Source organism: Haliotis rubra, unplaced genomic scaffold (assembly GCF_003918875.1).
Source record: "Haliotis rubra isolate DU_JTF1 unplaced genomic scaffold, ASM391887v1 Scf62, whole genome shotgun sequence".
Classification (NCBI taxonomy): Eukaryota; Metazoa; Mollusca; class Gastropoda; order Lepetellida; family Haliotidae; genus Haliotis; species Haliotis rubra.
In genome coordinates, this window is record NW_025767324.1 from 384,463 (window position 1) to 511,158 (window position 126,696).

The 126,696-nt window shown below is 39.9% G+C and overlaps 1 protein-coding gene and 2 long non-coding RNA genes across 4 annotated transcripts in view; 2 read left to right on the top strand and 1 right to left on the bottom strand.

Moving 5' to 3' along the window:
* LOC124256138 overlaps positions 1-5,783 on the bottom strand; it is an 8,353-nt gene extending 2,570 nt beyond the window's left edge. The window contains exons 1-2 of the long non-coding RNA XR_006892833.1: positions 5,674-5,783; positions 704-708 (exon numbers count right to left, since the gene is read on the bottom strand). This is a non-coding gene — a long non-coding RNA (uncharacterized LOC124256138). The remainder of the gene's footprint in view (positions 1-703; positions 709-5,673) is intronic.
* A 5,149-nt stretch (positions 5,784-10,932) lies between these two features.
* Positions 10,933-23,944, top strand: LOC124256190. The gene is made up of 3 exons (XR_006892847.1): positions 10,933-11,018; positions 21,337-21,339; positions 23,927-23,944. It is a non-coding gene; the product is annotated as an uncharacterized LOC124256190 (long non-coding RNA).
* A 5,612-nt stretch (positions 23,945-29,556) lies between these two features.
* On the top strand, positions 29,557-113,672 carry LOC124256185 (zinc finger CCCH domain-containing protein 13-like). 2 transcript variants are annotated; one of them, XM_046690148.1, is made up of 31 exons: positions 29,557-29,665; positions 29,780-29,856; positions 60,793-60,850; positions 67,331-67,402; positions 72,319-72,393; positions 78,915-78,987; positions 79,616-79,691; positions 80,291-80,391; positions 80,850-80,959; positions 82,062-84,564; positions 84,700-84,946; positions 85,409-85,822; positions 87,851-87,951; positions 89,745-89,840; positions 90,290-90,414; positions 90,712-90,808; positions 91,213-91,314; positions 92,039-92,173; positions 93,035-93,115; positions 93,588-93,737; positions 94,786-94,893; positions 96,250-96,415; positions 96,901-97,190; positions 97,674-97,782; positions 98,030-98,131; positions 101,862-101,917; positions 102,435-103,025; positions 105,038-105,124; positions 105,893-106,026; positions 106,437-106,585; positions 107,220-113,672. In XM_046690148.1, the coding sequence occupies exons 1-31, from the start codon at positions 29,580-29,582 to the stop codon at positions 107,345-107,347; spliced, it is 6,699 nt and encodes a 2,232-aa protein (XP_046546104.1). In that variant the 5' UTR covers positions 29,557-29,579; the 3' UTR covers positions 107,348-113,672. The 2 variants fall into 2 exon arrangements, with proteins under 2 accessions (XP_046546104.1, XP_046546105.1); XM_046690149.1 differs by lacking the exon at positions 85,409-85,822.
* Positions 113,673-126,696: the final 13,024 nt, after the last annotated feature.

Sequence of the window (126,696 nt, forward strand, 5' to 3'; positions counted from 1 at the left end):
GCCCGAAGCCGACTGAAACTGAACCACTCGGACTCGGCCTTGGTTTTCTGCAGGTCCTTATGACATCTTTTTCATCCCCAATAATTATGAGTATTATTTCAACTTTTTCTGATGGTTCTGGGGGTCCTTTAGGGCCTGCAGCCTTTCAGGGTTAAGGACAAACACTGGTTGGACTTGAACCCGGATCTTTGGCGTGATGAGCAAACTCTTCAACCACTAGCTACCCCACTGCCCCTCGAACGCCGATGAGGTAAGGGCCTTGCTCTGATTTTATTTCTTTTCCTTCTTCGTGGTCAGAGGTCATTGTTTACTTACGTGCATGTCTTGGTAGCAGCAGTGTACGTCGCTCAGCAGTCGTCACAGGACACCGTCAAACCAATAACTTGGGGGTATTATTCTACCAAACCTGGACATTTTATTTAGGGGATGTGAACGCTATATTTCTGGCAACCCTAAGACATGTAATTGGGTGTAATTGAGCCACTTGTGCTTGCTTATGAAGAGTGAGTGAGTATGTATGGCTCCACACCGCTTTTAGCAATATTCCAGCAATATCACGGCGGGGGACACCAGAAATGGGTTTCACACATTGTGCCCATGTGGGGAATCGATCCCGGGTCTTCAGCGTGACGAGCGAACGCTTTAACCACGAGGCTACCCCACCGCCTCTAATGGAGTTGGAAATCCAGTGACACGCTGACACATTTACTGATTTGTTGAAATTAATGTGAAGCGTTTCCCTTGAAATACATGTATTAGTGTATAAGCGTAGATACATTATGAGTACAGTAAAAAAAAATTAAAGAAATATGTTCGCTTTTCAAAACGTTTTATTTACTTGTCATTTCTTTCCGAAAAAAATCATTTGATTGACGTTATACTACAATTTTAGCAAACTTTTAGTTTATGGGTTTGAGTATTCCGAGTTCCAGTTATTTCGCTAAGAGATGTAACTAACCGTAATGGTTTCATAAAACTTTATTACAAGATTTAAACTTCAGCTTAAAATAAAAACTGTTTTAACGTCGTGATTATGAAAGATCACCATATCTGACTCCATGATTGATTTGCTTTATTGTTCCAACTTCTATATGACATTTCGATCGAAATTAAATGTGTCGACATATCGCTGTCAATTTCACAACCAATCACAAACCGCGTTCTAATTTTGCATAGAGATGCAGTATCATATTGTCAATAGATCAGTGTAAGCATGAGACAACCTTCGGTTTATTCGCCTAACGCTCAATCAGTTCGATAATACAAACATAATTTATAGAAAATGAAGATTTCCTCAGGTCTCAGCATTAACTGCCGTGTACAATGTGTGGTATCCTTCATTGATTGGCTCACGCTTCGGTCAATTATATTTTACGGTCACAGTGTATGTACAGGGGCAAGGTAAATATACCCGGGAAATAACAAACATACAGTTATACCTTGTAAACACCGCGGTACGTATGGAATGTCAAAATAGAAATATTTAACAATGAATATCAAACATCAAGGAATATTGGATTCTTGTTTTTGTGGTTATTCGGAGGTATATGTGGAAACTTGCAATTGTATACGTATATAATATTTCGGAACATATATCGATTAATAATCCATAGTGTCTTTGACCATGGTTACACTGAAATGTTGTTATGATTACTTGAGTGAGTATGGTTTTACGCAGCCTTTAGCAATATTCAGGAAATATCACAGGGGGAACACCAGAAATGGGCTTCACACATTGTACCCATGTGGGGAATCGAACCCGGGTCTTCGGCGTGACGATCGAACGCTTTAAGCGCTGGGCTACCCCCACCGCTCCTGTCTGTAGGAAACCAGTCGGTAACATCAAAGGAACCTGAATCCTCTATTGTAACCACAAGCGTGTCATGTTTTACATTGTCTTGTAAGATATGCATCATCATTCACGGGTTGCACATGCAATGAAAAAATCAAGCAAGATATGTTTGTGCTCATGTCCACCTGGAAACTATGGAATCCGAGAAGGGACATTGTCGCGATGTCGCATGTCGCGTTTTGAATAATATTTTTCTATTCCTCCAAAGGGCGAAATTGCGACATAGCGACAACTTTCAAGGTCGCGTTGTCGCATTGTCGCCCTTCGGGGGAATGGAAAATTATTATTCAAAATGCGACATCGCGATAAATGGGCGAAATGTCGCGTTGTCGCATTGTCGCGCTTTGGTTAATTTTGCCTCATTTGGCTTGTTTTTGAGAGGGCGACAACGCGACAATGTCCCTTCTCGAATTCCATAGGAAACACCTCCAGATGCAAACCATGTGTTTCATTATTTCCTGTCTAAAGAACTTAATAATTTGAGGCCCTTTTTCACAGGATTGTCTAGATTTTTCACATGACGCCGTAATAAATATTGTTCAGGTTTACTCAAACAAACAAGCCAAAATACACAGCTATTGAGACACTGCTAGCGTGGGACTCTTGGTGTACTGTGATAACAGCCACGAGTCTCTCAGTATTCAAAGTATTAAACCCAATTTACATCGTAACAATTTACTTTCAAAACCAAGTTTGAATCCCAAAATGGTCACAGAATGTGAAGCGCATTTTCTGATGTACCCCGTTGTGATATCGCTGGAGTGGTGCTGAATGTGGAAAACCCTTCGTGAACTGCATGGTAAACATATATCAACCCCTTCCACTGCTTGTACTTGAACATTCAACAATGACCAGGGCACTGTTGTACAAAGCAACCTTAGCGCTAAGAATGCCTTAACTCAATGTTAACGTATGGGAATTTCGGTCACCTTAGCGCTAAGATCGCTTTGTACAACGGCACCCAAGTAGAAAAAGGTTTGCGTTCTCGTACGTATTGTGGTCTCTCATGCTCCAGTAGGGTTAATGACACGGCGTATGAACTCAGTAAAGATGGTTATTGATGCCGAAACATTGGATTTTATGTGTTCCAGTAGACTTCTTTCAGTGAATGGATTATCCTCCCCTTGAAAGTGGTAAATGTCACCTCGATCTCCATCCAAGTTAATCTTACCAAGCCTATTGCAATGACCTGTGGTATTTTCTACAGTACACCTTTTTTTCAAATGTTTTTAGACGGTCCAGGAAAGTAAACATTCTTAATTTGGTTGAATTTGGTAAACTGTCTTAAGGAATCCCTGAAGATTCTTTGACCAAGTGATTTAAGGTTCTGTCTCGGGGCAGTAACAAGATATTGGTCAGCTGAGCCTGATCGTAAGGCTCTAGATGGCGACGCAGATTTTATAGAGTTATTGCACTTCGGGAGCGTCATGCATTCGTGTTTGTGGCGTTGCTGTTTTCTTGTTTGTTTGTTGTTTGTTGTTTGTCAACCGCTCCCTGACACACGTTCAGTGCACGACGGATGTGGTTTATATGTCTGTAAACTCTACCACAAATCAATATTACATGGTGGATCCTTTGTTTCAGGAATAGTGCCTGCTTCAACCCATTACACATGAGGACACCCATTTCGTTTCTAAAAAGCCTGTGGCATATTTTAGCTGACAAATGTATAACTATGGATGTTCTCATGCATCATGCATCATGCATCATCATGCATCACCATGCATCACCACGCACAGTGCACCAATCTTTCTACCTGATATTCCGCAGTGTTTTTCATCCAATCGTTAGAATGTCACATTTAAACATAGCTTTCTCACTTTGGTTGCCAATGTATGATCGGTGCACAAGCAGGCTGAAACCAGAGTGTATCGATTTAGTATGATTTCGTCATAATCAGAAATACATGTACTGATGCCACGTTTGGACAAACAAACGGGTTCTTCGCAGTAGCAAAGGAATCAATTGTCTCAGAGGGTATAAATAACACGTCGTCATGCACATCTATAGTGTTAAACAGTCTCGTATTGAAAACATACGCAATCCTCATTAAACCTTGCGGTGTATTTCACATAACGTCCTATAGTAAATCCAAATCATCAAGGCCAGAACTGTTGTTTTAAACAGTTTCGTATTGAAAACATACGCAATCCTCATTAAACCTTGCGGTGTATTTCACATAACGTCCTATAGTACATCCAAATCATCAAGGCCAGAACTGTTGTTTTAAACAGTTTCGTATTGAAAACATACGCAATCCTCATTAAACCTTGCGGTGTATTTCACATAACGTCCTATAGTACATCCAAATCATCAAGGCCAGAACTGTTGTTTTAAACAGTCTCGTATTGAAAACATACGCAATCCTCATTAGACATTGTGGTGTATTTCACATAACGTCCTATAGTACATCCAAATCATCAAGGCCAGAACTGTTGTTTTAAACAGTTTCGTATTGAAAACATACGCAATCCTCATTAAACCTTGCGGTGTATTTCACATAACGTCCTATAGTACATCCAAATCATCAAGGCCAGAACTGTTGTTTTAAACAGTTTCGTATTGAAAACATACGCAATCCTCATTAAACCTTGCGGTGTATTTCACATAACGTCCTATAGTACATCCAAATCGTCAAGGCCAGAACTGTTGTTTTAAACAGTTTCGTATCCTCATTAAAATTTCACATAACGTCATATACTCAAATTAGAACTGTTGTTTTAAACGGTATTGAAAACATATTCCTCAAACTTTGCGGTGTATTTCACATAACGTCCTATAGTACATCCAAATCATCAAGGCCAGAACTGTTGTTTTAAACAGTTTCGTATTGAAAACATACGCAATCCTCATTAAACCTTGCGGTGTATTTCACATAACGTCCTATAGTACATCCAAATCATCAAGGCCAGAACTGTTGTTTTAAACAGTCTCGTATTGAAAACATACGCAATCCTCATTAAACCTTGCGGTGTATTTCACATAACGTCCTATAGTACATCCAAATCATCAAGGCCAGAACTGTTGTTTTAAACAGTCTCGTATTGAAAACATACGCAATCCTCATTAAACCTTGCGGTGTATTTCACATAACGTCCTATAGTACATCCAAATCATCAAGGCCAGAACTGTTGTTTTAAACAGTCTCGTATTGAAAACATACGCAATCCTCATTAAACCTTGCGGTGTATTTCACATAACGTCCTATAGTAAATCCAAATCATCAAGGCCAGAACTGTTGTTTTAAACAGTCTCGTATTGAAAACATACGCAATCCTCATTAAACATTGCGGTGTATTTCACATAACGTCCTATAGTACATCGTCCTAAATCGTCATCAAGGCCAGAACTGTTGTTTTAAACAGTTTCGTATTGAAAACATACGCAATCCTCATTAAACCTTGCGGTGTATTTCACATAACGTCCTATAGTAAATCCAAATCATCAAGGCCAGAACTGTTGTTTTAAACAGTCTCGTATTGAAAACATACGCAATCCTCATTAAACCTTGCGGTGTATTTCACATAACGTCCTATAGTAAATCCAAATCATCAAGGCCAGAACTGTTGTTTTAAACAGTCTCGTATTGAAAACATACGCAATCCTCATTAAAAACCTTGCGGTGTATTTCACATAACGTCCTATAGTACATCCAAATCATCAAGGCCAGAACTGTTGTTTTAAACAGTCTCGTATTGAAAACATACGCAATCCTCATTAAACCTTGCGGTGTATTTCACATAACGTCCTATAGTAAATCCAAATCGTCAAGACAACACCTGCAGTTGTTCATGTTAAACACACCCGTATTGAAAATGTACGCAATTTTCCAACAATATAACTGCGGGGGACACCAGAAATGGGTTTTTCATACATTTTAACCATTTGGGGAATCGAACCTAGGTCTTCGTCGTGACTAGCGAACAGTTTAACCACTGTAATGTTTAGTCGTATTAGTCCTTATCAAAATATGTCCATATATGTATATTGGTGTGATAATCTCGAGAAGTAACCATAATTTCGTCTGGAACCTTGCTGGTCCAGTTCGGGTCCGCATCATGTCAAACGCTGAAGACGCTCAGGTCAGATCTCAAATTGATGTTACATCTATCCACTGGTGATATTATGCTCGGTCGCAGCGAGACGCCATATTGACAGTGTCGTCCACAACAAACCGTGAGTTGGTTGGTTGGTTGTTTATGCTGGGTTCACAATGTCGTGCAATCCGTTACGAACGCCACGATTGGTCCATTCGTAGCTGATCGTGGAACTTCTCTGAAATTTCAGCTTTGGATACGAGGTGATGCGAGTGGATACAATCTGATACGATTTGTTGCGCTTGAATGCGATATTGTCACGACTGGTCAGTTTAAGGTAACGCAATCTGTCACGATCTGGTCTCCCGTTCCTCAAAGCGATCGGAGCGCTAAGATGATCGTAACTCCCATACTTTAACATAGACTTACGACTATCGTAGCGCTACGATCGCTTTGAGGAACGGGGCCCTGGTCTCCCGTTCAGATACGATCACATACGTTCTGATAGGATTATCCTGATCGAGTCCACGATTGGGTCGCGATCTGACACGATCATCACGATCGGGGTCCCCGATTTGGGACGATCTGGTACGTCCAGGTACGTTCATCACAAACCGATGCGCTCTGTTGCGATAGGGTACGATTGTGGTCGCGATGTCTTTCACGATCATGATCGAGGATGATCACGATTTTAGCTACGATTGGACCCCGACGAGTATATATACAGCCCGACTTACCATGGACTTCATTGTTTCTTGAACTTCTACAGAGTAAACGGTACAATCCACAACCATTGAGGATGGCAGGAGTTGAGGATGATGACAACGTGACATTTGCAGTATTACTGCATGCTTACATTATCGCCAGAGAGGAAGAAGAGGAGCAGCAGCCAGACCAGCTTCATCCCCAACCACAAAGGGCCAAGAGAGCTGCAGTGTGGCACTTCTGGGTGCAACCATGGCTCACAGAGGAGAGGAGACAACAGTTTGGTCAGTTTTCCAGCCTCCTAGACACCCATTTGAGGCGTTCCAAACTACATATGGTTAACACCACAGCTCTTCGATGAAGTCTTGCAGAGGGTGACCCCGGTAATCGATAGGGAATTCGCCAGTTTCAGGCAACCCCTCTCACCTGGACTGAAACTTGCAGTGACAGTCTGAGGCACCTTGCCACTGGAGACAACTATCGGTCCCTTGCGTATGCCTACAGGTGTGAAGTGTCCACTATCTCAGAGATGGTTCCAGACTCTCGCCCTCGCATCTGCTCGTGAGTCATTCGTGTCAGGTCGTGAGCAGCGGGACCCGACAGAGGGTCACAGATCGTCACAGTTCGTGGGAGATCGCAACACATCTCAACAGAGCGTGGTGATTGTCTTGTCCACGCTTAATTCCGATCCCCACGATTTGGAAGCACGATTAGATGCGATATGTTGCGCTTTGTTACGATCTGATGCGATGATCACGATTGACAATTAATCGTGTCGATCGTAGAAAGTTTTGAACCGTCCAAAATTTTCTACGATCAGCACGATTGACACGACTGACCTCAAGATCTGATCAGATCTGATAGATCACCATGATTAGTCCACGTTTAAGACCACTATTTCAATCGTGGCGCGAATCGTGATAGTGTGAACATAGTATTAACGCCGCACTCAGCAATATTCCAGCTTTATGGCGCTGGTCTGTAAATAATTTAGTCTAGACCAGACAATCCAGTGATCAACAGCATGAGCATCGATCTACGCAATTGGGATACGATAACAGCGAGCCTGACCACCCGATCCTGTTAGTCGCCTCTTACGACAAGCACTGGTTATACTGAAGACCATTTCTAGCCCGGTTCTTCACGGTTTTGAAACAGTGAGAATTACCTGAAAGCATAAATATTGGTCTCAGGTTGTAGCTCAAACCACAGGCAAATTGTAGCGCAAATAGGGTTGCGCAACAAAGAGAAAATGACCAGTCTTCCCATATGCGAACGAAGCGCTTCGCTCGCATATGGAAGACTGGTCATTTTCTCTTTGTTGCGCAACCCTATTTGCGCTACAATATGCCTGTCATTTTCTCTTTGTTGCGCAACCCTATTTGCGCTACAATTTGCCTGTGCTCAAACACAAACATCCAAACTGTGCACGCTACATGAACATGCACGTGGAAATTGTGAATCACGACCTGAAAGTCGAGATGGCTTCGTGAATATATATTGAAAGGTTATATATTCTATAATTTCAGAATATTTATTTATACTGGAGTTTTTATCAAACACAGCTACATTTTACATATTTTGCTAAGTTCATTTGGTGTATTGGCATTACACGTGGCATCCACATTATTTCAAACATTATAGGGAGAAGAGGGAGAATGGAGCACAATTTTAATTGTCAGGACTAACGCTCAGCCCAGTCTTGATCTTTATAGTAAGGACCCGTTGGGTAGCCAACTGGTTAAAGCATTTGCTAGTAACGGCGAAGACCAGGGTTCGATTCCCAACATGGTACAAAGTGACAAGCCCATTTTTAGCAAACCCCGCTCTGAAGTATAGGAATATTGCCAAAACAGCGTCATGTCCAGTTTACACCCATGTACACAAAGTATCTGATCCAAACTACAAGTTCTCAGACTTCCGTCACGGTGGCTCAGTGGGCTAGATCACTGACTTTTTGTGTGTCCCGATTAGTTGCCTTACTCTGAGCGTTTGATTTCTAATCCCGGATGATACTTGACTAACCCAAACACCACCCCCCAACCCCATCCCATGGGAGTCATTGGAGATAGTGCATCACAGATTCACATTGGCAGGCGGAACGTAGAGCTGAATACTTAATATTTTTAACGAAATAAATTATGTTTTGCAAACTGACCTGAACATGATCTTGGGGGTCGAAGCAGGGAAATCGTTTTGACATTCTCTCTTTAGGTCAAGCATGTACGCGATCAAATTGTCCAGCAGTCAACTTTTTTAAAATACTCATGTCAGATTTATGTGAAAAGCGTTTTCATTTACGCAGTTATCTCTTGGTAACATTGATCGGTCGGTTCCAAGTAGAGACATCCAATCCGCAAGATAGCAAACAATACGGTCACTTCGACGATTATGTGGTGAGTTATAGATCGGATTTCCGGGATGTAACGAGTTTACGAATGACGTTGTACACCACACAACCAAAGTGATTCACGAACATTTAACACGTTAAGTGCCGTACGTCCCACATCTGATAACGGAACAAATTCATTAAAGGGCATGTACTTTTTGGTTAAGAAACAAACGGTCTAAGGAAGTTTACACTGGAAAATTAGAATTGAACTAAACATTCCATTTATGTAAACATTAGGATGAACACAGTTACATAAACACAGCAAATCGTTCATCTATGATACCTCCAGCAGTGAGTGTGGTTTTACGACGCTTTTAGCAACAGTCAAGCAATATCACGGCAGGGGAACACCAGAAATGGGCTTCACACATTGTACCCATGTGGGAAAAACACCTCCATGAAATATATCACAAACGAATAACTATTTTCTTGGTTGTTTCATTTTAAGCCTCCATCAAACAGGGAATTATGTTCTTAAGTTAGTAGTGTATAATGCAAACGATATATAGAGGGTACGAAACGACCTTCCGTGTAATACCATTCTTAATTAAACAAGTTAATGATTTGGTATCCATACTAAATCTTTCACGAGTTTTATGAAAATGGTATTACTAATGGTTTAGTATTCTGTTTATTACTCTCCAACATAAATTGATACAAACTGCCTACAGTGTGATGACTATCAGCTTTCTGCGAGTCAAGCAAGGTCTAATACCATTGTGACAGAGGTATTAGCATTGTGACGTCATAACTGTAAACCATTATGGCGTCATACGTCCGGCATCACGCGAAGTTATTACACAATGTGTACTAAATAGAGATTACTGTACTCGTGTCTGTCAGATACCATTTTTCTTACAACGAGTTGTTTCAAAACGTATTTAACTCGCTTTCGCGAAGGTCACGAGTAATGAGACCGAGTGTGGTATTTTATTTATTACCCACCTCTTACATGCATTAAATTGACAAAATAGCGTATTTTTGTTATTGTTATGGTTTCAAACTGAAACCGGTTTCATAAAGAGGTTGCGGAAGAATTTTGTTCTGTAGTCACTTTTGCATGACGTCTCACTGTATTGACGTCACTAAGCCATTCTCGTATGTCCCCTTGGTAACCGACGTCACGATGCATGTCAGTTGTCATCGCCTCGTACAGCCTCCTACAGTAAACTACTCCGTAGCACCCTTTTTCTTGGTTTGCAGTTGCTTCACTCGGATAACATCACTGGTGGAAACATTGCGTTTATGTTTTTTCGACGGATATATTGTCTCAGTTCGACTCAAAATTAAACAGTGATACGGCAACGTTCGCAATGTTTACATTCCCACAATGCATATAAGTTGTAGAATGAATGAATTCACGTGTTTGTTATGAATGAACAAGTAGTTCCGTCACAACGTGACCTAACTGAGAGCACACTCCGGCACAGCGATGACTTAACATAACATCACTGCCACAGGCTAATTTGCATATCACGTGACCGGACTTTTCTCTTGTTTGTAATCAAACGCGCATATTCATAAGAAGAAGAAACTGGACCCACGAAAGCTATTCGGCGCTCTCTTCATAATGTTTTACATTGTTACATATATATTCTTCCACAACTGCGACAGTAAGGTCTATGACAGTACATATTTACATATCAAACTGGCTGCATCGTTTGCTCTCCATCAGCTTCGATGACAGCACGTGGAGCCGTACAACCTATGTAAACAAAGGATCGCTACGCAAATCGAAATACTGTTACATGTTTTGGGATATTTTCTCAGTGAAAGTAAACCATTCTATTAAAGATGTTTAATTAGATGTGTAGACTCGTCAAATATAAAAGAGTTAAGAAATATGTACATTATATTGAATAGACGGTGCAAGATGTGACGTTTCTGGCCTGTGGCAGAGGTACTATGCTGGCTGGCCGCATGGAACTCTGGGTAGGAGAGTGACGACACAGGTCAAGGCGATACGACACTCGTATAATGTACGAGATCAGTATGCAACTACCAATACGTTGACCACGTGGGTAATAAATTTGTAGATTTATCCAACAGCGATGTCTTCAACGGGTGAGAAATAAATCAGTGTAATTACTCACACACAGTAGGGATTATGACGTAAAAAGCAAATGACGTCATATCATACATTATGACGCCGTGATGTCAGTAAAGGTGGACCAGCTGAACATAGCTTGACTGTCTGAGGGGTAATATTGTGACCAGTGTCCTCATAGGCTCATACTTCCCACTGGAGTTGCGATGGGGTAGCCTAATTGTTAAAACGTCCGACCTCCACGTTGAGAGGTCAAGGCTTTCTCTCCCCTTTTCCGGTTGGGATTCAAAGTTTCAGTGGAATCAATCTGGCCAACCCTAGTCCTTGACTACCATTTTTAATAACGAGTTCAAGCACGTCTATCGAACAGTGTGCGACTTTCCTCAGAGGGAGATAGGGTTGACGGCCTTAACATCCCTCGGGCGGTGGGGTAGCCTAGTGGTTAAAGCATTCGCTCGTCACGCCGAAGACCCGGGTTCGATTCCCCACATGGGTACAATGTGTGAAGCCCATTTCTGGTGTCCCCCGCCGTGATATTGCTGGAATATTACTAAAAGCGGCGTAAAACCAAACTCACTTACTCGCTCGTGGACACAACATCACGTCACCTTCCGTTTTCCACCAAAACAGGTGATTGGCAGAGTAATCTGACCAATGGGCGCTCAGTTTACATTACACACACGTCGAGGTTTCTCGCCTGACATCGAGTATAAACATAACAGCATTGTGTTTTCTCTGCTCATTCAATTAATGGTAGGCAGACTTCACACACGGTTCAGACACCAAGAACACGTTTTCGCCAGTACCTGATATCAGTGTTTTAGACATGTGCTCGAGGTGTCATTTAGCAGGCGTAAAATTGGTTACAAAGTCGATCACGTCTTGTCAAGGTCACATAATCAATCTCGGGCAGTATCGAATGAAAACCAGATCTACTCTCAAACAAAATGCTGAAAGGTTACGCATCTAACCGTCATATTTCCCGTTCCTGCTCTGAGTTCTTTGTAAACACGTTTATTCAGAAACAGGAAGAGAAGAAATTTCGTTTCACGTCATGTGCATATCACTAAAAGTGGTAGTAGTGTGTCCAGCCTTACTTGCTGTGTTTACAATGTATTGGTTTGAACACAGAATCAACAATGATCTATCGAAGGGATAACCAGATCTACTGACAAACAAAATGCTGAAAGGTTACCATCTAACCGTGATATTTCCAGTTAGCAAGCCCTGACTTCCTGATAGACGTGAAAACCTGGCAACAACAAACAGATAATCTCATTTCGTTTTTATTTATCGCCGTGACTCACACGTCGTCATTTCCTTAAAATAGACAAACGTCTCCACTGCAGCGGATATCTGCCCAGTGTGTTGAGTGAGTTTTTGTTTTACGCCGCACTCAGCAATATTCCAGCTATATGACGGCTTTCTGTAAATAATGGAGTCTGGACGAGACAATCCAGTGATCAACATCGCGAGCATCATTCGGCGCAATTGGGATACGATGACATGTGTCAACCAAGTCAGCGAGCCTGACCACCTGATCCCGTTAGTCGCCTCTTACGACAAGCATGGGTTGCTGAAGACCAATTCTTACCCGGATCTTCACGGGTCACCCAGTGTGTTGAAGGTGATCGAGGAATGTATAGTCCCTTAATATGTATAATATTGATAGTAACAAATAAACTCATTTCAATTTAAAAGGAGCCCAAGTGAGTTGGGAATATCAGGGGAAATCTTGACTTGCTTCATTTAGGGCTTTAGCATTGCAGGGAGGTCTAGGCAGTAGGGAAATAATGTGGTTCAAAGAGGGTGAGACAGACCAAAGAATGTACTACATTGTACTCGTGAAGTAGTCACGATCTCCTGACAATGAAAGGTTGCACAGTCCACCCTAGAGTGACTGCAATCGATATACTTTTTGTTCTTATAGCTATGGTTTTAGCTGATTTCTGAAAGGACGTCAATCATTCATGAAGGCAATGGGTGTGGCCTCGGCAGTGATGCACGAATACTAACTGAAACGTTCTGTGAAAAGCGCGTGTGACCTTGCAGTCTCCAGTACTTCAGTACTTCAGTGCTTCAGTACTTAACGAGTATGACGTTGAGTACAGGCAGGCGGTACGTATATGCTTCGGAAAACGTTTATGAAGAACCAGAGGAACATTACCACCTGGTTAATCTTTAAAGATTTTCGGTATTCATTCTGTACAATTTGTTACCGATATTTCATTGTATGTTCTAGTTGTAATATATAAGTTTATATTGAGAAAGCCATTCTGAAAGTAATTGATCGTTATTTTTTCACTTCACACGCTGCTACGTCATTGCTTTTTCAATTGCATGGTGGATGAAAGTTGTCAATAAATGCGTACTCAAAGAATGAAAAGGAAGATTAGTCACACACGGGACCTGTGGTACATACTGAAAGCTTAGAACTGCCTTTTTAGGGGCAGAAAATCTTAACAAAATACAAATGGACATATGACATTTTGGAAGGGATATTGTCACATAGTAGAGCATTTTACTGCGTTTTACTCTGTTCAAAGATGCGACATCCCCACGTAGTTGACCTTGAAAATGTCGCGTTGTCGCATTACCCCCCTTTGCTAAAAGTAGTAAAGTGTGAAATGTGACAATGAGAAAAACTGTTCAACATGACGGCTAGTGTGTTGCGACAATGTCGAGTTTCCTCAGTTGTTCACAGTTATTATTTGCTTTTGAAAGGACGACAACGCTGGACCGTCCTTTTCATAGGCACCCCTGCACCCCCTTTTGTGCTGAGAGTTTGTTAAATAACCATTGAAACTCGGGTGAAAATGAGGTGTGCACCCCTCCTTTTCTCAATAAGGAGAACGCACGCACACACACACACGCACACACATCCCTCTCTTCTCAAAGCTGTATCCGCACCTGCTTTTCAGGATTTCATATGGAAGCGCTATGGCAATAGACAAAATCTTATCAGCGATTAGGGGCGGTGGGGTAGCCTAGTGGTAAAAAGCGTTCGCTCGTCTCGCTGAAGACCCAGTTCGATTCCCCACATGGTTACAATGCATGAAGCCTATTTTTGGTTCCCTCGCCGTGATATTGCTGGAATCTTGCTAAACGCGACGTAAAACTAGACTCACTCACTTATCAGTGATTATATACTAGCCACATAAAGAAACTGTGCACACAGAAAATTCCTTCAGGATTGTAATACAACACAGAAAAGAGGAAATGATGTAGACACTTAATAAGCTGAAGTATCGGGCCACAACAACATGTCAAAAGAACATGAACAATATCCGTAACGATGACGTCAGAAGTTCAAAATTGAGGGGGTCACCTGTCGAAGTCACAAAGTCAATAACGGGTATGACCATCATGCGCGTGAAGCACAGCAGTGCATCGACGACGCATATAGGCTACCAAATGAGCATTGAAGGCCTGGGGAATGGTTTGGGACGTGGTCACTGCCGTCTGGAACCTGTGTCTGAGATTATTCACCCGAATCTATCTGTCCTGTCTTGGTGTCGTTACTCGGGGACGCCCAAAACGTGGGTGGTCGGCGACGTCATTACTGGTTCCATAACGCCTGACGAATGCAGATATCGTGTTACGATGGCATTGGAAATGTGCTGCCACCTGTTGTTGGCTCATGCCTGCTCGAACCATTCCAATGGTTTCGTGACGTTGAGCAGATGTTAATTTTTGGCATGATGTGCATGTGACTTCTCATGTGAATTTGTGAACGTTTGAATGACCAAAGATCAAGCTTTCGACAGTGACAGCAATTTCTGAGTTTCACATGTTGTGTGCAGCTGCACAGGCTGCACGTGCAGTAACACATTGCAAGGCCATAGGCCATCATCAATGACGTCACGTCGCCTAGCACCTGCATGAGCGTTTGATCGTTTCCAATACTTGCCATGTTCACACCTTTATTTATGTATAAAGACACTGTCTGTCTATCTTTATATTTTCTGTGTGCACAGTTTCTTTATGTGGCCAGTATATATAAAGTTTGTTAATCGATGACAGACGTTTACAGGCACCTACCACCAAAAGACATGAAGACTGCTCCCAATGCTTTCCTGCTGTGCATTTCAAGGAAGACGATATGAATTATTAAAACGAATGCGTCTGTACAGAACTGTTAACATTGCTGCACAGCAATATGGATTATAAGTCAAAACAACATCTTCATTATACAAACACAACTTGCAGTTCCTCCACCTTCAACTGAAGTCGCCCTGGGCCCGGTTCCTCAAAGCGATCGTAGCTCTACGACAGTCGTAAGTCTATGTTAAAGCATGGGAGTTAGCACTACGATCGCTTTGAGGAACGGGGCCCTGAACGTTGTGTGTTCGGCTAGATGTCGTCACACATTTGTCGGAGTAGGAACTAGATGTATATCGACAACGTACCCTCATAGAGGACACCGGGTGTTCACCAAACGAGTGTGAATGTTCGGTTCTACCGTTCAGGTTTACTGTAAAGTTGGTCCTTAAAATATCCCACAATAAATATGTTCGTTAATGCGTTCCTCGGGTGCATGTTTTGTCTTATTAATTACAACGTAATAAATCAATCATAGAAATATCTAACGGGATGTCTAAAACCATCAATACTATCTTCCAGTACTTGAACGTCTTTCCCGTGAAGATCCGGGTTAGATTTTGTCTTCAGCAACCCATGCTTGTCGTAAGGGGCGACTAACGGGATCGGGTGGTAAGGCTCGCTGACTGGATTGACGCGAGTTATCGTGTCCCAGATCCGTAGACCGATGCTCATTGTACCACTCACTGGATCGCCTGGACCAGATTCGACAATGGGCTCCACTTATGTAAAGAACGAATGTATTGAATTTCTTCCAGTTACATATACAGCGACCTAAAGATGAAATATTAATGATCGTCTTGTTCTGTCAGTTGAGTCTGTCTTCCTAAAAAATGAAAACTTCAAAGAAGGCATCACACGGACAATGTTTTTATGGGATTCCTTAAAAACATTATTACGTTGTTGTTTTCTGTTCCAGCTACACCGCGGAAAATTTAACCGTGGCCAGATGGAGAAACTAAAATATCTACATCTCTTTTGGATGACAGTGGCGATGTATAGATCGTCAATCGTTATGCTGATAAACGATACAAAAGGTGTTATATCGACTTTTCCCGCAAAGAGTATTGTAAACTGAAAGTTGTAAAGACAATATCGACTAATATCAACAAATAAAAGTTACCGTGAGTAACAGTCGTTATGGCAACCATTCACCTATTCATTTTACAGATTCAGTCAGCTGTAACGCTCTAAAGCTGACTGATGACAAATACTTTGGCCTAATCGAAGGGAGATAACTCTTCACAATGGGAACGCAGTTACACAATAGTAAGCTAACAAACCTGGTTACCCTCTAATGCAGATACTTTGTTAGTAATTGTTACGGGTCATAAATAACAAGGTGAACTGTTTTATTTATCAAACAGCGTATGGGCGCGAGCTACCTCATCGACTTAATCCTATCTACTTTAGTATGACAAGTTGTCGGTGAAGTCCAGCAGGTTTTTCGAACTAAATTTTCGAATCTCTCGTCACAAAATATGTGTAAAAAAGGCCTAAAAAGCAGTGGGAACTTGGTTCAGCTGAACAAGTTTTTAAAAACACCTCACTCGCTCACTCATTCAACAGCCCACTCGGCCACACATTCAAATATTCATTCCACTACCCACACAACTTAACACTCTCACTCACTCACTCAACAACCAAACACTCACTCAACAACCCACTTAGCCACACACGGAAACACTCAACCAACCATCCACACAACCACATACTCACTCACTTATTCAACAACCCACTTAGCGAATCATTTTCTCAAAATCTATGCATTGCTTCCTGGAAGTAAGTTCTCATATACTGAACCGAAGGCCTTGTACCGCAATACGTACCGAACCGTGGTAAGAGCGTACCGTTTCACCCCTAATACTCACTCACTCATTCAACAACCCACTTAACTACCCAAAAAGGAAACACTCATTCAACCACCCACTTAACACCTCACTCACTCACTCATTCAACAGCCCACTCGGCCACACATTCAAATATTCATTCCACTACCCACACAACCTAACACTCTCACTCACTCACTCAACTCAACAACCCACTCGGCCACTCATTCAAATATTCATTCAACTACCCACACAACCAAACACTCACTCACTCACTGAACAACTCACTCACTCAACAACCCACTCGGCCAATGATTCAAATATTCATTCAGCTACCAACACAACCAAACACCACTTAGCGAATCATTTTCTCAAAATCTATGCTTTGCTTCCCGGAAGTAAGTTCTCATATACCGAACCGAAGGCCTTGTACCGCAATACGTACCGAACCGTGGTAAGAGCGTACCGTTTCACCCCTAATACTCACACACTCACTCATTCAACAACCCACTCAACTACACAAGGACAACACTCATTCAACCACCCACACAACCACACACTCACTCACTCACTGAAACTCTCACTCAACCACTCAACCATCCACAACTTACAGTATTATCTGCTTAATGATAGCGTCTGGAAACAATAGTGCGTCGATAACCATCAATCAATAAACGATATTCATATAAACATTTGTCCTTGAAGAACAACAGTCCCACGACTCCTTAGATGTTTGTTGTTTACAGATGAGCTGGCAAATAAATAATTGATAACTGTGAATCCCCCGAGATGTCCCGCGTGACAAAACATAAGAGGACGCAAGAGTACTGTATTCACTGTGTGCTGTTATCGAGGCAGCGTTTGAAAACAGTGTTTTTTTATGATTTGGCAATTCGTGGTGGGTATTCGTGAAATCTTTGTAGAAAATAAACCACAAAGGCAAAAGTAAAAAGTTTGTTAATAAATTTACTCTTAAAAACTTACAAATATTGATGTGTTCAAAGTGCTTTAAAATGGGGATCGATTGGAATGAAATTTCCTGAAAATATGGTACATGTGAAGGAAGAAGGAATAACACAAGAGAGGGTAAGAGTGAATATAGTTTTTAGCACTATTTCAACAATATCACGGAGGGGGACACCAGAAATGGGCTTCACACATTGTAAACAAGTGAGAAGCGAACCGGACCTTCGGCATGACGAACGAACGCTTTAACCTCTAAGCTACCCCACCGCCCCGAATAACACAAGGCGTATAGAGAGTTGGCATCGGGAGACACCAAACTGGAGGGAGGGCGGGGGTGAGTTAAGGTGTTGGTGATAAGGACGGTGGGGGTATGGGTAGAAGTGGTAGGAGTAGGGAGTACGGGACACACCAGGAAGGTCAGAAAGGCTATGTGGTTGGGGTGAGGTGAGTATCAAAGTTGACACGATGGAGAAAAGGTAAGGAGGTACGAGGTGAGGTGAGGTGAAATTGGGTTTAACGTCGTGCTTGAGAATATTTCGCTCATATGACGACGTGAGTGCGTGTGTATGTGTATGTGCGGCTGCTTGTACTAGCCCAGACTGAAGCTGGTTTTATAGAGCTAGCCCACTGAGATACCATGCCGCAGTGAAGCATGAAAAACCCCACTCAGACACATTATACTGACTCTGAGCCGACCAGTCCTTGTTGTACCCATAAATGGCGAGCGCCAGGCAGTGAACAACAAGTACCATATTTTAACGTCTTTTGGTATGACGCGGTCGGGGATCGAACCCGCGTCCTTCCGCTCTCCGGGCGGACGCTCTAACCACTACACCACAGAGGCGGTCCAGGTACGAGGGATACCAGGAAATGAGGGGCGGCTGATGGAGTAAGATTGTAGAAGAGATAGATGTAACAGTATGGTGAATGTCGTTCAGTGTAGGAGGTGAATCAATGCTGTTTACAGTTGGGTATATCTTACCTCACACATAAATTTCTGATTGGCTGAGCGCTCTTCTATTATTTCCAATGTACCCCGCAGTCAATGGCAACTCATTTGGTACTTCGTGGTAGTTATTCTTTATCTCGAATAACATTGAATCACGCATGATGTACGGAAATGACCGATGTTTTGCGAATGCAAATCGATGGAAGGGAGATAACTCTAAATCTGAATTTCTTGTCAGCAAAATCTAGCGATGGCTACAAAAAGATTTATACCCGTGCTTCAAACAATTCAAAATTAACATTAAGGTGTTCAGTAAGATAAATACGTTGTTCACTGGTCCCTCGGGGCCCATGGGTTGATGTACCCTCGATGTTTGTTTATGTTCCCTGAGCCCGAAGGGTACATCAACCCATGCCCCCCTCGTGACCATCCAGTGAACAACTTGTATTGTATCAGTGACGTTGAGTGTTTGAGTTGAGTCAGTGACGCTAACAGTACCAGGTTCTGTGCAAAGAGCACAGAGGTCACAAATCAAGTGAAGTTAAGCAGCGCTGGTCCCTGAGTGTCCGTGGATGGGTGACCGTCTTTGGCAGCTTGACTCCTGAGAGTTTCTAGGACTTCAATCCACAACGAAGCAAGTGTAACACATGTGGTTTCACCTTAGCCATGTGACTTTGTTCAGAACTGCCTGTGTTCATCCAGCAGTAAATGGGTACCTGGTGGGATGAGATGGTCATATGACTGTTAAACTTTTAGGGCATCACATACACATTAAGCAACGGACCGGAGTAATAATGTTAATGCTTTGAGCGTACGTCTTTTGAGTATGTACAGTATTTATTAATGTCGGTTACGTCGAATCTTGTGACGCTGACAGTTCAGACAGGAATTCCACCGTCACCCTTCGCAGGTGAAAGGACACCAATAGAACATGAACATAGAGTATACTAATTCTAGCCGTACATTGGGAGCTTGGGTCTTTGGAAGCGCGAGGGATTTCTTTTCGCTTTCTGCTCAAAATTTGGACCGCAAACTTACCGAATTCCTAGTTTATTGGATGCGGTGGGGTAGCCTAGTGGTTAAAGCGTTGGCTCGTCACGCCGAAGACCCGGGTTCGAATCCCCACATGGGTGCAATGTGTGAAGCCCATTTCTGGTGTTCCCCGCCGTGATGTTGCTGGAATATTGCTAAAAGCGGCGTAAATCCAAACTCAGTCAGTCTAGTTTATTGCATCGTGTACACAAACGCCCCGCGTCAAAACACGCTGAATCGATGGTACCTGTCAGAGCGCTATAATCGCCATTCTTTCCGAAGCACTTAACCCTAACTAATGTCATAATGAGTTAACGTACATATATTCATCGCAAACAGGCCTGTGTCGTGCCTGTTCACCATTGACTTTGACCTGCCCCGTAATGAAAATACCCATCGCTGGTAGGTCAAGACCGAGGTCGTAAAGGCATGGTTGCCCTCAAATATGATACAGATGCTATCGGTATGTTTCAAGGCAAATGTTTTTGTGAATTAACGTCTTCCGGTAAATAAGACAACATAGGTCAGACTCGGGTCAATTATAGCCCGTGGACACTGTATCTTCAAATATCACTGTCGACAAGAAAGATAAAAACAATTCAAGACCAAACTTAAGGGTGGGTTGGTTGGTTGGTTGGTTTGTTGTTTTACGGTGCACTCAGCAATATTCCAGCTATGTGGCTGCGGTCTGTAAATAATCGAGTCTAGACCAGACAATCCAGTGATTAACAGAATGAGCATCGATCTACGCAATTGGGATATGTTGATGTTTGAAAAGTTTACGACAAGCATCGGATGCTGAAGACCAATTCTAACCCGGATCCTCACGGGTCACACTTAATGGACAAGGTAGGGTAAGAGCCCTTTTGTTCTATGGGATACCAGTATGTATAGTTTGAGAAAAGGCGAAATATTCAACTATGAAGTATCAGATTGTTTTCCATTTAACAAAAACAACCCTTAAATTTTGGATTAAGCACTGTAGAATAGTATCCCTCTTGAAGTCAGATCTGCAAACTCAATTGACTCTTTTTGCTGCTGGCTCATATTTATTGAAGTGTCGTAAAATATTTGTAATCAGTGTTTATTCAGTAGATGAAAGACTTCACATGTACATTCGCTTGACGTCTATAATTGAAGCTCAACAAAAAATATATAATGCAGGTTTTATGCATCCTGATTTCTGTAGATAGTGCAGATTATTTACATAAACTGTTCTCCTCCATAATTTTACTTGCGTGTTCAGCAAGAAATAGTTGAAAATATAGATAATTACAAATACTAAGATTTGATTTCTTTCTCCATATATCAAATTCGACAGCTGATTAGTTGGTGAACCACTAATGTTATCTTAAGTACATAGATCAATATATGTATCATAATGAATGTGAAAGAATCGTTTCTTTTCAATTAACAACATGTAAAGGAAGTGCCGTATAATACCCATTTTACAGGTGCTATTTGAAGACCTGCACAAAATAATACAAGACAAATCTTATGGATAACAGCTTCTTGATCTATTTTATACAACGTTTCTGGGCTAGTTCTTGCCCCTTCGTCCACCTGACTACACCAACTTCTAAATGCCTTTGAAGAATTTCTGCACAAAATAATCTTTTTCGGGTCTTATTCCAGTCAAAATATATCGAACCAGTGGCTCGTTAACAATATCAGTATTTATTTTGCATTTTGTTTTAAATAAATGCGCCTGTAGCATTCCAAATACATCTTGTACATTATCCAATGCGTACTGAAATGACAAATTGAGTGTTGTTTTATGCCGCTACTATGTGGCTGCCCACTATTATCTGGGCACAATGTGTTAAGCCCATTTCTGGTGTCCCCCCCGCCGTGATATTGCTGGAATATTGCTAAAAGCGGCGTAAAACTAAACTCAGTCAGTCAGTCCACTATCATCACGTAGGCCTGTTATTGTAACCACTGTAACAACAAACACCATAAGTGTGGGGAGTCAAATTCAGAGTTGTATTTATCGAATGACACCAATACATTCCTTTTCACAAAAAGTTAATTTCAAAATATGCGTTTGTTGCATGAAGATTTGTACAGGAAAATTCGCATAGCGTTTGCATCAATATGATTAAAAAATATATAGGTTTACACTCAATCATTCATTCATTTAGTTTTCTGGTAGTGAATTGTTGTTTAACGCCGCACACACCAACATGACTGCGATCAATAGATGATCGAGTCTGGACCAGACAATCAAGTGATCAAGATCAGGAGCATCGATCTACGCAATTGGGATACGATGACATGTGTCAAGCAAGCCTCACCACCCGAACCCGTCCATAGCCTCTTACGATAAGCATGGATTGCAGAAGACAACTTCTAACCCGGATCTTCACCGGTGCTAATATCTTAGATGGGGTTAGAAATAACAGTTAATGTTGTTTATCGTTTATGGTGGTATTTTGGGGGGTAAACAACCAGTGGGTAATATTATGAACAACGTCGCAGGCAGTCAGGGTGTCATTACACGCTGTCAAGTCACCGTGACTAACTACCTGATCCTGTTCATCCCCATCCTCGATAATCCCCAGGGTTATGATCACTCTCCACTATACCCTGGATGCATCCACGGCTTGGCCCGATAATTATATTACCTCCCTTTGCTGGCTCCGCATTCTCACAGTAGCCAATCAGCTAAGCCGCCGTTACATCCGTACTTGCCAGGGTCAACAAAGATAGCGGTCGCCGTCGCGAAGGTTTGTTCTCAGTGCCACTCAGATTTTTGAGGAAATAATACAGACAAATTGACAGATCTGAAACTTTCAAAAAAAATATATAAGAACTCATTCTACCATTTTCAGAGTACCTCTGCATCAATTGTGTTGCCAAGTTTAAACGGTTTTAAGAAGCGAAAGTGAGTTGTGATTGGTTCGCTCAACTTCCCAGCGTAGACACCTGATTGGATAAAAAGCCAGCAAAGGGAGGTAATGTAATTATCGGGCCAAGCCGTGGATGCATCCAGGGTATAGTGCAGAGTGATCGTAACGTTTACCCTGGAGATTATCGAGGATGGTTCATACCAAGGAAATGCAATGCACCCTTGCAGGCCTTCCCTAACCCGGGTTACGACGAAAGCTATTAATAATTGATATCGTGTTCGTTGGCGACCATAGCTACTTATAATCAAAGATAAGCATTGTGTGATTTCATAACCAATATCTATCTCCAATTTCTCCAATATGAGTCTTAACAGATAATTATCAAACATTAGTATTTTCATGTCCAGCTGTCATGTTTATACACTGGGAATACTGACAAAGACGACATTTTTACTCTTGGCTGACATTCTTGTGAAAATACCAACTTTGTCGTGTCACCCAATCAGCAAGATCAGAGAGAAAAGTACAGTGTAAGCATAACATGTCTCAAATTGCCAAATGACTTTTCTTACTCTAAAACCAGTTGAAGATCCGGGTTAGCAACCCGTGCTTGTCGTAAGAGGCGACTAACGGGGTCGGGTGGTCAGGCTCGCTGACTTGCTGGAAACAGTCATGTCATCGTATCACATCGATGCTCATGCTGATGATCACATGATTATCTGGTCCAGTTTCGATTATTTACACACCGCTGGAATATTGCTGAATGCGGCGTAAAACTAAGTTCACTTTCTCTTACTCTGAAAACCAGTGTCACTGAAAAAAACTCATTGTTTTGTTCTGCAGGAATGAATTAGTTATGTTATACCGTTTTAGATAATTACACTATTTCATCGCCAAATAGTAAATTGCTACCTTTTCCATTTCCTTAAATAGTTATCATATTTTTTATATAATAAAACAACCCAAGTATATCCTCCGGCAAGTGTTTTTTTCACTGGACCAAGCATCCACCTTCTCGTACAGTCTTGGAGTCAAAATGTATCATAGTTCGTTTCACAAGTTATACACGTCATTAGGACACCTTGTTAGTGAGTGAGTGAGTTTAGATTTACGCCGCACTCAGCAATATCCTAGCTATATGGCGGCGGTCTGTAAATAATCGAGTCTGGACCAGACAATCCAGTGATCAACAGCATGAGCATCGATCTACGCAACTGGGAACCGATGACATGAGTCAGCGAGTCTGACCACCCGATCCCGTTAGTCGCCTTTTGTGGCAAGCATGGGTTGGTGAAGACCTATTCTACCCGTATCTTCACGGGTCGTCACCTTGTTATAGTTGTGCGGATTATCCCATTAATCTCCACAAAGCCATCGGTAACTTTACATGTTTCTCATCTGCAAGAATTTCTGGTGTCCTCCTGCTTCATATTGCTGGAATATTGCTAAAAGCGGCGTTAAAGTATACTCACTCACTCTCACAAACTCACTAACCTGGAAGAGTGAGTGAGTTTAGTTTTACGCCGTACTCAGCAATATTCCAGCTATATTGCGGCGGTCTGTAAATCATCGAGTCTTGACCAGATCTGCATCGATCTGCGCAACTGGGAACCGATGACATGTGTCAACCAATCCAGCGAGCCTGACCACCCGTTAGTCGCCTCTTATGACAAGCAAGGGTTACTGAAGGTTCATTCTAACCCGGATCTCCACGGGTTTTACCCTGGAAGAGAGCGGACGAGCTTAAAAACACGAATATCACAATTTGTGTAACCTTCAGGTATAAAATTTTAAAATGTCGACTACTAGGTAAAGGTATTAAGACCTATTTATAATGTAATGCAAAGACGTATATACCTCTTTGTGTAAATCAAATCGCTTAGTTTCGGAAACATGGTTTGTTTTTATAAATGTAGGTGCAGAAAGGTTAAGCTGACCTTGGGTTTAAAGAGTCTGTAAGATTAAGAGTATTTTAACCTCCCCAGAGTATTCTATTTCCACAGCTGCGGGAAAGTTGGGAAAAGAAAAGTATATATTATTTCACCTCGGAATAAAACTTCAGAGCGTTCAGGAGATGATGATGAGAAACACAGAAACAATACGGACAGCCTAATAGAGGTTACACTGCTAATGATATCAATCACTGGCTTATCTGACCCAAAATTCGACAATTTACACGCCGCTTTCATGTAACTCATTGCATGAATCCAAACAATACAAATCAAAATGAAGTGAAGATTCCACACAGGTTGTAACAATCAGCCAGGTGACAGAGGTTCACTCTCACTTAGCCAGAGTCTACCCAAAAAGGTCTTGTTAAGACAACATTGCAGTATGGCTAGGTGAGAGATGCGAGCCTGGGCCTAGATTTTCGAAGCTCTCTTAGAGGTAAGATAGTTGTAAGTTAATGTTAATGTATGGCACTTACAACCATCTTAACACTAAGAGAGCTTCGAAAATCTAGGCCCAGGTAATTAGATAGAGCCGCTGAAACGTGAGCCTTTGTTCCAGGGCTATAGTCTATGTCTACATTGCGACACAATTTACGATGTATGCGTGTGTTTGTAATACTAAAGCAAAAGAAACAGCATTTCAGATAAATTAATTTAACAACAAAAGAATAATACTGAGAAAGAATATTGATAGAACATCATACGTTATATCTGTTATATGAGTGAATACTGAATATGCTCGTAATGTGTTGGTTATGCCAAGCAACGAAATGAGCTGCAGCAGAAAATCCAGCTATATTAACTTGAGGTGAGGTGAGGTGATATGGGGTCTAACGTCGTGCTTGAGAATGTTTCGCTCATATGACGACGTGCATGCGTATGTGTATGTGTGGCTGTGGCTGCTTGTACTAGCCCAGACTTAAGCTGGTGTTATAGTGCTAGCCCACTGAGATACCATGCCGCAGTGAAGCATGAATACCCCACTGAGACACAGTATACTGACTCCGAGTCGACCAGTCCTTGTTGTACCCATTAATGCCGAGCGCCAGACAGGGACCAACAAGTACCATATTTTAACGTCTTTTGGTATGACGCGGTCGGGGATCGAACCCGCGACCTTCCGCTCTCCGGGCGGACGCTCTAACCATTACACCACGGAGGCGGTCTATATTAACTTGAGGTACATTGAATATATATGTAGTGGTGATGATCACTGGAAGCGGTTACTTTTAGAAATGAACTGGTGTAGTGAGCTGAGAATGTTACTATTAGTTACTATCTGGCTATGTGAGAGACCTGTTTTGACAGAATCTGGCTAAGTGAGAGGACACCGGTCACAGGAGACAGGCCTCTCTAATTACCACCACGGACAATACCCCTACTGTTAACCTATACAGGTTGTCACCCGAAGCCCGTGTAAGTACCATACAACCAAGGGGTAATATGTACAGTGATACTACCCTGCCTCCGAATCACTTCGTTAAATAGGTCAAGTGGCTATCCATTAGCATCGTCATATAATGGAGTGCACTGAACAAGACTGTCAAATCTTTTCAACAGTACGATTGATCGGCTTAATTTTAAAATCGATAATCAATAACAGCGTTTCCGTCCCCGCATGAAGCCCAGCATGATAGTTCATGGTAGAAGCTTAACTTTATCCCCTCCATAACTTATACTATGATCACGTCAACGTGGATGACAGCTTCTGCTACGACGACAAGCGTCTACACTGCTTAAATCAGAATGTAACCATTGTCTTAAGTCCTTTACCTCAAGTAAACATGTTAATGTTAAGGTAACTTATATGTTACTGTTATTGATCTGTTTCGGTGATATGTACACTCATTCAACACTGATCTGAGAGTAATTGTTTAGATCTACTGATCTGTTATTGTTACCGATCAGTCACTTCTGATGGTCGGCTACTGTTACGGATCTGTTACTTCTAATGATTTGTCACTGTTGTCAATCTGTTACTATTGCCGGGATCGGGTGGTCAGACTCTCTGACTTGGTTGACACATGTCATCGGTTCCCAATTGCGTAGATCGATGCTCATGCTGTTGATCACTGGATTGTCTGGTCAGGCTCGATTATTTACAGACCGCCACCATATAGCTGGAATTTTGCTGAGTGTGGCGTAAAACTAAATTCACTCACTCACTGTTACTATTGCCGGTCACGGTTACTTCTGATACTTACCCGTGAAGATTCGGGATAGAATTGTTCTTCAGCCATCCATGCTTGTAAGTGACTACTAACGGGATTGATGTGTTACTGTTACCGGCCTGCTATCTCTATTGACCTACCCGTGAAGGTCCGGGTTAGAATATTGATCTTCAGTAACCCATGCTAGTCGTAAGAGGCGACTAACGGGATCGGGTGGTCAGGCTCGCTGACTTGGTTGACACATGTCATCGGTTCCCAATTGCGTAGATCGATGCTCACGCTGTTGATCACTGGATTGTCTGGTCCAGACTCGATTATTTACAGACCGCCGCCATATAGCTGGAATAGTGCTGAGTGCGGCGTGAAACTAAACTCACTCACTTTATTGACCTGTTTCTGCACTCAGCTATGGCGTGGTTACTTTTGTTAATCTGTTACTGTTCTATTGTTATTATTTTGCGGCTGATCGATTAGTGATCTGTTACTGTTGTTTATACAACATTGATCTTCTTCAACATCGACCACAGTCATTCAACAACTTGACGCCGCGGGTTTCTAGGGCTTCTGCCCTACCTGTCTCTGAAGCGCTTGCAGCACATGTGGAGTCTCCTCAGGCGCGTGACTTTGTTTCGAGTGTGTCTCTGTTTACCTAGCACTAAATAAACATCGAACGAGATTGTACAAGAAGCGATATCTTACTGTTATCGATTGCTTATCGTCAGTGCTCTATGACTACCAGTGATCTGTTACCGTCAATGATCTGTTACTATCAGTTATCTCTCACTACCAGTGATCTGTTTTTATTGTTCTGTGGGTGAAATTACATTTTCAATATGGCCGCTATGACCGGCCATATTGGAGGTTTCAGAAAACCTTTAAAACCGTAAACGACGGACAGACAACTCAACGGGGGCTAACGCGATCTAAGATGACTTGATAATCAATAAGATGAGCTTCGAAACGTGACACACCAATCTCTCTTAAAAAAACCATTTATGATGCAGCCGAACATACTATTTAATTTTATTAATAACGAAATTATTTTTTGAGTATCACAAACTTATCACATTTAACAGATACATGTTCTAATAAAAACGGGATAACCTAATTCTTGAAGCCATCATTATTACCCGAAACACACTTTTAGTTTTCCAGTATTAATTATTTTACTTTTTTATTACTGTTATACATGCATGACAGGTGAGGTGAGGTGAAATTGGGTTTTACGTCGTGCTTCAGAATATTTCGCTCATATGACGACGTGCATGCGTGTGTATGTGTATGTGCGGCTGCTTGTACTAGCCCAGACTTAAGCTGGTTTTATAGTGCTAGCCCACTGAGATACCATGCCGCAGTGAAGCATGAATACCCCACTCAGACACATTATACTGACTCTGAGCCGACCAGTCCTTGTTGTACCCATTAATGCCGAGCGCCAGACAGGGACCAACAAGTACCATATTTTAACGTCTTTTGGTATGACGCGGTCGGGGATCGAACCCGTGACCTTCCGCTCTCCGGGCGGACGCCCTAACCACTACACAACGGAGGCGGTCACTGTTATAGAACCGCGCCTTCCTAATACTACACTTGTCTTATAAGCATAAAAACCCGATATTACCAGCTTGTACTAGTCATTTATGTTAAGGAACTGTAATAATACTAACTTTCAAAATCTGATATATAATATATTTGTAGGGCGCCTAATATCCACCTCAAAGATGCTCAGTGGCACTTAGGACACATTTTGCGCAAAGATTAGACATTTCCCCCCGGTTACCCTATGCTGCCTTTGAGACCAACTTATCCTACCGGGTACCCATTCACTGCTGGTTGAACAGAGGCAATTTTGAACAAAATCACTTGCCTAAGATGAGCTCCTACCACACTACCATTCACATCTTATAACGAGATTCACGAATATAGTAAAAAGTCATATTTAATTGACGTAAGCAAATATACTATTTACGTTTTGTTGTTAATAGAAATACCCTTTCGGCTATATTACAACCATCCCATCATAATAGATAACGACCCGTGAAGATCCGGGGTAGAATAGGTCTTCAGCAACCCATGTGCTTGCCATAAAAAAGCGACTATCTTGTCGTAAGAGGCGACTAACGGGATCGGGTGGTCAGTTTCGCTGACTTGGTTGACACATGTCATCGGTTCCCAATTGCGCAGATCGATGCTCATGCTGTTGATCACTGGATTGTCTGGTCCAGACTCGATTATTTACAGACCGCCGCCATATAGCTGGAATATTGCTGAGTGCGGCGTAAAACTAAACTCACTCACTCACTCACTCATAATAGATAACAATGCACAAGGCATGTGGGTCTGTTCGCTCACATACTACAATTGTCAGTCAATACACAAAGAGCTGCATTTAAAACATAATAAAATAACCAACATATGTATTTTAACTTAAACTTGTTTATTTATTTCTTCACTGACCTAATTAACACACACAGACTACTGGTTTTCTTTGAATCTCATCTAATCATTACATGCTTTCTTCAATGACTTTCCGATCCGCCCTCTTCATTCACCGTTATTGAGTTAACGATGGAATGCAAGGCTTGACACACCTGTACGAGCGTCCCAGGTAAACGCACCTGAAATGTCATCAGCCATTGTCCTCGCCAGGGGAGGGAACTGGAACAGCGAGGTGTGCAGTTTATAAGTTTCAAAATGGCGGCCGATGTCCCAAAAGGGGACAGGCTTCCCCCGGATTGGAATTATTCAGTGACAAGGGACGGTAGAGTGTTTTTCATCAAGTAGGTGTATTTTGACAGTCGTCACCTGGCATGCGCGTTAGTTATTGAACATCAAAGTCGTGTGACGACAGGTGAATTCATCACGAATATTTGTCATACTTTCTCTTTTTGCAGCGAGCGATCACAAACTACGACATGGCTTCACCCATTAACTGGCCGTCCAGTGCAGACCGGCAACAGTCCAGCTCCAGGTAATGCACACCTGTAATTAGTAGCGTTGATGCACATGCATACCTGTGTTGCCATACTGTGTATTTTACGCGTGTTTCAATACCGAGTACTGTTCTGTATGTTGAGGTCAATAAACATGCTACAACAGTCAACTGTCAGAATAAAATCTCGACCATGACCCTGGTTTGTTGAACATTAGAAAGGTTAGGTCACATTAACCCTCGACTGGAGCACCAGTTGAAACTATAGGCTCTATTAGATTTAGTGATGAGCAAATGGTGAAGGTTGAATAAACAGAAATTCACACGTGCTTGTGTAAAACTGATATTATACAAACATCAAAAAGTTCATTAAGTTTTACACTGCCATTGCGTCCATGGAATGATGGATTGACCGTAAATGGTGTTATTTTTAATTATATGGAAGTTTATTAACTTGCAAGTGGCTGTTTGCACTATATTTTTCATCTTTTTCATAATAATGATAAATATTTTCATCTTGAGTGATAGGCAAACTTTTTCATTTTTTCATTTGGAGGGAAACATAATTATCGTTTATAGGATGATCATCAATAGTGTCAGCATTACTTTTAAGCGTGTGAATAGTTTTACGAATGTGCATTATATCAACATATGCAATATATTTATCTTCAGAAATCATTATTTTGATTGAAAATGTTGATATATGAACTGTATCCTGTGAATGTTTACTCTACCAGCTGAAAAAAATACAGATTACATGTAATTTGGAAAATCCCTTAAATGTCTCTCCCGTGTGATAAACAAAAAACAACTTGTAAAGATCACAAGCAAATAAATAATATGGTTATCTCGTGAACATGTTGATGCATGAATGTTAGGTAAGCATCTTAATATAGTAATGATCAATATTTATGTTGGCATATGATAGATATATACAATGACTGTGATGCAGGAAACGTACACTACACATACAGTGGCTAATGGTGACAGTCACTGGTGTGTTATACTAGCTTATATCATGTTTATATATAGATGTGTTATATCAGTATTTTATACACCGGTGTGTAACAGCTCATGACACTTAGACAATGCAGTCCTTTTTTCCTACAAGTACAATTTCCCTGAAGATATCTTTTTTACAATATATTATTTCTGTATATTTTCTGAGCAAACAGATTTGTCGGTGGGTAGCCTAGTGGTTGATGTGTTTGCTTATGCCAACGGCCAGGGTTCAATTTGTCATGTTTACCAAGAGTGAAGCCCATTTCTGGTCTCCCCCACCATGATATTGATGGAAAATTGCTTTAAAAGCATTATAAACCCATACTCTCTGAGCAAATATACACATGGAAACAAACACAGGGAACACATGAAAGTACAAGAGTTCCTTTATTTGTTTCCAGAATTTCACCCATGGTGCAAACTGCAATACATACCTTGTGAAGAAACCTGGAAAAGAATAAAGGAACACTTGTACTTTCATGTGTTCCCTTATTCGTTTCCATGAGTATATATAAAGATACTGGAAACAGAGGCCCAGATAAGCTGCGTATCCGGTAAAATATGCATAGAAAATTTCCAATTACACGCATTGAAAAATAATTGTTAAGCGCACTTCCACGATTAAAATGTTAGTATATAAAGATTACAAATGTGTGTACGAAAATTTATAATGTATATTGATTTAATAGGTAAGGACCAAGTGTTCCATGTTTTTCTTCTCTTATATTTAAGTGGTCAGAATTGAAAGCAGTGGGTAACGTCTGTGGATATCGATTTAATAGGAAGGGCCAAGTGTTCAATGTTTTTTCTTCTCTTGTGGTCAGAATTGAAAAGTCGGATATGCGACAACTTGAATCAAAGTATTGTGTTGATGTTGCCTTAGATGTTGAAACCCATGAGTCAATCCATATGTCATGAGACATACGATGCTATGGTATTGTCGACTTACACAAGCTTGTGTTGGTACATGTGGTATATTGATTTCCTTGTTGTACTGAAAGTGTTTACAATAGTATTGTACACATGTGGACTGTATTTTCAACATCAATAGAGGGCTTCTTAATGCATGTTAGTATGTCATAATGATTTATCATCAAAGGTCTGAGCTTTTACGTGTGATGGATATATTTCCAGCATCAAACAGGAACCAAATTGTTAGTTTTATGTAAAAAGAATCCAAGATGTAGTTATATGCACAAAGGCAAGACACATCTGACACTGAGAGTGAGACAATAATTAATTTAGTACTCAGTTTTTAGGGTTTTTCAGCACCTTGAGCGTGTACTAGTTGCTGGGTATGTGCGCTATATAAAGATCCTATAATAAATTTTAGCTGAAAACAACAAAAATATATTTATTTAATCTCATTTAGCTGTCTTTTCTATTTTTCATGGAGCAGAGAAACAAAAATATGCTAAAAACTTAAAGAATGGCAATAGATCTGATTTTTGAGGAAAATGATTTTTGATGAAGTGGCTGTGGTTAGACATTGACTTATTGTGTGTTCAGCGATCGGGGAAAGTTAAAGTATCCAAACTGCATCAGTGCTCATTGTGGTAATCACAACATTGTCTGGTCTAGCCCCCCTTCTTTACAAGCCAATGTCTTTTAGCTGGAATATTGCCCAATGCCGTGTTACGAAAAATACAAACAAAACACATGTTGTGACAATCACACACGATGTGGTTCAAAATGGCACGTCAGAGGATTCATCAAATTCCAACCTTGTGACATGAAACGTTTCATTATTGGCAATTTACTGAACTGTAACATGTGGACTATATAGTCACTGTTTATGTTTGTTGGGTTCATAACTTGATGCCATGATATTGCTGGAATATTGCTAAAAGCGATGTAAAACCCAACTTGCTCACTTGGCATGTCTGGGGGATATGGTGTGTCAACTTGTCAGGAGGTTGTTCTTTTAAATTAGGAAAACATCTGTATTGTTTTGTTTTATGGATCAAGCACTTGGGCAGGAAAACAATTCATACATTGATTTCATTTTTCATTTGGCTTTTTGTCCAACTGCTAATATGGCCTAGGATTTAGAAATACAAGCAAATAATATCTTGTAAATTGAGTCAATCAAAATGTATTCAAATTAAAATAAGATTTGCAAACTGGATCGGTTCACAGCTTCTTAATTTTGTTTCATTGCTTTAATAAATATCATTTGTTGGAACAGTTTTTGTTGATGGGGATCCCTCTTGCGTTACATCCTCTACTGTTCGCAGAGAACCTGGGTTAGATTCCCCCATTGGGTACAATGTGTGTAGCCCATTTCTGGTGTCTCCTGTCGGGATACTGGAATGTTGCAAAAAGCAGTGTACAACTAAACTCACTCTTCATGTGCTAGCTTCTGTGGGAATATGCCTCTATTTGCCCCACAGTAAAGTGGGTACCCGGTAGGATGAGTTAACCTTCCACCAACAGTTAACCTTTAAGCACCTACCATGATTGAGCTTTGGTTGTAAACTCTGGGGGGGAATTGTACTGTAGATACAAATCCATTGACCTTGGTTGTATTGTTGTTGAGTTAAGCATGCACTGAGTGTATGGAAACTTGTTCAATATAAATGCACACATTATCTGCCTGCTGATCTATTAATGATGTTAATGCCAGTGCGTTTTGATGACACATCTGAGAGATCAGCTCTGATGCTCTGGTAGGTGCTCAGAGAAGGGAACCAGTACACTGCGCTCAGTATGGAAATATTGATTAATATAACAATCATTTAATATAGTTAAGTATGTCTATATATTATCCGCTTCCAATGGATAAGCTGATTAAGCTAATTGAAATTACCACACAAAAAGGTGAGTGAGTTTAGTTTTACGCTGCGCTCAGCAATATTCCAGCTATATGGCGCCGGTCCCTAATTAATCAAGCCTGGACCAGACAGTCCAGTGATCAGCAGCATGAGCATTGATCTATGCAATTGGGATAGGATGACATGTGTCAACAAAGTCAGCGAGCCTGACCACCTGGTCCCATTAGTCGCCTCATTCGACAAGCATGGGTTACTGAAGATCAGTTCTAACCTTGATCTTCAAGGGTCCACAAAGGGGTGCAGGGGCCAGCTTGGTGAAAGGCAACTTAAAGTTACTTGGCTAAAGGGTCTGTTTGCTTGGCATTGTGGAGTTGATGAATAATAAGAAAGGTATGATACCTGTGTTATTGGATTGGCGCCACAATCGTGACAATGGCTAATGAGTGCGGAACAGGGTTAAGACAATAATTTTATTGCTTCTATTTATACTTTGCAAGCAAAGTCATTAAAATCACTGGTGCGCGCTGGGGTAGCCTAATGGTTAAAACATTCGCTCATCACGCTGAAGACCCGGGTTTGATTATTCCACATCGGTACAATGTGTGAAACCCATTTCTGGTGTCCCCCACCGTGATATTGCTGGAATATTGCTAAAACGGCGTAAAACCGAACTCATGCACTCAGTCATTAAAATCAGATCCTTTACTCTGATACAATACCTCTGTATGTGAAGATCTGACTATATCTCAATTGTACGTCGTGTCTGATCAGTCATGAGATCAGGCCTCTAATGTTTGGTATGAGTGAGCAGATGTATCTGATTTCTGTTTGTCGGAAAGAGATAAAACCAGGAAGTTCCAAATGCATTAAATATACATAGTAAAGACATTCTCTTATGTATTATTGTTGATATATCCTGTTGTGTATCAGGGTCTCATTGTAAAAAAGCGACCACAGGGGTGGAAATAACCCATTGCCTCAAACCACCGAGAGCCATCATCATGTCTGCAGGGCTCCAGGTTTTTTCTGTCGGAGCAAGCAAATTTGTATATCACACTGTACCGGTGTCCAGTTGATATTTCAATGTTAATTATGTTGTTTATTTAAAAAATCAACAAGAAAATGGCCAATATAGTGGAAAAATTATCAGGGCAAGTGATTTTACATGTGCCACTGTACTGGAGTACACTGGCAATTTTAAAGTTATTTCCACCACTGGTTTTTTAATGTATCATCATCATTTGACAATAGTCTAACATAAGACAAAATGCTTTCAACATAAATTATGCTTAGTTTCACATTAAGAAATAAGATTTTTTTTTTTTTAAACCGAAATTTTGTAGCATTTTAAACTTTTCTGCCTTGTACATATTAGTTCAGCATTAACATGCTTTATGAATAAACTTGATGCTCATATCACTAATTTGCATAAAATCTTTCTATCATGTTATTTTACATAATTCAGGCAAAATATGTTTATGTACATGTACAGATTACTAGCTGATTAATTTCTAAACATGTTAACATTATAAATACTTAAATTGGAATACTTGCGTGTTGATAATGCTTTTTTATTGGCTGTTTTCATGAACATGTACCTGTTATCCCAGTCACATCCTGAAAATATCATCATGATAATCGCAGTCGTTTTGGTTGTTATGCAACATGTACAACATGTTATATTAAATGGAGTATTGAATAATGCTAATCTGACCTATAGCATAACGAATGGGCCAGAGATGTATGTCGATATCATGCTTTATACTCTCCTTATGAGCAGGGCTTTCAGACTTGTTATCAGGAGACGCTGAGCTTCTTTGCATGAACACATGGCGTATTGATGTCACAGTGCTGTACGCTACTTTCAGTCTTTACGAGAGTAAACTTAATTGACTGAGGATATTTTTGTGACCTCCTTTGCTTTCTGTTTGTGAAAGAGCACTGTAGAATTCATCAAGAATTTATGTGGTATTGGAGTATTGACAATGCTGATGGCTGAATAGCAAAATGAGGATGTTGCAGTGTTGAACTTGTCTGGTCTCAGTGAATTAGTAACCAGTTTTTTATTCATTTTAAACCAGTCTTCAGATTGATCTTTCAGTTTTTTTATCATTATAAAGAATCTACATTTTATTATTTCTTTATGGTAATATCTTTTGGACAGAGTGTTTTGTTCTTGTAGTTAGTGAGTGAGTGAGTTTTCACGCTGCTTTTAGCAATATTCCAGCACTATCATGATAGGGGACACCAAAACCTTTCCCCAGTTTCACACTTTGTTTCACACAATCAAAAGGCCAGACCAATTTTATTTCTTGTTTTATGGATCCGCCGGTCGTATTTTTATAACAATATGAAAAAAGTAAAAAAATTCCCCGCTCAAAAATTAAAACCCAATGTTAATGTGATATAAGTGAAATACTCTTGAAATCAGTGTGAAACCTAAACTCACTCAACTTATTTTTTATTGATATAAACAAACCAAGAGTTAACATGGAAACTAGTGTGAGCTTTTGCTTTGACTGGTGATTTAAAAAAAAAGAAGGAAAAATCCTTCCTGCCTTTAGGTTTTCTGAGGATAAAAATCTGTAGAAACGAGAAATAAAATTGGTCTGACCTAACAGTCAAATATAAATCATAGGAAACCCACAAGTATTAAGGAAACCTTGTGTTCTCCTTAATGGAGATTGCTAGAGGCAGTTTCAGCTGACAGTGATGGACATTGTTATGAGGAACATATTTTATTAAGTAAACTACTCTAGTCAAAACAAGTCATTGAACACCATCAAATATACAGCCTGTATGCTGCAATCCTAATTGTAAACCAAAAGTCACTCTGTTCTTTAATCTGATTGGTTGAAAAACATGATCGAATGGTATTCGATTCCCAGAAATTCGCTGCATATTAATAAGCCCATGAAAGTCTATATTGTTGCATTTCTTGAAAATGAAGAAGGGCTCTGGCCTCCTTTTTATCATATTGTTTTAAGATAAAACAACTTTATTTCCCGCATAATCTGTTTATTGCAGAGGAAAGATATTCATCTAATTCTGCTTTGAAGCACGGGAATATGTCATTTGAAACCTCAGGCTGCCACTGTCGGTTGCAAATGAATTTCCGTGCTTCAAATACTCAATAACACCCGGAAATTGGCGAACACATGATGTTTATCTCCTAATTAACAATTAACTGTAGTCATCATGATGCTATATGCCTTCTTTTCGTTGGTATATATTTTCTGCCGTCTGAAAGCAGAATTAGATGAATATCTTTCCTCTGCTATAAACAGATTATGCGGGAAATAAAGTTGTTTTATCTTAAAACAATATGATAAAAAGGAGGCCAGAGCCCTTCTTCATATTCCAGAAATGCACCAATATAGACTTTCATGGGCTACATTGGGTATATTTGTTTCAGGGTCTGTATGATAGTCAGCATGCTAGAGTGACAGCTGAACATTTACTGTTAACAGTTTAGTAGTCTGTCATACAGACCCTGAAACAAATATACCCAATGTAGCCCATGCAAGTTCAGATTGTGTGACAGTCTAGATTACCTCAGTGAAAAAGAAGAAAGTATCTGGGCTCCTTTTTGTTGTATTTTATTTTAATTTAATTTTTTTTCTGTAAAATATGTTCATTTCAGAGACTAGCTGTTAGTCTAACATTTTAACTTCTGTGTACTTTACTGAGAAAGTGTAGTGCCAAATATTACATGTTGTAAAGAAAATATTACTTGCTCTTCCTGTTTATTGTGAAACACTCCTGTGTAAGACTGTAACCTCGAAGTTACCACAGAGAAACATACATCATTCATCACTAATGACTGTCAGGCTGATCATGCAGATAAGAGACAAAGCATCCCCTCTGGTGTACTATCATAACAGAGATTACCTCCAGATGGCCTTGTCAGTGTCAATCTTTGAACCACCCTGCAGCACCTACAATCTAAGTTGTTCTGCAGCCTTGTTATGCATCACTGCAAGTCTCTATCATTTGTGGGGCGGTGGGGTAGTCTAGTGGTTAAAGCGTTGGCTCGTCACGCCGAAGACCCGGGTTCGAATCCCCACATGGGTACAATGAGTGAAGCCCATTTCTGGTGTCCCCTGCCGTAATTTTGCTGGAATATTGCTAAAAGCGGCGTAAACCAAACTCAGTCAGTCTATCATTAGTGGAATTGTTGGCCAGCTAGTTCACTTGTCCTACTCACAGATTTGATTCCTCACATGGGTACATTGTATGGAGCTCATTCATAGTCCATTTGTGCAATCCAATATTAGGTTATCAGTAACCATCAGAATGCATTTGTCGCTGGTATGCTTGTATGTATGCATGTACTCGATACGGATTGCCTGTTGTATGTGACATGTATCTCTTGGAAATAAAAACCTGAAAAAAATGAAGAAAAAAAAATGCATTTGTCCAATACTGCTGTGGTATGTAATGACATTCAAGTATGGTTTAATATGATTTGAAGGCATTGATATCCAAATCAAAGAAATCGAGCCCTGACCTTTCATGCTAGTAAAGTTAATGTGTCCATCTTTGACAAAGACATTAAGGGCCACCCAGTTCTTGCATGTGACTAAGTTATTCTGTAATGGACTTGAAAGATCAACTGCAGCAATATGAAAGAATTGCTGTGGTGCCTACTTGTGTTGTGTATTATAGAAACAGTGAGCTGTTTTTAGCAATATTCCAGTAGTATGAAGGCAGGGACACCAGAAATTAGCTTTACTCGTATGAAGAAATACTACAAGTGTATGGAGAACTAACGTAACCCAAATATTGAAATTCCAATTTGGGAATTTTTTACAAACTTTTTCACAATAGGAAAAATGCATATGTATGATTGTTCATTACAGAAATAAATAAATATCAGTCACAACTAATTCAGATCAGCAGAAAAACATGTTGACATGGTAAACATCAAGACAGCATATATTTGGTACAAGTAAGTCTGTGGTGGTGGTGGAATTGGGTTTAACATCATGCTTGAGAATATTTCGCTCATATGACGACGTGCATGCGTGTGTATGTGTATGCGCGGCTGCTTGTACCAGCCCAGACTTAAGCTGGTTTTATAGTGCTAGCCCATTGAGATACCATGCCGCAGTGAAGCATGAATACCCCACTCAGACACATTATACTGACTCCGAACCAACCAGTCCTTGTTGTACCCATTAATGTCGAGCGCCAGGCAGGGACCAACAAGTACCATATTTTAACGTCTTTTGGTATGGCGCGGTCGGGGATCGAACCCACGACCTTCCCACTCCGAGCAGACGCTCTAACCACTACACTACTGAGGTGGTCAGTAAGTCTGTAATGCTGCAACCTTTACTTAAGACATAATTCTGAGTGGTATTTTAGCGTGGCTGGTATTTATGTATGTTATATTTTGGTAATTGACGATTTTAATGTTGCAATTTGATATACGTAAAACTGTCTCCTGTCTCAGTTATAAAATACTAAATGTTTTGCTGGATCAGCATGAACATGTCAACAAATATTAACTTGAAATCAAAATCAAATTGAAATCAAAATCATCAGTGAATAAAATCAGTAGGAAGAGCAAGTGATATTTTCTTTATAACCTGTGTTATATTTGGGATTACGCTTTCTGAGTCAAGTACAGATTCTAGTACCTTTGTTGGGTTGAACCTGCATTCTCAGAGCGAGGCACCTAATTGCAGCACACAAAGCCATCCATCTAACCCACTGAGCCCCTACGGCTTCCAACCAAACAAAAGTACAGTCATCCCTTGCCATAACGCAGGTCTTGGGGTCCATGGGTGACTCCCCATGTTATGAGACACCTGCGTTATGCGTAACACGGAATTAAGGCCAAGTAAAATCGTAGTTTCCATGGACATAGAGGAACTGCTATTTTGTGTATTGTACCCAGTCAAAACTCATAATAATGTCGTATTGTCAGCGGTGAAAAAACGAACTTTGTAAATAAAAACAGATATGTGTATAGAAAACTTGCAATCAAACATCACTAGACATGATGATTCAATTGTCACTCCTTTTACGCTACCGCCGCCATATAGCTGGAATATGGCTGAGTGCGGCGTAAAACTAAACTCGCTCACTCACTAAGCCGGAAATAGCATTCAGCTGTGTACTAGAATCTTTACTTTACTGAGAAAGTGTAATCCCAAATATAACATGTGTCAGAGCTCCAGAAAAGATTTAGCTCATGTGGGTACTGTACCCACTGTATTTTTTTGGAGTGGGTATTATGAATGTTGAGTGGGTATTTCATTTTCCGTTACCCACTGCTTTCAAATATGTGCGTATTTCAGTCATTTTACTCACCTAAGTATTACGTCATTGAGTAAGTTTACTAAGCAGGTATGTTCTGCCTTATGACTATGTCATACCTAATCAAAACCAACTTAAATATAATGGAAATGATTTCATAAAAAATCACTCATCCTATACTGACAGTACAACACTTGTCCTATACTAACAGTACAACTTGATAGCAATCGATATCTCTTTCATACATAAGCAATTTTTATATATATTTTAGATTACAATATATACATATATTACAAAACTGATTACAAGCAAGATCAATTGCATAATCAGTGTTTGCCCTGGCATAAAAATTTAGGAGTCATCATGACTCCCTGGTGTCATGAGACGGAGTCATGGACATGTTTTTGGGAGTCAACTTCTTTCATCAAGAGATCATCTGTTATTGTTTAATAACAACAGGTCCAAGTAAGGCAGGTCAGGATTTAATCAGCACTGAGCAGTTAACTGGCAAACATTAAACTTAGTAGTTTTAAACAACAATAAATTACAATATGTACTCGAACTTAAACTAAAGTAAAGTTATCTGAACTAACAACCCAGGACATTTGGACTCCACTCAAAAAACAAAAACAAAATACCTTACTCCAAAGCAGACTTAACAAATAAAGTTAACAAAATAAACAAAATAAAAGTTCAATTATAACTGGCAAATAATAGGAAAACATTATCCCCACTTATTATACTTGCTTGCATAAGCTTGCACTTGCTTGCATAGGTTATTCCATATATATTCCGTACACATTTGTTTTATACTTTTTGCGTATATTACATTTTTAATGCTTAATTGGTACGCAACAATTATTTTTCAATGCGTAATTGGAAATTTTCTATGCGTATTTTACCCGGATACGCAGCTTATCTGGGCCTCTGTGTGTTGCATTTATCCGCTTTCTAAATGGCATTGTTTATTCAATATTTTCTTTCCGATTTAACATGTTTAAACTTGAAACATTATCTTTGATCAAAAAGGCTAATACAGTTAATTGGCATTTAGCTTTGACGTTGTTGGGACAATATCATGACTTATGTAATGATTAATATGTTGCACTTATGCTTCATAAAATATAGGAAGTACAAGGTTTTTTAACCAATGGATAAACATGTAATATATGTGGTGAACCTTTGTTCATTAAGTTGGTGCATCTTTTGTCATGTTTATGAGGTATCAATATTGGAATTAATTAAAGATAACCATTTAAAATGATCTTATAATAAATTGATAAGATGTTAAACAATTCCATTTTTGTATAACATATCTACAGATAGTATTGACAGAAATGCGAACCACTTCACGGTAATTCTGCCCTTGAGATCAATATATATCCATTGTGTCTCTGAAGCCAGCCATCCGTTAAAAAGTCCCAAGATGCCAATTAACTCTGAAAAACTCCAGTCATGGTAATCATGGAAATGGCGATGATTACAAACTGGAAAGACCCATGCTGTTCTTTGTATAGAGAGGCAGTTGGTTCCCACGATCACAGCAGCTCTCATAGGTAGGAGTGGGAGGAGGACAGTTCAGTGGCGAGATTGAACACTCTTGTAGCTATACAAAACTTGTTTCAGGCAATGAGTTGATGGACAATCAGTGCAGTATATCTTAAATAGCTGTGTGATGTACCATGGTGATAGCCACTCATTAGGGTGATTGATCCGCACGAAATGGCAGAATATACAGGAAGTTTTACTGAACACCTGTGGGAAGGTTGGTTGGCCTAGTGGTTATGCTGAAGATCCTTGGTTTGTTTCCCAACATGGGTATATGTTTGAAGCCCATTTCTGGTATCTCCTGCCATGATATTGCTGGAATGATGCTAAAATCGGTGTAAAACCATACGCTCACTCACTCACTCACTCACTCACTCACTCACTCACTCTCTCTCTCTCTCTCACTCACTCACTCACTCACTCACTCACTCACTCACTCACTCACTCACTCACTCACTCACTCACTCACTCACTCACTCACTCACTCACTCACTCTCTCTCTCTCACTATCATCTCATCACTCTCTCCCACTCACTAACACTCTTCACTCCACATGAAGTCAGAGTCACTGTGACTCTCTCTCTCTCCTCTCACTCACACTCTCTCTCTCAGTGCTCTAACTCTCTCACTCTCTCACTCCCGGTTCGATTCTCTACACTCACATTCGTGTATATCATGGCTGGTGCCCCTCCATTAACATGATTGAATCCACATAAAGCGGTAAGTAAAGTCAGTCATACAGTCAGTTTGTCTGGACACGTGGTGTTATCACTGAGTTTCAGAGATCTATTCATATGTATACTACACAAAGTATGCAAGGAATAACAACTTTAAATGCGTGATTCATCAAACTGTATGAATAGCCAAATACAATATTAGTTGTTGAAGATAAAATGACAAATTAATGTTGTTTAATGTTGATATCTCAGAACCTGCTCCAGAAGTATCTGACCGAATGTGCCCATTGTCAGTGACTTATCGGTTTTTCCCTTAGGTAAACTGTATATGTTCATAATGTATCTAGGTTATTAATTCTAATGGCACTTTTGACATGTCAAATGTCAAATAAATAGATTCGAAAGAATGATATTAATGCATTATGATGCTTTTATGAAGGAATTTGTTCACTGATATGATAAACATAATTGAGTAGTAAAACCACTCGTATTTCTTGACATTGTGACCCTTTTAAGGGAGTTTCTGTTTCAAAGTCTGAGGCTTCTTCAAAGAACAGCCAGTCTTCTCACTTTGTGCTATGTCATTTTTACCAATTGGCATTAGGCTAATTTTTTTGTCCCCTGCCACAACAAGGAACGGGGGACTATGTATTCGGCAGCGTCCGTCCGTACGTCCCGATTCTTGTTAGCGAGATATCTCATCAACTGTTGTACCCAATGTCTTTACACAGTTGATTTGGGTGACCTTCACATTATCTTCAAGGTCACAACACTTTGACCACTTTTCAAACTCTTGTTAAAGCAATATCTCATGAACTGTTGTACCCAATGTCTTCAAATTTGGTGACAGCCTACATTAGGGAATTATGCAGACACCAGTTGATTTGGGTGACCTTGACCTTATCTTCAAGGCCACCACGAAACTTTGATCACTTTTCAAAGTGATCTCTCATAAAACATTGCACCCAATGTCTTCAATTATGTTGACAGCCTACATTGGGTGATTATGCAGACACCAGTCATTTCTTGTGTGTGACCCAAAAATAAAAAGTAGTAAATATGTTATAAGTATTTCATTCTTCTTTAGTGGGTGGGTGGGTGAAGGGAAGTTACCATATTAGTGGCAAACACTAGTTGTGTTTCAGTGTTTCAAATATGAACTGTTTTGAAGTAGGGCATGAATGAATTGCAAGTATTGTATTTTTGGTAATATAGAAGGGATTCATCTTGACCTGCTCATCAGATGGTGTCCAGTATTTCACTTATGTTACACTAACATTAGATTTTATTTTTTGAGCGGGGAATATGAATTTATATATATTTTCTTATTCTTGAAAAAATACGACCAGTGGATCCGTAAAACAAGAAATAAAATTGGTCTGGCCTAAATAAGAACAGTAACATATTCAAACTGTTAATGATTTCTAATTTGCTTGTCATGGACACTTTGTTCCAAATCCAAGATAAATCCCTGTAAGGTGATTTTTTTTCTAATGATTTACCATGTTGACCGTTGTTGACCGTTGTTGACTGTTGTTGACCATTGTTGACCGTTGTTGACAGTTGTTGACCATTGTTGACCGTTGGTGAACGTTGTTGACCATTGAACATTGTTGACCGTTGTTGACCATTGTTGACCATTGTCGACCGTTGTTGACCATTGTTGACCACAGATATTCATCCAAATTAGTTTTTCTTTTTCTCCCTTGCTTTCTTATCACATTGGTCAAGAATATATTTTAAACAAGACCAAGACACCTTTTGGTCAAGGGAATACAATCTTCAATGTAATTATGTTGTGTGTAAATGTGTAGGATAAGGTTATGTTCTGTTTGCACACATGACTTCTCCACACATATGGCAAACAACAGTTAATTGTGTCAACAATAACATATTGCTTGAGTAAAAATGTGTTTTTTTATAACAAATTCATCATATCAGTTCCAAGTGTAGGTCTGAAATGTTTGTTGTTACAAATTTCAAGGTATGACTCAGAACGATGGGAAACAGGTGTTGAACTAATTAGTCATGATCAGGGGGAATAACTCTTTACTGCAAAGAGAAGCACAATAACAAATACCTCACGAGAAATGCTTAATGCAACATTTGAACAATTTTTACACTCTTTCAGCCTGCCAAACATGTTTAGATTGACTTACTATTTTTTATAAATATTTTAATAATTTTTAATTTTTACAATCTGTAACCATGGTAACCATCAATTGAGAAAACATGTTACCATCAATAAAGAGATTAAGCACATGTGGTGTTAATAAATACTGTTATAATATATGGTGACAAAAATAATTCTGAAAAGAATAAATGATTCGTTGCCGGTGAATCCTCTGGATTTTACTACCTGTGAAGATCCAGGTTAGAATGAACCTTCAGTAACCCATGCGTGTCGTAAGAGGTGACTAATGGGATCGAGCGGTCAGACTTGCTGACTTGGTTGACACATGTCATCGGTTCCCAGTTGCGCAGAACGATGCTCATATTGTTGATCACTGGATTGTCTGGTCCAGACTCGATTATTTACAGACCACCACCATATTGCTGGAATATTGCTGAGTGCAGCATAAAACTAAACTCACTCACTCTGCAATTTACTGAAGACATATTCACCTGTGATAAACAGAAATGTTAGTTCAGTTTGCTTGTTGCTTAAAATGTATTCCCATCAAATGATGTACAACCTGCATAAAGTAGGCTTGTACAAAATCAAATCTGTTATTATGAGCAACCATTCAAGTTATTGGGGTACAATGTCCTGCAGCCATCTGACTGCCATGCCCCCTACCTTGCACCCTCCGACCCCTACCTTGCACCCTCCGACCCGCGATGATCCAGGTTAGAATTGGTCTTCAGGAACCCATGCTTGTCGTAGAAGGTGATTAACGAGGTCGTGTGGTCAGGCTCGCTGACTTGGTTGACACATGTCATCATAGATTGATGTTCATGCTGTTGATCACTGGATTGTCTGGTCCAGACTTGATTATTGACAGACCACCACCATATTGCTGGAATATTGCTGAGTGCGGTGTTAAAAGGCAAACAAACAAACAAACCTCACACTCTTCAGTTCATTTAATCTCCTTTCTGGACCAAATCTAACCTGGAGCATGAAGTCAATGGCCAGTCGATAACGTGTTATTATGCAAACTTGTATGTTGAATCAAATCTCTGAAGGGCATTTAGAAGTGGTATGCATAAGAAAAGCAAGATTTATGGATGTCAACTACTTTATTGTGAAGAACCTGATGTTTTGGAGTGTATGCTTGCTCCTTCATCAGGTGATATGTAAGTCAAACAAACTTTGGAGTTTCAATGATGAAGGAGCAAGCATACACTCACAAATGTCGAGCTATTCACAATAATGAAGTTGACACATCTAAATCCTGCTTTTCTTAGTATGTTGAAGTTTACATTATACTTATTAATAATTATTTCTGACTTTGCATTGTAAAAGATCTGCTATAAAAGCAATACATGAATATAGAATGTAAAGCACAATCCGGGCATTGAATTCCGAAGCCTGTATAGAGTTTATAACATGTATGCAGTAGACTGACACCAGCGTCTCATGCCTTAAAGTACTGGAATAGCTCGCTGTGTCATACATAAATATAATAAAGGCTGTACCCAGAAATATTCCCGCTACGCGATATGTCTGCTCATCAGTCTGTTGACTTTAAACACGGTTCTGTCCAGGTAATCCTAAACTGTACAGAGCCTTCTCTGTTACAGATACAGCAGTGATAACCTATGTATTTTGCCAAGGTAGCGTGATATATATATATATCGTATTGCTTTGTAATTCTTCCTTAATACTTTTGACTGTTAGGCATGTTGTCTCGATGTGTTTGTTTGTGGTTCTGCATGAAGGCTTTGCCCAGTAGGATTTGGGAGTAGGTCAAGTGGAAAGTATTTGAATGGCGGCCAGGCAGAGTAATCAGAAACTGGCTCAATAATGTGCAGGGAATAGTTGGTCAGGGATGTAATTTGGGTAGTCATTATGTCATTGTTTAGCATGTAATCAATATAATTTAACCTGACTATCAGGCTCAGTCAATATTCTGGGTCTTATGCTAATGGGTTTTTTTGCCGATGTGTGAAGTGTTTGAATAGATGTTTTTCTTGTGAGAATATTTTCTTGTTTAGAGGTATTTTAACTTTGTAGAACATGCCTAGGAGGTTTTTGTAAGGATTTGAAAACAGTATATTTTAACTTTAATGTTGGATTGGGGGGTGCACATGATACAGGTTGGAGGAACAGCCATTTGTTGTGAGTTGTGTCACTTTGTTGGTCTATCATGTTCATATCCTGATCTAAGTCATTTATCCTTGATCTGTCCACACCATTCAAGTTTCAAAGTTAAGCATATATATGGCTTTTCCACATGATGTGTGGCAGTACAACTTCAATAATGCTGAATATGATGTTAACCACTGTCATATCCTTACATGTTAAATCAGTATTTGTATTAATACTAGAGGTGGTCCAATTAATTGAAATAATCGAAGATTGGTCGCAGTGACTATACAACCAAGCAATCGATCATGTTTTGTCATAATCATACACAAACAATTCTGGAACACTTGTTTTCATTAACAATATTTTTCTCAAGGTTGGTTTCATCTGTTACATTTCATACGCACTACAAGCTTGTTCCAAGTCATGATTGAATTTATCTTAAAGACTCAAAGAAATTTCTGTTGCTAATATACTAGTCATCCTTTAAAGATGTGAAATTTTGCACAAAAAAGACCCCAAAGAACGACATGTTTTTTTCCTTATTTTTTGTGAGCATTGATAAAAATAACCAGGAAAATTTCATAAAGGATGCTAACCAATTATTTTCGATGATTGATCGGTTGTAATGAACCAATCATCAATTATGAGATTTTAACCAATTCCCAACACTAATCAATACTATTATAAAATTAGGATAATGTGTACATGCAGTGATCATCAGAAAGTTAGCAATGGTCATATAATCCTTGTTATAACCATGATGTTTAATATGCAGAATTTAAAGTGCCCTTAAATTCAAATACAGGGCTGTCATCTCCAAGTTTCCCATGCCCTCCGATATATTCAGAACACTGTTCCAGAACTGTTCACTCCAGTGTTGTTTAAAATGTTTACCTGTTTAGACATGTTTACGTCTAGTGTTGAAGTGTAGGATCAAACTGTGTTCATCTATCTTGTTTTGTTAAAGTCCCATGTGTCATACACTTAATTTGCATATCCCATTTTACATAGCTGTTTGTTGTCGGGATCATTTTAAAGTTGACACGATTAGGCCAGCTAAGTAGACTGGGTAAAATATATACCTATTTCAAATATTTTCATACAGTCAAATCCCGATGAGTCGAATGCCGGTGTCTCGAATATTATGCATAACTCGAAGTACCTGTCGGTCCCGACCATTCCCTGTTATAGTTGTCATCATTTGAATACCGGTTACACGAATTCGTCTCATAAATACACACGATGACTCGAGAAGAAAATTTGGTCCCATGAGATTCAAACAACAGCAATCTTGTATACATAAGCCGAAGTCAGTCAATGAGACGTTGATTGGTGTAGCAAACTGATCCAATTAACTAACCAGCACGGCTCACACCTTTCCGCCATTGACGGGTGAGTTCAAAAGGCAGATTAGTGATCTTAGGAAAATCACTGTCTGTGCTAATCAGACTGGAACTGATAAGGTGTCCCTATTAGTGATAGGGAAACCATTAGATAACAAATGCTTAGGCGGAGGAATTAGGACTGGATCATCCTTTTTTCTACCCTCACAGACATACCTATGTCTCGAATACATCGATAAGTCGAATTTATTACTTGGTCCCCAGAGATTCGACTCATCGGGATTTGACTGTATATTCATGGTGTTTTGAATGGTTCTGGTTATAGCAGTTTTGTAAAGTATATTCATGATGAGAGTGACAGTAAATGAGTTTGTTTTCAACATTTTATACATTTCTTGTCAGTGGAATGAAACCCCACTGTGTTTCATTTAGTAATATTTTGTGAGTCTGCAGATTTGTAAAGAATGTTTTATACAAAGTCTGGCATTAGGCAACATAATAAACATGATCAGTGTAATACTGTAATTTGATTGTTTTTCGCGTGAGATTAATTTTCACGCTTTTAGCGCACATGGATTGTGCGTCAATAATCATACCAAGCAAAATATTTATGGTCCAGTCATGACAAATACTCAAGTAGGAATTTATTCTCTAAGATAAAAACATCAAAACAATATATAAAGGAATATCGGTTGTGAAAACTTTGTGATGGATACCATCACTCAGGTGTTTGAAATGTGCGAAAAAACAACTGCGCTGACAGGTCTTTTGTGAACTTTCTGCGAAAATTGCAACCTGTGAAAATATATATATATACGATTACAGTATACACATAATTAAATAACCAAAATAACGGTACATTTTTCATGCATTACAAAGTTATAGCATGTAAAAGCTATAAGCTGTCAAATATCAAAGGACAGTTTATAAAAAAGAATGTGTGTATGGCATCATTTGTAAATTCATTTCCTTGTTTTTAGCATATCTCCACATTTCCTCAGCTCCATCCATATCAACTTCAGTAAGTGGTTTAGTGATTAACTTTTGTCATACACATCAATTAAGACGAAGTTGTTGTCCTTTGGTTTTGTGATCCCTGTGAAGGTATTATCACCAGCTTTTACTCTCAAATATTGCCTAAGATTCTATCATGTTTATGTATTCATTAAAACGTTTGTGGACATATCTATGTCATTGTTTTATATTGTGTAAAAAATGAGATAATCCTCAGAAGTTAACATTTTCTTAAATTTAAAATGTAATTTACTGTAATTTAGAATTATGATCAGATCTTCATAATGTTAAATGTTGTAAATATCTTGTAGTGAGTAGGTGAGGGAGTGTGGTTTTACGCTGCTTTTAGCTATAATCCAGCAATATCACTGCAGGGGACACCACACATTGTACCTACGTGGGGAATCGAACCTTGATCTTTGACATGGCAAGCAAACGCTTTAACCACTAGACTAACCCAATGCCCCTTCAAATAAACTACAGAACCTTTATAGCTGATACAGCTTGATTTCATGTTTTAATCCTCAAAACCCCCTTATTGTTTCAATGTAAGATAAACATGTATAATGTACGTACCTGATAACAATTTGTTAATTTCAATCATGCATATCATGAAGATGTGTAAAGAATATTTTACAGAAAAACCATAATATTTGCATGATGGTGAGATGTGGGAAAATACCACAATTCAGTCAGTGACACAGTTTGCCCCAAGAAGGTACTCCGCCCATTCTGGCAGGCCTGGTAGAGGGGGTTATGTTGCTACTTACATTGTGTCTAGAACAATGCACTACACAGATAAAGTCGGCTCTGTTTACAATGCAATCAGGCTCGAGGGTCAACATACTTAAGGGGGGAGGTGCAGGTAGGGGAGGGAGGCTATGCTGGCTGAGTGAAGGACTTAAAGTTTGGTGAAGGAGGCAAGACTGTTCATGATGAGGTAAGGGGGGATGAGGAAGGCAAGGCTGATCATGATGGGGTATGGGGTGGTGCGGAAGGCAAGGCTGTTCATGATGGGGTAAGGGGGTGGTGTGGAAGGCAAGGCTGTTCATGATGGGGTAAGGGGTGGTGGAGGGCAAGGCTGTTCATGATGGGGTAAGGGTGGTGTTCTGTTCATGTTGGGGTAATGGGGTGGTGCGGAAGATGATGGGGGTAAGGGGTGGAGTCACGGATGGCAAGGCTGTTCATGATAGGGTAAGGGGTGGTGCACGGAAGGCAAGGCTGTTCATGATGGGGTAAGGGGTGTGTGGAAGGCAAGTCTGTTCATGATGGGGAAAGGGGTGGTGAGGAATATAAGTCTGTTCATGATGGGGTAAGGGGTGGGAACGGGTGAGCAAGGCTATTCATGATGGGGAGTAGGTGTGTGTGGAAGGCAAGGCTGTTCATGATGGGGTAAGGGGGTGGTGCTGGATGGCAAGGCTGTTCATGATAGGAGTAAGGGTGGTGGAAGGCAAGGCTGTTCATGATAGGGTAAGGGGGTGGTCTGCGGATGGCAAGGCTGTTCATGATAGGGGTAAGGGGTGGTGAGGAAGAGCAAGGCTATTTCATGATGGGGTAAGGGGTGTGTGGAAGGCAGAGTCTGTTCATGATAGGGTAAGGGTGGTGAGTGAAGGCAAGGCTGTTCATGATAGGTAAAAGTGGTGTGGAAGGCAAGGCTGTTCATGATGGGATGGGGCAAGGCTGTTCATGATGGGGATATAAGGGGTGAGGAAGGCAAGTCTGTTCATGATGGGGTAAGGGAGTGGTGCGTGAAGGCGCTGTTCATGATGGGAGTAAGGGGTGTGTGTGAAGGCAAGGCTGTTCATGATGGGGTAAGGGGGTGGTGTGGAAGGCAAGGCTGTTCATGATGGGGTAAGGGGATGGCAAGGCTGTTCATGAGGTAAGAGGAGGTGAAGGCTGTTCATGATGGGGTAAGGGTGTGTGTGGAAGGCAAGTCTGTTCATGATGGGGTGAGGAAGGTGAGGAATATAAGTCTGTTCATGATAGGGTAAGGGGTGGTCTGCGGAAGGCAAGGCTGTTCATGATGGGGTAAGGGGTGTGTGTGGAAGGCAAGGCTGTTCATGATGGGGTAAGGGGGTGGTGAGGATGGCAAGGCTGTTCATGATGGGGTAAGGGGGTGGTGCGGAAGGCAAGGCTGTTCATGATGGGGTAAGGGGGGTGTGGAAGGCAAGGCTGTTCATGATAGGGGTAAGGGGTGGTGAGGAAGGCAAGGCTGTTCATGATGGGGTAAGGGGTGGTGTGGAAGGCAAGGCTGTTCATGATGGGGTAAGGGGGTGTGTGGAAGGCAAGGCTGTTCATGATGGGGTAAGGGGTGGGTGAGGAAGGCAAGGCTGTTCATGATGGGGTAAGGGGGTGGTGAGGAAGGCAAGGCTGTTCATGATGGGGTAAGGGGTGGGTGTCCAGGGGCTGTGGCAGGAAAAATGCAGTACTAACGTCTTTTGTCCATCTCTGAATAATGGAACTGAGCTGTTAAGATTTTAGTCACATAATCATATATACATGTATATGTTTTAAACATGGAGTATCATGGTTAATAATCAGCAATGGAACTCTTGTATACATCATCAAACAATATAAATCTGCTGCTGCAACCCTAAGTTTATCAATTTGTTTTCAAGAATGCTATGATGAACCAGAATTTATAAGGAAATTCATGAAAACAATTAGCTGTTGTCTGGATGTAAATACAATGTAATTTCATCCTGTACGTGTTGAACTACCCTGTACCCTGAATTGGTTTTTTAAATGTGTCCTTTGACATTGATGCAAAATTGCCATTGACAGACATGATAAGGGGCGTAGGCAAAACCTCCCCTAGCCTGAGGCAATGAAGTCAGTGGATCAACTCCTGGTTAAAGTGTCATTTCTCACACCCAGATCCAGGGTCTATATCCCTCCCATGATGGGTACAATGTGTGAAGTCTATTAGTCTGGAGTTCCCAGCCATGATATTGCTAAAAGCAATATGAAACCACTATTCCTTCAGTAAACGTCGTGATGACTCATGAGGAGATAAGTCATGCCTGAAATTCTGAAAACATCATGCACATGATGACAGTGAATGTGGCCATGAAGAAATATATCATGTTTTATGTCTGTTAGGGGCGGTGGGGTAGCCTAGTGGTTAAAGCGTTCACTCGTCACACCCAAAAATTGGGTTCGATTCCCCACATGGGTACAATGTGTGTAGCCCATTTATGGTGTCCCCTGCCATTATATTGCTGGAATATTGCTAATAGTGGCGTAAAACAAACTCACTCACTCACTCACTCACTCACTCACTTATGTCTATCAAGTGTCTGATCATTGGGGAGGGGGTGCCAGGTAGATTAAGGGCCAGGACGGGGGCTTGAAGTTACTTGAACACATTACTCAGTTCCATTTTTTTTTTAAATATGCATTAATTAAGTAAGGACCAGGACCTAGATTTTTGAAGTTCTCGTATTAAGATGGTCATAAGTACCATACATTAACATTAACTTACGACTATCTTAGCTCTGAGAAAGCTTCGAAAATCAAGGCCCTGGTAATTTATTACAGGAAAGGATTGGGAAAAGGGAGTCATGCAAAAATAGCACATGGATTGGAAGAGTGGGGGTGGGCCATTGTTAAAAGGGGGCCCTGCATGAAAAATGTTAAAGAGGAAGTTAAAGAATCAAAACTACTTACTAGTTGTAGTAAAATATGCATATGATTGATGACCATAAAGATTTTCTATGACACAACTTGTAACATAACGATTTCTTCCTAGGAAGTGAGGTTGTGGTCGAGTAACAATAATATTGTAAGTAGTATTATATTGACACCACCTGGCTGCCCGCGACGAGAAATTGTTATGTTTCACGCTTTGTCATGCAAAATCCTATTGGCCATCAATAAAATACATATTTTTACTACCAGTAGAAAGTAGTTTTGATTTTGTAACCTCGGTGGAAACAAACCTAAATACCATTTATCCTCAGACTGGCGGATGTTCCCCGACAGGGCCATGCCCATTTTAAAAATAAAAAATCTGTTAGAATTAAGGAGATTATAGTTTGTTTTCATCAAGTTAGAAAATCAAGACTACTTTCTACCGTAGTTAAATATGTATTGGAATCATAACCAAACGGATTTTGCATGACACAACTTATAACATAACGATTTCTTCCACGGAAGCGAGGTGGGGGTCAAGTCACAATACTACGCATAAATTTCTTGCTACATTCCCATGGTTAATGTCCACTCACCAGTATGTAGATACTAGTCAATGTGCGTCTTTATATTTGGTCTTATAATCCTAATTAGTTTATTATCATACTTGTATGCATTTTGAAACTAAATAAAAAGCAGACGATCTGCTGATACTTATAGTGAATTTATAACAGAACTGTAATATCTAGACATTTTATAGTTTACCAATGTGAATCATAATTCGCATTACACACCCTAGTGCATGTTGTCTGTCTCATTACACTTCACGGCGAAAACAATGATTCTGTTGAATGCTACGACAAATGAATAAAAACAAAATGCAAATATTAAAATTAAAACAGATTAAAGTTATAGGAACAATATCAGGCCATTACCTTGTTCGAGGAATGTATCCATCAATATCCACAAAACTGTTCCAAATGATGTGTCTTTTAACAGTTTAATATACGAAAAAGTGATAAATCTTTTCAGGTATTGATGTATAGTCTCATTGGTCACCCAAGATAGCACACCTGGCAACTAATTGCATAATGTCCGCCTTTCTTTAAAAACAGTAATTTAGTTAGCCAAAAATGGGCAATCAATCAATGTAATGCCGGTTAATCCTTTGAAAGAAGGACGTTGTTTTACGCATGACACCGACCACGACAGAGTGTATTCAGTATAGATTAGTAAATCTACATACATAAACACTACCTTTTGACAATTCTGCTGTGTAAGATAAAAGTAATTAATCAATCAGCGTGTTATCGGTTAATCCTTTGATCGATGTTTATAATGTTGAATATTTACTCCAGACACAAGAAATGCCAAATGGGAACCTTTGTCGGGTAATTTAAGTGTGTTACCACTAATTATACCTGTTATAAATTCATTAACTGACCATCAAGTGAATGATGACAAATAACATGTGTAGGTTTATACCACCTAACACGGTTACAACAAGGGAGTATTGTCACGATTAAAGGAAGAAGCAAAATATGACACAGTCCTAAGCTCAATCTTGCCGCTTTGTGCAAGTGGTCACAGATCTGGATTAGAAAATTCTGAAAACAAATCTATGGCGATGCAATGCAATAATGCTGTTGTACCATTTACTTAAAATAAATTCTGCCCCTTAAATGGAGATTTGATGACCACAGTGACAGGTGACAAAGTGTTCGTAGTGACAACGGGAAGTGCCTCATCATTTCATTTATCAGCTTAACACATCCTTTAACTGCCAGTATCATTTTGTAGGGGTTTAAATTCCAGGTTAAGTTGATTGTGTTCAGTGAGTGAGTGAGTTTAGTTTTACACCGCACTAAGCAATATTCCAGCTATATGGTGGTGGTCTGTAAATAATCGAGTCTGGACCAGACAATCCACTGATCAACAGCATGAGCATCGATCTGCACAACTGGGATACAATGACATGTGTGAACCAAGTAAGTGAACCTGACCACCCGATCCCGTTAGTCGCCTCTTACGACAAGCATGGATTACTGAAGATCAATTCTAACCCGGATTTTCATGGGTCTTGTGTTCAGTAGACTGCCAATGGATTCCACCAAAGACTAGCATCTTGACACAGAAATGAAAATATTTTGTAGAAAATTTGTTGAATTTTTAAAAAAAAATAATGTATTGAAAAAATAATGTATTAACCCACCAATATGACGAGGATATATCATCAGTAATTTAGACTTGCCACTGATTATATATAGACTTCATTGGGATATATTTGTTTATGGGTCTGTGACAGACTACAGCTGTAAACCTTAAAAGGTGACACTGTGAACTTTACTTGTACATTAGGCTGACATGCAGTGATGCAATAGAAATCGTCATCCAGCACTGCATTAAAATTGCCATCACTCACTTGTCGACACTTGACAGTCAGCTGTAATGGCTAAGATATTGATGACAATACAATGTATATGTAGAGTTCCTCACTCACCCTGGCCACACACAGGCATGAGCGGAATGTGTTGACCCAGCCTGTGAGAGGAGCATTTAACCTGGCATTTATATAGACACCAAGGAGTCTGTATGCAAGGATAATATTTAGTGGTAATGATTGTAGTATTTATCTAGTGGCCTGTTGGCCAGTGTAAAGCTTGCTGTGTTGGAGGTTCAGCAAAACCAACAGCGCGCTGGTAGTATCTTGCATCAGTTACCTGTTGCATGAGATTATAGTGGATTGATTGGGATTTATCATGGATTGCTGAAATCATGTTGTGGCTTCCGGATTTGTTTCTCAAAGATTTCATTTGTCTAATCGGAAGAGTGTGTTGCACAAATATTGTGACATTCAAGAATTATTGATGAACTTGAATCTGAATACTTGAGTATTTCTTTGAAGAAGACATATTTGTCTGTGAAAATTGATTTGGACCTTTGACACTTCCCTTCTTGTTTCCCCGAGTGTTTGGAGATATCAACGATTGACTTTTTGGTGTAAATGCTAAGTTGCTAACTCCCACCAGCATTCATTGATTCACTCCTGCAGCCAGTCTCAGACCAGACGCAAGATGGTTGACTTTGTCTCAGGTATTTTTGTGTTGTTTGTGGAAGGATGTTCCTGCCTTAGAGATTTAGCATGTTTCTGCATACAATTTGCTGCAGGATTAATTTGAATCCCCTGCAATGTAAGTTGGCCTGAGCAGACGTAAGTCATCTCGGTTGTCGTCTGTTTAGTGTAAGTAGATTTGGCTGAAGCAGATGCAGAAAAGCAGACGTCAGTTGTTTCAATGTTTCATTTGAGTGTAAGAATGACGTCTAAGGATTTCATACAGGTAATGCACAGCTGCCTTTTTCTATATGCCGCTACATTTTTTAAAGATTTTGCAAAAGATATTTTATGTAGTTATCACTGAAGTCAATAATCATGGCAACTTTCAGAAATGTCAGATGTTAAAAATGGCCAGGGAACTGTGTACTTCCACATCTGTTTTAACTCTTGTCATTTAACGTAAGAATTGAATATACTATTTGTTTTCTAAGATTTGTTCATGTTTCTATCTGTTATTTGCAATGTTCACATTGTCCTTTGTTTTCTGGGGCGGTGGGGTAGCCTAGTGGTTAAAGCGTTCGCTCGTCACGCCGAAGGCCCGGGTTCGATTCCCCACATGGGTACAATTTGTGATGCCCATTTCTGGTGTCCCCCACCCTGATTATGCAGGAATATTGCTAAAAACGGCGTAAAACCATACTCAGTCTGTCAGTGCTTTGTTTTCTTTACTATAAGTATAATAATTACACTATATATTCTTGTCTTATACTCTTATACAATATTATATCTATTTGTTGTTCAGTATATAAGTTAATGCAATATTGTGGTTGTGAGATAATAGCATGAATATATTGAAAATGTATTCTGAATATCACCATATTATTGTATGTTTAGCACAATTTGTTTGTAAGGGATTAATTTAATGATAGCCCAGTGCCTTTTTGGTCATGCTGTAACGCCAAGTATTATTCCAAATGTCTTGTATGTGGAGAGGGTTCTTCTTTTAAAAGCTAACTGGGTAGATGAACTGTTATTTTTAACAGCAGTTTTAAGAGACACCCACTAGAAATACAGAAATAATTAAATTGATAAAATGTGTATTGCTCAAAGGAAAATCAGGACCCTTTGATACATTCTATTTCTTTACATGTTATAGTTAATCTTTTCCGTGAAGGTCCAGGTTAGAATATTGATCTTCAGTAACCCATGCTTGTCGTAAGATGTGACTAACGGGATCGGGTGGTCAGGCTCGCTGACTTGGTTGACACATGCCATCGGTTTCCAATTGAGCAGATCGATGCTCATGCTGTTGATCATTGGATTGTCTGGTCCAGACTCAATTATTTACAGACCGCCACCATATAGCTGAAATATTGCTGAGTGTGGCATAAAACTAAACTCACTTACTATAGTTAATCTGTCAAGGTATGAACTGTAGTAGTATGAAAGATTGGGGTGGTCCCTTACTTCTTTTGAGAAGCATTTTAAAGTCGGTTCTTTGTGTCCTCAGCAGGTTGTAGATAATACCGATAAATATGGATGGATCCTTGAAATCTGATACCATTTCCATCAGACTTTACACTTTGCAGTGGTTCACTAGTATTTACTACATGCAAAAGGTTTCTAGGGTGTTTAATCATCATCCAAAAATCATAACGCTGAATGTCCAACATTCCATATGATATTACTCTTCCCACAAACAGATTAATCATTTCAGTGATATCTGATTACTTCTCCTGCCCACAGGTGAGTTACTAATCAGCAGGTAACTGACCAGGTAACTGTTACAACACAGGAATGTAAATCCCCCTCTCACAGGACCCCTTAAGACGTAGTGAGGACAAAGCAGCTGTAAATCCCCCATGGCTGAATTTCGTCACATTTCAACCACAACGTCTCACACCACACAAACTACTGTTTGTGCACGTGGGACACTTAATTAGAAAGCAAACAAGGAAGACAGTGGTGAAAGTGATACAGTCATTGTCGGTGCACATGCAGGGCTCAATGGTATACGCTCAGTGGTGACTTTGTGTGCTGGTGATTAGGTGCCTGACTCTCAGGGTGTGGATTTGAATACCGGATGGGACTCAACCCAACAAAAAGTACAAGAATCTGTACTTTACTGAGAAAGCGTAATCCCAAATATAACATATGTTACATGAGAAAAGACTGTTAGAACATATCTGCTGAAGGAGGCAGATTTCAGTATGTTTTCAGGTGTGAAGGTCTTCGCCAACAAATACTTAACATCCCAAAATATTACTTCATGTATATGCATCAATTACGTGAAACATTATCACCCAAAATTATATCGACTTTGAAACATCTGTAAAGATCTTTTGCACATTTGAATATATTATTTTATCTTACCTAGCACATAAATGTCGCTTTCTGATTGGCTGAGCGCTCTTCTGTTATTTTCAATGTACCCCGCTTACAAGCGAGTAACATTTCAATGTACCCCGCTGTCAATGGCAACTCATTTGGTACTTCGTGGTAGTATTTCTTTATCTCGAATACCATTGAATCACGTATGATGTAGTACGGAAATTACCGATGTTTTGCGAATGCAAATTGATGGAAGGGAGATAACTCTAAATCTGATTTTCTTGTCAGCAAAATCTAGCGATGGCTACAAAAAAGATTTGTACCCGTGCTTCAAACAATTCAAAATTAACATTAAGGTGTTCGGTAAGATAAATACGTTGTTCACTTGTCCCTTGGGGCCCATGGGTTGATGTACCCTCGATCAACCCATGCCCCCCTCGTGACCAGTGAACAACTTATAATGTTAAAGTGCCCAAATCATGTGAGTCTGTTGATCTTGATCTTTATTGGATGCATGTTGTATGTATAACCACTGTCCGTAGTTTTTTGGAGAATGAATTGGGTTAAGCACGTGACAATTTATCGTTGTTAAAAAATACTCATATAAACAGTCCTGAGATTTTTTTGATTGTGAGATCAGTGTTTACAGTGTTTACCGATAGTCAGCAGTGTAAAAAAAACAAAACAATACTCGATTTTCTTGATGTAAGTTTGGAAAAAAAGGAACACAAAATGTAAGGCCTATTTTCAGAAAATTTCAGGATACCAACTCATACCCCCAGATGCTTGTCGTAAGAGGCGACTAACGGGACCAGGTGGTCAGGCTCACTGACTTCGTTGACATCGTATCCCAATTGTGTAGATCGATGCATTTGCTGTTGATCACTGGATTGTCTGCCCGCCATATAGCTGTAATATTGCAGAGTGCGGCGTAAAACTAAACGCACTCACACTCACATATCCCCTATCAGCTCCACTTCTCCCCCAACACCACTACAGTAATATTACAGTAATATCCCTAAGCCAGATCTATGTTGACGTGATTAGGGCATGAGTACAGAGGAAATCTGGCAGAAACTAAGAGCTTAAATAATCTTAATGGGAAGACTGGTATGAGAGTAACAAATTTGCTGTTGACTACCTCTCTGTATTCAGCACTTTCACTGAAGTAGGGTAAAGTGCTCATCACAAAATGCCCTTTCTGTAGCTTCTTAGAATCGGGTGTTTTGGTCCAGTGATAGTGTGTGAGTGCATGTACCATTGTAACAGATACACTACTGGCAAACAAGGATAAGTTGAGCACCGACCTGACGATTGACCCGTATAATCATGTATGAGTGCCGCCAACTGGCGCTTTCCAAGTGTAGTGCGACTTGCTACACCGACGTGAGAGTCTTTTGATCAAAGCGTGTGCAGCTACGTGAGAAGTCAATTTCATCGTCATGCAATGCACATGCACTAGCCTACATCTGCTCTAACTGTCATGAACCAAATGGGTTTGCTCATTGCCGTAAACCGCCTACTTCTTGTAAACGCGTTCTCTGCACCGGTCCAACTTATCCTTGTTTGCCAGTAGGATCCTGTCACCGCCATCATTGTAGGGAAAACCAGACATAATTTTTGTGAAGGCATAAAATAGTGGAGGGTTGAGGTCATATGTCTCTGGATTACCTCCCCTTGTCCTTGTATATTTTTTCATGTCCATCTACAAATATGTGTATTGTATTCTATGACCTTCCTCAGATTTTATGGTGACCCTCCCCTTATTTCTTCTGACAACCAGCCCTGCCCCTACCCCCAACCCATACTCCCGCACCCCACCCAACTCATATAAGTAAGTGAGTTGGGTTTTAGCAATATTCCAGCAATATCACCTCGGGGGACCACAGAAATGGGCTTCACACATTGTACCCATGTAGGGAATCGAATGTGGGCCTTCGGTGTGACAAGCGAACGCTTTAACCATTAGGCTACCCCATTGCCTTTAACTATATAATAAATTACCCTAGGTTAGTTTGATAGACAGTATGCTTGTTGGTGGAAAACATACATTAATGTGTCGTGATATTGAGGATAATGCCAAGTTTATATTTACAACAAAACATGTTTTACACATCATTGATTCTATTCTGCAACAATTTCAGCACTTTTAGCTTAGTTCAGTAATTATGAAAGGAAAATACAAATATACAATTTTTAAACTTATCCTATCTCACGACTTGCACCTCTCTCTACCGCTGCTTCTGAACTGCTTTTCTGACTTGCATTCGCTGCCTTGGGCTAAGGATGCACTCCATACCCTTTGCTGCTCTCTCTCTTGCAGCACCGCTATTGACTTTTAGTGGAACGCGACTGTAAACTTTTTCCATAGGCCTCCTTGTCCATTCGCCCATGCACTCCATGCTGCTCTCCTTAATTAGCTTCCTAGTTCCTAATAAAGCTTGCAGCATTCTCCACGAATGGACAAGGAGGCCTATGGAAAAAAGTTTACAGTCGTTCCACTAAAAGTGGAAGCAAGAGAGAGAGGTGCAAGTCGTGAGATAGGATAAATATATAAATATACAATTTATATTAAAATTTCCAATATCTTGTTTTTTATTAATTACTTAGTCGTGACTATAAATGTGATAAATAAAGTATCACCATAATTACAAACATACACAGAACAATGAACACTTTAGAATGCTGCATAATTAACTGTTGTGCGCAAGTAACAGGTGGCTCCAGTTTGCCTGGAAAAGAGGAAAAAAGAGCAACTTCACACAATTATAATGAAAATGGGTCAACTGAAATTTAATTGTTTATCAAAAACAGGACCAAACTAAAATCATGCCTAGACATTACTCATCAGGTTGAAATGTTTGCAATGCATCTGTCAGCGCAATTCAGAAATAATCAATGAAATATTTATTAACCACCCTTGTTTATGTTTCTTCTCTCATATGTTTACTTTCATTATATTAACATCACCATGCTCATTTTCAATTTAGCATCATTATAATGTTTTGGCTTTATATGGTTGCAATGTTGTTGATCATTTGGCCGTAGTGTAATGATAATCCTTTTCTTTGTTTAGACCTCCCTCCTGGTTGGGAACAAGCGGTCACTTTGGATGGATCTTTATACTTTCTTGAGTAAGTAGTTGTTTTCAGTATCTCATGTTAGTCAAATCAGATCTTCATCATGAGGTTCTCTAATAGCTGCAAAATGCACCTTAAAGCAACAGTTACTCTCTCATTCAGATGAGCTTCCCAAAATATTAAATGTACAACTCCAGGCAAGTTCCATGCATACATTTATTGGATTTTATTGAACAATGGAACATCATTCACTGCTCTCTCTTGTTGCCATTGGATGCAGGATAGGTACCAAACTCTGCATTGTGAATTGTGGTGCCAACAATGACAATACAAGCTTTCTGAATCTGAAAAGGAAGCTAAATATTCTTGCAATTTGGTGAACATAAGACTTATAAGGAAGAGGCAATTCGAGGGGATCGTATGTGTACTGTATAGTAGTGAAACCATTTTATCGCCAAGTTGCGGCCATTAAGTTGATAGACACTGCATTGTTCATTACTTTGTATTATTCATACATCAGGGGGCGGTGGGGTAGCCAAGTGGTTAAAGCATCTCTCATCACGCCAGAGACCCAGGTTTGATTCCCCACATGGGTACAATGTGTGAAGCCCATTTCTGGTGTCCTCCGCCGTGATATTGATGGAATATTGCTAAAAGTGGCGTAAAACCATCTCACTCACTCACTCTACCTACTCTGTGTCGCTTCATCCTATGTCGTCTATAACAACAGATGGCACATGTTCTGGCAGTCGTGGAGAGAATGGGGAGTATAACATGTGGATGTAATTATCCTTGCAATGACAGGAGAAGATCTTTCAACATGGTTTGAAAGTAAACAGTTCAGCCTAAGCATTGTTCATACAACATGAAGGATTATCTGTTAGCAGTGAGTTAGCACCCATCATCATGTCTCCACGGCACGAACAGATGCACATTAGAAGTATACTAAAACAGTATGATTATTCAAAATTATTGTTTATAATGCCTATTAAAATGGACGCAGGCAAAAACGTATTGCAGAGAAATGTATGTACTCAATGATTTCTGATTAAATACTCATGGCAGAAAAGTAGTGTTTCTAGCAGGGTCAGAGTTTATACGTTTAAAAGTTCTTTTCTGTTTCGATCCGTGAAGATCCGGGTTAGAGTTGATAGAGTAACCCATGCTTGTCGTACAAGGCGACTAACGGGATCGGGTGGTCAGGCTTTCTGACTTGCGTAGATCGATGCTCATACTGTTGATCACTGGATTGTCTGGTCCAGACTCGATTATTTACAGACCGCCACAATATAGCTGGAATAATGCTTAGTGCGGTATAAAACTAAACTCACTCACTCATTCTTTTCTGTTTCTGTCCTTTTGATCCAAGCCAGAGGTAGATAAACTTTGTTCTGGAAATGTGACAAAGGAGCAGCCATTAGCCCCATAGGCTCTGCATGCTGCTAGCACTGTACAAAGTGTTCCATTTTTTCGTTTTAGTAAACAACCTTTCAAGTAGCTGATCTTACGGTATTTTACACAGAAAGCCTCGAAGCAAAACCTCAATGTGTCTGTTTTATCGTTTCTCCCCTCAAACAATGCTTGTGGCAAAAACTATTTACTGAGGTTGGTGTCAATTTGCCTATGGCTACCTAATTAAAATGCAATCATTGTTAGTGAATTTTGTTATACGTCTAACTGAGTTGCCCTTATAATCTAGTGTTTGTGGCCAAGAAAGACAACGACTGACAAATGAACTTATGTAAGCAATAACACCTGACACTGACACATGAAATCTCTCAACTTATTCAGATATCTTTGAGTGTCACTGTAGAAGAAATGGATCTAGATATTATCAGACACAAAAACAGACTCATCACTGTCACTTTGGGAATTTTTCTTGCACCATATGTCAACTAGCTTGAGTGGTATAACAAATGTGAGGTTAGCTTTAGGTTAATCTATGAAAACTTCTGCATCATGTCCACACTTGTGGTCAAGACAGTCCATCTTGCTTGATGTATGTTTTATCATCAGTGAAGCTCTCAGAAGATTTACAAGTAAACATGTAGACAGGGATGGCAAATTTCTGCCGATCTGCAGATTTCCGCCAATTTTATTTCTAAATTGATTATAAATTGTTTCACGAAATCCCCCATTTGATGACACAATGTTAAGTTTTCCGCTGAAAATAGATTTTCCTGTTTCCAACCCTGTGTAGAAGATATTTCAATATTTGATGCTTGTGACATGATCAGTGACAAAGGAAATTCCATACATTGACCTGTAACATGTTACGTTCCCATGTTTTTGCAGGTGAAGAACCTTCTTACCTTTGCATTCTTTTATAATAGGTACCACTGGTTGTTCAGGGTATGCTTCCCTTTTTGGGATCTACTGGGATCATCTCTGACTGATAGGGATTCATTACCACATTCTTCTGATATAGCCAGTAGAGCTGTGACGATATACCGTAGTATCGATAATTGTGATACTTTATCCGACGATAAATATATCGATACTCTTTTTCGTATCGTGATATGTATCGTTGACCTTAAAATTATTAATTTTCACCAGAAATTGGCGGTTATGTCAAAATTTACACTGTTACTTGCTACCAAAATATACATTTTGAAAGAAAATAACTAAAGATAGCATATCGTGATATGCATCGAATCGAATCGTATCGTTCCAAGATATCGCAATATGTATCGTATCGTGAAATTTCTGTGTCATCTAATAGCCAGAATCACACACCTGCTGCTAGCAGAGACTTTTATGATGATGGAAATGCTTTGGTTTGGTTTTTACATCATCAAAGTCCTTGGTTCAGCCAAAAACCACACATGGAAGACCCCAAGGTGGTTCCAGGGCAGAATAGAGCCCAATGTTGTTGATACTTGTTTTAAGTAGTAACTACTGAAGACCCTAAAGATCCGGGGTAGAATAGGTCTTCAGCAACCCTTGCTTGCCACAAAAGGCGACTATGCTTGTCGTAAGAGGCAACTAACAGGATCGGGTGGTCAGACTTGCTGACTTGGTTGACACGTGTCATCGGTTCCCAATTGCTCAGATCGATGCTCATGCTGTTGGTCACTTGATTGTCTGGTCCAGACTCCATTATTTACAGTGTGCTGCCATAATTGGAATATTGCTGAGTGCGGCGTAAAACTAAACTCACTCACTCTGTAACTACTGAAAATGGGGCTGTTATCATGTTGAACTTTGCCAGCAGAAGACTTCTTTGATTGGCATTTAGAAGTTGATGTGATGAACGAGGGCGAGAGTTCTAAGGATATACAACTTCTTTATTATTAATTAATGTAAGCGATGTTTCAGTGTAGCTGCTAACACCATTATCAAGGAAGTGTTATCATTGCACAGACTTCCAACCGCTAGTTTGCCTGAACCAAAGACGACATTGCTATTTAAAGCTAGTATGAAAACATGTTTACTCCTCTCTCCTTATCAAGTACCCTCGAGTGAACTGTTACCATGATGTAATGCCACTCATCTACAAAATGCAAAATAACATATTACAGCGACACACACTGTTGTTGTTTTGAAAATACACATTAAGATAAACATTCCACTGATAGCTGGCCTTGCAGTAATGTTCCTAATGATTGTTGATCCAGAAAATAATACATAGTCGTAAAAACATGGCCTGGGGTCACGCTGATCACATTGAGAGAGTTGTGATCACTGTAACCTGTCCGTGAGTTGATGACAGGTAATAGTGCCTGCACATGACCAGTATTTGGACACATATTCGTGTCCTGGACAGTCCTAGACCTGTTATCAATAGCTGAATATTTGCCTTGTGAGTGAGCCCAGTCTGTCACAGATGCTGTTACGGCTTTGAATTCTGAACTCCTAATTGGTAAGATGTTTTTTTATGAAGATTTTACTTAAGTGTATTTTATGTTCATCAAATAAATAACGTATTCTGAACTCATAATTGACATCATCGGTAAGAGGTTTTATGTTAAAATTTTACTTAAATGTGTTTTATTTTCATCAAACAAATAACATATTCTAAGCTCATAATTGACATCATCGGCAAGAGGTTTTTATTAAGATTTTACTTAAATATATTTTATTTGCAGCAAAAAAATCATGTATTCTGAACTCATAATTGACATCATTGGTAAGAGAATCTTACTAAGATTTTACTCAAATATATTTTTACGATCATTTAAATCTTTTTGGATGCAGTGTTTTATTTTAGTATAAGTTTGTGTTTCGTTTCCACTATGAAGTATCTCATATATTTTGAAATACAGTTTAATGATGTTGTAAATGTATTAAAATGTCTTCTTTCATACTGTAATTAGATAAGAGGTGTGAAAACATTTCTTATGATTAATTGACCCATGAAGAGTCAGGTTAAGATTGTTCGACAGTAACCCATGCTTATGATAGGTGACAGACAGGATCAGGTGGATTCACTTGCTGACTTGGTTAAGGGGATGAAGGTGAGGTGAGGTGAAATTGGGTTTATCGTCGTGCTTAAGAATATTTTGCTCATATGACGACGTGCATGCATGCGTGTGTATGTGTATGTGCGGCTGCTTGTACTAGCCCAGACTGAAGCTGGTTTTATTGTGCTAGCCCACTGAGATACCATGCCGCAGTGAAGCATGAATACCCCACTCAGACACATTATACTGACTCTGAGCCGACCAGTCCTTGTTGTACCCATTAATGCCGAACGCCAGGCAGGGACCAACAAGTACCATATTTTAGCGTATTTTGGTATGACGCGGTCGGGGATCGAACCCATGACCTTCCTCTCTCCGGGTGGATGCTCTAACCACTACACCACGGAGGCGGTTAAGGGGATGAATGGGTAGGCTAGTGGTTTAGGCATTCACTTGTCATGCTGTCACTGTGATATTGTTGGAATATTGCTAAAGGTGGTGTAAAGCCAAACTCACTCACTCACTTGGTAATGCATGTCACCATATCCCTGTTGTGTGGATTGATGATCATTATGTTAATCACTGGATTGTCTGGTCAAGACTTGAATATTTATAGTTCACCATCAGTTCGGTGGAATATTGTTGAATGTTGCAATAACAACATCAGTGTTAGTTGCTATATGTTCAAGAAATGTCAACTTTCAACATTAATCTGCATTCTTGCTGAAATTCCTAATACATGTAAAGCTAAAATAGGGGCGGTGGGGTAGCCTAGTGGTTAAAGCGTTGGCTAGTCACGCCGAAGACCTGGGTTCGAATCCCCACATGGGTACAATGTGTGAAGCCCATTTCTGGTGTCCCCCGCCGTGATGTTGCTGGAATATTGCTATTAAAGTGGCGTAAAACCAAACTCAGTCAGTCAGTCAGTAAAGCTAAAATAACTTGTGAGGCCTTTGAACGACACTGAAAAGACCTCCATTTTATATGTTTAATTTGACATTTTCTTAACATGTTCAAAATAGCATTTCAAGAAATGTCACTGTGACTCCATATTTAAAGAAATATTATACAGTGAAATAAAAGATGTCAGCCTCTGAACAAGGAAGTTGGGATCACTTAATAATTGGATAAGCAGAGATTTTCCATGGACAGGGGTCGGTCATGTGAGGGCAAGATGGATTGATGAGTGACAGCATGGAATCATTTCACACCTGTATCACCATAGCGATGTAGAGCAAACTGTCACATGTCAACCCACCTGGCTGTGCCATCCTGTCATGCCTTATAAGGAAGAGGCAATTCGGGGGGGGATCGTATGTGTACTGTATAGTAGTGAAACCATTTTTTCGCCAAGTTGCGGCCATTAAGTCGATAGACACTGCATTGTTCATTACTTTGTATTAGTCATACATCAGGGGGCGGTGGGGTAGCCTAGTGGTTAAAGCGTCTCTCATCACGCCAAAGACCCGGGTTTGATTCCCCAGATGGGTACAATGTGTGAAGCCCATTTCTGGTGTCCCGCGCTGTGATATTGCTGGAATATTGCTGAAAGTGGCATAAAACCATATTCACTCACATAAATCAGAAGATGCCAAGATTTTGAAATGGATGTTTTTTGTCACATTTTGTTGTTTTTAATGATGTACGCAGTCATGTAACAGCTTATGGAAATAATCAATATTTTGTTTGAAAATGTCCAATTACTCACCGCCAATCATGCCCATAACATGTTTAATGTATAAATATTCATTAGATTTGTTCTTAACATAGACAATTGCCTGAATTATGCATGCAAATAATTCTAGGAATTTGCAATTTTCTTTTGAAGTTCTTAGCATTGCAGCCCATTTCTGGTGTCCCCCGCCGTGATATTGCTGGAATATTGCTAAAATCGGCCTAAAACCAAACTCAGTCAGTCAGTCTTAGCATTGCACTGACATTCATTTATAACATATTTTGGGTTCAAAAACATTATTTTAAAATGTAATTTCGTTTTCCTCTCAGTTCCTCCTACCATTTTCCATGATTACCATGGATACGAGAATCAGTTATTTGTAATAGAGAAATCATATGTCATGAGTCATGTCATAACATCTGACAACCTTTCAAACTGTTTCTATTTCTATTTCAGCCATAACACCTGCACCACGACATTCGACCACCCACTAAGTGCTCGGCCGTCCCTATATGATACAACTTCCAGGTGAGAATACTCTTTTATTACTTTTTATAAAACCCTTGTGTTGTATGTAACAGCGCCTGTTCACGACTTAACAAATAATTCTGTCTGAACATTGAAATTCTGTATTAATTGTATTCTGCCTGGCAACATTATGGGTGTAAGTCGTGACAAATATGGCACAAAATGTCACCGAATATGTCCCTGTTTCTCATAGTATAACCTGGGGAGGAGTTTCTTGGTGACCCAGTCGTTCAAAGCAGTGTATGAATTAATTTTGAAATGTCACTTGCAAGGAGGGCTGGTGAAGTAAAAATGGTGCTATCCTAAATCATTATACACTGGCCCTGCAAAATATCAAAAGCACGTTGGTCAGAATTGGTGTGATGTTTGGTAATTGAAGATGGTAAGTTATTGTCACCCCTTGGAAACAATATAAGTCAAACAATCTAAGATTTCTTTCTTTAATAATTGTCTTCATTATATTCAGGTGCATTAAATAAAGAACAAGTTATCTGAGATTTTCAACTAGCCAGTCGGGATAACTTTAACAATATATTACTGGGCCGATTCACAATCAGTTAGTTGCCTAGCAGGCCAGTAGCTGTTTCAAATGCTGGTACAAAGCATCATGATTTGCTGTGCAGAGTTTTACAACTCTCATTGCTGTGCAATACAAAAAGATTATATACAAGCCTACCAAAGAAAACTTTCCCACTGTGCAGAAAAACACAGAAAAGCCCACCTTAATCGTGGGAATAGCTACATAAATATAATACCTCTCTACTGAAACAGTAAAAACAGCAACTTTAAATCGCTAAAACTGGATAAAAAAAAATGAAGAGCCTACAAATTCGATGAAGAGGAAGTCTCGACTGCATGTTGACATTTTCCAGTTTGGACAAAAGTGACATTCCCTTTTTAAAGTATTTCTGTTGTGTTACTTGGCCTTTATTTTCTTCATACTTGTGTGCACACTTGTTTAGTTTACTTTCCATTTGTATGAAATAATTGACAGCAATTATTTCGACATATGCAATACTTTTTATATGCGAGGCAATTCAAGGTTGCTCGGAAATTTGAAAGAAGCGCGGATCATAATACACATGCGCAGTAGACGTCAAAATTCGCTGATACAAAAATGTTGCCGTTCATAGTCTTTCCATGCCGTTTTTACTGATTCAGTAGCGAGGTATTATGTTTATGTTGCTATTTCCATGATTAATGTGGACTTTTCTGTGTTTTTCTGCACAGTGGGAAAGTTTTCTTTGGTAGGCCTGATATATTTTCCCCAAAACGATATATTTATGCAGATAATGGTTAACAGGTTATTTTATAAAATTATTAACTTTATCCCAAATATTCCTGATTGCCTTTGCTTCTCATAAAATCAGTTTTCCTGGTAGATTCAAGACATTTATCAGTTGAAGAAACAGAGGTGTGTTGTGTAATACCCATTGATGTTATGTCAATAAATTGAAAAATATATTCTTGAAATATGATCGATTTGAACATCCTAAAATTTCATGTTTAACAGAGGTGTGTAATAACCATTAATGCAATGTCAATTAATTGAAACTATTAATTAAAAATAATGATAGATTGGAAGATCTTAAAATGTCCTGTTTATATAATGGGTAACTATCTCGGTTAAACAAGAATCAAGTTATGCCCTGAAAATACTTTTGGGAACACTGTTGCATATTCTGGACCATTGATTCCACCATCAAAAAGATGATACCGCAATTTTGCTGATCCAGTCATTTTTCCAACATGGTGGTATTGACAGAAATATTTGCTGACTGTCAATAATACAAGCATGATGAAGAATAATTGTTGACACGGAAACTTCGGTTCCATGATGGCACCATGTCAATAGCCAAGCCAGGTTACAGGTGCGCCCCCATAACAATCTGTCACAGGTTCCGGACCCTGGATGAAAAGATCAAATATTTATGTTTTGCTCCAGCAAAAATCTGTTTGGAATAATTCAAATAAAAAAGGCCTGTGGATGAGAATAGCTTCATGTGTTGCAAAGGATATTTTGAATTCCTGAACGAAATGGTGTACAATTATTTAATAATAAACATTCTTGGCAACTTTCTCAAGTCTTTTTCTTAATCATCAATACAGAGTTCTCAAATACATTTAGGGTTGGGTTGCAGTCTTCACACTTCCCGTTATGAATGTGACAGATTGCAAAACAAGGGATCATCTGTGCCAGTATTTTTAGCATGCTACCTTCGCTGGTTGTAAAACACGCTTAATGGCTGTTCAAAAGCAAGTGTTTATGTCCTAAGGTGGGCACAAAAGGCCAAGTCTTCTAAGGAACCACAATACCATAAACAGAGTTGTTTCCCTTAAATGATCTTGAGTGAGTGAGTGAGTTGGGTTTTATGCCGATTTTAGCAATAGTCCAGCAATATCATGGCAGGGAACACCAGAAATAGGCTTCACAGATTGTACCCTTTGAGCAGTTGTACTAGATATCGGCGCTATACAAATGATGTATGTAAATGTTTGTGTCGGGGTGGTGGGGTAGCTTAGTGGTCAAAGCGTTGGCTCGTCACGCCGAAGACCCGGGTTTGAATCCCCACATGGGTACAATGTGTGATGCCCTTTTCTGCTGTCCCCCGCCGTGATGTTGCTAGAATATTGCTAAAAGCGGCGTAAAACCAAACTCAGTCAGTCAGTTGTATGTACACATTTAGGGAATCGAACACAGGTCTTCAGCATGACGAGCGAACGCTTAACCATTTGGGCACCCCGATCTGTGATTGTGGATGCATTACACATTTTTATGGATAACAGCTTCTTTTTATTCTTTATCATGACATTTCTGAACTGATTCTTGCTCTTTCATCAGGTGATCATTCAAGAAATAGCTCCGAAATAATATGATAAAGAGTAAATAAAAAGTTATCCATAAAACATGTCGTGTACTCATGTTGTCTAACTTCTAAATGCCCTTTAACAACCTGTGATTGTGGGTTCAAATGCCAGTCTTATTCGGAGTATGTTTCTTGATGTGTCAACACCATACCCAAACTGATGGGTTTCACAGAATGGTGACCCGTGAAGATCCGGGGTAGAATTGATCTTGAAGCAGTAACCCATGCTTGTCGTAAGAGGCAACTAATGGGATCGGGTGATCAGGCTCGCTGACTTGGTTGACACACATGTCATTGTATCGTAGTTGCATAGATCGATGCTCATGATGTCAATCACTGGTTTATCTGGACCAGACTCTAATATTTACCGATCGCAGCCATATAGCTTGAATATTGCTGAATGCAGTGTAAAACTACACTCACTCACTCACTCAGAATGGTAACATGTGAGATCTGCATCATTGTAAGTTTTCTTCAAACAATAAAGTCACAATATGGCTGAAATATTGCAGATGTGACGTTAAATAATAACTCACTCACTCACTCAAACAATAAGCCTGTTATTCAGGGTTAAGCTGAAAACTGATGACATCTTCCTTATTGTAGCAATTCACTTCTAAAGTATGGTTAAATAAAACCTAAAGATTATGAAAAAATTGGAATGAAAGTTTGAAAAATAATATTGCAGTGTGTATCATTATTAACAGTGCATGCAGATAATTTGTGTTTAAACTAATGCTTTTAAACTGTTTTGCAGTTGTTTGAGCTGTGTAAATATTAGTCATACATTTAAACCAAATGTGACACAATATACCCGGTACCGTAGACAAGCTTAATGGACTAAATCTTCTTTATTTTGTGTGTACGGCGTTTCGATACAGATTCGTGTACTGTTGCCAAACAGGAATATATGTACGACGGTACAAGAATCTGTAGGGAAACGTCACACTCACGAAATAAAAATGTTGTAATCCATAAAGTTTGTCTATGTTGAACTTCCCAACTTCTAAAATGCCACTCAAAGAAGTAAAATGTGACACTTCTCTCACAGTTATATATTCTTACTTCTCTGCAAACACTGCATATTTTTAATCATTTGAACCCTTTCATTGCAACATGTGTCATACTCATAAAATTATGAAAACCTTTGATTGCCGGTAATATGAAGGGTAATTACCTGTGACAGCAGTAATAAAATCTTTTGATGCTATACTAGAGTGACTTAATGTTGGACATACGTATACCATATAATGGTAAGCATTCTAATATAGATGTGTACATTTGACCCTCATATTTATTTAGACGTTCTCTCCCATGAAACATGTTTGTACAAACAACTTCCATTTGTAAGATATTGTTGTACAAATCCATTCATGTTTAGTGGATGCACTTGCTAGTGTGTAAGGAAAGGTGTGGCTTATAACATCCTTAGATATCATTGGTTGATAAGATCACTGAACACTGCTCTCAACAGGGAAGTTAGTTACATAGCATAACAAAGATTACCTTGAGCATACACTACCCCGTGGGATTCTGAGTTAGCATATGTCCCCAGACACTTTTGCTGTCATTCAGGTGATCAGGCTTGGTGAGCTGAGGATCATCACTGATAAAATCAATTGCTGGAGGGGCGGTAGGGTAGCCCAGTGGATAAAGCATTCACTTGTCCCACCAAAGACCTTGTTCGATTCTGAACATGGGTACAATGTATGAAGCCCATTTCTGGTACCCCAACCATAATTATTGCTCTCACTCACTCACTCACTCACTCACTCACTCACTCACTCACTCACTCACTCACTCACTCACTCACTCACTCACTCACTCACTCACTCACTCACTCACTCACTCACTCACTCACTCACTCACTCACTCACTCACTCACTCACTCACTCACTCACTCACTCACTCACTCACTCACTCACTCACTCACTCACTCACTCACTCACTCACTCACTCACTCACTCACTCACTCACTCACTCACTCACTCACTCCTCCAGGCATTCGCTTGGATATCCACATCCTGTATCTATGCTTTTTCTCGGCAGATCACCACCACATAGTCCACAGGCTCCACTCAGTCCCACAGACAGAAACTCCAAGAAGTTGCTGCCCAAACAAAGGTGAGAAGTCCTCTATGAAAGTTTCAGGTTTCCAGGCACCATTTGCTTAAAATGACTATTCCAAAGGTCATATTAATAGATTTTTTAAAGTAAACTTTCAGCCCACAGATCAGCCTCACCTCTGACCTTGAACCCAATATTCTCTTGTCGTTATCTTTTAATGCTTTCCTTCTCAAGGCATATATATGTATCTTCTTGCCGAAGGATGTGTTTCAATAAATGGTATTTCCTTTATGTCTATTATTGGCCATTGGTGTTAGTGACCACAGTTTTATTCAGACCATACATGGTTTCTTACAAGCCCTGTCTCAATGATAGACCTTCTCTTTGCCATATTGGGGCGGTGGGGTAGCCTAGTGGTTAAAGCATTTGCTTGTCTAGCTGAAGGCCCGGGTTCAAGTCCCCGCATGGGTACAATTTGTGAAGCCCATTTCTGGTGTCCCCTGCTGTGATATTGCTGGAATACTGCTAAAAACGGCATAAGACCATACTCAGTCAGTCAGTCTTTGCCATATTAATATTATACCTTGTAGACTTTTGACACGTCTCATGACCTCAGCAATCGGTATTGTGTGAGCAAGTTTAAAAAAGATGAAACACAAAATCTCAGTTACAAGTACATTTTATTGTTTACTATGTTATGTTTAATAATTGCAGATTGCATGGGTGGTTTTGTTATAGCTTTAATATAATTGTTCAAAACATGGGGATAGTTTCTATGTAGTATAAACATGTCTAAATATCTAAATCCTTAATAGTTCAAAGATTATACAGTGTCTTGTGGGAAGTGGGGTAGTCGAGTGGTTAAAGCGTTCGCTCATCATGCCAAAGACCTAGGTTTGAATCCCCACTTGGGTGCAATGTGTGAATCCCATTTCTGGTGTCCCCCCCCCCCTGTAATATTGCTGGAATATTGCTAAAAGTGGTGTTCACTCACTCAGTGTAATATCTTGCTAACATCTTGCAAGCATGTGACAAGTTCTCTATTTCTTAAATTATGCCAAAGTGGTGGGCAAAAATGCTTCTCATCACATATATTCTTTTCAAATTGTTCTTTTTCTTTGAATTGTCATATAGCAAACCAGCCATTGTACATGATTTGATGTGTCAAATCAAAGCCTGGTCAATATGCAGTAACCAGATAACCAATGAAGATGCAGTTAGAATTAATCCAGACTTGATTAGTTACAGCCCACCACCATATTGCTGGAATATTGCTGGAATATTGCTGAGTGTGGCGTTAAACAACAAACAATCCAACCAACCAGTGATCAGATCCTTTGAAAATTTTACCACCACCATTGGTGAATTTGGTTAGGTTTGACATTTTAATTTTAAATTTTCACAATTATCTGTCGGAGAGAAATGTTTGTCCTCTTGCTGTGGGGCTCATTGCAGTAAATTCATTATTCATAGCCCATTGTGTAGAAACAGTATCAGCAGTTCATGTGGCTGTAAGTGAATTGTTCATGAAGTGTGGAGAGTGTATGTAATCGAATATCTAAATCCTTAATTATGTTCAAAGGTTAGAAATGTCAATGTAGGAGCATGTAAACATGCAACCTTTGTACATTATTGTATACCCTGAAATGGATTGCTAACAGAATAGGCATTGTTCATGCCTACAGGTAATTCATTGCATAAATTACCTGAACATTTTGAAGCTTAGAATTATCGGCCCAGACCAGGCGTATATCTATTTCAGTCCGAAACTCCATTTACTCTTTCCCGGGTTGTATTTTTATAAATGCTTTGTGAGACAATCACTAACAAAATCTGAAATTAGAAAAAAAACGCAATTCAGACTTTTGACAAAATTTAATTGCTTGACTGTTTTACCATTTTGCAGAATGAAAGAAAACACATCATGAGATGTGGTAAATAATCCTCAACAAAATCTTTATTCTACTGTATATGACTGTAGATAAGTCAAATTTTGAGGACCAAAAATGCAGTCTGAAGAAGGGGGTCGGCTTATCTACAGGTTAGGGCTGGGATGAGTCCAAATTTTCTACCCGGTGTAGCAGGCCATTTCTCATTTCTTCCCCGGTCTAAACTTTCCCTGGGGAGAATCTGGCCTAGGCCAAACTTTCCCCGGGGAAGTTTTGCCCTAGGATATTCTTACCACAGGGAAAATTTGGGCTAGGCTAAAGTTTCCCCCCCTAGGCCAAAGTTTTCCCCCCTGTTCAAACTAGGATATGTTGTTCTGTTTTTCTATGAAAAGGGAGCAGATTCTGGCCTAGCTAGGCCACAGCTTCCCCACCCTTGCTCTTATGGGGGGGAGTATATCAAAAGGGGGAGATTCTGGCTTAGCTAGTCTACTTCTTCCCCACTCTTGCTCTTATATCAAAAGGGGGAGTTTCTGGCCTAGCTAGGCTACTTCTTCCCCACTCTTGCTCTTATATCAAAAGGGGGAGTTTCTGGCCTAGCTAGGCTACTTCTTCCCCACCCTTGCTTTTATATCAATAGGGGGAGAACAAGTTATTATAAACATCAAACCGACAGTAGTTTTGACTCGCACACCAAACAAGGCAGTTTTAGCCGAATATGGAAGATACCTTTTACGTGTAAATTATATGACATGAGTTGTTTTGTTTTGGATACGTCTGCTTCGGCAACCAGACACACGTTACTCACATCACTCGCATGATATGTTAAAATGTTTAGACGACAATGGAGATAATAACTGGGCTTCGGCAGTACGATCAATAATATTCCAACATGGCTTTGCTTATGTATGGATATATCAAAATGTTGGAAACTGGGAATTGTTTTTAAATCTTTTCAAACAATGTTGTAAAGACATGTACTATCAAGAATGGACACAAGATATAAGAAACTCAAAATCATGACATATGTATTCTGCCTTTAAATCTGATATTGTTCCGGAATTGTACTTGATTGCTCTCTCTTCGTTACATCTGTGCAGAGTCTTAACAAAATTAAGATGCGGCTCCATCGATTTGAAAATAGTTTCGTATAGAAGATCTAAAGACAATGACATTAGTGTAGCTATGTGCGATTATTGTAAATGTGTACCAGAAGATGAGTATCATGTGTTAATAAAAATTCCTTTTTATGCAGCTTTAAGAACCCACTACATACCAAGTATCTATATTATGAACCCAAATAAACAAAAATTTGTACATCTTCTAAATACTAAGAACCATAATATAATACTCCGTCTAGCAATTTTTGTAAACAAAATCCTGTCCATGCGCTCTGAAAAAATTTAATCTAAGTTGTCATTTTGTACTATTGGCCTCATGGCCATATTTACGAAATAAACCTGTCTGTCTGTCTGTAGTTTTGACTTAAATTTTGGTAATGTTATTTTGCCAATTAGTCCATTCTTGCCTCTGACTTGGGTGTAGTGATTTGAATGCATACATGTTTGAACGGCATATATCTCTAAATCCATCCTGCTCCTGCCACCATTACTTAGATGAAGACACATTGCATTAGTTCTTCATCTGTTCAAATCATGTCACCATGAGGTGTAAACATTCAGTTGCACATTTGATGGGTAAATAAGATGTAATATACACAGGTTGCTTGCTCTTTTATCATGCTGTGTATTATGTAATGTTTGTTGTAATGGAACATTATTCACTTTATCTTATCTTATCAATGTTTTCACGTGAACAGCTATGTCTTGTTTTCGTTTCTGACTTTTCAAGACAAACATACCCGTGAAGGTCTGGGTTAGAATATTGGCCTTCAGTAACCCATGCTTGTCGTAAGAGGCGACTAACGGGATCGGGTGGTCAGACTCGCTGACTTGGTTGACATATGTCATCGGTTCCCAATTGCGCAGATCGATGCTCATGCTGTTGATCAGTGGATTGTCTGGTCGAGACTCGATTATTTACAGACCGCTGCCATATAGCTGGAATATTGCTGAGTGCGGCGTAAAACTAAACTCGCTCCCTCACTCACTCAAGACGAACATAACATGAAAACAAGGTTGGGGAAGAAATAGCCTAGCTGGGCCAGAATCTCACCCTTTTGATATAAGAACAATGTTGGGAAAGAAGTAGCCTTTAAAGTTGATTCAAGGGTGGGGAAAGTTTGGCCTAGGACAAACTTTCCCCGGGGAAGATTTGGCCAGGGGGAAAGTTTGGCCTGTTACACCAGGTTCCCCACCTCCTATTACTCTACCCTACCCTGATTCCTGTTATGTTAATTATTGACATCACATTTGTAAGAAATGGCAATATATTTTTCAGCTCAGAGGCTAAAATTTCGAGTTTTTCAATATCTTAACCATGTATTATATTCAAAACAGGTGACTATAAATTATGTCTAAATCTTCAAAGACAATACAACCTGTTAATCATGAAAGAGTAACATTACATTATTTAATCTAATAATCACATGTATTGAGACGGGTACCCGGGTCCAACTCATTACCCACCTGTCCTGGGTATCCGGGTTACCTGTCTCAGCCCTGATACAGGTTACACTTTCGTCAAACTTTTTTTCCTGGTAGTAGAAAAACAACATTATATCACTTTGCGTGAATGAACAATAGAAAACCACTTTGTCAGTGAAGATGTTAAATTTGCAATTAAATATCACTAGACACGATTATTTACCTTTTTTGTTCTAATGCTAGGTATTGTATTATATGCAGGGATTAAGATTACCGTGTGTATTTGTCTTGTATACAGAGCCAGAAATAGCAATCAGCTGTGCACACGTTTCCCTGCGATTTACTGGTCATTTAGTTAAGACATACCCAATAATATAATGTGATGAATTCTGACCAAAAACGCAATCAGTTATTTTTGTATCATACCATGTTCAAAGCTCCTTTGGTTTCATTCAATTGTAGCAATACTAATCAGGAAGTTGAAATTTTATCTATATTCTTTTTCCGACCAACTATATAGTGGAATGTTTTGGCAAAAGTTCCTGTAAAATACCAAATAAACAATGAAATAACTTACTTACTTTCATACAAATCTATTACCAGGAAGTTGTGTAAATGATAAGTTTTGTATGATACGATTGTATTATACCCCACATCAATAGAAGGGTAATAAAAGACGTAAGAGTGAGTAAGTTAGGTTTTACGCCGCTTTTAGCAATATTCCAGCAATATCACTGTGGAAATAAAGTTAAGAACTTGTATTGATGATAAGTTTTATGTGATATGATTGTATTATACCCTACATCAACAGAAGGGTAAAAACGATTAAATGGGTATATTTGTTCTCATAATTCTCATAGATTTATCAGCCGTCTTGTGGTTTGTTTGGCATGTCTGGCTGAAATGATATGTCAGCATTTCATATGCCGTATTCATCGTATTAAGTCCTAGCCTGTACGTCCCCAGACCAACTTCTCTGCCAACCTGACAGTAATCTTTATCAGCCCCACCTTACAAAGACGGAAACTCTATCTGACAACCACATTTTCTGATGTGTATTACAGCATGTTAACACAAGCATCATTGTGGAAGGATTATTGCTGCTTCGTGACTATTATTGCTAACATTTTAGTTTAACGGATGTTTAAGTTTGTTGTTCAGTATTGGTTCTGCTCAATGTCACATGTATTATCATTAGTCTTCTGTGTCATGTTTACATATATCCCAAATGGAGATTCTAGGTTTTGATGACACCCGTGAAGATCTGGGTTAGAATTGGTCTTCAGCAACCCATGCTTGTTGTTAGAGGCAACTAAATGGGATCGGGTGGTCAGGCCCGCTGACTTGGTTGACATTTGTGTAGATCGATGCTCATGATGGTAATCACTGGATTGTCTGGTCTAGACTGGATTATTAACAGACCACTGCTAAATAGCTGAAATATTGCTAAGTGTGGCGTAAAACAAAAAAATTCCAACTACGTTTGATGAGGTCACCCAGGTCCCAATCCACATAGCATTTGAATCATTACGACCTATCATATCACTATACTTTATCGTGGTCCTATGAATGGGGTATGAGAGGGTCTAGGGCTCATTTAAGGAAGCAATCAGAGCGCTACGACTGTCATTAGTCTGGGCCTAAGTATAAGACTTACGATGGTCGTAGTGCTAAGAAGATTCTTAGGATAGCCCATGATGGCCATAAGAGGTGACCAGAGGGATGGGACGGTCAGACTTGATGGATAGATTCTGAAATTGATCTTTGTACCCGGGCATTGTGGATCATTGTTCACCATGTCCATCACTGGATTAACTGCTCATGACTTATTTCCTGGACACCTTTGAAGCTTGAATATTGCTGCATTGGACAACAAGCAAGCAATTCAATATTTACATATTATTGACTTGTAGTTACGGACATTTTGTCACAATGCCACAACATTTTGGTTGATAGTCAGCATCCTAGAACATTAAGGCTTAAAAGCCTGAAATGTCCTTAAAAGGTAACTGATTTTAAACCCACATCTGCTGAAAGTTATGTTAAAACTCAATCACTGAAAGCAAATATATGGTAAACTGATTAAAACTTGGCATTATTTCAATATACAATCAGTATATATTCAGTATTTTTGCTTCTTTTTCAGAAGTATCAAAGCTCCATCTGCCAAGCGAAATCCTGCATCTACAGTTATGAGGAAGGGCTGGCTGTACAGATTTGTAAGTGAAGTCCTCATTCTCCGTGGAGAGTTGTTGAGTTGTGCACTCTATATTCAAGGAGTCCCTTTAATATATTTAGTTGTATGATTTTTTTATCTGAAATTTTGAAAAATCAGGCACAGTTTTGTTGTCTTAGCTTCAACTAATTTAGTTACTAGGCAGGATATTCAGAACCTTTAAGGGGGTGGTGTGGGGTAGCCTAGTGGTTAAAGTGTTGGCTTGTTACGCCAAGGACCCAGGTACTATTACATGGGCTCAATGGGTGAAGCCCATTTCTGGTGTCCCCCGCCGTGAATATTGCTGAAACTCACTCACTCACTCACTCACTCACTCACTCACTCACTCACTCACTCACTCACTCACTCACTCACTCACTCACTCACTCACTCACTCACTCACTCACTCACTATGATCTTTGTGTAGATCTTTCTCTTATAGCTGTACATCATTACAAGTGGCTTAAACCATGTCATAAGATGATCATCGTATGTACATTTGTGTTGGGTTTTTTTCAACTTCCACTCTTTAGAGCTTCTAACACAGTATTCAATGGCCACAATGTTTTTCTTTATTACATGTTGACTGTCTGACATATTCTGATTTTTCTTGATGAATATTTCTATTGTAGGAAAGTGGTGCCATCGGCAAGACATGGAAGAAAAGGTGGTGTGTTATTGCTGACTTTGCACTTTTTGTCTACAAAGGTGAGTAGAGGAAATAGCATCTTTTCTAAGAAATAAAAGCCATTTCAGTGAGGAGGAAAATGATTTTGGCCAGTTATGTTTCTAGGATTGGTAGGTCCATGCTTACGGGTTTCATCAAAATCGTAAACGTTCTAAGCCCTGCATTAATTCATTCTTTCCTCACAAAAGACCGCCTCCATGGTGTAGTGGTTAGGGCGTCCGCCAGGAGAGCGGAAGGTCACGGGTTCGATCCCCGACCGCGTCATACCAAATGACGTTAAAATATGGTACTTGTTGGTCCCTGCCTGGCGCTTGGCATTAATGGGTACAACAAGGACTGGTTGGCTCGGAGTCAGTATTATGTGTCTGAGTGGGGTATTCATGCTTCACTGCAGCATGGTATCTCAGTGGGCTAGCACTATAAAACCAGCTTCAGTCTGGGCTAGTACAAGCAGCCACACATACACATACACACGCATGCACGTCGTCATATGAGCGAAATATTCTCAAGCACGACGATGAACCCAATTTCACCTCACCTCCTCACAAAATGTTCCTTGAAACAAGAACAGATGACAGAGAGTGGCTAGTTGTCATATCCTATCTGTCATACTTTACAGATGGGGATGAGACAAGTGTGGTGACGTCGGTGCTGCTACCCAGCTACAGGATCAACATCATCACTACCGCAGACCAGGTGTACAGAGACTTTGGCTTCAAGGTGAGAAGAGACAACTCAGTCTCTCAGGTCTCATAGCACAAATACCTCTTAGCAACCATTTGTTCATTTTGCAAAACATGGTGTTTTTCTTTATTGGTTCATGAATACATCAAATGTAATCTCACCTGACATGAGAGAGGGGCTGTAGGGTAACTGAGTGGTTTAAGCGTCCACTCATCACGCCAAAGACCCAGGATCGATTCCCCACATGGGTACAATGTGTGAAGCCCATTTCTAGTGTCCCCCGCCGTGATATTGCTGGAATATTGCTAAAAGCGGTGTAAAACTATATTCACTCACTCACATGAATTGTTATTATTAATTCAAACTTTGATCTGTGTATATAGTTTTCTTCTGAAAATAATTTCAGAAAATGTCGAACAATTAGTAATGCTTCTTTACAGGACAATCTATGAGGGAAATAGTTAATGAATTGCTTTCATTTGTTTCTCTCACAGCTGGAGCATGAAAACACAAAGACCCTGTACTTTGCCACTGATAACCAAGGTGACCTTGACCGGTGGCTAGCTCTGCTGACCCAGGCCGCCATGATGAAGGGCCAGCAGGGGTACGTGTTTCTATGATTGCTGAATTGTTTGTGCAACCACATGCTTTGTATATTTGTTTGTTTCTTTGTTTTTTAACACCATATTCAGCATGTTACATACAATGAGGTCTGCAAATGCCAAGTCTCAAACAGAATATCCAGTGGTTGAAATCATGAGCATCAGTCTAAGCAACTTCATTTTTATCCCCTCGGCATATCCTTCCGTAATCATTTTGTTTCCAGAGCATAACTCAAAAACCGTTCAATATTTTTCAACAAAAATTGGTAGATATATCAAACAGAACCTCAGGTGGTGCCTTTTGCTATTTACAGATTTTTGTCATTTTTATTTTTCCCGGTTTCCATGGAAATGATTCGGACTTAGTCCAAAAAGTGAGGGGTGGGTTTCGTTTCCGGAGCACAACTGGAAAACCCTTTTAATATCCTTAAGCAAAACTTGGCAGATATGTGAGGCAGATCCCAAAGTGGTGCCTTTTGCTATTTGCATATTTTTGTGATTTATTATTTTCTCGGTTTCCATGGAAACGATTTGGACTTAGTCTCAAAAGGGAGGGGTGGGTTTCGTTTCCGGAGCATAACTCAAAAACTTCTTAACATCTTTCAGCAAAACTTGACAGATATGTGAGTCAGATCTTGAAGTGGTGCCTTTTGCTATTTGCAGGTTTTTGTAATTTATGTTTTTCTTGGTTTCCATGGAAACGTTTCGGACTTAGTCTCAAAAGGGAGGGGTGGGCTTCGTTTCCGGAGCACAACTCGAAAACCGTTCAATATCTTTCAACAGAACTTGGCAGATATATGAGACTGATCTTGAAGTGGGGCCTTTTGCTATTTACACATTTTTGGCATTTATATTTTTCATTGTTTCCATGGAAATGTTTTGGACTTAGTCTAAAAAAACATCAAGCTGGACTTTAAGTAACTGTCAGATGATTTGTTCTTTCAAATATGTGGGGGCCGGGGGGATATGTCATCTTCTGATGACTCTTGTTTTCTTTCTTCATGTGTTGTAATCTGTATTCCATTTGGTTAGTTAAATTGTTAATGTACAAAAGCTAATTTCTATTCTGTCTTTCTTCATTATTTGTAATTTGTTTTCCTCTAGGTTTGTTAGAGAGACGAATAACAACCGTGTTGGTGGCCCTCGCCATCGGTCCCAATCACGGGGTGATGATGAAGAAGCAGATTACCCCCAGAACCCAGAGCTACAGAGGTCGTGGAAGGACCCTGGGAGTTACCGCAAGATGCATCATGAGGAGGACCTGGAGCCTCCAGACCAAAGACAGTTCAGACAAGAGTACCCAGAAACCGATGAGAGAGGCCCTTATGAAGACCGCATGAGAGAAGATGGTCGCTACCAGGAGCATCACGACCCCAGGGATCCCAGATCTGGGTACCCTCCAAGTAACCGGAGTAGTCACGCTGGAAGTATGGTGGAACATCCTTCAAATAGTGACTCAAGAGACTTTAGGTCACATCCTGATGACTTTGGCCCAGAACATGGCCATCATCATCCTGATGGGTTGGGCGATGCTCATGACAGGAATAGTATGTCAAGGAATAGTGATAGAAACAGTATGTCACGGCCATACCAGCAGGACAGCTTATCCAGGCCTCATATGAAGGACAACAATTCAAGGCCATATGAGAGGGATAGTTTATCAAGGAATCATGAAAGGGACAGCTTATCACAGCCTTATGAGAGGGATAGCTATTCGAGACCCTATGAGAGGGATAGCATGTTAAGGCCTCATGAGAGGGATAGTCTTTCCAGACCTCATGAAAGAGATAGCTTATCTAGGCCCTATGAGAGGGATAGCATGTTAAGGCCTCATGAGAGGGATAGTCTTTCCAGACCTCATGAAAGAGATAGCTTATCTAGGCCCTATGAGAGGGATAGCATGTCAAGGCCTCATGAGAGAGATAGTCTTTCCAGACCTCATGAAAGAGATAGCTTATCTAGGCCCTATGAGAGGGATAGCATGTCAAGGCCTCATGACAGGGATAGTCTTTCCAGACCTCATGAAAGAGATAGCTTATCTAGGCCCTATGAGAGGCATAGCTTGTCCAGGCCCCAGGAGAGGGATAGCTATGCAAGGCAAAGTGATCGTAACAGTATGTCCCACAACAATGATCAAAATAGTATGTCTCGTAACAATGATCGAAATAGTATGTCCAGCATGAATGATCGAAATAGTATGTCCCGCATGAATGATCGAAATAGTATTTCTCGTATGAGTGATCGGAACAGTTTGTCAAGAGCCAGTGACCCTAACATGATGAGACATCATGACCGAAACAGTATGTCGACAGTGTCGAGAGCTAGTGTTGAGGGCAGATACAATGTTAATGATCCATACAATAGGGAAAACATTGAGAATAATCGCATGGCTGAGGAAAGGGATAGGAGCTTAAGTCAAAACAGAGGCAGTATGAGTGATCCAAGACATAGTTTTACAGATCCACAGGGAAGTTACTCTAGGACAGAATTGCAAGAACCTCATTTGGAAGGGGAAGATCCATATGCTCGCATACATGACATGCAAAGGTCAGGGTCACATGGATTTGTTCCCTATGACCAGAGAGACTCGCAAGGTCCACCTGAGTCATATGGGCAAGAAAGAGATCCAAGATTTGGCCACCCACAAGAACCTGACCATCAAAGGTATGGCAGCAGAGACCAAGAAGATCCACACAGTGGTAACCGTTATGGCCAAGACACAAGAGATGTGGATTCTCGAGGCAATCCTGCAGAAAGATGGAGTTACCAAGGTACTCCAAATGACAGAGATTTACAGAGAGATTCCTATTCCAGAGCTTCTTACAGTCAAGATAGATATCCAGCAGAGAATGAAGATCATGGTTTCAGAGATCCAAGGATTTCTCAAGATGATCATGGAAGTCAGAGAGCTTTGTATCCAGATCAAAACTACCAACAAACAGAGCTTCGCCAAATGCAACCTGGTGATAATGGGCCCCAACGGGACAGATTATCCAGAGCATCTGAGTTCTCAGGCATGGGCAATACCCATGGAGACAGAGCTTCCAGAGCATCAGACTATCCTGAACATGATGGTCACCGTGGTGACCGGTCTTCCCGAGCTTCTGATTACCCTAATGATAATGGTTACCATGGTGACAGGTCTTCCCGAGCATCTGATTACCCAAATGCTAATGGTTATCCTGGAGAGAGATCATCAAGAGCTATGGACCAGCCCCCATCAGATTATAGAGATGGATCTTTCCACCGATCACCATCTGGCAACAATCTCTCTGGGCCACATGACGTGAGTTATGGTGGCTATACCAGTGAAGGATCCCCACATGGCTCAGAATCCCCAAGGAGGCACCCAGGCCTCACTGTAGACATCCCACCAACCTATGTGAACTTGTCCGCAGACCCTCAAGTTCAAGGCAGTGATGTGTCTCCAGGCAGACCTCCCTATCCCACTGAGATACGCAAGGAAATGGCCAGAGAGCTTGCCAAGACAAAGACACCCCGAACATCATATGATTTAGTTGTATCTGTTGAGAATGAATCACGCAGAAGGCAGGAGTCACCCTACTTCCAGTACCCATCCCCAAGGAATGTTGAACCTTCACAACAGGTAAGAGTATGGACATAGTCAAAATAATAATCAGTCAAGACTATTCATATTCATATTTTCACAATGTGTATTTTTTATGTCTCTGTTCTGTGATGCTTTGAATAATAGTTTGATGTTTTGAACTTCGTTATTTAGCCACGTGATCCAAGGGAGGTCATTCAAGAGCGAGATGGTATGGGACAAGGCCCAGATGAGCATCAGTCAACGATGTCAAACAGGTATGAGATCCCAGTTGGTTATGGCAGAATTGAACCTCGGAAGCAAGCTGAAGAAGTCGACAGAGGTGAAGGTCAACCCCAAGGTGGAAGAGGGGCACAGGAACTGAGAAGTGCATATGAACGAGTTCAGCAGTTGCGGCAGAGTCAACGAGACCTTACAGCTGGTAGGAACCTTAAAGTGTCCTTTCTTAATGTGTTTATGTCCTTTATTTTTTATTGATTCCCCACATGGCTACAATGTGTGAAGCCCATTTATGGTGTCCCCCACTGTGATATTGCTAGAATAATGCTAAAGGCTGCGTAAAACTAAACTCACTCATTTTATTTTTTTAATCTGAGCAAGGTTTCTAGTGTTCACCACTGTAAGATATGTTTGTCGTTCTGTCATTTCTGTCTGTCTGATAGATGTTGTTTGATTTGTCCTTCAGGCTCTTGGTAGCCATTGTCACAAGTCTCTTGGTAACCATTGTCACAAGTCTCTTTAACTCAACTCTCTTGACCATAGTTTAATATGTGTGTATTATAGTTGTTGATACTAAATGTAGGTGTTCCTTATCAGCTCATCTTGTAGAAGACTTTAAAATGTCATCCAATTCAAAATACTTAAACCCTAAATTTTTGATCAGCAAGGAAAGGTTTGGACACAATTCAACCTCCTGTTCAACCAAAGGATACCAACAAGCAGGAAGAGCCAATTTACTCAGACACAGAATATAGAATACCCAGCCCAATAGTATATAGTCCTGGTGGCTCATATGTTAAGAACCTTGACGAACCAGAAGACTTGTACGAACGAGGATCAGCATTCCGTCCTCCGTCGTCCTGCACGAGCAGTATCAAGGGAGATAACTCAACTCTGGAACAGAAACCCAAGACGAACTCCCCATTTCAGTCTAGCAATGACTTGAGGTCAAACTGTGACCCAAGTCCAGTAGATACAGGACAGAATGAAGCTGAGGATCATGATGGAAATTACATTCAAATGACAAGAGAAATTGCAAGAGAGATCGGCAAAAGTTATATTCAGGACAAATGGACAGGTACTCTAGTGTTCCCTACTGGGCACATTTCAGATCTGTACCACCACTGACTCTAATGACAAGTTCAGCTCTGTTCTAACAGTTCCTAGCCCTGATGTTTGCCATTATACAGTTCAGCTAACCTCATTCCTGGTGTGCATGGCCAGTCAGTTGACTGCAACTAATAATGCACCCGATCATGCATGAGGCACCGTTTCCAAACTCACACAAGTTTGTTACACATATTGCAGTAGCAAAACTTTGAAGCTGATATATTGTAGTATTTATGACCATTTTCTTTCAGCTGTGATATTGATATTAACTAAGTATGTTTTTCTTGTTTCTACCTTCAAGAGGCTTTACACTGTTAAAATTTTATTTTTAAACTTCTAATTTGTTTACGAACAAATAGTTTAAGTGGATTTTATTACTGGGGCATGTTTGGAATTTTACATATCTGTATAACAAAAGCTTTCTTGAGAGTCTGAATATATTTTTTAACTCTTGATCATTAACAAAATGATATCTGTGTTATATTATGTTGCATTTAATCTTGACAACAACTGATGATTGGTGATGGGTAATAGCTGTTTGCCAATAGTTCTCACTTGTAGCGAGCTTGTCTCAGTGTAATAGCAAGCTTCATGACCGTCTATGTCACAGGGCACATCACTAGCGCTTGCTGCAAGCTCTATACCATGGTTAAAGTATCACCTATAAAGGAATCTATGTCTAAACTTGAACAAACTTTTCAAGGCACAATAGTTCCCTAAAGTCTGTGGGGGAGGTGGGGTATCCTAGTGGTTTAAATTGTTCACTCGTCACGCCGAACACCCGGTTCAATTCCCTACCTGGGTGCAATGTGTGAAGCCCATTTCTGGTGTCCCCTGCCATGATATTGTTGGAATATTGCTAAAAGACGCATAAAGCCAAACTCGCTCACTCACTAATGTTTGTGCGAAGAGCTGACCAAAAAACATAGAATAGTTATGTCATGAACGGGTTCATTGTGTGTTGGATTGAGTTTATACTATTGCTCATGCATCACATATATTGCTTTTGGAGGCATGGGTGGCTCTGGCATCTAAGGCACCACAGTTTACTGTGCAGAGTTGCATCCCTTGGATGTGCCAGAATCCTGGTTAATCATGATCAAGTTTCTAGGCTTATCAGCATATCTGGGGCCTGCATCACTCCCTCCAGCAATATTAAACTGACACACCAAGATATAAATGGAATACCATTAGAAGCAATTACAAATTAACTTGCTTTTAGGCACATTCAGGTGTTATCATTTGACTAAGTGTAAAGTAGATTGTTTTTAAACAGCTTTGTATATTTATCTGGGTATGATGTACTATGCTAAAGAAAGCCAAAGCTTTACTGTAAATCATGAAATTAATGCAAGCATTTTATTAATGCGAAAAATGCGTCTGTACTCTTCTCGCATTATTATAATGACGCATTCAGTCTGACCATGTCTACTTTGGAGAACTTAATAAAAGACAGAAAACGTAAATATGTTGACACTACACATTACACCAATACAGGTCACTTCCTCATTACAGGTATCTCAAGCCACATGTAATTATCACTGGTTACAATCACTGGTCATTGTTTAAAGTCACTCAAGCACATCAGCCAGACCGGACATTCGTCAGCCAATTGTTTGTTGTACCTTGGTAGATGACTTATGTCTTTCAAGTCGGATTACGTTTATACATGTTGTCATAAGACAAGTAGTAGCAAGCAATCACGTGATCAAACATGGCAGCGTAATCAAAACATCGTCAGCTCATTTCCATTCACTGCTTAACAAGCTCAATTCAGGTTATTTGGTAAATAACAAGTGTGAAAAGAAAAAGAACAACACCAAAGATTCAGGGTGTCACATTTTATCATCAACACAGATTCCTGAGCTCGCATTAATTTCGTGACGCATTAATTTCATGATTTACAGTATATCCACACTGTTACCTCTGTGTATTCCTCTTAGAATTAGTGTTCAATGACTGAACATGATTGTGAGTGTGAGGAATCCTGTTCCAGGTCCCAGGGAGGAGACATATGCCAGACCACAGAAGAAGAAACTACCCAGAACCATGTCCACAGTGAAGGAGGACCCCAACATGTCCGACAGAGATGTGCTGGTGAGGAGGGGTTACTAATTTTGAGGTTGAGGGCGAGGCAGTGAGGGGGTTACTCATTTCGAGGGTGAATCTGGTGAAGAGGAGGGTGTCGGGTGGATCTTATAAGTTGGGATGGGGCTGTTGACGAGGGTGTCAGGTGGATCTTAAGTTGGGATGGGGCTGTTGAGGAGGAGGGTTTGGGGTGGATCTTAAATTGGGATAGGGCTTTTGAGGAGGAGGGTTTGGGGTGGATCTGAAGTTGGGATGTGGCTTTTGAGGAGGAGGGTTTGGGGTGGATCTGAAGTTGGGATGTGGCTTTTGAGGAGGGGTGTGGGGTGGATCTTTAGTGAGGATGGCTTTTGAGGAGGAGGGTGTGGGTGGATCTTAAGTTGGGATGGGGCTTTTTTGAAGAGGAGGGTTTGGGGTGGATCTTAAGTTGGGATGTGGCTTTTGAGGGAGGGTGTGTGGGGTGGATCTTAAGTTGGGATGGGCTTTTGAGGAGGAGGGGTGGGTGGATCTTAAGTTGGGATGAGAGGCTTTTTGAGGATGAGGGGTGTGGGGTGGATCTTAAGTTGGGATGTGGCTTTTGAGGAGGGGTGTGCATGGATCTTTAGTTAGGATGGGCTTTTGAGGAGGAGGGTGTGGGTGGATCTTAAGTTGGGATTTGGCTTTTGAGGAGGAGGGATGGTATCGGGGAGATCTTAAGTTGGGATTTGGCTTTTGAGGAGGAGGGTTTGGGGTGGATCTTAAGTTGGGATTTGGCTTTTGAGGAGGAGGGAGGGTATCGGGGAGATCTTCAGTTGGGATGTGGCTTTTGAGGATGAGGGTTTGGGGTGGATCTTAAGTTGGGATGAGGCTTTTGAGGAGGAGGGTGTGGGGTGGATCTTAAGTTGGGATGTGTCTTTTGAAGATGAGGTTTTGGGGTCTTCTAAGTTGGGATGAGGCTTTTGAGGATGAGGGTGTGGGGTGGATCTTAATTTGGGATGGGGCTTTTTGGGGATTAAGATTTGGGGTTGTAAGTTGGGATGAAGTAGAAGGAGGGTCTGATCTAGAAGTTGGGGTGAGGCTGATGGAGGGTTTGGGGCTGGTGAGGAGGGGTGGGGGGGATGAGAAGTAGGGGTGGGGCTGATGCAGAGATGATGTAGTTCTGGTGAAAAGGGCTGCTTCAGAAGTAGAGGGGTCTTGTGAGGCTGAGAAGTTGATGGTTGGGGCTGATGTTAGAGATATTAGTGGGTCTGGTGAAGATGTAGGGGCAAGGGTTGAGGGTTATGATGAAGGGGAGGCTATGTAGATTTACCAGCTGGGTCTAGTTAGGAAGGAGTTGGGCTTATGTAGAGGTGGGCTTATATAGAGGTGGGATGGGGCCTGGTGAAGACCAGAAGGGCATTGTAGATCAATACATTCCACGTTTTATGGAATACGACATTTCAGAGCTAATTCTTGCCCCTTCTTCAGGTGAATCATCAGTTCATTGTAAAGGTAGGGCTTCAGGTTGCAAGTAAGGGTGGTCTAATGTTAAGGTCGTTGGGTCTGATGTAGAGTAAGATGATACTGATTCTGGGTGGGTGGTACTGATGTTAGGTATGTGTCAAGTGTGTGTATTCTATCTGTGTGGAAGAAACTGATAAGAGATAATGCTTGGTACAGTTGTTTGGTGAGTGGTACTAATGATGGTTAAGTAGGGCTTATGTTGATTGGGTGGTTAAGCTGTGGTTTGGTCATGGATCATATCAAATGGTGGGTCTGAATTTTGTCTGTTGAGGATAATTAGATCTTGCTCTTTTCCTCTTTTAATTGCTGACACTTTTTTCCAGACCACTAGGGAAATAAAGAATCTCAACAAGAAATACCCCATTAATGGCAGCCGTGTCAGGATGAGCATATCTGCTGGGGACCTGATTGGCAAAACTGTAAGTACAGTTGTGATCTTTGTGAAGGAAATTGTAAGATACAAATAGTGCCCTGTGAGATGACAGTACAACTGAACTGACAAGAATATTTTTGTTATGCACTGTGGTGATAATCCTCTGTGATGTATAGCCTTGTCTTTTATGAATCACACATAATCATCACTAGAGCTGCGAGGCAGACTAGTTGAGTTGAAGTTTTGTGTCCAGTCACCATTGTATCAGCCATATTGTGATGAGCAGGTAGGCAGGCAGGCTAGTGGTCATAGCATTCTGAAATCATGCTGAATAGGAAGGTTCAATTCCCAAAATGGGTGCAATGTGTGAAGCCAATTTCTGGTGTTCCCAACTATGATATTATTGGAGTATTGCCCAAAACGTCCAAAACATCTCACTCACTCACTCTTCCTCATTATGTTGGAATTATTATTATGCTCTTTGATGTTTTTCAGCATGATGAGCTGGTGCTGCTGCTAATCCAGCTGCGGAGGAACCAGTCCGCCCTGGAGAAGGCCAAGGACTTCTACCGCCAGAGACTGCAGGAGCGGCGTCTCAGTGAGCGCGAGTATAAGAGGCAGTGAGTACCCAAATAGGGTGATATGTTGTGATATACACCAGCACAGTGCCAGATAACAGCGTCATACAATATGAATGAGGAATATCTGCACATTTGTCTGTTAAATGAGCTGTAACATCTTTATAATTGTGTAAATGTACAGTGAGCTGTCGAATAACAAAACTGCCTTCTTGTTTAAATACACTCTTATCTATTCATTGGGCAGGAACGTCAACTTGTTTGAATGCTCAGTGATATTAATTGGGCAGTAATGCCTGTATTTTTATTTACCAGATAATAATGTTTTTGTGTTTGCAGGCGTTCCAACTCGGATGGTGAACTTGACCATGAAATGGAGCAGGATCACCAGATGTACAAGGACTACAAGACCCAGCTGGAGGAACTAGAGAACAAGGTGCGGCACCAGCAGGACAGTCACCAGCAGACTATTATACAGACAGGAAAAATATGAAACAATTACTGTGTCATTGATCTGCAAGACTATTTGTGCTTCCCGTTGAATTTAAAACTAATTTCATTAACAAAAAACTTGCTGTTTTCCAATTTTATTTCACCTGATGAAAATATTCCAAGATATGATTTCAATAACATGTTTTCAGATTTCAATTTCCTTGTTGTACTCTAGTTTTATGGAGAAGAATTCTGTAAGCAGGTCAATATGACCTAATTGAAGTAACTCTTTGTTGATTAACACTAATGATAAAGCACACTAATACTACAAAATGTTTCCCTTGTCAGTTTATAATGTGTTTAATGTAACCTGTATCATATGTGACGGTGGTGATGTGTTGTGTTCAGCTTGAGGTGTACAAGCCACTCATAAACCTGGTGGACAACATGGTGACTATGGGCAGTCTGTACGGGGGAGACAACTACATGCTGGCCACTCAGTACAGGAAGGTGTGTATGCTGGGTATAATACTCTGGATGGTAAAATATTTAGTTTAGAAGACCCATGAAGATACAGGTTAGAATTGGTCTTCAGTAACCCATGCTTACAGGGATGGAAATAACCCATTGCCCGACGTCCGAGTCCAGTGTTTTTCCCAGTCGGGCAAGGAAATTTGTATATCACGCTGTACCAATGTCCAGTTGACTTTCCAATGTTAATTATGTTGTTTATTTAAAAAATCAACAAGAAAATCAGCCGGTATAGGGGAAAAATTATCAGGGCAAGTGATTTTACATGTGCCACTGTACCGGTGTACTCTAGCAATTTTAAAGTTATTTCTACCCCTGGCTTATCGTAAGAGGTGACTAACGGGATCGGGTGGTCAGGCTCGCTCACTTGGTTGACACATGTCATCGGTTATCCCAAGTGCATAGATTGATGATTATGATGTTGATCACTGGATTGTCTGGTCCAGACTTGATTGTCTACAGACTGCCGCCATATAGCTGCAATATTGCTGAGTGCGGCATTAAACAACCAACCAACCAACCAATCCAGTTTATAAATGCACTGTTCTATTATAAATCTCTATTATACAGTACAGAAAGGTATCAACGCTACTTGTCCCTTTCTCTAAACATTGTAAAGAAAATATTTTCCTTGTTTTGATTGGCAGGCAATAATTTCAACATGTCACCAGTTGATCTGATTCTTGTTTGTTCATATTGCCAGCACCTGCTCCGACCAGACCAGTACACAGAACCTAGGGACATGCTGCTGTTCTCACGACAACATCAGGAGAAAAAGTTTGTTCAGGAGATTGAGCAGGAGATCAAACAACTGTCTGCTGAGGAGGTGGATCTTGAGGTTTGTCTCAAATATTCATAAATATTTCTGTTTATGATTAAATATATTTCTGTTTGGTACAGGGAACCAGTGGCTTCGGGGTGCTGCAGTGGGTTGTGAGTTGTGTATATCTGTCAGTGCTGATCTGTACCCAGAATTGTAGTGAGTGGGTGTGGTTTTACGCCACTTTTAGCAATATTCCAGCAATGTCACGGCGGGGAACATCAGAAATGGATTCATACATTGTACCCATTTGAGGAACCTGAGGATTTGAACCTGGGCCTTCAGCGTGACGAGTAAATGCTCTAACCATTAGGCTACCCCACTGTCCCCAGAATTGTAGCACTACTTGATGCACTCTTTCAGCAAAACTTGGCAGATATATGAGGCAGATCCCAAAGTGGTGCCTTTTGCTATTTACAGATTTTTGGCATTTTTATTTTCCCTGGAAACAATGCGGACTTAGTCTCAAAACTAAGGGGTGGGTTTCGTTTCTGGAGCACAACTCGAAAACCATTCAATATCTTTCATCAGAACTTGGCAGATATATGAGATAGGTCCCAAAGTGGTGCCTTTTGCTATTTATAGATTTTTGGCATTTTTCATTTTTCTCAGTTTCCATGGAAATCGGGTGGTCAGGCTCACTGACTTGGTTGATGCATGTCATCAGTTCCCAATTGCACAGATCGATGCTCATGCTGTTGATCACTGGATTGTCTGGTCGAGACTTGATTATTTACAGACCACCGCCATATAGCTGGAATATTGCTGAGTGCGGAGTAAAACTAAACTCACTCACTCACTTATGTTGCGCAGTGGCTTAAAACACCATTCACTTCCTCAGTAATGTTACTTTATTCTGATATTTTACATTTGTTCCAGGAGAAGCTGGAGAGACTTTATGAGCTGGATCGGAACCTGCAAGAGCAGTCCTTCAAGGTTATCAGCTTTAGGGAAGACAAGGTTTGTACCTGGAGCATTGTGAAAATATGTGAGAACATCTTGACTTGTGAGCATTAATATAATAATTCTACAAGATGAAACTGATTAGTCAGACAAGTGTATGTATACTTTTTTCCGTAGTAAATCTATTGTTAGTTTTTGGACACACAGTCGTCAACCATTGGTTTTCCTGGTCCAAACTGTAGTAATGTACAAAGTATGACATTGAACACAATCGAACCTCACTCATTCTAAAGGATGCTGCCTCTACTGTTGTTTCTGTTCATAATAAGACACTTCAGATGTTTTTGTCAATGACCCCTTCAGATATATCTTTTCAGAACATGACACCTTCTGATTCATCTGTTCAGAACATGACACCTTCTGATGTTTCTGTTCAGCGCATGATGACATTAACATTAACATCACACCATTAATGTGTTCAGATACCTACTGATATCCAGCACATGACACTACATTGGCTGTTTTTCAGGAGCTTCTAGAGAAGGCCCTACAGGGGATCATCAGGCAGCAGGACATCAGACGGAACGACCCCCGTGAGATGAGCAAGCTGGTGCACCAGCAGATGACCATTGAGAAAGAACTGTCCCTCATCATGCAGCAGCTGGCGGAGGCGTCACAGGTCAGTGATACGTGCAGACTTACTCAGTGTTATGTCAACATTAATGACCATGATGTTTTGTGAGAAGCTCCTCTGTAGGTTATAATGAAGCGGAATGGTGGGGTAGCCCAGTGGTAAAAGCATTGTCTTGTCACACTGAAGGCTGGGAAACCGCCTCCGTGGTGTAGTGGTTAGAGCGTCCGCCCGGAGAGCGGAAGGTCGCGGGTTCGATCCCCGACCGCGTCATACCAAAAGACGTTAAAATATGGTACGTGTTGGTCCCTGCCTGGTGCTCGGCATTAATGGGTACACCAAGGACTGGTCGTCTCGGAGTCAGTATAATGTGTCTGAGTGGGGTATTCATGCTTCACTGCGGCATGGTATCTCAGTGGGCTAGCACTATAAAACCAGCTTCAGTCTGGGCTAGTACAAGCTGCCACACATACACATACACACGCATGCACGTGGTCATATGAGCGAAATATTCTCAAGCACGATGTTAAACCAAATTTCACCTCACCTCAACTGAAGGCTGGGTTCAATCACCACATGAGTACAACAACCAGCTCTTTTCTGGTTTCCTCCAGATATTGCTGGAATATTGGTAAAAGCAGTGTAAAAGTCACTCACTCACTCACTACAATGATACGTTGTTTGTAATGTCTTTAGTGTAACAGAATAGTTAAATGTTTGCCTATCAGTAGTTATTGCCAAATCCATACACAGCGTAATTTGGAAGAATAGGACCTAATTAAAAAGGATATAATGCTGTATACGGGACTCCAGTGCTCGCCCACTTGGGCGAAAAGGGAGAAAGTGACAAGTAAGGCTGGTCACCTTCGAACTGACTGTTAAGCAAAAAGATGGGAAAGTAGGGAAATATTACATAACATAGGAACTGGAAGAAACGTGGGAGGTGGCTCTGTATTTTTACGTCCGCTTCGGGAACTTCAAGGGATTCAAGTGTTCCACTACCATTCGCAAGGGAAAGGGAGATAAGCAAAAGATCATGAGTCATAATAAGTATAAAAATATCAATTTTACTTGAAATATTACGTTATTAACATAGGAACTGGAAGAAACCACAGCAGAGAACAACAAGCTGGAGCATGAGGTGGCTCTGCTGAGGACCAAGGTTAATGGAGAACTCTCCCGGAGTAGGAGCGCTGTATCCTTGGTAAGTCACAGCTCAGACACACTTGTATAGGGAAATCAGGCCAGTTGGGGAAGCAATGCAATGTCATTGCAATGTTTTGAAAAGTGGCACAAAATTCAACTCACTGTCTCACTCCATCCACTCACCGGTGCAGTGAGGTAGCTAATTGGTTAAAGTGTTTGTCATGCAGAATATCCAGGTTCGATTCTCTACATAGGTACAATGTGTGAAGCCCATTTCTGCTGTCCCCAGTTGTGATATTGCTGGAATATTGCCAAAGGCAGCGTAAAACTAAACTCACTCACTCACCCATCCACTCACTCCGTAATTTTAAGCACCACACCTGGGTTTACCTTACCCAAGAGGTAGAGGTCAAGCATCTGCACTTCTTCTGAGCTGACATGCTCTGATTCTGATGTGATTGAAATATTGATCAAATTTACTTTAAACTTGTCTAGCTCATGTTCAAAGATTATTCTGTGTCAGTTTTGAAATTTCTGAATGTACTTAATCATTTATATGCATCAAGAAACACTCAGAACTGGTCGCCATGACTAAATATCTTGTCACAGTGGGTTCCTAAATATGGTCAAGTGGTCAAGCTTGGTGAATCCTTGAGTCACTAGTCACACCCTGATGGCGTTGGAGACCACCTCCGTGGTGTAGTGGTTAGAGCGTCCGCCCGGAGAGCGGAAGGTCGCGGGTTCGATCCCCGACCGCGTCATACCAAAAGACGTTAAAATATGGTACTTGTTGGTCCCTGCCTGGTGCTCGGCATTAATGGGTACAACAAGGACTGGTCGGCTCGGAGTCAGTATAATGTGTCTGAGTGGGGTATTCATGCTTCACTGCGGCATGGTATCTTAGTGGGCTAGCACTATAAAACCAGCTTAAGTCTGGGCTAGTACAAGCAGCCGCACATACACATACACACATGCACGTGGTCATATGAGCGAAATATTCTCAAGCACGACGTTAAACCCAATTTCACCTCACCACACCTGATGGCGCTGGATAGTGCTAACAATACAATCACAAGTCTTTCTAGCTGACTCGATTACTTAAAGGCTGCACCATCTAATGGGCGTGGATAGGTTTCATCACACTCGTCCGGAGATCAACAGCTTTGGTGATGTCATTGTCATCACAGGCAATCTTTAATATGTGATTGGAATTACTTTAGGTAGAACTTTCAGTTGCAATTTATTTTTGAGAATTAGGCATGTAGCAAAAATATCATGATGCAAAATCGTCTGTTGGTAGCCACTCGCAGAAATATTGTGCCGCAAACATTATGTGATTTACAGTATTTGGAGCATTGCATACTATTGCCATAGCAACACAAATATATACTCTGCTCTCTGTGTGGTGATGCAGGGCGGAGGTGACACCGAGAAGACCAAGCAGCAGATGGAGAAGGAGCTGGCCAAGGTCAACAACATCATGGCCGGACTGTCTGCTGAGAGGGGCCGCCTGTCCCAGGCCATGAACACCCTCAGACGCTCATCTTCTGGCACTCAGCTCGCATCTCTCATGGATAAAGGTAAATGAGATGTTCCCCTCATTCACTAATAAGGTCGCAGGCTGGATGTTGATTTGTTTGGTCCTGTTCTACAAAGTGGTCTTCATGCTGTGACGATCTTACTCTATTGATTCTATTGATGAAGCACTAGGATCGATCGCTTTATAGAACAAAATGGCTGGAGTAACTTATGTACACAGGCATCTTATATGAAGAGAATGTTTTCCAAGAAGGCTTTGCCTATTTTGGATATTGTTGTGTAATATGTAGAGTTAAGCACACGATTGCTGGATGTTTGTCATGGCTACATCACCAAATACATATTTCATGAACATGTGAGCTTTAAAGGAAAATGTTACAGTTTTGTTAGATCAGTTTTTGGGCACTTTAGATAATAACTCGATCACCTAAAGAGAAGTGGATTTTTCATTGAGCATTTATAAATGGATGGATGGATTGATGGATGGATGGATGGATAAGTTATTCTGTTGTTCTGCTGATTTCAGACTCTGAGCCCACAAGGAAGAAAAACTCAAGCTACATGATTACAGACCTGGACACAATGGAGAGTATTGACATGGCCGGCTCCAAGTCTCCACGTAGCCCCCATCAAATGACCCCCAGATCCAAGAGCATGGGCGACCTGCGGATGATGTCCCCAGGGGTCAGTCCAGGAGCTGTGGACCAGGGTACGGCAGTGGAGAGTCCAGGTCGACCCTTGATGACCATGAGCTATGCAGAAGGTCTGAACCAGCCTGTGTCCAGATTCCCAGTCATCAGCCATCAGAGACAGGAGGTCAGTTGGAGAACCTTGAGGAAACCCTTGCCCCATTCCACAATGTGGTCGTAGTGCTATATCTATTATAAGCCTATGTAAAGCTATGGGATGATTTGTGGTCAACAGCCTTCAGAAACATGGTCAGTTGCAGAACCCTGAGGATTCCTGGGCCCACAAAGCGATCTTAATCCTTGGACTGCCATAAGCTTATGTTAAAATATGAGGTGAAGATCATCTTAGCACTAAGATTGCTTTGAGGCAGTAGGACCAGGAAAAAATTGGCAAAACTGAAATGAGGAATTTGTAGTCCTATGTCTGGCCATGTTTAATGCTTGTTGGTACAAAGCTACAATTATTTTATTGCAATGATCACTTTGCAGAATGGGACCCAGATCATTAGGCTACAGACAAGATTGTTGTGGGAACTGTACTAGTTAAATGGGTATGTCGTACCACTAAAAACTTCAGATTTATATCTTACATTGTTCTTTGATATTGCAGAGTAGCCTGGCCACTTCGACAGATGCTACAGACAACATGGTCGACCCAGATGACCCTAATGCCACGTGGGATATCAGCGAGGCAGATGACAACACCAAGAGGTTTTTCGGTAAGTGTCCCTTGTTCACCAAGCAGTTACTTCCCTTTGTAATCAAAGGATTGTGGACTCAAATTCCAAAATCGTCCTGACTATGATTTTCGGTTTGTCAGAACCATGCCTGCCTTCATGGGTTTCATGTATTGGTAAATCACTTCAGGCTTCAGTGTGTTCAGTTTCTATTTGAGATCCTGATGCTATGTGTTTATTCATAAGTAAGGATATTGAGATATGTTATTTGTCATACGATTCCTTGCAGGTATTATTCCCAGAGAACGACCAAAGGTGCTGACTGTTCGTGATGTGAAGCGTCAGTCTGAACAGAGGAAGGAGAGAGAGAAGATGAGGCGTGAGGATGAAGGTATTGGTCTTTAAATTGGCATCATGGGGCAGTGTATTTACCACTAAAGCACAGGAGTTAGTCTGTTACATGTGTAAAGTTGTCATTTTTTCTTATCCTGACTCATGATCTTTTGCTTATCTCCCTTTCCCATGCGGATGGTAGTGGAACATTTAAATCCCTTGAAGTTCCCAAAGCGGACATAAAAATACACTCACCCACGAGTTACCTCCCTTTTCCGTATAAACAGTCATGTGACCAGCCTTACTTGTCACTCTCTCCCTTTTCGCCCAAGTGGATGGTTGGGCGAGCACTGGAGTCCCGTATATGGCATTATGTCCTTTATATTTAGGTCCTATTTTTCTGTTACCAGACCGGAGGGTAAATCTACGTGGCCTAGTAAGTCAACACATTAGAAATCCTTCAACGAAGAGATATTACCTCCGCCTGAAGTAGACGTAGGACCAGCAAAAGCAAATCAGGGCCAGCAAAAGAAGTTCAGAGCTCCGGCCTGGGATCTGAATGTAATTCTACGTCATCTTACAAGTGATGCCTACGAACCTCTAGATCAGACTACCTTCAAGCTGCTGACACAGAAGATTCTGTTCCTGCTTGCGCTATTCATGGCAGCTCGGATATCAGAGATACATACGCTGGACTTTGGTCGAACCAGATTCGACACGGGGCAACATGCTGCAGTTAATCTAGGACTTAGATGGGACTTCATTGCCAAGAACCAACTACCTGGTCAGCCAGATAGACAGTTCCATGTACCAGCGCTATCTACAGTCCAAAGGATATAGAAGACCTATCCTTGTGTCCGGTCAGAGCCCTGAAGATATATCTTCAAAAGACTAAGACAAGGAGACGAAAATTCAAGCGCGCCTGTTCATCCCATTATCCACAGAGACATCAGTAGAAGTCTCAAGAACGAAGATATCGTTCTATATGAGAGCCGTCATATTGAGAGCCTATAAAGCAGCAAGACTAGAACCTCCTAGAGCTTCCAACCCACAAGAAGTCAGATCACTAGCGTCAACACTTGCTCTGCACGGAAATTGCTCTATATCAGCAATTATGGAGGGCTGCTTTTATAAGTCGGACACAGTGTTTGCCAACCACTACCTCCGAGACATAGCCACTGAAGACGTCTCAGGCATTCACCAATTTGGGCCTCTCGTTGTAGCACAGCAACTAACGGTTCCTCAAAGGCGCTGAGTTGGAAAATCTCACCCTTCATCACGTTGGCTTGTTGATAACTTTTACTAAGGAAGAGCATTAGTTTGAAAGTCCATGCACACAGTCTAGGACAGACTAGCATGAGTGATTAAAGATCCTGTACGGGTTAAGATCTTACCTGTACGTGAAGGGGTCGCAAACTCATTTATGATAAAGATCTTATCATAGTCTATGGGTTGTTATAAGATATCTAGTAATAAGAAGATACTATACTGAGTCAAAAAAGAAACTTCACATTCTTTCTTCAGGGCACTATAAAAGAACAAGAGATGGTAAGATGGTTAAATTGTTATTATTTCATTGCTGAGATCGTGTGTGATGTACTCAATACACTGACAGTGCCATAATTAGTTCCATTAGGCTACACCGCCATTCCAAAACATGGATATACAGAATGTCAAGTCACAAGAATAAAAATGCGAAATGTCTCAGTTCAATATCGTGTATGGCCTTCACCACTGCCAAACACCGCCATGCTGGAACTGTAGACCTGGGCCATGAGCCATTGCATGAAAGGAAGCGAAGTTCAGGGGTGAGCACCTGGTCGCGTGCTGTATTGGATTAAGGTCAGCAGCTGTGAGGTTTCCAGCGGATGACCAGAAGTCGGAGCGGTTGTTCCCACAGGAAGCACCCCACACCATGCAACTTCGGGAACGCCCCAGGAAGCATCTGTCGCAACTTCCTGTACACACAACATTGGGCATACCATTCATGGCGTCGTCTCCAGACTCTATGCCTGCCGGCCGCCGAATCTGAGGGTAAACCTGGATTCATCGCTAAAGACGACTTCGATTCCAGTCTCTCTGGGTCCATCGGAGGTGACGTTGGGCCCACAGCAGACGTTGGCGTTGATGAAACGGCGTCAATATTGGCCCACGATATGGACGCCGAGAATGGAGATTTGGCAGCCCGCGACCCGATTTCGAATGGTCTGTGAGGACAGTCGACCTCTAAACATCTCAGCCCTGGTTAGTGTAGCCGGCAGAAATCTGTCACGTAGGTGGCGTAGGGACGATTTGATGGTCTTCTGCTCGTGGCGTCACACGTGGAGGACCCGACCTTGGGCGATCAGAAGTGGTGCCAGTTTGTTGTAGACGACCTCACAAGTCATACACAGTAAGACGGCTGCATCCCATTGCTCTTAGCGCGCGTCAATAACTGATCTTCCCGCTTGCAACATGCCAACGGCACGTTCACGTTGCACATTTAACAATCGTGGCATTTCAAGTACCGTTAGAACTGTGGTTTAAAAGTGTTTTTTCAATTCTTGATACCAATGCAAACACGTGCATATGAAGAAAACTTTGATGCGAAGATCACGTGATCGACTGCACGTGCAAAACCTGATTTGGCACTAACATCATTTGCACGACGAATGGATGGGTTTGAGTGGGTTTTGCTAACGTTTTTCTAGAGTCGAAAGATAGGGATCCCATTTCAGATACATAGATGTATCATCATTATTTTTCAAATTACATTTTGTGAAGTTCCTTTTTTGACTCAGTATAGTTTATCTGAAGCCACATGAATCAAGATGATTCAACTTGTCTGAGATGGAAGTAAGACAAGAAAGTGCCCCCCCCCCGAGTTATATCGGAAGTTGGAAGAATAGGATCTGGGAAATGCCGCTACGCAGTTCCCATGGGGGAGGTAACTCTTTAGATACAGGACTTATCTAAAGGTCAGCTGATGAATCCAGGAAGGGGCCTGACCTACCACCAATCCGGAGGATTCTATAAGCAAAAGATCATGAGTCAGGATGAGAAAAAATATGTAATTTTTCAAGTAAAATTGATATTTTTTGCTTATCCTGACTCATGAGGTCAAGCCCTCCCGACCTCCCCGCTGGAAACACTTCGGATTGCACAGCAGATCCAAGTGCTTGGGCAGAAAAATCAGGAGAGAGTGACAAGTAAGGCAGGTAACATGACTGTTTACTGAAAAGGGAGGTAACATCCGCCTCGGGAACTTCAAGGAATTCAAGTGTTCCACTACCATTCGCAAGGGAAAGGGAGATAAGCAAAAGATCATGAGTCAGGATAAGTATAAAAGTATCAATTTTACTTGAAAAATTACATTTGTTAGTGTGTTGGATGGAGGGGCAGCCTAATGGTTAAAGCGGATTTGATTCCCCACAATCTGTGAAGCCCATTTCTGGTGTCCCCTGCCGTGATATTGCTGGAATATTGCTAAAAGCAGTGTAAAACCCAACTCACTCACTCACTCACTCACTATAGCAGAAATATAATAGTGACTTCAGTGTACAACTCACCTTGTTACTCAGTATTGTTTGCTGAAACGTTGACTGAAATATATATGCAATTTTCATATGTCTGCACTTTTAACAAAATGTGATTCATTTCTTTCATGACTTTCTTTCATGCCTTTCTTTCAGTTTTTCTTCAAACAGAACAACTTTTTTCAGTTTTTGTGAATATGTGTAAAATCTCTCAAAGTTAAGTGATGGTGAAGAGAAATGAAGGATTAACTTGATGTTATGTTTGTATTCTAGGCAGCACTGGGTGGTATTCAGTGTCCAGCTCCCAGCCATTGGCCTCAGACAGTGAAGTAAGTGTTAGTCTGTCGTTGGCAGTTAACCTGTCCCAAGAATACTGTTGTAACATATGTTGTATTTGTGATCACACTTTCTCAGTCAAGTACAGATGCTAGTACTCTTGTTGGGTTGAGTCCCATGTGGGATTCAAACCCACAACCTCAGAGTCAGGCACCTAATCTTATGTGGAAGCCACAGTGGCTGAGCGGGTTAGGTGGCTGACATTGTGTGCTGGCCATTAGGTGCCTGACTCTGAGAGTGTGGGTTCGAATCCTCAATGGGACTCAACCCAACAAAAGTCTTCCTTCCTGAATCATTATAATAGTTTGTTTTTTATCATATCAGCTTTGCAGTGGGGTTGGGATTTTTTATAATAAGGTTAATCTGATATTTTGAAACTGTTGGACAAGTATGAATAAAGTTGTAATCTGTTTACAGAGATATGAATACCTGTTTAAAGTCTTCCTTGGTTCTTGTTGGTACAAGAAAGTTACAAACAAGTTACTGTGACACTTTTTTCTCTCCATCCAGTCTGAACTTCCGAGCCACGTCCGCTACCCATCAGACATCAGTTCCAGCTATGCATCGGAGATCTCTCGCATAGGCCGAGCTGCAGACCCAGGTCCTGTTTACGAGAACCTTCCACATGCAGATCACCTAGCTCGAACATCCTCCGTTCCAGTCCTCACAAACTTTAACTCCAACCCAAGTTCAAGGCGCTCATCCATCGGACTCCTTGCCCCGAAACCCTTCATCCCATATCAAGACAAAACCCAGAGTGCAAGTGGCATCTTCACTGCACGTCCCTTCTTCAGTGAAATGAACTTGTCCTCAGAACAAGGTCCTCCTGATGGGAACCGTGACGTGTTGCAGACGTCAAACAGCGCCTTCTCCACGCCTGTGGTGTTCAAACCTAATGGTGCAAAGTCAGAACAATCATCCCGAGTGTATGCTCCTAAACCATGGGCAAAAGGAGGTAGTGGTGGAATCTTCAATGTGAAGAAGTCCCCTAAAGGACGTTACATGACCATATCAAGCAGTGAGCCATACAAGAGGGAAACTTCATCATTATTGGGGAACACGTTGCATAGTTCTGCAGGGGATCTCATCATGAACAGATCAGTAAGTCTGACAAATGATTAGCACCAATTGTTAATAATTAATTCCAGTTATGATTAATTATGGCAATACATGAGGCCTGAAATTTCCCCTAGTATTTATTGGGTAAGTACATTTTGACTTATTGACGATGTTCACCAGTTTATTGGGGCGGTGGGGTAGCCTAGTGGTTAAAGCATTGGCTCGTCACGCCGAAGACCCGGGTTCGTATCCCCACATGGGTACAATGTGTGAAGCCTATTTCTGGTGTCCCCAGCCGTGATATTGCCGGTTTATTGCTAAAAGTGGCATAAAACCAAACTCAGTCAGTCACCAGTTCATTACGAATTTCTCTTTGTGGTTCAGTTCACTATATTTATAATGTATTATACATTAGTATTATAGTATGACCAGAAATTATTGAGATTTTTAGGAATATGTTTAATTAGATTTCTAGTATAAACAACCTTGACCAGCTATCAAGTGCTTGGTTTCATTAAAGAGAGACAACTCTGTTAATCCTTTTTCATTAGTTTGTGAAGAGTTATCCCCCTTTGTTTACTTGCTAGCAGACGACATTTTAAATGATCCTCAGTATGGATGATTTAGAGAAGAGGAAGTTGATTTTAGAGTATTATAACAAGGACATCAGATCAGCTAAAGTGATTTCAAGTAGAACAGGCATCCCTTTGTCCACTGTTTATCGTGTTTTGAAAAATATTGCAAATGGATATGGCATTGAGCACCAGGGAGGCCCAGGTAGGCCCAGAAAATTGACTGTCGGTGACATGAGGCGGTTTGGTATTCTTGTTTCTAAAAACAAACTAAGGAGTTTAGAAAACTTAAGGCTGGATATGATTGATAGAGGAACTGTGGCTGTCTGTAAGGAGACAATTAGAACTGAGCTGCATGCAATGGGTTAAGAGAAATGTCGATGAATTCCATCACCGATCATGAAACCTGAACAAAAGGAGCGAAGGTTGAACTGGTGCTTACAGCTTAGAAATGTTAACTGGGACAATGTGATTTCCTAATACACTGAAATTCTGGACCAAACAAACTGAAAAACCTTTGTATCAGTGCCCAAAGTACAGTCCGAAATTTAACGTGTGGGGTGGCATATCTGTGTTAGGGGCAATGCCCCTCTGTGTATTTGAAGGGAATATGAACAGTGAGCGGTACACAGATATTCTCAAGGGACATTTACTTCCATCTGCTCACGTGTTCTATGGAAATTTTTGGATTTTCCAGCAGGACAACGACCCAAAACATCGTTCAAAGCATTCACAGGCCTGGTTTTGGACCCAAAATATGACATTATTAGATTGGCCAAGCTATAGCCCTGACCTAAATCCAATAGAAAATGTTTGGGGACTTATGAAGGAAAGTGTCAATAAGAAAAATCTGACAAATATTGCTGAAATGAAAGAAGAGGTGGTCCGATATTGGGACAGCATAGACCACGACTTTCTAACTTCTTTGATCAGTAGTATGCCCTGCCGCATTGAAACCTGCATTGCTGCCCATGGTGACTTGACAATATACTAACTGTTCACCTGTCTTTGAATCTGGAGTTATGTTCTGCTAATATTCACATTTAATACGTGAGTAATGAGTGAAAATAATAAAAATTTTACAATCTTTAAATTCTCAATAATTTTTGGTTGTACTGTATATGTCTATCTGTACTTAATTCATGATCTGCATTGTATTGCATCATGGCAAACTGTACAAATTATCTCACAAAGTCCTGGGACTGCCGCCATATAGCTGGGCCTAGATTTTCGAAGCTCTCTTACCGCTAAGATAGTCGTAAGTTAATGTTAATGTATGGCACTTACGACTATCTTAGCACTAAGAGAGCCAGGTCTAGGCCCTGGAATATTGTGTAAAACTAAACTCACTCACTCACTCACTCAAAGTCCTGAATTTTTTTTTAGAATAATGAATGTCCAGACATAGAAATAGTTCATCATCCAACCATATTGTAACTACAGTTTTATGATGAAAGCACTCTGTATGTTCTTTGCCTTCAGATTGACAATGTGCCAGACATTGTGAAGAGCTCCACCCAGAAGGTAGACACAGAGGCTTTTGATGAATACACCATAGAGAGGGAGATTGTAAGTGTATTTCTGCTTAGCACTCCAAACCCGTGAAGGTCTGAGTTAGAATATTGATCTTCAGTAACCCATGCTTGTTGTGAGAGGCAACTAACGGGATCGTGTGGTCAGGCTCGCTGACTTGGCTGACACATGTCATCAGATCGATGCTCATGCTGTTGATCACTATAGCAGAAGTCATCCCATGCATTACCAGACAACATTTGAGATCACTGTGTTTGCTGAGTATGATCTGTTTATGATTTTGAGGCCATCTGGGAAGAAGAAGTTAAACCTTGTTTGTTTCTCTATGTGTCGGACCACCTCCGTGGTGTAGTGGTAAGAGTAACCACCCGGAGAGCAGAAGGTCTCGGGATCGATCCCTGGTCGCTTCATACCAAAAACGTTAAAATATGGTACATGTTGGTTACTGCCTGGCGCTCGGCAGTAATGGATACAACAAGAACTGATCTGCTCGGATGTGTCTGAGTGGAATATTCATGCTTAACTGAGCATGGTATCTCAGTGATCTGGCACTATAAAACCAGCTTCAGTCTGGGCTAGTACAAGCAGCCACACATACACACGCATGCACGTTGTCATATGAGCGAAATATTCTCAAGTACGATGTTAAACCCAATTTCACTTCACCTCACCTCTATGTGTCACAGTGACATGATTGTTGCTAATGCTGACTCATTGAAGCAGAAGTTCTGCCAATAACGTCAGTGATTAGATGTTGCAGGTATACTGCAGTTACCATCTTGTAACTATGTTACTATGTTTTAGTTGTTCCGGCCTGACAAGGTGGATATTCCAGAGCGGTATGTGCCTGACTCTGATGAAGAGGATCTGACAGATGCACAGAGGATTGAACGCATAGAGAAGGCGGAGAAGATCAAGAGGATCCTTGCCAATCAGAGGTGGGTTGCATAGTCATACAAATCATAAGGGGCAAATACTCTGTGGTCATGTTGACAAGAAGATGGGGCTGATGTAGGGCAAAGAGGAAGGGCTGGCACATGGTGGGGTGGTACAGAATGGAAAGGTAGGGAATGTTCTACATGGTTATTGCAGCACAGGCTGGTGATCTTACTGAATGGTCAGGGTACATGGTGGGATGGTACAGAATGGAAAGGTAGAGAATGTTGATCGTACATGGTTATTGCAGCACAGGCTGGTGATCTTACTTGAATGGTCAGGGTACAGGGTTGATATTGCGGGAATATTGCAAAAAGCCGCGTAAAATCCAACTCATTCACTCTAATATCAACGAAGATATTGGTATGAAGTATATGACTGTTGCTGATGTTCCATATTGCCTGTGTTCCAGTGTTCACTCCTTGTCTCAACCAGACATCAGTCATATCGGTGAAAACATTCACCGCAAAGTGGAGATTGAAAAACAGCGACGGTCACAACTTCTGGCTCTGAGTCAGGACCTGGCTAAGCAGGTGACACTCAAGACAAAACAAGATGCAGGTAAGAGCACAGGTTCATCAACTGGGTTTGGGTGTGGGTGGCCCTGTCTTATGTCAAATCACTGTACTTAATTCTTTAAGTGTGCCAGAAGCCTATAATTGTCAAATCCTGGTTTGCCCAGGTGTTGTGTCCAGGTTTGTCAGAACCATAGACTTGTTTGTGGGTTTCACCAAAGTGTAAATGTCTAATACTGCATCACTTACCTTTGAAGTCAAGCTGATATGTCATGAGGGGCGGTGGGGTAGCCTAGTGGTTAAAGCTTTGGCTCGTCACGCCGAAGACCCGGGTTCGAATCTCCACATGGGTACAATGTATGAAGCCCATTTCTGGTGTCCCCCGCCGTGATGTTGCTGGAATATTGCTAAAAGCGGCGTAAAACCAAACTCAATCAGTCAGTGATATATCATGATATAACTGAAACACTTTTCAAATTTGGGACAGTGGGTTAGCCTAGTGGTTAAAGCGCTCGCTTGTCTAGCTGAAGACCCCGAGTTCGATTCCCCACATGGGTACAATGTGTGAACCCATTTCTGGTGTCCCCTGCCATGATATTGCTGGAATATTGCTAAAAGCAGCGTAAAACTAAACTCACTCACTTACCTAAATGAAAAATAAATATTTGTGTTGATTTCAGCACACAGACGGAAGACATGGTCTGGAGGGCAGTTTGCGGAGGCATTCCCTCATGGTGTGGAGAGTGGTATCCATGACTCAGCGTCTACCACCACCTACAATCCACAACGGAGCAATTTCCTTGTCTGAGATAGTTACCTGACACAACTGTCTGGAGTGTCTCCGTCGTCATGAGCATCTCAGTAACTTCCATATGAACTTTCACAATCCTAGAACCATGTGACATAACCAGAATGATGTGACATCTTGAATTATATCACATTCCTAGGACCAAGTGACACATCTTGAACCATGTGATCATCTTAGGATCATGTGACATTCTCAGGATAATGTGACGTGACTTGGATCATGGGATATACGGAGGGTCATGTGAAATTCCTGGGATCAAGTTACTCTCCTTGGATCATGTGACATATCTAGAATCATGTGACATCAAAGTGATAAATTGAGAATCATGGGATATAAGAATTATGCGACTCTTAGGAGCAAGCTACATGAAAAGATCTTGACATTTCTAGGATCATGTGACACAGCTGGGATCATGTGACATACTAAGTGTTAACATGTCATGATCATGTGACATTCATATTTGTTCTTGTGACACAATGTTACAAGGTTTGTGTATCTTCCAGTTCCAAACATGGAACACTAGGTCATTATGTGCTTTCCTCAGAAAATCAATCTTGATGCACCTGACAAGTGAGAGTGCTCACACTGTGTACATAAATGCAGAAACATTAACATTCCCAGAAGGATATTTGTGGCATTGGAAGCTGAAAAACATCTCCACATTCCACCAAACTTGTCAAAAATCAAATCTGTCTTAAAAGTGTTTTATAAAGAAGTGGATTTAGTCATCTTCATTCTGAAACATTTCACTGATTTCTGGACAGACAAGGTCAACTAAGGACAGAAAATAAGGCCGCAAGCTTCATAAGTTTTTACACATGATTCATGGGAGGCTTTTGCCTTTATGTCAACAGACTAAGTGTATGCATATCACATGCCCTCACAGCATCGTAGAAAAGGAAGATAACAGGAAGCAGAAGCCGATTCAGCAGCTGATGGAATCTTGGAACTGGAATCAGGGAAAGTGACAGGAAGCATTGCATCACAGGAGATTCACTACCATCTTCCTGTTCACCATTGTGAAAGCTTACAGCTTATTCATGGACAGTATCATGTAATGTAAGCAAGAGCATCAAGGAGGACTTAGTTGGAAAGCCAACATAGACCTACTTCATACTACGCAAGAAACATCACCATAGTGTCTTTTGACAACTCATTGCCCTTAATTAAGTTTACAAGATAACTGGATTTACAACATGGGCTAGTAGGTGTATAATCCTCATCTTGCCATCCCGGGCTCCGTTTCACAAGGCTATCATAGCACTATGACGGTCATAACCCCGATATATTACACTTACGACAGTCGTAGCTCTACGATAGCTTTCTGAAACGGGGCTCCATTATATGAAACTGTCACTTTTTGCCACCATTTATGTATATTTATGCTGTTTTTATTCTAGAAATTTGAAGAATTTTAATGCCTGCAGCATTTGATTGGTGGGAGGATGTTGTTGGAATGGTGTTAAGTTTTCCTAATCAAGAAGCTTTTTGAACATACTGTGGGTGGGAAACTGTGTTCTTTGTGCCAGGATCTATGCAACTGTTTAATGATGCACAATGGCGAAGGGTTCTAGGAATATTTTGTAAGTTTCACTCATGAACAAATATGTGTTTAAGGGTACCTCGCTATATATGAGAGCATTAAACCGACAGTGGCCTCAATGTGATGACTATTAGCTCAATTTGAAGCTGCGTGCCTTAAAAATTGTTGGAGTTTGTGTGATCAAGGTGGAAGGCAGAGGAATAATTTTGCAAGATTGTGGAATTTATTGATGAAAATTGTTTCATTAGGCCCCTTGAATGTGTGTGGAGTTCAAGAATGTTATGAGATTTTTGGTAAATTTTACTTGCCATCCTAAAATATTTTGTTGATTTCTTTAGCATGGATGTAAGTCATCAAAAATTTTGATTTCATGTATTTTTAATCTTTTCACATCAAATACTCTTAGAGTAGAATGAGATGGTCAGTATAATTCATTTGTTTTTTATATGCTTTATTCAAATTTTAATGACAATACTCTTAATTAGGTGTGGATTTGAAGTGAGCTTGTGCTGAAAATTCCCGTTTCGGATTGTTTGGGGTTTCTGCTACTAGTATGTGTTAATATACTTTTGTCTTTTATACTGATAACACTAATTATTCTGGATTTGTGAAACTTATAGATATGACATATGTTTTTGATTTTATGTTGTGTAATTTCCAGCTTTTTCATTCAGGGTATTTCAGCATTTAGCTGGTTTTATCCAATGAAATGTTACTAAATGTTCATAAATATTACTGGCTACCAAATCTAGAGTGCAGGAATGTTAATGTTGACATAAACAAGAACAATTTTAGTGTATATATTGATTTGAGGGAGTACTGAAGATATTTCAGGGTAGTTGACATCGAGTAGAATTTACAATGAATGCAATTCCCATAGTGCTTCATGTTGTTTATAAGATCTAGATGTCAGTGTAATGTTGGTTTCAGTTAACACAAGTTAGAAATTTTGTATTTTGTTTCAGAAAAATGTGGTTATCTGTTTATGATTAATATTTTTAGAACTTATGTACAAGTGTCAATAATGAAAGTGAAAAATTATGTTTCATGATCATAGGGAACATTATGATGTTTAGTTACCTAGGGTAGCATATTTCCTTTCTATTATGATATATACCCTGGACACTTGGTGCTTTGATTGGCACAATACAAGTTGTGTATGGATGGCATCACCTCTTGTGATTTGATTGGACATCTACATTTTAGCATGGTGTCATTAAATGGATTCGAAACAAACGTATGGTGGCCAGTAGGTCCAGGGGTTTATCATGATATAATGATAAATTATACAGTCAATAATCATGGTGTTTTTCTACATATTTACTGGGGATAAACTCAGAAGTGTTTTACATAATTACTGGAGGGTATAATGTCTACTGCTACCTGAAGTACTTAGTAATGTTTCATTAATCATGGGGAGTATGACTTCAGTGTTTTGTGGTACGTTACTTGTTTAAATCTGTTACAAAATTCATGTAAGGCAAGATTTTTTAAAGTTTGGCTTGTGAGTCTTCTGAGTAAACAGATATGAAATATACAAAATATGTGATAAAAAATGAGCAGTTGGGGGTTTATTCTGCCAATCGTAAATGAAAATATATTTTGTTAAAATCATTTACTGTTGTTTTCGATGTAAATATGTTATTTAAAATTCTGTGATTAAAATCCTGTTAAAGTTTCACTTAAAAAATTAGAAATGAATCATGATGAATCTTTAGAGGAAATGGAACAAAACTGTTTGAAACTGGAATATTTTGTCATTATTTTTTCAATCTGCTCACCTGAACTTTAGGCCCCATGTCCAAAAGGCAGGAAAAGAAGTCTGGAGAAATAATGGTTCCCTTGGTTCTAAACATATCTATATGTGTAGCTATGAGTTTAGTTAGTGTAAAGTATTAGTGAATAATTTAGTTTACATTCCATTTAAATAGTTATGTATTAGTGTAAATTATTTTCAGCTCATACTTGTACAAAGAAAACCTTTACCTAACCATTCCTTATATTGTTTACAGTTTTGTAGTTTTGTAGTTAAGTATAACATCACTGATTGCATGAGTGGTTATTCTGTTACTATGCAGGTTGTGAGTCCATCCCTCGTGATATCTACAACTGTGATCTGTGTTACTGCAATCATGCTACAGCTTATGTTCCATGTTACAGGAGATACTTACCCGGGTGCTAATCACAGAGATCAATAGACTGATTGTGTATACAAGAAGGTAGTATTATAAGCACACCTGGGCCCCGTTTCACAAAGCTGTCGTAGTGCTATGACTGTCGTAAGTCAATGTTACACTAGGGAGTTACGATTACTTCGATAGCTTTGTGAAAGGGGACCCTGGAACTGAGTGGAAACTGGATAGGCAAGTAGCTTATATGACTGTGTTAACAGGCATAGGTTTAGGTTTGAATCTGCTAATGCAGATTAAGACAATATTTACTCACTCACTCAGATTTAATTCCTCACCTAGAACAGTGAGAAGTGTTGGGTATGTCTTCCAAGACTCCACAATTCAACGTGTAGAGTTGCTTCCCTTGGCACGTTGTCAGCCTATGCCTTGATTATGTTTTCTTGGTTTGTCATTGGATTCACCCAGTTGATGAACATAGATTTGCATCATTTTTGGCTTTCACAATATGATGTTACTGCAATACTGTTTGAAGCGACATTATGAACAAAGCTCACGCACAGAACCCACGCAGCTCACTTACAACACTGGTCTGTCTCAGTGTTCCCAACAGGATTGGGTGGTCAGGCTCACTGACTTGGTTGACACGTCATCGTATCCCAATTGATTGATGCTCATGATGTTGATCACTAGATTGTCTGGTCCAGACTCGATTATTTACAATATTTATATTGCTGAGTGCTGTGTAAAACTAAAGTCAGTCACTCACTCTGTTCCCAAGGGTAAACAGTCTGCAAGGATCCTTTGTGTGGTAAAAAAACAAGTTCACTGAATTGAGCTTAGTTAGCATCTTATCCAGAAATCCTCAGCACTTTACATTTGTGTAAAAGATATCCTTGTGGTCAGGTGCAGTGATCTGGCTGACACATGTCATCGTGACCCAATAGTGTTGATCAATGTTCATGCTGTCAATCACCAGTTTGTCTAATCCAGTTTTCAGTATTTACACTCCACTGAACCTTTTACCTTGCAATGATTTTTAAGGCCAGACCAATATTATTTCTTGTTTTACGGATTTTTGTCCTCAGAAAACCTAATGGCAGGAGGGACAAAAATAAAAAATAAATATCACCGGTCAAAGATATTTTCCTTTTGAATACTAAAGTATTGTATTTTTGGCAATTAATGAAGTGCATATGGGGCAAAAAAACAATCAAAAACATAAAATAAAATTGTAAGTTTATATTTTTTTCCAATAAAAACATGAGGATTTAATTTTGTGAGTGGGGAAAATTATTATTTTTTTTTTCTCATTCTTGAAAAAATACGACAGGCGGATCCGTAAAACAAGAAATAAAATTGGTCTGGCCTAAGTAAGAAAATTTCAATTCAGGTATTTTAATTGAACATTTTCACCTGTTTCTTTTCCATTCTGCCTTATATTGATTGAATCAAAATCGGTAATTATCTCCTGTCACACTTGCTGATCACCTCATGTTTATACCTCACCTTCATACGGTAAGACTGACCTGTTTCCTGTATAGGACAATTTGAATTTGTAAAACTGTCAGATGTCTGTATATTACCCCCTCATTAATTCCTCTATGATCAAATGAGATTGCTTTAGAGTATAGCTTAGTTTATAACAGAATATGTAAAGATTATTTTTGTACCAGACACTACTCATGTAGTAGATCCACAGAATCCATGGCGCCTAGAGGCTGATATGCAGTGTCAAACTCACACGCTATTTTCCCGAAGACACATTTGTATTGATGAGATAAAATGAAATTATTCAATGGTATGTTTTGTTTTCGAAGGCAAATATCTTGTCTCCACTCTGTAACATAGGGTAGATGTGATGTACAGGTAGATATGTACAGTGTTTTGCTTGTGTATATATATGTGCCAAGTGACCCCAAGGGGTCATACACTGCATAGTACATGATGGACATTACCATGACCTGACCATGTCGCTACCAACCATTAGGAGGGGCGGGGGGGGTAGCCAAGTGACTAAAGCATTTGCTCATCACCTCGAAGCCCTGGGTTCGATTCCCCACATAGGTACAATGTGTAAAGGCCATTTCTGGTGTCCCCTGCCGTGATGATTGTGGAATATTGCTTAAAGTCGCGTAAAACCATACTCACTCACTCCAACCTTTAGGCTCCACAAATTCCTGGTTGTCAGAACCTTAATCCAACAACAACCACTTCGATTATGTTTTAAGTTTGTCAGTACAACAGGTGTGATTGTGTTTTCACCAAAGTGGTAAACGTTTCAAGACCTGCATCACTTTGAGCTGACACACAATACTGTTCAACGAAGTAATAAACTCGACTCTTCTCACTCTCACCCATTAGATAGATGTGAGCTTATATCACATCGGAGTTAAGTTTAGTTTTAACGCCGCATTAAGCGAAAAGCAATATTGACCGAGGACGAAGTTGCGAAAAGCAATATTGACCGAAGACGAAGTCCGAGGTCAATATTGCTGTTCGCAGGTCCATAAAAACAAGTATTGACCTCATCACCAGTCTATAATTGTTTTATTATGTAATTACCGAAAAAAAAAGCTTCTAAAATCCAAAACATGTCCATTTAGTCAAGAAAAGTAATTTTATTTTCACTACAAACCAATAACGTTATGTCAACAATACTGTGACATGTAAACAATAGAATGACGTCATAGCTTGACATCATAGTAACTCAGGTCAATATCACTTTTGGTCGGACCTGGGTTGGAGTCAATATGCTGTTTTGTCGACGGCCACTTGACCGCCTCTAGACCAATCAGGTAGCCGGAGAAATCTGCTTGCATACCTGTTTTTATGGACCCGCAAAGAGCAGTATTGACCTCGGACTTCGTCCTCGGTCAATATTGCTTTTCGCAGGCCCATAAAAGCAGGTATTGACCTCATCACCAGTCTATAATTGTATAATATTCCAGCTATGTGGCGGTATCACATTGGACATTACATAAGGATGAAACAATCCATTTCTTGTTCAAGGAGTCCAAAATTATTATTATTAATCTCCCTTCAAGGTTTACCTTAAAAATAAATGGTTCGCTGGACAAGCTGGATGATAAAAGTTGAATACCAACCAATTCTTTTCCATTGAAAAAGTCTAAAGGTCCAGCGCTTTCTTTCATTGTGAAACAGATTTTTAAGGAGTGACTAAAAATATCCATTGTCTAACTGAACTTACAGCCTAAGTCCCATAATATTATATGGTATGTCCCTTACGAAGTTGGTTGAAGCTACTCACTCCGACTGACTGACTGACTGACTGAGTTTGGTTTTACGCCGCTTTTAGCAATATTCCAGCAACATCACGGCGGGGAACACCAGAAATGGGCTTCATACATTGTACCCATGTGGGATTCGAACCCGAGTCTTCGGCGTGACAAGCCAACGCTTTAACCACTAGGCTACCCCACCGCCCCTACTCACTCCGAAGACACAGGTTATGTTCCCGATATAGGGGGCATTATTACAAATACATCGCTGGAGTTTGCCAAAGGTGGTAAAAATATAATTAAGTGGATACTTAAGCACAGAAATTGGTCAAATCTATGAGGGTAAGTTTATCTGGTTCAAAAGTGATGAACAATACAAACTAGATTACCATGCTTATGCACTCCTACACCATAATGTGATCAAGTTCTTTGTTGAGATGACCGTGACGGCAATCAGCCATGCCACTCAACATTTGCTTGGGATCACACCTTTGGAAATGACTGTTTTGGTCCTTTTCAAATGTTGAACAGTAGGTATTGAAACCCCCTGATCAAACAGCATGCCAGATTGTGCTGTACACCATAACAATTGCCATAGTGTTATAAGTTATAACCCCTTAGGTTGTCTGTGTGGTGTGATAACAGGTCATGGTTGTTCAATGATAGAAAGCTTTTGCTTGGGTAATATATCTGCTCAGTCTATAATAGATGTATATCAATGCTCAAATCAAACTTTTCTAAGTAGGAATCCATATCAATGGCATGTGAACAACTTCTTAACTTCTTAGTCTGTGTGTATGGTAGCTTCACTTGAAGTTTGTCTGGGTATGTTACCTCGGGACAGTGTTATCTCCCCTGGCAGACCTGCATCCAACAGCGTGAGCTCTTCTTGTTCTCGGCGCCATAGCTCGAGATTCTTCAGGGTTGTTGGCCCGTATCATTTTAGGCTTCACCCACATAAAGTTCAATACATTTTAAAAAGTGTGTAGCCATGTTTCTCAGCAATTAAGGAAGCATTGAAACACTTTAATGCAAATATTTTGTGTGTTTATTGGTACTATGAAATATGGAGGTGTTTCACGAATGAAATTTTCTTTTATAGGTTTGTAAATTTATTTCACTCTTTCAGTGATATCTTCAAACAGCTTTACCTTTATTGATGTCTCTGAGTAAAGATTGACCCCTTCTTATAAACATGTTAACACATTGTATTGTGAAACAGACTCTGAGTTGTACCAGTAAGGCAGTTTGACCAGCATTATAACAGAGGGCCTCTACAATATTAGATTCTCTGTACTCCAACTGCAAGATGACAAAGCTGGGTCTGGAGGTGACATGTCCCTGCCAAACTGAGTGAAGCTGCAGTAGAATCAAACTTGTACAGAATACTGACACAGACTGCTGACCAGTGAGAAATTACATTGTTGTTATTTGTTGGTGACTTTTAGCATAATGTTTTACTAGCCAGTGTACATATATTCCTATACCATTATCTAACGCCTCACATCGATATTATATTAGATAGCCAGCATATACATCCTGTACTCATCAATATCACTTGTGGAAGTGAATAATAAACATGACATGTGATCCATCTTGTGTTGTTATTGTTGTTCAGGGTGCCGTTGTACAAAACAACCTTAGCTCTAAGGCTACCTTAAGTCTATGTTAAGGTATGGGAGTTACGGTCACCTTAGCGCTAAGATCACGTTGTACAACAGCACCCAAGATCTATTGTTGTGTGGTCTCCATGGATGTGATGGTGTATAAATCATTTATCACATGAGTGTACCATCATGGTATAACAGTTTGCTGAGTTGTGCTCTAGGTATTACATAAGTCTGTGAACATATCCTAGGTTTCCCAAGGTTGATTGGTTGGTTTGTTGTTTAATGCCACACTCAGCAACATCCCAGCTTTATGGAGGCAGTCTGTAAATAAATCAAGTCTGGACCAGACAATCCAGTGATCAACATCATGAGCAGCCATCTACACAGTTCAGATACGATGACATGTGTCAACCAAGTCAGTGAGTCTGACCACCCGATCCCATTAGTCTCCTCTTACAACAAATATGGGATACTAAAAATCAATTCTAACCCGGATCAGTCCATGGGTCGTCACGTGCTACTATGCACACAGAACACAACTTACATATATATCAAAATTGCTTTATTTTTCTTGAAATAAGATTTCACATGATAAAACAATAAAACATAACCAAATCTCAGTCATGCAGACTAACAAGCTCAACTGTCCAGCAATAACAACTCACTAGGCAACATGTATTATGGGGGGCAAAAGCATATCAAACACATATTGTAAAAGTACAAACATGTCTAGCAAATATTGTTTGGGGAAACCTGAACCCTCACCATACTTCCTGATTCTAATACCACCGACAAATTTTCAACTTCATGATCTGTGATATAGTTATGATCTGCAAGAATCCTAGACTCAACTAATCACAAGACGTTTTGGCCAAAAGGTCGCTGAAAAGTCCTCTGGTATGTTTGTCCAATCCACTTCAAAGCACTAATGTTGCTGTCTTGTTCAACACTGGAGATGGGCCCCTTCAACAAAGCCCATCTTAACATATACTACCCAACTTTTGATAGGGTTGCCTGAACATATCATACAATCTACATACATATTTCATTTCTATAAGTAAGGGAATATCCCTATTCAAAAGTTGAGTAGAAAATAACAATTAACAAACTGTCACGTCAGTGCACATGCCATAGAATAGAACTTCAGCCATTGAAACAAACAGTGGTGTAGTAATGTCTTTTTTTTAAAAGACAAATGTGAATTTGGAGAGATTATAACATGATTTGATTGATAAGAATTTGCTGAAATACATTCTATTCAAATTCCAATATTTGCTACATACAGTTCTGATGATATTTAGTTTAATGTACATTTTAAGGTGGATTGTACTCACAGGCAAACCAAGCAAACGCTTACATTAACATAAGGTTAAACCATGACAATCAATGAAATGGCAAAAGCTGGTAGAGATCTCCACTGATAAGCTATTTATGAACACAGGAAATCTATTTTTAAGCTATAAATATTTGATGAAAGAACTACTGTGACAAATTTGCGTTTTACTAGGGTTATACAAGTCTTTTGCATTAAAGGTAAAGGGAATGTTTTGAGACGGTCCCTGACAGCTATTCAGGAACAAACATATCTTGACATAGTCCAATTACATATATATGTGAACAATTACATATGGTTACAATCAACAATGTTACAATCAACAATAGATAAACGTTTTCATGTCACTATGAATATATTTGTGAGAATAGAATTTGAATTGTGTCAATACACAGAATTGATATTGCAAATATCTTGTGGCCATGCACACAATCAGTGCTCAAGAATATGCACAAGAAAATCCATAATTATTCTGATACAATTTATTACTTCTACTACAATTTAACTACTTCTCACTTGTCTGCCAATATTGATTTTCCATCCATCAAGGAAAAATAATAAAACCGTATTGTCATGGCAATCAAACGATTTTCATTTTAAGTGTTGTGAAAATTTTCATTTAAAGTTTTGAAAAACATAATTGCTAACTGAGTCTATGATGTTTTCCATAACCTTGACTAGAACAATTACTATTAGTATTATCAGAAGCACAAGTAAATGTGGAAAGTTTAAAAATTGCTGATGAGGCATAAATTAACTACACTACACTATAATCTATATTGAACAAAGAGTCAGGGGTCAGGAAACATTCATTTTTAGTGATTACTTAAACATTCATGATCCCATGATCAACTTTTTGGGGGGAGTATAATTCACTGTACTAATTATGTTTGGCCTTCCTATACAAATTGTCCAGACTTGACACAGGGAATGGTTACATGGAACGTCGGTGATGATGGAATGTCATGATAATTACAATGTGGTAAAGTTTGATCAAATGTGTACAACCATTTAACATGAACAGATGTCACATATATACATAAAATGTATCATGCAGTTTAATACACCAATTGTAATGCATGAAGTATTTGAATACACCAATTATTGGTGGGATAGCAGTGAAAATTAGCTCAAGAAACTTGAAGTTCTTGAAAGGCATTTAATCATTCACCTAATGAAGGAACAAGAATAAGCTCTGAAACGTCATATAAAGAAAAACCAAGTTTCTATCCATAAAAATATGTCATGCATTCATAGCTCAATAAACGTTCTACCTCTATGCCAAAATTTGAATTAACATATTTCATTTGAGTTATTAATGATCAATTGTCTTTTTGTATGTCCCTATACATCTGGTTAATATCGGCATTTCCAGGAGGCACCAAAAGCACCTGCTGTCAAGTCCACAGTATCACATCAGTCATAGCAGATGCTTGTAAATAGAATCACAGTAAACAAAAGTAATAGATACCATCAAAACTCTTTCATTTGCTGTAAATTGAAGGTGGTATATTGTTTTTATTCATCACTGTGTGTATAAAACGTCTTACATACAACTACATCAATGAGACAGATTGGAGCACTTGCTGCTGGTAGGGTGGTATACTTGAGTGAGCGAGTTTAATTTTACGCCACACTCAGCAATATGGCAGCGGTCTGTAAATAATCGAGTCTGGACCAGACAATCCAGTGATTAACAGCATGAACATTGATCTGCGCAATTGGGAACTGATGACATGTGCCAACCAAGTCAGCGAGCCTGACCTACCGATCCCATTAGTCGCCTCTTACGACAAGCATGGGTTACTGAAGATCAATATTCTAACCCGGACCTTCACAGGTAGGGTGGTATACGGATTTGGCATGTGGTAATTCATGAATACAGGTTTAATGAGTGAATACAAGATTGATTGTAGAGTGAATACAGGAATGATTGTAGTTGAATACAAAATAGTTTTAGACTCATTACAGGGGTGATTCTACAATGAATCCAAAGTGGTTTTAGAGTGAATATATATTCAAGACAATATATTGTAAGCCTTAGAGTTGAATACAAAATGGTCTAAGAGTGAAAACAGGGGTAGTCACACAAGGAATACAGTAGTCCTGGGTGTTAGAAATAGTGGGTCACTATAGTCTAATAGTGAATACAGCAAATGTCAGAGTGAACATATGGAAAGTGATATAATGAACATAAAGTCTAAGCATGAATACAAGTGTAGTCCTAAGTGTGAATACAAGGGTAGCCTTAGCATGAATACAAAGGTAGTCTTAAGTGTGAATACAAGGGTAGCCTTAGCATGAATACAAAGGTAGTCTTAAGTGTGAATACAAGGGTAATCTTAAGTGTGAATACAAGGGTAGCCTTAGCATGAATACAAGGGTAGTCTTAAGTGTGAATAGAAGGGTAGCCTTAGCATGAATACAAGGGTAGTCTTAAGTGTGAATACATGGGTAGCCTTAGCATGAATACAAGGGTAGTCTTAAGTGTGAATACAAGGGTAGCTTTAGCATGAATACAAGGGTAGTCTTAAGTGTGAATACAAGGGTAGCCTTAGCATGAATATAATAATAGCCTCAGAGTGAATACGGTGGTGGTTTTTGAGTGAATATGGGAAAGGCTAATAGTAAATATAGTCATCAGAATTTATGGGTAGTTGGTTGGAATACATGACTGTAGTAACCCGGAACACCCAGGGTAAATACAGAGAATACAAACAGTATTGATACAAACAGGCAGATAAAGTACTATAAGCACAGCATATATAAAACATGCACGTGGCTTTTACAGTTCTGGTGGTACAGCTTTCACAGACATCTTCTTTCCTCGTGAACATGGACCAATATAACTAAGTCATGTTTAACCAATATTTGGGACTATGCTTTCTCAGTATTTCATGTTTGATAGTGAAGCTTTATGTTGACAGTGTACTACTTTCAATTTCCTAAGAACTGGAATACCAAAACATTTTTTCCTGAGGTGAACTGTTGGATGATAAAAGTGTGAAAGTTTGTTATAAGCATGAAGATTGTAGAACCAGTATACATTGTCTGGTACTATTGTCATTCCACTACTTATGTTACAAAATGGTAAAGTCATCAGAAACAGATTACACTTAACAAAAAATTATCAACAAGACAGAGAAAAAGAATAAGATATCATAACAATATTTATAATACTGATTATCTCTAAAATGACAATTGTGTACTATCCTGCCAAGAAAAGATGACAAGTCAAAAAAGAAAATTCAATAATTTGTTAAAATAATTTCAACTTAAGCCCCATCATACTTGTATTACCCACAATACAGAAAGCTGTGTACCATCTGAACACTCAACATTGTATCAAGAAAAACAAAACATCAGAGGCAAGTCCTGTCTCAAAAATGTAAATTCTTTGTTTGTTACTTCAAAATGTACATAATATCAACAGATTTTGGCGAACTACAGTTTTACCCTAAATAAATACATCAAAAACTTTGAAACATGCCCAACTTTTCATGACAAGAACTGACTCCAGAGCAACACTGTATTACTATCACAGTCTAATCTTAACAAGCGATTAACAATCAACCATGCACATACATTCCACCGTTGAGACGAGTAGACACGACAGATAGTGACACTTACTGCCACAACACACATCTAAAAGCAAGACACGTAAGCAGTGAGTATTAAATTAAGTTTCTCATTACCCCAAAAACACCATCCCGCTCTGCAAACTTTATATTTCATGTCACAGACATAGAGAAGGGTATTTTAAGCAGCTTACTCTGCTTTGCTTGGTTTGATTTAGCTTTTGTTGAAAGAAAACAAAATGTTTGGCACTTTGAATCTAGCAAACTAAAAGCAGTAAGCTTATGAAACATGTTCAAATTTTATAACCAACCAATCAGGATAAGACACTTGAATTTCGACAATCTAGCAGTTTATTTTTACCTCAATTATCCTAAAATCATATTCCGTGGTTATCCCTCTACGTTTTTCAGTCAAAAACCGTTTTTGCATGTTTCTTGCATCACAGGCTCTGGATGTGAGAGCCTAATGATATGGACAGCCTTACAATGCCTTACAACAGCCACTAGCTTAGCATGGGGACGCCTATAGGTTAGAGTGACGCTTAGAACCACGAAATGAGGAAAACCAAGACTTACTTCATCATGGCTTTTGCCTTGCAGAAAGGGTTGGGTGGAAAAGAGGATAACGTGGTTGAGGGACTATGAGAAAAACATTCCTTTAATGCAAATTATGTTGTGATGGGTGCTATCAGTACACAGGACATGCTTACCCTTTACTCAAACACCTGGTGTCCGGCACTGATTTTCATTGATCCATCCGTATAATGTTCACCACTATTTTGCCATGTATGCCTAATTAAATTTATTTCGTCAGATAATCGGGACTAGTTATTCTCTGGTGCTGACGTATCATATTACCTCTCTGTCCTCTCTGACCCCACTCAACAGTCAATATCACAGTGAAATATGTGCCCCATGTTTAAGAATATTCTCCTTTCATAACTAGCAAGGAGTGATTGTCATGATCGTGATGACTAGCCAGCTACTGATGTCAGTAAACTCTCAATGAACGACCAGCACTCTAAATGTAAATGAGTGAGTGAGTTTAGTTTGATGCTGTTTTCAGCAATACTGCAGCAATATCACAGTGGGGGACACCGGGAATGGGCTTCACACATTGAAATCCAACCCAGGTCTTCAGCGTGATGAGCAGACACTTTAACCACTAGGCTACCCCACACCCTTGTTTAATAAAGGAAGTAAACATCAGTCAGCCTTGAACTTCAGCCTAACAAACATCATTCATGATAAATGTAATAAAAATGGGATAAATACGTTAAACATTCCATGAACATCAATGTAAAATACGATGATCATATTCAGACCATTCAGTACGGGGATAAACAATAAATTTGTGACCACCCATTTAAAATTCCAGTACAAAACATGATGGCCAATTCTATAAATGAAAAAGCGTGATACATTAAAAAATTCTCTTTCCCATATATTTTCTCCTGTCACCAGGGCCTCCTTTGTGCTTACAACTTGTGATTAGTAGAGTGTGTGTTACATATAACTGACAATTCTATTCTGGTACAAATTATACCTAGCATGTCCATCCGAAATTGAAATCCCCATGTATTATAGACTTAAGATCTCTAAGCGTGACGAGCAGATGCTTTAACCATTAGGCTAACCCACCGCCCCTACCATACTGATGCCATGTCAGTCCTAACACACACATCGCCCACCCCTTCATCCCTAATTAAAACGCTCACATCACCACATCAATTATCTTAAAATGAGGATTATAACCAACACATGCCTGATCTTACCTCAACAACAAGAAGCACTACCCCAATAGAAGACGTTAACATTAGCTTCACTGAAGAAAAATCTCACAGTTCCTAACTGCTGAATTCAACAAATTTGAATTTAGATTTCAACATTAAATATTTGACTGATTTGAATTATTGATAGTTGACTTTTGATCACTTTTGACATATTTTGCAAAATTTCAATTTGAATTTCAACATTAAATATTTCACTGATTTGAATTATTGATAGTTGATTTCTGATCATTTTTGATATTTGATTTCTGATCACTTAAATATTTCACTGACATTTATTGCAAAATTTCAATTTCAATTTCAACATTAAATATTTCACTGATTTGTATTATTGATGGTTGTCACTTTTGACATATTTTGAGAAACAAATGACAAATCCAACACGTCAGTACGAGATTCCACAAAGACCAAAGCAGGATGGTTGCTCTATCAACACAACATACATGTACATGAAAAAAGTCGACAAAATATCACAAAATAATACTGCACTTGTCTATATATATCTTTGACCTATACAAAGACTACTTGCAGATGAAGGTATTAAATCTACACAAACTTAACATACTACATACATTGTGAAACAGATGACTATTCAATGATATTTACAATGACAGGTGATAGGATTATTTCAATAAACATTTGTATAATGTATCTAAAACATGAATTGGAGACATATATTTGGAAAGTTCATTGTAATTCAAAGACTCAAATGCAAAGACAACATTGTGCTGGCGAAGTAGTATCTTTGGTAGCATCAAACCCCCAAAAATCAGTTAGCTCCAGAAATAGTATCTGAAAGAAATGCTCTAAAAAACTGGCCAGAATAAAACCTAAAAAATGACCTATATACACAAAAAAGAACTATACACAAAAAATAGATTCTTTTGATTAAATTGCCAAGTAGTTTCTACTTTCTTAGGTCAGATCAAATTAATTTCCTGTTTCCAGTTTCTTATTCCACATGTCAAGTAGCTAAATGATATTTTTGTAAAATGTTATGAGGATTTGAGGTCAACTATCAAAGTTTGTTTCAGAGCAGTTTTGCTACTGTTTTCTGCACAAGAACTAACAGGATAGCTGACAGTGAGAAGACAGACAAAATTCAGGATGATCGTTATGAAGTATGAAGGTATTCGCTGCAATCATTACAAATAGTGTATTTAAATCAAACAAAATGTCTTTTAGGACTGCTAAGACAGTGAGTAACATGAATCTAACAGTATTAGATTAGTAATGTTTCCATGGTTTTTCTTATAACATTATCAAGGAAGTCTTTTTTAATTTTGTAGCTACATCTGAAAAACAAGAAAATAAATTGATCTGACTTTAAGAGAAAAGTTTGATCGGATACAGAAAAACCTATGAGGCATTTGCAATTTCTCCTCTAAAACCATGACACTATAAATCATATGCACTACAAGTATTGGAATATACTTATAAGAATTACACAGACAACTATGAGCTTCAGAAAATTGACCAATGACAACAAACATGATGAATATTGCATTAAAAGTTAAAACAAACACCAAACAATCATTTAAGAATAAAATATTGCCATTATCTTTAAAACAACATCCATGATTCTTTATGTTAGTTGACATGAAGCCTGCATGTGTACAACCTATAACCTGCTGCTGCTACATAGCAACATCCCACCTTTGATCATCGTCATTCAAACAACACTTCAATAAGGTCACCAAATACAATAAATATCTTTTCATCAATATCAAATTTTAAAATAAGGCTGTTAAATTCCATCAAGAATATAGTTAGAGTATAAGCATTGGAAGTGTAATAGTTTTGTATATCATGGTATGCAGACTTGAAGGCTAAATGCTGTAAATCTGGAATGGCTGAATTTGGAACGGGGGAAAAAAGCATTGACCACTTAGGTTTAAAATGATATGCACGACAATGAGAAATATTTCGTTCTGGGCCATTTGCTGTGGCAATGGTTTTACTGTTGTGTTTGGCATATGGTGATAAACAAAGCTATAGCTGACATAATTCTATAAAATCTGAAACTACAATTTGAGCCTTCACATTGCACCTGCAGGCTTATTTCAAAAAGTGAGACCATGTGTTCATGAAGTTTATTCCTGGGACATGCTTCAGCAAATCATTAAACACATACAACAGAATCTGTCGAAGCCAGACTAAATGATCTCGATCGCTGACAGTATCTGAGCACATTTTCAGTTTCTGGTTTACGCAGCTAATTTAGCAAAGGCATGCATTCCATGTAACACTACATCTGCCTGAAACAGTCTAAATGTTGGACCTACAAAACAAGAATTTTGACAGATTCTGTTGTTCTGTAGATTCAAGATAACAACTCTAATTACAAAACTACAGAATATGGATCTTCACGACAAGAGCTGTTGTAACAGCAATTCAGTGGCTACAGAAAGCGTATCCATCTGCTGCTACTGCTGACAGAGGACTCTGGCCTTGATCCAGCATTTTGATTGTAAGGGTGTCTAGTACTAGTTTAATCCTGGGACTGCTTATGAAGTTGTTTGTGGGTACCTTTCTGTAATGTCTGATACACATCCAGAAAGGTTCCAAATGAAACCCATGTACTTCTTATGCAAGTTGTATTTCTTGAAGCGAAAAGTAAAAAACATAACAGACCTGAAGCATTGCTATGTGGACATGTAGGTTTGCATTAATATAGACTATCAGATCAAATGTTACACCACTGGTCACTTAATATCAAGTGGTTGCTATCAGAGGCAAACAGGCTGGTACACTGATTGGAAAGTGAGTGAGTGAGTGAGTATGATTTTATACCACTTTTAGCAATATTCCAGCAGCATCACAGCGGGGGACACCAGAAATGTACCCATGTGGGGAACCGAACCCAGGTCTTTGGTGTGACAAGCCAATGCTTTAACCACTAGGCTACCTTGATTGGACAGAACAACCTGCAATTTATAGCAAAGATACCCAGAACCCAGCCATCATCTGTTACAACACAATGCGATTTTTACAAAGCCAGTTACCCGTCATAGAGGGGTGTCATGATTCACTGAATTATTATAAATTTGCACCAGCAATACAACTACCCATGTATTGATTTATGTCTTAATCCATGTCAGTTTTCAAAGTATAAGATTTACCTAGTCTTAAAATAACCCTGCATACTAACTATTCAGGCTAGTGTATGTTATGAATAGATGGACCATCAGACAACATTTTACTGCATGTATTTGAAAGGGATTGGCACAAGCTCCTTGCCTAGAAGTAATGGTTTATAGGTTTACAAATTTCAGTCCAAGATGCATCGGCAAAATAACGAGTTTGGAGGACTTGGTGAGCGAGTATGGATTTACGCTGCTTTTAGCAATATTCCAGCAATATCACGGCAGGGGACACCAGAAAAGGGCTTCACACATTGTAACCAGGTGGGGAATCGAACCTGAGCCTTGGCGTAGCAAACAAAGCGAACACTTTAACCACTAGGCTACTACACCTCAGCTTCGAGGGGCTCGGACCTAACACAGCGGCCTCAAATACAATCATACATAGATTTGTAGATTTTAGTTACCATGGTGAACACAAACTACTAAATAGATGTCAAACAGATGTCACTGATGAGGTTGCATGAATTTTTTATGTCAAAATTTTGATATTTCTGAAATGTTTTGATACACAATTTACAGTTTTAACTACATCAATAGGTTTCAGGTAAAATGCATGTGTACAATAACATGTCATGAAAAGCAGACATACACTTGTTGAGAGGCAGTGGGGTAGCCTAGTGGGTTAAACGTTCGCTCGTCATGCCAAAGACCCGTGTTCGATTCCCCACATGGGTACAATGTGTGAAGCCTATTTCTGGTGTCCCCTGCTGTGATATTACTGGAATATTGCTAAAAAAAGTGTAAAACCATACTCACTTTTTGACAATAACAACCAGCTGAATGAACTAAATTAAGAATTCCACACACAAAACCAGCCCAATTTTGTATGATGATTCATAATATATAATTATTCTATGATTCCTATGTATCAATACATGAGGTAATGACATCATGACACCTCTACTGTTATACAGCATCATCAATCACCAAGTGCTAATATCGCTGCCTTCTTAAGCTGTCAACATCTGGAGATCTCCA

Coding starts and splice junctions, on each gene's coding strand:
- LOC124256185 (XM_046690148.1), top strand. CDS start 29,580: ATGGCGGCCGATGTCCCAAAAGGGGACAGGCTTCCCCCGGATTGGAAT. Junction 85,823..87,850: donor TATTCAGGACAAATGGACAG/GTACTCTAGTGT, acceptor ATCCTGTTCCAG/GTCCCAGGGAGGAGACATAT. Junction 106,027..106,436: donor AGGATCCTTGCCAATCAGAG/GTGGGTTGCATA, acceptor CCTGTGTTCCAG/TGTTCACTCCTTGTCTCAAC.